At 39.0% G+C, this 144,179-nt stretch overlaps 2 long non-coding RNA genes across 3 annotated transcripts; one reads left to right on the forward strand and one right to left on the reverse strand.

Moving 5' to 3' along the window:
- Positions 1 to 304: 304 nt before the first annotated feature.
- On the reverse strand, positions 305 to 76,935 carry LOC134739753 (uncharacterized). 2 transcript variants are annotated; one of them, XR_010126771.1, is made up of 5 exons: positions 76,778 to 76,935; positions 40,273 to 40,401; positions 3,740 to 3,922; positions 2,869 to 3,036; positions 305 to 965 (listed from the first exon to the last, which is right to left on the reverse strand). It is a non-coding gene; the product is annotated as an uncharacterized LOC134739753 (long non-coding RNA). The 2 variants fall into 2 exon arrangements; XR_010126772.1 differs by lacking the exon at positions 40,273 to 40,401 and adding an exon at positions 69,837 to 69,973 and having other exon boundaries at positions 2,869 to 3,012.
- LOC129038902 (uncharacterized) lies at positions 53,451 to 85,420 on the forward strand. Its single transcript, XR_008503250.2, has 4 exons — positions 53,451 to 53,992; positions 54,323 to 54,429; positions 58,963 to 59,023; positions 84,511 to 85,420. It is a non-coding gene; the product is annotated as an uncharacterized LOC129038902 (long non-coding RNA).
- The last annotated feature ends 58,759 nt before the right edge of the window (positions 85,421 to 144,179 follow it).

Raw genomic sequence — 144,179 nt, forward strand, 5'->3', positions numbered from 1 at the left:
AAAAAAAATGTAAATAATATTCAAGAAGTTTTTCCAGTACCTAAGAGGACAGTCTTCTTGTAACTCCATACATTTCTATGAAAAGGAGGAAGAAGGCTGCTTTGTATGAAGCATAGGCATTTTCCTACTTTAAACCTACAAGGAAATTTGATGACCACAAACTATAAGTTTTTTAAATGGCTAGGATATAAAAGGAGAAAGTCCAAAGCAACTTGTGGGTGATGATTTTAATATCTAATACTTACCACATGTTAAGTTCATCTCTGCTCCAAAGAGTTTTAAAAATACTAATATATAGGAGTATCAAATAAAATTATTTTACTATTTGTGTTTTTATTTAAATAATATTTCTGTCAATATTGATATTTAAGCTATCAAATATTGACTTTTTGTATCATCAGAGAAATGTCACAGGACACTCAGAAAGTAGTTTTATAAAACTTTCTAGCACAAGAACTTTGTTGAACCATCAAGGGAAATAATGGTAAATTAAAAATTCTTTAGCCCCTGGCTTTCATTTGTGCCTAAAAACCCAGGCCGAAGTGTCAACTGATGCATTACCATCAGATTGTTTACTTCACAAATTAGTGACTAAGTTTATTGGAGCCTGATTTTCATGGAATAGCATGGATTTTTCGTTTTATTTTTAAATCTGATAAGTATAAGCTTACAGGTGTACTTGTTTCCTGCTGTTCTGAAAACGTGACCAGGCTCTCTCTGTGACAGGATCACACCACAGCTCGTAGCCACTCTGTGCAATAATCTGCAAATGATAATGCCTTTACAGAGCAGACCTGCACGTGTACTTGCAGAAAGGTCTCTGTCAGACACAGCGGGTGCCTGTGATATCTGAGAGTGGGTCAGCAGGACTGGCACGTTCAGCAGCTCAGGAAGCCAACTTCCAAAGGCAGGAGCAGGACCCTCTGTGTGTGACTCTCATGGGGCAGATGGTCCTTGGGGCTTCCCTAAAGCCAATGGTACCAAATAAAAGAGAACATCTTCTACCCTTGAAACTGCTAAGTGGCTTTAAGAGGAAGAAAAATGCCAAGCATGGACCTTAACCCCCAGATGACAGCAAAATGGGCAGAAAGCAAGCCATCTCAAAAATGTCAGTGGAAATAACTTTGAGACCACTGGGAAATGTTTCAACTTGGAATAAAACAAAAGAGTGTATTTGGCAAGTAAGCACGGGGTGTGGAGTGTTAACTTCTGTTCCTGAGCTAGGATTCTTAAAGCATCACACACACGATACCCTCACGGACACTGGATAAATGGGAAAGAATTTTCTTAGCTGGAATAAATAGCACTCATCTTTATAAAAGGAAGTTTCAAAGCCTGAGAGCTTATTTGGGCAAAAACATTAAATATGTTCTTACATAAACCTGGCCCTGGGCCATTTATTCAGATAAATAATATTTTCTCACTTTAAACTCTTGAATTCTAAAGTTTGATATAGAGAGGGCTAAAGGAGCAAACTTAAGAAAGATTAAATGGCATAATCAGGTAGCAGAACTTGAATGCAAGTGCTCTGATTCCCAGGAAACTTGGGACTTCATTGATTTATTGTCTTAATATCATTATATGAAAAAGTAAGGTAATTTATACAACATTTTATGTTTTATTAAAATAACATAAATATAATAAATACACCTTTGTCCTTACTGATATATGTATTAGACACTTTGAACCTGAGGAATTTTTTAAAAAAATAAAAAGTCTGAGCTACTCAATAAAGAAAAGACAAATATTTAAGGTGATGGGTATCCCGGTTACACTGATTTGATCTTTATAAATCACATGAACGTATTAAGTTAAAGCATGTGCTTCCAAAATATGTACATTTATTATCTATCAATAAAGAATTAAAAAACCCCACAAAATTGCTGTCTCAAAAAGAACAAAAAGAAAAGCATGAGCTGTTCAAGAAAACTAGCTCCATTAATTCACAGATTTGTTTTATGTTAATCAAGCACAAAACTATGGGCGTGTAATGGGGCTTGTTATTATTTTCTGTTGCAATTATTTGGTTATTTTATAATGCTTTTACCTAGATTAACTTCATTCTCTTATATGTTTTGTTTCTATATAACTTTGAGCCTATATAAAAATCACAATAATGTTTAAAATTTGATTTTCTGTCACCATTAAGGAAGTTTAAATAACACTCTTTAGGAAACGACAAGTGAGAAGGAAAAAAATCCCCATTTGCAACAATAGCATCAACATTGGTAGAACTTCAATGTAAGAATTACTCTATAGTTTAAACCTTGTGACTATTTCCGTAACCAGCTATGAATGGATACATATATGGCTGCAAATGAGCTTAGAATCAAGACAGATGAAATCAGTCTCCATTCTACATGTTTTACATCTCAATCTCCTTCTGCCCCTTGCCAGTGCTCCAGATTGCTTTCAGTCCAGTTAGACTCTACTTCAAAGACAAATCATTAATCAAGTTTAGGATAATAATAGTAACAATAGTTAATAGTAATGGGGCACTTATTGCACTCTGAGATGTGCTAACTCTTCACATTCATTCGATCATTTAATCCTCACAATTCTATGAGGTACGTATCTTTACTGCATTTTAGGGATTCTAATATGCACCCCCCACACATGCTGACATCTCTGAAATTAGGATGCATCCTCCAAAACAGACAAGTCATTGAATTCTGCTTTCTTAGTTAAATATAAATTAATAGTGCATTTACAATTAACGACATTTTAGAATTGAAGACACATAGCCCTTTCCTCATTTTATGAAGTTTTAAATTAAGCCTAGAGAGGTTGAAGAACTTATCCAGGGCCACGTGACTAGAGGGACTCAGGCAGTCTGGCTGCAAAGCACACACGGAAAGCCATTCTTACCTCCCAAACTCTTCTTCTCCATCAGTCTCCCCGGCCCCTTTCCTGGGGCATTTCTCACAAAATCATAAGTCTTCCCTCAGGAATGAAGAAGTTCATACACTCTGCATTTAAATCCATCTCTGGGTTATACAAAACTCAGCAACTCTAAAAGTCCAGGAATAGAAAAGACTATTTTGTTTTAAAAGACAAGAAAAGGAAGAAAGAATGAGATAGGGAAAAAGCCATAATCAAACAATCACCCATGACTTCATATATTTTTCTAATTCAAACTTTCAATTTAAAGAACTAAACTTTTAGACCAGCTAAATTAGGAAAGAGATATTTATTTAATCAAGCCCCAAATGCTAATTTGTGTTTGAGATTATACCCAATTACCAAAAACAGAAGAGTATAGATGGTTTTTAATATTTTCCTTTTTTAAACTATAAATTTAGTTGATCAGAAAAAAATCTTCTGTGGTTTTTGAGTACAATAAATGTACAATAAAAACATTGATAACACAGCCGCTAAACTGTAGAAAGAGTGTGACTACTAGCATTATCTCTGGTAGCTCTCTTTATCTTTCTATATTTGTTAAATCATTTTCATTAATTGTGTCAAATAAAGTGTAAAGTGACATCAGTTGACAAATAAATGGCAAAATGTTCATGTTCAATATTTCTGAAGTTTAATGCAAGGAACTCATCAAGCTTACATGTTTTTTATTTGCTTATGTTAAAAAAATTTACAGAGCAAATATTTACATTCTAAAATATACTTGCTACCAAGTGCATAAATAAATCATGCTATAGTTTTAGACATTTTTACTTCTTAGAAACATGTAGTTGCCTTAGTAAAAGGAATTTAGTGGAAAAATACTGTAAACACTTACTCTGGTATCTTCAAGTTAGAAAGCATTAAATCGTTTACTGATATTAAACTTGTAATATTGTTTTGGGGCTCAGTTTTTCAGGCAACAATCATTTATTAATTGACTGCCATGCATCAGAAGCTGAGATCAGCATTGATATCCACAAGAGACCAGAATGGTGATCTTGCCTTCCAGGGATTCACACTGCAGAAGAATGTGTAGATAGATAAAGATAGCACGGTGCTGCATGGCATCATGAACATATTAAAAAAGAACTACAAGAGAAGTTGATTCAATTTATACTCAGTTGCACATAGATGCAGATATGTGCCTTATTTTCAGACTGCCTAAGCTTCAACAGTTTTATATGATTACCTCTTATAAGAATTTTTAAACCACTAATTTGCTGTTTACTTCTCCGTAGTATTGTCACTTCTTCAGCTTATTAGTATCTTTTCTGATTGACTGCCTGTACTATTTACCACCCAAACAAAGGGAAGGACATTTGAAGCTGCTTCTTTAAACACATTTTCAAATGCCCATACCCCCCACTCCACCCGTTCTGCTGCACGACAAATGGCAGCATAAGCCAGTGTGATGACACATGCTGCTACTCCCAGTTACTGGGGATGCTGAGGGGAGAGAATTCAGCCTGAGCAATACAGTGAGACCTTGTCAAAAAAAAAAAAAAAAAAAAAAAAAAAAGACAGTCTAATTATCAAGATGAAAGAAAAATAGCCATTTTCATATTCATGCTTTATTCTGCATTAGACTGAACACCACAGCCCACTCCCAGATCCTTAACGGGAAACAGGGAAGTAGGGAAACTTTCTCACATTTATATTAAAACAAGTAATCTATTCACTTGGCTTAACATTGTTTTAAGGTACAAAACATTTCAAAATATTTAAAAGGTACAAAGTACATGACCCCAGCTGACAGCTGATATCCCAAGAGACAAGTCCTCCAGAGATATTTTCTGAATATTCAAGTAAATGTTATTCTTTTATCCCTTCATTTTCTCCCCCTTCCTTCCCTTCTTCCTTTTTCTCTCCATTCATTCCTTCCTCCTTCCTTTGATTGATTTCCTTTTTTCTTTCCCCTCCCTCCTTCTTTTCCTCTCTTTATTCCTTCCTTCCTCCCTTCCTGTCTCCCTTCCTTCCTTCCTCTCTTATTTTGAACATATTATACTATACTCACTGTTCTTTCCTTTGACATCTTTCATTTAGTGATATGAAATATTTTCAAAACCAATAAGTGATGCATTTTGCCATTTTTTGCAGCTGTATGCTATTTCCTTAAATAGATATATCAGAATATATTTTGTATTTTTTCACTTACGAGTAACCTTGAACATATGTTATTTCAATATTTTAAGTATACTTATACTTAGGGAAAATTCTCAAAGGTGAAAATACTATGCTGAAGGATATTTCCAATTGGAACTATAATAGGTATTACCAAACAACCAAAGATTTTTTACTGTCTTCAATTAAAGAGTGCCTCGAAACTCTAGTGAAAATATCAGGCAATGACAATAACAGAATTATTTCAACAGTAACAGGAATATCTGGTTCTTAGTTAATTTGCCATTTTTCAGGTTTCAGGTTTTGGTCTCTTTGGAGACATGATCAAAAGTTATCTGCTGAGTACAAAAGCAGAATGAAATCACAATAATGATTTAATCTTAAAGACACATAATATGTAGATAGAAATTTTGATTCTACTCCACCTCTGTCTTCTCTCATCTTCTCCATCATTTTGGCCACTGATGTTCAAAGCAAATCTGTCTTTAATATAGTTCCTTAATTCTAGGATTTGGATAATCTTTTTGCATGCTTTTTATGAGCTGGAATTACAGACAGCAAACACAATTCAGCCTATTGTTGTGGAAACCACAAACTTCTAAAGGGCATTTTGCCTGGACATCACTTCATAGAGAATAAGCTCTGTCCCTTGGGCAACTTGAAGACCGCCTGCATGACTTGTTGCATCATGTGACCTTTGGCAGTAAACTTAAATTTGAACCAGAGACAAAACAGGGTATTTCACCTCTGAACAATGGAAATGCCTCCAATTTCTGTGAAAGCTCTCTTCCTATTATACTTCCCACTCCAGTTTATCGTCTAAGCACTCCTGGTTTGAGATCTTGTGAAAAGGGTCAACTCATCTCAGAGAATCATTCAACATGGGCCAAGTGGCCCAGAGAGTAACAGTTCTCACTCTAAGAAAGAAGGTGGAGGGAAAGAATATTGGTTGGCTCCTTGTCTTAAAAATTCTACCTAATAGACAAGGGTCATAGGAACCTGCCTGTTTACTTTGTGGAACTCTTCATGATTCAAGAGAATACCCACGTTAAGATGGGTTTGTGGTGTTGGGTGGTGTGGTGGGATATTATATATTATGGGATGAAAATGTTGCCCAATATTTTCATGAGTTGTCTTGAAAGAGTGGGGGGAACAAATGAGTTTATTGACTAAACAGATCATTGTATCTTTGGTTACTTTGACACAAGAGAATTTCCTCAGCAAGAGAATCCGGTCTCTGAAGATCATTCAGCAACATCCTTATACCTCTAACATGGTGGTACACTCAATGAATCATTGAGGAGTGAAATTAGAATATGAGTTTTCACATTGCTTTTCCTAGAACACTGTTTTGTTTCTTTGGGGAAGTCAGGAAAGCTCTCTTTCAAAGAGACAGCTAATATGGAAGCAATAAAACAACAAAATGGCTAGAAAAGCCAAGTTGTGTACAATAAAAAGATGACACTGCGTGATAGCACATTGCTTAGCCAATGTTTTATTAGCAAGATCTTGCAGCAACTTTGACTTTGGGAAAATGAGATGAGGGTCAGTTTAGACCTCGAGTCCCATATGTAATTGAAGAGCCAAGGAACAAACGGTCAAAGGCTGGTGGAACCATAATAAGGGCTGAATACCACCATCATTGATTAGTGTTGAGCTATGCAGAGAAAAAGGGAAGGTAAGTAATTAATATGATCATAAAAACCACTGTAAATGATAAACTAAAAGGGAAAAAGTCACTCCTGGCAGGTTGTGGTGACTCGCCCCTGTAATGTCAGCACTTTAGGAGACTGAGGTGGGAGGACTGCTTGAGGCCAAGAGTTCGAGACCAGCCTGGGCAAAATAGCAACACCCTATCTCTATAAAAAATAAAGTCACTTTGAAAAACAGTAGAAATGAAAACAGTGGGAAAACACAAAGATGAAGGGGTGATGGCTTTGAAACATTCCATCAAGGAGAAAGAATAGAAGGAAGTGCCTATGATTTGACCAGGTGGTGAGACTAATGAGGGGCTAAAAGCACAAAAGAAACTGTGGAGATGTGAGAGACTGGTGTTTAAAAAAGTTTTCTTTTTTTTAAACCAAGCAGTGAGCTAGCTGCTTTGGTATGAACTTTCTAAAGAGTAAAGGAATAAATAGAAGAATATGGGGCTTTACTGTAAACCAGATCTCAGTATCTCACAGGCCAGTGTCTTCGCAGTACTGAAAATTCCACAGCCTCCCTGGAAGCTCTTGCCATCAGTAGAAGCTTGTAGCTGGCTATGTTAAACACAAACAACAGCAACAACAAAAAACGGAGGCTGCTGGCCCTGAGGAAGAGGATGCTCAATATTTACGCTGGAGGAGAAATATTTTGCCACCCCACAAGATGTGGCACAACTCGCCTCCCTTTCTTCTTGGGCAAAGCAGGGGAGTGACTGAGTTTTATCTCATGTTCCTTTTCTTATGAGGGATATGGGCCCCCATGCTGCTCAGGCTGACTTCTCATGTAAGAGGGGCTGAATCTGAGTCATTAGGAAACCACATATGGTTTCACTTCCAATGACATCTGGAAAGCAAGAGGTCAGATAGCATCACAGAGATGTCTTGGTGAAAACAGGGACTGAGCTAATGCTGTTCTCTTTGGGAGATTAGTAGGGAGCGAAATGTAGATGGAATTTTAGTGGAGAATTAGAATAATGTTTCTTTTCCTTTACTCACCTTCTCAAATTACCCTGAAGAGGAGAGGTAAGGACAGAGAAAAATAGGGAAGAACAGCAGAAGGAGCTACTTGAGGGATCACAGGAATTTAAATAAAATCATAACCCTCCAAAAAGAACTGAAAGTTTTTCAACCTCATTTAAGTACTCGCCTTGTGTCTCAGCCCTGAGTGGATTCTCATTAACATTTTATATTTAAAGAATTTAGAAATAACTTCTATACATTTTGCTAAAATTTGTTTCTCAAGGCATAATAATTTTCATTTAATTTAACATGATCAAATAACATAAACCTTGCCACATTTAAACAAATAAAAATAGTATTAGTACTAAAGAAAGCGTATTCTTGTTATAATAGAATCAATTATGACCAATTCATACCCTCCCCAGAATTGGCACCAAGAAACATGATGGCACAATAGAAAGATGAGGCAGAAAGCACTCCCTCTCCCTCCCTAAACACAGAACAAGTTCTCTCAAGTCTAATCCCCCCAGCAAGGGATCCCACAGTTTTTCATTAATACAGTACAAAAACATATGGTTAAGAAATAAAAAGAATATAAAGAAATGAGTAGAAGAGCTACAGAATTCAAAGAAAACACATTCCCTGGTTCATACCCACATCTAACTGCCTCAGAAATTTCAACGAACATCAGATGTGATTTTCAAGATGTTTTTTGCTTAAATAAATATGAGCGAAATGCAGGGACTTCCCTACAGGGTAGTAATAATATTTTCTTTCCTTGTATTGAGTTACAATTGTATAGGGTTATTGTGAGTATTAAAATGGGATATTTGTAAACTGTTGAAGAAATATATAAATTTGTATTTCCAAATTATGAAAACTAATTCTTACTGTTCAGGAAGTGTAGATATGGTTATAGAATAAAGGAAAGGATAGATTTTTGGCCTAAGTGTGTACCAATCTAAAGATAAAAATTGAAAGTTGTTTTTGGAGAAAAAAAATCCTGACATTATCCTTTTAACAAAAAAATCATTCTTTTTTTCTAGAAGTAAATTCCAGAGAAAAGTAATCCAGTACTGATTTCTATGTGTGTGTCTTACAGTGGAATATAACATATGGGAAGAAATGCCCTGCCCAAAAGGTTCCAATTTTCTTAGAAAGCCCTGAGATCAGGATGAAAGATTGAAAAGAGGGAGGAAAGAAGGGGGGATGAAAGAAAAGTAGGGGAGGAGAGGGAAGGAACAAAGGAGGAAAGAAAGCCACAATAAGACCCAACAAGCAAATGTCTTTTAGCTTCTTAAGAGTAACTTGCTGTTATCCTGCGTGCACAAACTGCAGCCCAGCGCCACTATTTGGGCGTTAGCTAGTTTTTTAATCTGAGGCTTTGACTTCCTTTCATCTTCCTGAATCTGATCTAGTTCATCTTTAGAAAGTGCTTAAGGGACTGAGAATCGCAAAGACTCACTCTAAAGAAGATTAAGGTAAATAACAGGTTGGGAAAGGATTTTTTTCTTCCTTCTGAGTTCACGCCTTTGAGAATATTTTCACATTTATTTCTGTTTAAAGCAAAATATAATTCTTTTACAGGAGTTGAAAGTCGGAATCATTATATCAGCAGGAAAGAGTATCTACTCCACATTCATCTACACGTGATGGCAGGATAGTGAGAGTAAAAGTGTTAGCAAAATCCCAACCCTGTTCTCCCAAAGTGGGCAGTCATCCCTTCAATTAACACATAATTTACTGAGCACCTACTATGTGCTGTGCATTCACTGTCCCAGGCCTTGGAGATATAGCAGTGAACAAAACAGATGAAAATTTCTTCTCTCAAGAACTTGACATTCTTGGAGTAAAAGGTAGTGAACTGGAGATGCTCTAAAACATCACTAATTTGTCACATATTATTTGCTTTAAATGCCCTCATATATATGCATATTGAGTAAGTCTAAGAGTAAGATAAGATTTTTTGAGATTCTAGAAGCAGGAAATAAATGTTTTAAAGATCCTTGACCATTTAAGAAAGTTGGAATATATACAAAATATAAGTTTTAGTAGTTTTAAAGCGAATCTAAAATGATTTTTTTTAGTCTGAAAAACAAAAGTAGGTTATATAAAATGTGATTTTTTTCCAGAAATTTTTAATTTTTGGTACTCAGAGATTGAAAGTTCGGGTGCCATATAAGCAAGGAAGAAAAATATTTTTCTAACCTATTTCACGGGAGAGATGGGAATTGGAGGGAAAGTTTTAAAAAATATTTCTCCCCAACTTTTCTAATTTCATTTTTGTTGTGCTCTCATAAAGCCCAGCCCAGTGTCCTGTCTTTTATAGCTTTTCAATGAATATATGTTGCACAATTATTTTGTCAGTGTGAGGCAAATTCTTGATGTAGAAAACACCTCAAATGTATTGTAGAGCAAAATGTATTAGATTATGAGACTGACGCACTGCCTACTGTGCTAAGAAGGCACCATTATTTTATTAGTTTAAAGCTAAAAAATAAGCATATGATTACATGGTTTACAATTAATTCAAACCTTTCATCCTCAAAAGCGCAAGCTTTCTTTTTGGAAATGGGTAGTGGTTGCCTTCTATTGTTCAAAATTTATTGGAAGTGATGGCATTGCTTTATTTTTTAACCTATTAAAAAGATAGTTTTTTATAAAATTGCTTCATTATTTTATAACTCTAGAAATTCTATATTATTAAATTACTTACAATATGACTTGCTCTTACTTAGCATAGTTGGAGAAATCAATGGTTTGTTTCATCCGTAGGTACAGGACAGAGGGATAATGCTATGGCAGGCATAATGAGAGTCTGGGCAGATCCCAAACCAAGGAGTAAACATAGTTGCAGAGGAGCTATGATCAGAGCATTGGGTTTATTTTGTGGTCCAGGAGGTGGAGAGTTAGAGGTCAGCCAAAGTTGATTACTAGGAGCCAAGCGGGGGAAGTGCCAGAGACATGACTGGGAGATGGAGTGGAAAATCTGCAACCTGTGACACTAACCCAGGAACTGAAGGCAGGAACGTGGGAAGCCCAGTAAGTCAGACAGATCTTCTTCAGTCTAGCAACACAATTTTAAAGAACTGGCCAAGTACTTCTACGCATCATTTTAAAGGCACTGCCAAACACCTAACTACTGGAATTAATGGATTTTAGTTTGGGGAGAAAGTAGACATTTTTTCAAAGAATTACCGGTGAGTTCAATGACATCAATGACAGTACTTGTATTAGTTATCCACTGTTGTATAACAAATTAACCCAAAACTTAGCAGCTTAAAACAGCAAATATTTATTATCTTATCATTTCTGTGGGCTAGTAACTCAGGCATAACTTAGCTGGGTGTCTCTGGCCCATGATATCTTAACAAGGCTGCAATCGAAGTGTTAGCTGGGGATGCAGTCATCTCAAGTAGGAGAGTAGGAGAAGATCCACTTCCAAGAACACTAGCCTGGCTGTTGGTAGGACTCTTTGCAGCCTGTTGGCCAATGATCTCAGATCCTTGCCACATAGGTCTTTCAGCAGGGCCACTCACAACATGGCATTCAGGCCTCCCTCAGAGTAAGCTAGAGAATGAAAGAGAGCGAGAGAGAATGGGCAAGATAGAAGTCATAGTCTTTCTGACCTCATCTCAGAAGTGACATCCCATCCCATCCCTCTTGCCCTCTTCCATGTGTCAGAAGCCAGTGGCCATGTGCAGCCCACACTCAAGCAGAGGGGATTACACAAGAGTGTAAATGTTAGGAAGTGAGAGCCATTGGGAGTCAACTTAGAGCCTGCCTTCTACAGCACTCCACAAAGAATTCTGTATCATTAGGTATTTTAGAACTGAATAGACAACAGATGATCATGTAAGAAACAGATATTCACCTGCCTGAAGGCAAGAACTACCATTATCTTAAAGTTTCTTTCATACCTATGACTATATTCTCTGAAATGAAATGGGTTCTTTCTACATTTTTCATCAATTTTGTCTAACACACAATGATAGTTCAACCGTCATCTCATCTATTGTCATATAAGGGCCAAAGTCTGGCTAAACTTTCCCTAAGTGGTGGAACAGTAGTTAAGAGAAAGACTGCCAGGATTTGATCCCTGTTTTTTACTTACTAGCTGCTTGATGTTGTTGCCTCAATTTTCTCTTCTGAAAAATGGAAGCAATAGTTTTACCTCACTCATAGTGTTGTAAGAATTAAATTAAATGTCTAGTACAGTCCCAGGTACATGTTATATGATCAATAAGAGTGAGCTAACTAAAGAAATTTGACCTGTCCTCTATTGACAACTTTTTTGGGGAAAGGAAGTTCATCTTTTTCATATGATTTCCCATATGTCAGCCATATAGATACTTTTTGCTTCCCTACTTCCTAAGATCTTCATCAAATTAGTCATGCCATTATTGGTATAAAACTCTCCAACAGCTAAGCACAGTGGCAAGACAATAAAATGTATGTGATTTTAGAGCCAGCCAAAGAGATTGGGACTTCAATTATCTATTTCATATTCTAAGGCTATATCAAGTCCTTCACTCTTTTATAATATATTCATATTTCAGACATTATTTACAGGTATTTGTCTTTTCACTCTCCATGAAACAGCTAGAATTCAAAATAGAAAAATTCCTTTGATGTCTTCTTAGTTCATTCTTTGTAGCCTTTGATTTTTTAAATTAAAAAAGTATGCTTATTCTAGAAAAATGAGAGAGTTCAGATAAGTAAAAAAGAGAGAGAAAAAGAAAAAGAAAGACATATATGGATTATCCCAATGTTAGTGATCTCTTAGTTGATTTTTAAAGCTTTGGATTTTTAATTTTTTAAAAAATTTATACTTATTTCAGAAAAATAGAGAACATAGATAAGTAAAAATACAGAAAGAAAAACAAAGGAATATTCGCTTATAACCCTAATATGCATAGGAAGCCATGACTAACTTAATTCTATCTTTGTAGGTATTTTTCTATGTATATATAAAAAATATAATAATAAGAAAAGGCCTGGTGGCTCACGGCTACAATCCCAGCACTTTGGGAGGCTGAGGCAGAAGGATTGTTTGAGCCCAGGAGTTTAAGACCAACCCTGGCAACACAGGGAGACCCTATCTCTACAAATAAAAATAAAATGTAATAATATGAACATAATATTTTAATCTGTCTTCTTTTTTTCCTTCCAAAGCATATTGTGGGTAAGATGGTTTACTCTAAACGGAAGTAAATCAACAGGGAAAAAAAGCTGTTTAGAATATGAAAGAGAAGAGAATGGATTGAGTCTGAGAGCAGGGAGATATGGAGATAATAAGACTGGAGAAGAGAAGAGGAGAGAAGCAAATGTAGGGAGTTCATTTTGTTACCAGGGAATGCTGGGCTTAACTCTTCTTTCCCTGAAATGTGCAGACACCTGCAACCGCTCACTTTTGACCCTGGATGGAAGAGATCCCTCCAGCACGGAGATAATGGCAGGTTTTCTTCATGTTCACATTTTATGAATTTGGTGACTACTCTTTGGATATAGAAGGTGGTTCTTGAGAAAATATTCTGTTGAACACCCAACACACATACTTGCAGAACTCCTTTTCGTAAAGACCCCATATATGCCTCTTTCGGGGACTGAATTGACAAAAACCAATGCCCACGAAAAAATACCTTTTCCTTCCAAAAATAGCACCCTCAAACTGAAATCCATATAATCATCTAATATGACATTTTGTCTAACCTGGATGAAAGTACCAGTCTGACCCACTTTTGAACTTGAACATAATAACAAACTTTCTAGTATTTTTTAAAAATAATCTAATACCCGTATTTGGCATTTAAAAAATGTATCTCAATAATTAGTTGCTTCTCTATTAAAGAAGGAAATTTAGTCTTAACTCTTGGAAAAATAATTTCTGTTTTCCTTTTATAAGGGAAAGTTCCTTTCCACTTTCCTGTAGGCCAGTGATGCTTGTTTAATTTATTGAGAAGTCTTTCAACTGAGACTCCTTAGTTAGTCCTGAGCTGTCAGTCTTTCTCTCCCTTTCACTTTCTGCTGGTCTAAAAGATATACGTGTCCTCCTCTTTTACACGTATTTTTCTACTTTTTAGAATTCATGCCCTTCAATTTGAATTTATTGGCATAGAATTGTTTATAATATTTCCTCATTATTGTTTTAATGTTGATAGAATATGTAATAAAGTCTCATTATTCTAGAATTTAGTAATTTCTGGGGATTTTTCCCGGTTTATCTTTAGCCAGTCTAATTGCTTTACCTATATATTATTAACCACTACAAAAAATTGGCTTTTGGTGTCTTTTGTTTTCTCTATTGTTTGTTTGCTATTTCATTGACATTTATTCTTGTCTTTACTATATCTTTCCTATGCTTATTTGAGTTTCATTTCATTCTTTTTATAACTTCTTAAGGTAAAAACAAATATTATTGATTTTAAACCTTTTTTTCCTAATACGAACATTTAGAGTTATAAATTTTTCTCTAAAGCACTGCTGTGTCTACAATTCCCACATTTTGAAATATTGTATTATCAGTCAGGTCTAAATACATATTTGTTAGTTTTCTTTGAGATTTCTTATTTGATCTATAGGTGATGTAGAAGTTTGTTGCTTAATTTCCAAATCTTTGAAGATTTCCAGATATATGTTTCTTATTCACTTCTAAAGTAGTATTGTTTTGTTCAAAGCATGTTTAGAACTGTTTCAATTATTTAATATTTATTGAGACATTTTATAGCGTAACAAGTGCTCTATCTCTGTGAATGTCTCATGTGCACTTAAAAATAATATTTATTCTACTGTTGCTGGATGTAGAATTCTACAAATGTCAATTTGATTGAGTTTGTTGACAGTAGTGTTCAAATCTTCAATATCTTTACTGATTTATGCCGTTTTTTAAAAATCATTTACTGAGACTGCAGTATGAAAACCTTTAATGACAATTGTGGAATTGTCTACTTCTCCCATCAGCTCTGCCATTCTTTGCTTCATATATTTTGAACCTCCGTTTTTAGGTGAATACCCATTTATGATTGCTGTCTCCTCTTGATGAATTGACCTGTTTAAAATTTTGAAATGTTTCCGTTGATCGATACTTTCATTCTGAAGTCTACTTTCATCTTAATATAGACACAACTACTTTTCCTATTCTTATCTTTTAATTTTTATTTCTATTAACTATTTCTTAATTGACAAGTAAAAATTGTATATATTTATGGTATGCAACATAATGTTTGGTATATGCATACATTGAGGAATAGTTGAATTAAGCTATTTAACATATACCATTTTTCTTGGTGTGAACACTTAAAATCTACTCTATTAAATAGGCAACTTTCAAATCGACAATATATTATTAACTGTAGTCATCATAATATGCAATAGATCTCTTGAACATGTTCCTCCTCTCTAACTGAAATTTTGTGTCTTTGACTGACATCTCCCCAGTGAACCATGCCTCAGCCTCTGGCAACCACCATTTAACTCTGTTTCTATGAGTTTGACACTTTTATACTACACATGTAAGTGAGATCATATGGTATTTGTCATTCTTTCTTTGCCTGTCTTGTTTCACCTAATATAATATACTCCAGGTTCATTCATGTTGTTGCAAATGGTTTCCTACTTTTTAAAAGATGAATAGTTATTCCATTGTGCATATATACCACATTTTCTTTATCTATTCATCCAATAATGGACACTTAGGTTGATTTTATATTTTGGCTATTGTGAATAATGCTTCAATGAACATGGAATAGGCACAACTTTCTTTTTAAATTCATGTTTGCATGACACATATTTTACCACCCTTTAATTTTAAACTATTCTTGTCTTTACATCTAATGTATGTCTCTTTTAAGCAACTTATAGTTGGGCCTTGGTTTTTAATCTAATCTGGTGAACTTTATCCTTGATTGGGAAGTTTATTTCATTTATATATAATGCAATAATTGATACATTATTTGTAAATATGCTACCTTGTAATTTGTTGTTTGTTTCAGATTCTCTATAGTCTCTTCCCCTTTTTTTCTTCCTTTTTGTGGATTAATTGAGTACATGTTAGTATTTTATTTCATCTCCTCTACTGGCTTCTGGTTTATCATCATACTTTTTTGTTTTCATTTTCTTTTGTTTGTTTGTTTTATTATTATACTTTAAGTTCTGGGGTACATGTGCAGAACGCGCAGTTTTGTTACATAGGTATACACGTGCCATGGTGGTTTGCTACCCATCAACCTACGTTAGGTATTTCTCCTAATGTTATCCTTCCCCTAGCTCCCCACCCCCTGACAGGCCCCAGTGTGTGATGTTCCCCTCACTATGTCCATGTGTTCTCATTGTTCAACTCCCACTTATGAGTGAGAACATGTGGTGTTTGGTTTTCTGTTCTTGTGATAGTTTGCAGAGAATGATGGTTTCCAGCTTCATCCATGTCCCTGCAAAGGACATGAACTCATCTTTTTTTATGGCTGCGTAGTACTCCATGGTGTATATGTGCCACATTTTCTTTATCCAATGTATTATTGATGGACATTTGGGATGGTTCCAAGTCTTTACTATTGTGAATAGTGCCGCAATAAACATACATGTGCATGTGTCTTTATAGTAGAATGATTTATAATCCTTAGGGTGTATATCCAGTAATAGGATTGCTGGGTCAAATGGTATTTCTAGTTCTAGATCCTTGGGGAACTGCCACACTGTCTTCCACAATAGTTGAACTAATTTACACTCTCATCAACAGTGTAAAAGTGTTCCTGTTTCTCCACATTCTCTCCAGCATCTGTTGTTTCCTGACTTTTTAATGATCGCCATGCTAACTGGCATGAGATGGTATCGCATTGTGGTTCTAATTTGCATTTCTCTAATGACCAGTGATGATGAGCATTTTTTCGTATGTCTGTTGGCTGCATAAATGTCTTATTTTGAGAAGTGTCTGTTCATATCCTTTGTTCACTTTTTGATGGAGTTGTTTGTTTTTTTCTTGCAAATTTGTTTAAGTTCCTTGTAGATTCTGGATATTAGCCCTTCATCAGATGGATAGATTGCAAAAATTTTTTCCCATTCTGTAGGTTGCCTGTTCACTCTGATGATAGTTTCCTTTGCTGTGCAGAAGCTCTGTAGTTTAATTAGATCCCATTTGTCAATTCTGGCTTTTGTTGCCATGCTTTTGGTGTTTTAGACATGAAGTCTTTGCCCATGCCTAAGTCCTGAATGGTATTGTCCAGGTTTTCTTCTAGGATTTTTATGGTCTATTTTGTTGATCTTTTCAAAAAACCAGCTCCTGGATTCATTGATTTTTGGATGGGTTTTTCATGTCTCTGTCTCCTTCAGTTCTGCTCTGATCTTAGTTATTTTTTGTCTTCTGCTAGATTTGTTTTCATTTTATTAACAGTTGCTTTAGGATTTACAACATGAATTTTTAATCTGTCAGAGTCTACCCCCAGTATTATACTAATTTATGTATATGATAAGAATCTTACAATAGTATACTTCCATTTTCTCCCTTCCCATTTTTGTATTATTGTTTGCCATGTATATTTTAAACCCCATGATATTTTGTTATTTCTGCTTTAAAGAATCAATTAATTTTTGAAGAAATTACAGTATGAAAAAGAATTTTAGATTTGCCTGTATACTAACCGTATCCGGCACTCTTTAGTCCTTTGTGTAAAATCAAGTTTCCATATATCATTATCCTTCACCTGAAGACCTTCTTTATACACTTCTTGTAGTTGAAGTCTCCTGGCAATGTATTCTCTCAGATCTGGTTAGTCTGATAATCTTTATTTCAACTTCATTTTTGGTGGATATTTTAACTGGTTACAGAATGTTAGGTTCACAGTCTTTTTTTTTTCATTTAAGAAAAAAATGGTAATTCATTATTCTATTTCCATTATTTCTGATGAGAAGGCATTAGTATTATTATTATTATGATCACTATTAGTCATTGTTATTATCATTCTCCTGTAGGTGATGTGTGTTTTTCTGTCTGCTTTTAAGATTATGTACCTTGGGACAATCATGGGCTCCCTTCATTTTTGCCTTCTCTGCCAAAGTTCACTGTGCTACGTGCTGTTAAAGATCTGAACTCGTGATTTCATATAATTTTATCCAGGTGAATAGTCATTTATGTCTTAGCACAAGTTTAGCTAGTACTAGTCCCAATATCTGACTGAGCAGAAACCTGATAGGATAGCTTTTAAACAGCAAACAAACCAATAAGGAGTTCTCTAGGAATAGAGAATTCCCAGCTTGGATTTTCTCTTTTTCCTTTTCCTTAAGCACTAAGTCGTTGATGATTTTAAAGCAAGGTTTTGACTTACTCGGTGATATTATTTAGAGTGTTTTGGCCAATAATTGTAGCAAGACTATATTGAGATGAGGGGAAAAAGGAGGCTTGCCGACCCAATAGTATGCTTTCAATTGTGCGGGTGAGAATTAGTAAAATACCTACACTAACATGAAGGTGCAGAGAAGGGAGAGGAGAAAGAATGAAAGAGATCCCACAGACATGGATGAGGCAAAAACAACCCAACCTGGAGAACGGCATGAATTCTGACCAAAAGTAGGTAAATGCATAGGAAGGAGTACATTTATTTTAGGCCAGAAGAAAGTGAAAAGGAGAAGACTGAAAGCTCAGGGTCAACTGAGGGATGTCATTTTGAGTCACTTAATAAATTAAACAATGAATCATTGGCCTAGAGAGAAGTAGGAAGGGCACTTGGGATAAAAGGAGAACAGGAATCATTTTTCTAATAGTAAAGATTACCTTTCTCTCTTTAATGGAGAAACAACTGATTATTGAGGTTAAAATATAAAAGCAAAAAAGGTACCTTTGTATAATCCTTATACCATCAAAGAGGCAGAAGATCTCATAATAATCGGATCAGGAAAACTTTACTTACAGTCAGATCTTCACCAGTGATATACAGCAAAACTCTCATGACATCAGGCATCTAGGCAACACTGCATCATGTCATTGCAGCTTGCTTATTTTTCTGCTGAAACATGTAGTTAAAAGTTTGATTTTATAATTCTATTCTGTTCCTGAAATGGTTTCTGAAGGATTTTTACAAACAAGGCAGTTTCTAAAAGAAGCCAGTGTCTACATGATAGAAGAAAGCTCAAAGGTGGCCTTTTCTGCAAATCTATCTGGCAGATACATTTCCATCACCTGGTCACTGTATTCCCAAATTCCTAGAGGAATTAATGAAATCTAAAGCTGGGGAGCATATCACACCTCTCATTCAAGCCCCTCAAATTACAGACAATGGATCAATTAAACCATGGGTCGCTGGCCTAGAGAGAAGTAGGAAGGATATTACTTTCTACTTCTCTCTAGGCCAATGATCCATGGTTTAATTGATGCATTATTTGTAGAGAGAAGAGGAAGACAGGGTCGTGGCTTCTCTCAGCTCACAGATGTTATGTGATTGGTACAAGGTCACACAGCTATTACTACTAGAGCCTTGATTAAAAACCACATCACAGGCTGGGCGCGGTGGCTCACGCCTATAATCCCAGCATTTTGGGAGGCCAAGGCGGGAGGATCAGGAGGTCAGGAGATCATGGAGACCATCCTGGCTGACACGGTGAAACCCTGTCTCTACTAAAAAACACAAAAAATTAGCCGGACGTGGTGGTGGGTGCCTGTGGTCCCAGCTACTTGGGAGGCTGAGGCAGGAGAATGATGTGAACCCGGGAGGTGGAGGTTGCAGTGAGCTGAGGTCATGCCACTGCACTCCAGCCTGGGGGACAGAGCAAGACTCCATCTCAAAAAAAAAAAAAAAAAAAAAATCACATCACATATCTACTGTTTATTAAGCATCCTGTGCCCAGTATTATGCTACATGCTTTGGTGTCACAATAAATTCCCCTGAAAAAACATATCAGAGAGGTTAAGTAAATTGGCAAGGTAACCAACTAGTAAATGGCAGAGATGAAATTTGCTTCAAAGCCTGTCTGACTCTACAGCCTATGCTCTTATCCAATACCCCACAGTGTTTTTCCCCATTCGTACCACACTTCTTGCCCAGTGTCCCACTGGTAACAGTGAAAGCCAGAACTGACAGTCTTATCAAAACTTGATGGATAGATTTGTAGAAAAACAAATGGGCAAGACTGTTGAAATAGCCCACACTATTGTACCTCAGATTCTGACACCAGGAAATCCAATGCTGGGGGAGAAAATGTAGGTTTTTCTCCTTGGTGGCCCCGCTGAAACCCTATACTTCCTCTTTCTCAGGCCACACTACCTTGAAGAATTACACATCTGGGCCACTCACAGCATCCAATCTAAATTTTTTCCATGGGCTCCCATAAGACTGGTGTTTTTTCCAACTGAGGATCATGACCCATTAGTGCAGCAAGAAATCAGTTCAGTGGGTCATGACTAATGAATTTTTTAATTAAATAAAATGGAGTACATTCTTTCCTTTATCATGGACCCCCAGTAGTAATATTTTAGGCTTGAAAGGGATTTTCTTTATCGTATTGGGTGGCCTTGGGTAGAGGTGGTTTCTTTTAATTTTGATTTCTCTTGAATTAACATTCATTCCATATTTAGTTTACTGGAATCAGCCTAAATCCAGACCAAAAAAACTCCCTTGCAGAGGCTCCTTAAAAGAGGAGACACTGTTTCCTTATGATCTGTTTATATGATAATTAAACCAGGGTGCTGTTGTAGTCTTTCCATCTTTCTCCTTGCCTAGGGCCTAGAATCTATAGACTTCTCAGGTTAATTGCACCCAATCTAATTCTGCCTCCTCTGTGCAAGTTAGAGCCTAAGTGTCTCCTCAGAGTCTGGAGGACTCTTTGAAGCTTCAGCTGCCTCCAGAGCACAGGGCTGAGAGGCTGAGAATCAGCTGGAATGCAAGTGTTAGTCCCACTCCCTTCCCAAATGAAAAACCACATTGAAATATTTGTCCTCTGTGCTTTGTTCCTAAAACAAACAATATTTAGCTAAGTATGGTATAAAGGGTGACCATTTGCCACAACTGATAAATAAACTGGTAACCACAATGATGAGGGAGAAGTGGGGTATTTTGTGGTTTTGGGGGGAATTGAAAGCTCTCTTTCAGCAGTGACAGGCCACAAAAGATGAACATCATCAAAACAAGGAAACACATCTTTTTCTTAGAACAGAAGCTTTCTTGGCTGCAGTGGGGAAGCATGTTTTTATTTTTAGGCGATTGCTCTTTAACAGGTAAAAGACATTGTGGAATCATTTTTCTGACATGGAGATTAAGGGTAGAGGTACAGCTCAAATTTAACTTTTCCAGTTTTTTTTTTTTTTAATTACAACCATTTTATTTAAAAATCACACTTGGGGTCCTAATAAAAACTGAAAACTTAATAAGATGGCTGGATTTTGCCTGTCAAAGCAAATTTAATGGGGCAAAATTTAAAAATAGGGTATTCTGTGATGCCACGTGTTCAGGTAAAGTTAAAATTTTAGCTGTGTATAATAGTTCAAGACAATTTTTTAAAACTCTGTCTTTTCTATAATTGTAATGCAAATCTTTTCTATTTATGTAATCTTTTGGTTTGAAGAAGATTTGATGAAATTTGCCCTATTTAGATTAGGGGCATATAAATTAATGCTAAAAAATATATCAAATAATTTCTTATAGCATCTACTAACCAGGAGCATATCTAAATTTACATTTATTTTTCTAAAAGATAAAAATATAATTTTGGCAATAGAATTGTATTCGTCCATTTTCATGCTGCTGATAAAGACATACCCAAGACTGGGAAATTTACAAAGGGAAGAGATTTCACTGGATTCACAGTTCCACGTGGCTGGGGAGGCCTCACAATCATGGCAGAAGACAAGGAGGAGAAGTCACATCTTGGATGGTGGCAGGCAAAGAGATAACTTGTGCGGTCAAACTCCCGCTTTTTTTTTTTTTTAAGCCATCAGATCTCATGAGACTTACTATCACGAGAACAGCACAGGAAAGACCCGCCCCCATAATTCAATCACTTCCCACCAGGTCCCTCCCAAGACATGTGGGAATTGTGGGAGTTACAATTCAAGGTGAAATTTGGGTGGGGACACAGCCAAACTATATTAAGAATCTATTTTTGTATCTTATTTGTAGATACCAGGTGTGTTTAAAGAGATAAAGGTAGTAGGGAGAAAATAACTTTTAAAGTTCCATTTACATTAAAAACTTTTTGAATCATCTGTACTTGAAATGTGGCTATGAACTATTTGTGACTGTGGTAATATATAGCAGTATAATTATCCAAAATGACTTTTCTCAAGGCTAGAATCCATCTCCAGTGACATCTACAATACCCATAACTTAAAGCAGCTCTGAATTTTTTTTCTAGATGTGCAATGTTCAAGATTCAAGGAGGACCTTCCTAATTCTAGGACTTAGTAGAAAAGTCAGTGTTCACTTTTCCATATATTCCCTTAATAATTTTATAAACTTATGTAATTCGTCCTTATAGTTATTTTTATTTAATAGACTTAAATATGTCATACTTTTTCCATTTATATAAATGTATTTATAAGATTTTTGTTTATATCTTTGCAGTCATTTTATACATATTATGTAGCTGATGTACATTTATGATCATATTGGATATATAGTATCTTGAAACTTTATAATAGCTATTTACTCATATCAATAAAATTGATAAAGATGTAATTTTAATTGCTGCATATTTCATAATATGGATCTTCTATAGTTTATTTAACCACTCTGCTTTGTTATAAAAGGGTTAGTTATTTCTGACCTTTTGTTATTTTAAATAGTGCTGTGATTAATTTATTTGTTCAGGAATTTTTTACTTTCTCTTTTGCTAATTTCTTAGAATGAATTTCAGACAGTGAAAATACTGGTTCAAAGATATTTTCCCCATTGGTTTAGGATGTTTCTTTCATCATATATTAGGTTCTTATATATTACAGTCAACACCAGGCCTATGTATTTTGTTACATCAATCTATCTACTGATTTTAGCACCATATTAAATTTTATTTAAAATTTTAATACCTTATAACATAAGTTCTTCCCTAGCTACTCTTTTTCAAACTTCTTAAAACATTTTGTCCTCTAATATTCTTGACTAAGTTTGTCTCTGTATTCTTCAAAATGAAGTTTACAAAATTTTTAACATCATAAATTTATACCTTGTGAAATTTTATTGGACTTGGATAAATGTATAAATAACCTTGGGAAGAATTAACATATTTCATGTTTCGGGTAGTTCCAACATGGCCGAATAGGAACAGCTCCAGTCTACAGCTCCCAGCGTGAGCAACGCAGAAGATGGGCGATTTCTGCATTTCCAACTGAGGTACTGGGTTCATCTCATTGGAGCTTGTTGGTCAATGGGTGCAGGACAGGGGGTGCAGGCCACCGAGCATGAGCCAAAGCAAGGTGGGGCATTGCCTCACCCAGGAAGCACAAGGGGTCAGGGGATTCCGTTTCCTAGCCAAGGGAAGCTGTGAAAGACGGTACCTGGAAAATTGGATCACTCCCACCCAATACTGCACTTTTCCAATGGTCTTAGCAAACGGCACACCAGGAGATTATATCCCACACCTGGCTTGGAGGGTCCCACACCCAAGGAGCCTCTCTCATTGCTAGCACAGCAGTCTGAGATCAAACTGCAAGGTGGCAGCGAGGCTGGGGTAGGGGCGCCTGCCATTGCTGAGGCTTGAGCAGGTAAACAAAGTGAGCCAGAAGCTCGAACTGGGTGGAGCCCACCGCAGCTCAAGGAGGCCTGCCTGCCCCTGTAGACTCCACCTCTGGGGGCAGGGCATAGCTGAACAAAAGGCAGCAAAAACCTCTGCAGATTTAAATGTCCCTGTCTGACAGCTTTGAAGAGAGTAGTGGTTCTCCCAGCATGGAGTTTGAGATCTGCGAACAGACAGACTGCCTCCTCAAGTGGGCCCCTGACCCCCGAGTAGCCTATCTGGGAGGCACCCCCCAGTAGGGGCAGACTGACACCTCACACGGCCGGGTACCCCTCTGAGATGAAGCTTCCAGAGGAACGATCAGGCAGCAACATTTGCTGTTCAGCAATATTCGCTGTCCTGCAGCCTCCGTTGCTGATACCCAGGCAAACAGCGTCTGGAGTGGACCTCCAGCAAACTCCAACAGACCTGCAGCTGAGGGTCCTGACTGTCAGAAGGAAAACTAACAAACAGAAAGGACATCCACAACAAAACCCCATCTGTACGTCACCATCATCAAAGACCAAAGGTAGATAAAACCACAAAGATGGGGAAAAAACAGAGCAGAAAAGCTGAAAATTCTAAAAATCAGAGCATCTTTCTCCCTCCAAAGGAACGCAGCTCCTAGCCAGCAACAGAACAAAGCTGGATGGAGAATGATTTTGTTGAGTTGAGAGAAGAAGGCTTCAGGCGATCAAACTTCTCCGAGCTAAAGGAAGTTCGAACCCATCGCAAAGAAGCTAAAAACCTTGAAAAAAGATTAGACCAATGGCTAACTAGAATAACCAGTGTAGTTAATTCCTTAAATGACCTGATGGAGTCGAAAACCATGGCGTGAGAACTACGTGACAAATGCACAAGCTTCAGTAGCCGATTTGATCAACTGGAAGAAAGAGTATCAGTGATTGAAGATCAAATGAATGAAATGAAGCGAGAAGAGAAGTTTAGAGAAAAAAGAGTAAAAAGAAATGAACAAATCCTCCAAGAAATATGGGACTATGTGAAAACACCAAATATACATCTGATTGGTGTACCTGAAAGTGATGGGGAGAATGGAACCAAGTTGGAAAACACTCTGCAGGATATTATCCAGGAGAACTTCCCCAACCTAGCAAGGCAGACCAACATTCAAATTCAGGAAATACAGAGACTCTCACGAAGATACTCCTCGAGAAGAGCAACTGCAAGACACATAATTGTCAGATTCACCAAAGTTGAAATGAAGGAAAAAATGTTAAGAGCAGCCAGAGAGAAAGGTCAGGTTACCCACAAAGGGAAGCCCATCAGACTAACAGCAGATGTCGCTGCAGAAACTCTACAAGCCAGAAGAGAGTGGGGGCCAATATTCAACATTCTTTTTTTAAAATTATTTATTTATTTTATTATTATTATACTTTAAGTTTTAGGGTACATATGCACAATCTGCAGGTTTGTTACATATGTATGCATGTGCCATGTTGGTGTGCTGCACCCATTAACTCGTCATTTAGCTTTAGGTATATCTCCTAATGCTATCCCTTCCCCCTCCCCCCACCCCACAACAGGCCCTGGTGTGTGATGTTCCCCTTCCTGTGTCCATGTGTTCTCATTGTTCAATTCCCACCTATGAGTGAGAACATGCGGTGTTTGGTTTTTTGTCCTTGTGATAGTTTGCTGAGAATGATGGTTTCCAGCTTCATCCATGTCCCTACAAAGGACATGAACCCATCATTTTTATGGCTGCATAGTATTCCATGGTGTATATGTGCCACATTTTCTTAATCCAGTCTATCATTGTTTGACATTTGGGTTGGTTCCAAGTCTTTGCTATTGTGAATAGTGCCGCAATAAACATACGTGTGCATGTGTCTTTATAGCAGCATGATTTATAATCCTTTGGGTATATACCCAGTAATGGGATGGCTGGGTCAAGTGGTATTTCTAGTTCTAGATCCCTGAGAAATTGCCACACTGTATTCCACAATGGTTGAACTAGTTTACAGTCCCACCAACAGTGTAAAAGTGTTCCTATTTCTCCACATCCTCTCCAGCACCTGTTTTTTCCTGACTTTTTAATGATCACCATTCTAACTGGTGTGAGATGGTATCTCATTGTGGTTTTGAGTTGCATTTCTCTGATGGCCAGTGATGATGAGCATTTTCCCATGTGTTTTTTGGCTGCGTAAATGTCTTCTTCTGAGAAGTGTCTGTTAATATCCTTCGCCCACTTGTTGATGGGGTTGTTTGTTTTTTTCTTGTAAATTTGTTTGAGTTCATTAGAGATTCTGGATATTAGCCCTTTGTCAGACGAGTAGATTGCAAAAATTTTCTCCCATTCTATAGGTTGCCTGTTCATGCTGATGGTAGTTTCTTTTGCTGTGCAGAAGCTCTTTAGTTTAGTTAGATCCCATTTGTTAATTTTGGCTTTTGTTGCCATTGCTTTTGGTGTTTTAGACATGAAGTCCTTGCCCATGCCTATGTCCTGAATGGTATTGCCTAGGTTGTCTTCTAGGATTTTTATGGTTTTAGGTATAACATTTAAGTCTTTAATCCATCTTGAATTAATTTTTGTATAAGGTGTAAGGAAGGGATCCAGTTTCAGCTTTCTACATATGGCTAGCCAGTTTTCCCAGCACCATTTATTAAATAGGGAATCCTTTCCCCATTTCTTGTTTTTGTCAGGTTTGTCAAAGATCAGTTGGTTGTAGATGTGTGGTATTATTTCTGAGGGCTCTGTTGTGTTGCATTGGTCCGTATCTCTGTTTTGGTACCAGTACCATGCTGTTTTGGTTACTGTAGCCTTGTAGTATAGTTTGAAGTCAGGTAGCGTGATGCCTCCAGCTTTGTTCTTTTGGCTTAGGATTGACTTGGCAATGCGGGCTCTTTTTTGGTTCCATATGAACTTTAAAGTAGTTTTTTCCAAATCTGTGAAGAATGTCATTGGTAGCTTAAGGGGGATGGCATTAAATCTATAAATTACCTTGGGTAGTATGGCCATTTTCACGATATTGATTCTTCCTACCCATGAGCATGGAATGGGAATGTTCTTCCATTTGTTTGTGTCCTCTTTTATTTCATTGAGCAGTGGTTTGTAGTTCTCCTTGAAGAGGTCCTTCACATCCCTTGTAAGTTGGATTCCTAGGTATTTTATTCTCTTTGAAGCAATTGTGAATGGGAGCTCACTCATGATTTGGCTCTCTGTTCTTCGTGTATAAGAATGCTTGTGATTTTTGCACATTGATTTTGTATCCTGAGACTTTGCTGAGGTTGCTTATCAGCTTAAGGAGATTTTGGGCTGAGACGACGGGGTTTTCTAAATATACAATCATGTCATCTGCAAACAGGGACAATTTGACTTCCTCTTTTCCTAATTGAATGCTCTTTATTTCCTTCTCCTGCCTGATTGCCCTGGCCAGAACTTCCAACAGTGTGTGGAATAGGAGTGGTGAGAGAGGGCATCCCTGTCTTGTGCCAGTTTTCAAAGGGAATGCTTCCAGTTTTTGCCCATTCAGTATGATATTGGCTGTGGGTTTGTCATAGATACCTCTTATTATTTGGAGATACGTCCCATCAATACCTGATTTATTGATAGTTCTTAGCACGAAACATTGTTGACTTTTGTCAAAGGCCTTTTCTGCATCTATTGAGATAATCATGTGGTTTTTGTCTTTGGTTCTGTTTATATGCTAGATTATGTTTATTGATTTTCGTATGTTGAACCAGCCTTGCATCCCAGGGATGAAGCCCACTTGATCATGGTGGATAAGCTTTTTGATGTGCTGCTGGATTCTGTTTGCCAGTATTTTATTGAGGATTTTTGCATCGATGCTCTTCAGGCATATGGGTCTAAAATTCTCTTCTTTTGTTGTGTCTCTGCCCGGCTTTGGTATCAGGATGATGCTGGCCTCATAAAATGAGTTAGGGAGGTTTCCCTCTTTTTCTATTGATTGGAATAGTTTCAGAAGGAATCGTACCAGCTCCTCCTTGTACCTCTGATAGAATTCGGCTATGAATCCATCTGGTCCTGGACTTTTTTTAGTTGGTAAGCTATTAATTATTGCCTCAATTTCAGAGCCTGTTATTGGTCTATTCAGGGATTCAAATTCTTCCTGATTTAGTCTTCGGAGGGTGTATGTGTTGAGGAATTTATCCATTTCTTCTAGATTTTCTAGTTGATGTGCATAGAGGTGTTTATAGTATTCTCTGATGGTAGTTTGTATTTCTGTGGGATTGGTGGTGATATCTGCTTTGTCATTTTTTATTGCGTCTATTTGATTCTTCTCTTTTACTTCTTTATTAGTCTTGCTAACGGTCTATCAATTTTGTTGATCTTTTCAAAAAAAACAGCTCCTGGATTCATTGATTTTTTGAAGGGTTTTTTGTTTCTCTATCTCCTTCAGTTCTGCTCTGATCTTGGTTATTTCTTGCCTTCTGCTAGCTTTTGAATGTGTTTGCTCTTGCTTCTCTAGTTCTTTCAATTGTGATGGTAGGGAGTCAATTTTAGATCTTTCCTGCTTTCTCTTGTGGGCATTTAGTGCTATAAATTTCCCTCTACACTCTGCTTTCAGTGTGTCCCAGAGATTCTGGTACTTTGTGTCTTTGTTCTCATTGGTTTCAAAGAACATCTTTATTTCTGCCTTCATTTCATTATGTATCCAGTAGTCATTCAGGAGCAGTTGTTCCGTTTCCATGTAGCTGAGCAGTTTTGAGTGAGTTTCTTAATCCTGAATTCTAGTTTGGTTGCTCTGTGGTCTGAGAGACAGTTTGTTATAATTTCTGTTCTTTTACATTTGCTGAGGAGTGCTTTACTTCCAACTACGTGGTCAATTTTGGAATAAGTGTGATGTGGTGCTGAGAAGAATGTATATTCTGTTGATTTGGGGTGGAGAGTTCTGTAGATGTCTATTAGGTCCGCTTGGTGCAGAGCTGAGTTCAAGTCCTGGATATCCTTGTTAACTTTCTGTCTTGTTGATCTGTCTAATGTTGACAGTGGGGTGTTAAAGTCTTCCATTATTATTGTGTGGGAGTCTAAGTCTCTTTGTAGGTCACTAAGGACTTGCTTTATGAATCTGGGTGCTCCTGTATTGGGTGCGTATATATTTAGGAGAGTTAGCTCTTCTTGTTGAATCGATCCCTTTACCATTATGTAATGGCCTTCTTTGTCTCTTTTGATCTTTGTTGGTTTAAAGTCTGTTTTATCAGAGACTAGGATTGCAACCCCTGCCTTTTTTTGTTTTCCATTTGCTTGGTAGATCTTCCTACATCCCTTTATTTTGAGCATATGTGTGTCTCTGCACATGAGATAGGTTTCCTGAATACAGAACACTGATGGGTCTTGACTCTTTATCCAATTTGCTAGTCTGTGTCTTTTAATTGGAGCATTTAGACCATTTACATTTAAGGTTAATATTGTTATGTGTGAATTTGATCCTATCATTATGATGTTAGCTGGTTATTTTGCTTGTTACTTGATGCAGTTTCTTCCTAGCCTGAATGGTCTTTACAATTGGGCATGTTTTTGCAGTGGCTGGTACCAGTTGTTCCTTTCCATGCTTAGTGCTTCCTTCGGGAGCTCTTTTAGGGGAGGCTTGTGGTGACAAAATCTCTCAGCATTTGCTTGTCTGTAAAGGATTTTATTTCTCCTTCACTTATGAAGCTTAGTTTGGCTGGATGTGAAATTCTGGGTTCAAAATTCTTTTTTTTAAGAATGTTGAATATTGGCCCCCACTCTCTTCTGGCTTGTAGAGTTTCTGCTGAGAGATCAGCTGTTAGTCTGATGGGCTTCCCTTTATGGGTAACCCGACCTTTCTCTCTGGCTTCCCTTAACATTTTTTCCTTCATTTCAGCTTTGGTGAATCTGACAGTTATGTGTCTTGCAGTTGCTCTTCTTGAGGAGTATCTTTGTGGCGTTCTCTGTATTTCCTGAATTTGAATGTTGGCCTGCCTTGCTAGATTGGGGAAGTTCTCCTGGATAATATCCTGCAGAGTGTTTTCCAACTTGGTTCCATTCTCCCTGTCACTAGCAATGAGCGAGGCTCCATGGGCATAGGACCCTGTGAGCCAGGTGCGGGATATAATCTCCTGCTGTGCCGTTTGTTAAGCTGGTTGGAAAAGCACAGTATTAGGGTGGGAGTGACCCAATTTTCCAGGTGCAGTCTGTCACCCTTTCTTTGAATTGGAAAGGGAATTCCCTGACCCCTTGTGCTTCCTGGGTGAGGCAAGGCCTTGCCCTGCTTCAGCTCATGCATGGTGCACTGCACCCACTGTCCTGCACCCACTGTCTGGCACTGCCCAGTGAGATGAACCTGGTACCTCAGTTGGTACCAGAAATCACCTATCTTCTGCATCACTCATGCTGGGAGCTGTAGACTGGAGCTGTTCCTATTCGGCCATCTTGGCTCCACCCTCAACATTCTTAAAGAAAAGAATTTTCAACCCAGAATTTCATATCCAGCCAAACTAAGCTTCATAAGTGAAGGAGAAATAAAATCCTTTACAGAGAAGCAAATGCTGAGAGATTTTGTCACCACCAGGCCTGCCCTAAAAGAGCTCCCAAAGCAATCACTAAACATGGAAAGGAACAACTGGTACCAGCCACTGCAAAAACATGCTCAATTGTAAAGACCATCGATGCTAGGAAGAAACTGCACCAACTAACGAGCAAAATAACCAGCTAACATCATAATGACAGGATCAAATTCACACATAACAATATTAACCTTAAATGTAAATGGTCTAAATGCTCCAATTAAAAGACACAGACTGGCAAATTGGATAAAGAGTCAAGATCCATCACTGTGCTGTATTCAGGAAATCCATCTCACGTGCAGAGACACACATATGCTCAAAATAAAGGGATGTAGGAAGATCTACCAAGCAAATGGAAAATAAAAGAAGGCAGGGGTTGCAATCCTAGTCTCTGATAAAACAGACTTTAAACCAACAAAGATCAAAAGAGACAAAGAAGGCCATTACATAATGGTAAAGGGATCGATTCAACAAGAAGAGCTAACTCTCCTAAATATATATGCACCCAATACAGGAGCACCCAGATTCATAAAGCAAGTCCTTAGTGACCTACAAAGAGACTTAGATTCCCACACAATAATAATGGAAGACTTTAACACCCCACTGTCAACATTAGACAGATCAACAAGACAGAAAGTTAACAAGGATATCCAGGACTTGAACTCAGCTCTGCACCAAGCGGACCTAATAGACATCTACAGAACTCTCCACCCCAAATCAACAGAATATACATTCTTCTCAGCACCACATCACACTTATTCCAAAATTGACCACGTAGTTGGAAGTAAAGCACTCCTCAGCAAATGTAAAAGAACAGAAATTATAACAAACTGTCTCTCAGACCACAGAGCAACCAAACTAGAATTCAGGATTAAGAAACTCACTCAAAACTGCTCAGCTACATGGAAACGGAACAACTGCTCCTGAACGACTACTGGGTACATAACGAAATGAAGGCAGAAATAAAGATGTTCTTTGAAACCAATGAGAACAAAGACACAAAGTACCAGAATCTCTGGGACACACTGAAAGCAGTGTGTAGAGGGAAATTTATAGCACTAAATGCCCACAAGAGAAAGCAGGAAAGATCTAAAATTGACTCCCTACCATCACAATTGAAAGAACTAGAGAAGCAAGAGCAAACACATTCAAAAGCTAGCAGAAGGCAAGAAATAACCAAGATCACAGCAGAACTGAAGGAGATAGAGAAACAAAAAACCCTTCAAAAAATCAATGAATCCAGGAGCTGTTTTTTTTGAAAAGATCAACAAAATTGATAGACCGTTAGCAAGACTAATAAAGAAGAAAAAGAGAAGAATCAAATAGACGCAATAAAAAATGACAAAGGGGCTATCACCACTGATCCCACAGAAATACAAACTACCATAAGAGAATACTATGAACCCCTCTACGCAAATAAACTAGAAAATCTAGAAGAAATAGATAAATTCCTGGACACATACACCTTCCTGAGACTAACCCAGGAAGAAGTTGAATCCCTGAATAGACCAATAACAGGCTCTGAAATTGAGGCAATAATTAATAGCTTACCAACTAAAAAAAGTCCAGGACCAGATGGATTCATAGCCGAATTCTATCAGAGGTACAAGGAGGAGCTGGTACGATTCCTTCTGAAACTATTCCAATCAGTAGAAAAAGAGGGAATCCTCCCTAACTCATTTTATGAGGCCAGCATCATCCTGATACCAAAGCCGGGCAGAGACACAACAAAAAAAGAGAATTTTAGACCCATATGCCTGAAGAGCATCGATGCAAAAATCCTCAATAAAATACTGGCAAACCGAATCCAGCAGCACATCAAAAAGCTTATCCACCATGATCAAGTGGGCTTCATCCCTGGGATGCAAGGCTGGTTCAACATACGAAAATCAATAAACATAATCCAGCATATAAACAGAACCAAAGGAAAAAACCACATGATTATCTCAATAGATGCAGAAAAGGCCTTTGACAAAAGTCAACAATGTTTCGTGCTAAGAACTATCAATAAATCAGGTATTGATGGGACGTATCTCCAAATAATAAGAGGTATCTATGACAAACCCACAGCCAATATCATACTGAATGGGCAAAAACTGGAAGCATTCCCTTTGAAAACTGGCACAAGACAGGGATGCCCTCTCTCACCACTCCTATTCCACACACTGTTGGAAGTTCTGGCCAGGGCAATCAGGCAGGAGAAAGAAATAAAGGGTAGTCAATTAGGAAAAGAGGAAGTCAAATTGTCCCTGTTTGCAGATGACATGATTGTTTATTTAGAAAACCCCGTCGTCTCAGCCCAAAATCTCCTTAAGCTGATAAGCAACCTCAGCAAAGTCTCAGGATACAAAATCAATGTGCAAAAATCACAAGCATTCTTATACACCAAGAACAGAGAGCCAAATCATGAGTGAACTCCCATTCACAATTGCTTCAAAGAGAATAAAATACCTAGGAATCCAACTTACAAGGGATGTGAAGGACCTCTTCAAGGAGAACTACAAACCACTGCTCAATGAAATAAAAGAGGACAAAACCAAATGGAAGAACATTCCATGCTCATGGGTAGGAAGAATCAATATCGTGAAAATGGCCATACTACCCAAGGTAATTTATAGATTTAATGCCATCCCCCTTAAGCTACCAATGACATTCTTCACAGATTTGGAAAAAACTACTTTAAAGTTCATATGGAACCAAAAAAGAGCCCGCATTGCCAAGTCAATCCTAAGCCAAAAGAACAAAGCTGGAGGCATCACGCTACCTGACTTCAAACTATACTACAAGGCTACAGTAACCAAAACAGCATGGTACTGGTACCAAAACAGAGATATGGACCAATGCAACACAACAGAGCCCTCAGAAATAATACCACACATCTACAACCATCTGATCTTTGACAAACCTGACAAAAACAAGAAATGGGGAAAGGATTCCCTATTTAATAAATGGTGCTGGGAAAACTGGCTAGCCATATGGAGAAAGCTGAAACTGTATCCCTTCCTTACACCTCACACAAAAATTAATTCAAGATGGATTAAAGACTTAAATGTTATACCTAAAACCATAAAAACCCTAGAAGATAATCTAGGCAATACCATTCAGGACATAGGCATGGGCAAAGACTTCATGTCTGAAACACCAAAAGCAATGACAACAAAAGCCAAAATTAAGAAACAGGATCTAATTAAACTAAAGAGCCTCTGCACAGCAAAAGAAACCACCATCAGCATGAACAGGCAACCTATAGAATGGGAGAAAATTTTTACAATCTACTTATCTGACAAAGGGCTAATATCTAGAATCTACAAAGAACAAACAAATTTACAAGAAAAAAACAACCCCATCAACAAGTGGGCGAAAGGTATAAACAGACACTTCTCAGAAGAAGACATTTATGCAGCTAACAGACACATGAAGAAATGCTCATCATCACTGGCCATCAGAGAAATGCAAATCAGAACCACAATGAGATACCATCTCACACCAGTTAGAATGGCAATCATTAAAAACTCAGGAAACAACAGGTGCTGGAGAGGATGTGGAGAAATAGGAACACTTTTACACTGCTGGTGGGAGTGTAAACTGCTTCAACCATTGTGGAATACAGTGTGGCGATTCCTCAGGGATCTAGAACTAGAAATACCATTTGACCTAGCCATCCCGTTACTGGGTATATACCCAAAGGATTATAAATCATGCTGCTATAAAGACACATGTACACCTATGTTTATTGCAGCACTATTCACAATAGCAAAGACTTGGAACCAATGCAAATGTCCATCATTGATAGACTGGATTAAGAAAATGTGGCACATATACACCATGGAATACTATGCAGCCATAAAAAATGATGAGTTCATGTCCTTTGTAGGGACATGGATGAAGCTGGAAACCATCATTCTCAGCAAAGTATTGCAGGGACAAAAAACCAAACACTGCATGTTCTCACTCATAGGTGGGAATCAAACAATGAGAACACATGGACACAGGAAGGAGAACATTACACACTGGGGCCTGTTGTAGGGTGGGAGGATGGGGGAGAGATATCATTAGGAGACATACCCAATGTAAATGACGAGTTAATGGGTACAGCACACCAACATGGCACATGTATACATATGTAACAAACCTGCAGATTGTGCACATGTACCCTAGAACTTAAAGTATAATAATAAAAAAAAGAAAAAATCATATTTCATGTTTCATTTTCCATGAAATATGGTATAGTTTTTCATATAGTAAAACCTTTTATAGCTCAGTAAATATTTGTTTTCTTAACATAGAACTCAGACATTGCTTGACAAAGTATTACTAGATCTATTAACAATTAGATTATTCGATTTTTATTAGACCTAATATTTTTAATATGCCTTATAACTGCTTCTTACAAGCATATTTGATTAATTATTAGCTTATCTTGAATTTTGTCAAAAGAAAATAATATTATATACAAATTACATTGTTCATTCAATGACAAATAAGTATCTACTATGTGTTAGCCAAACTTAATAAGCACTGAGAATACAGTACTGAAGCAATGAAAAAATGAAAAACAACAAAAAGACCCAAAACAGATTTTGGAGGTGATAGTTCCAGCAGGAGAGAAGAGCAATAAACCAAATTTTACAAAAATAATGTATAAATAGGATAAATGGCACTTAAAGCAAAGGAAGAACAATTGAGCAGAGAAGAGGCATATAAAATAACAAGAGTGGGTGTCGAAATTTTTGGAGTAGGGGGCCTCACTAAAAAAGTAACTTCTGCCTAAGGAACTCAGAGCAAATCTGAAACAAAACAGTCATAAATAAAATATTTTTAATGTAATGAAAGATCAGATTTTGGAGGTTCTTATGGATCGTATTTGGAATTTTTACTTGGAGTGATTTGGGGAGATGTTGGATGATTTTCAGCATAAGAGTGGCATGAGATGCCTTATATTCTGTGGTTCTAACTATGTTAAGACCAGATTTAAAAGGACAGAAGTAAGACCAGTTGGGAAGTAGAGTAGAAGTTGTAGTCACCCCTTCCTATAGCCTTGGTTCACCCTGAGACACCTGTATGTAGACAATCCCCACATATATTAACTGCTTCCTTTTTCTCTGCCTGAAAAGCAGTGAGCACGAAAGTGCCAGGGATGTATGCCTAGAATTGAACCTTACCAAATTGGGAAGAGAGTTGGTGCCTAAAGACTCCAATTTTCCTCAGTGAGACAATTCTGAGGTGTTTTCTATATAGTCTATTAGAGGGTACCCTGTAGAACCAGCCTTCAGTGTCAAAGAGCATTAACTCACTCATCCATGCATGCTTCATCGGCTTTTCCTATTACACTCTCCCACTACCCTACCATGCTTCCTGGGATTACCCTCTTAGAGTCAGGTTTTGGAGGAACCCAACTAATGCAGAGGCTGTTGTAATAATCTAGGCAAGACAGAATAAATAATACCTCGGACCAACGCATAGTCTTAAAATTGTGATAATTGATTTAATGCTGGATACACTATAAGGAAGACCTGAAAGAATTTGCCAGTGTATTCAGTGTGAAATAAGGGAGAGAAAGAGGAATTGAGATGACTCCAAGATTTTTGGTGTGAGCAATTGGAAGGACATAGTGTCCATTAGCTGAAATGGGAAAGAGTACAGTTCATCTGGAAGAGACTTAGAATATGGTGTGAGCTAGGAGTCATTTTTACAATATGAGCATATAGTTGATTCAATGCCATTTATGAAAAAGAACCTCCATTATACACTACAGTGATACTTTTGTCAAAAATCAAGTGAACATATATATGTGAATATTTGTCTGTATTTCATGTTCTGTTTCACTAACCTGTCTATTCTTACACAAATATCTGACCATCTCAATTTCTGTAAATTATAAGTCATAATATTTAGCAATGCAATTCTTGCAGCTCTGTTAATCTGGAAGATTACTTTTTGTTTCCTTTTTTTTTTTTTTTATTTTTGAGATGGAGTCTTGCCCTGTGGTCCATGCTGGAGCACAGTTGTGCAATCTCGGCTCACAGCAACCTCTGGCTCCCAGGTTCAAGTGATTCTCATGCCTCAGCCTCCCAAGTAGCTGGGATTACAGGTACATGCCACCACACCCGGCTAATCTTTGTATGGTTTATGGAGAGGAGTTTCGCCATGTTAGCCAGGCTGGTCTTGAACTCCTGACCTCAAGTGATCTGCCTGCCGTGGCCTCCTAGAGTGTTGGGACTACAGATGTGATCCACTGCACCTGGCTGAAAACTACTTTTTATAGCATTATTAGTCTTGCAACTTCATAATAAATCTTAACATCCATCATGTAATTCCTCCAACACTCTTCATCTTGAATAGATTTTTGTATTCAATAGTGCAATTCCTTGAACTCTGTTCTTCAAGTCCTATTCAATTTCATTAAACTTTAGAAACATCTTATCTCTTTACATACACACATAATGTTGATATTTTTAGAATGCTGACCAATTTGGGAGGAATGTAGATCAATTTAAATTAATAAATAGATAATTGATTTAAGTTGATAAATTTATATCAACTTGAGAAAGAATTAACATCTTTACTATATTGAGCTTCCTACTCCAGAGAATTTTTTAATATGAGAAAATAACAGCTTATTTCTATACTTACTACACTAGTAAACAGGGAAAAATAATGATACAAGAAAAGAATTCTTGGAACAATATTTTAGAGTGAGAAAGGGTAGATAAGATCTAATACCTAAGTGGCAGGATCCACCTTAGCTAGGTACATGGCCAGTTCATCAATAATAATAGAAAAGAAGAAAGAGTAAATAGTCACATATGGAAGTAGTTCGGTAAAGTGGTGGTGATGGGATCTCATGAGCATTCTCTTTTGACTGCTTCAGTTCAGTGAAATAGCCTGAAAATGACATGGAAAGGAGGTATTAAAAATTTTAGCAAGAGCAGAACATATAAATAATCATCTAGAAAAGCGGGAAAGTGAATGAAATTTGTAAATATACAAAAATTTTAGGGAAGCATTAAACTACCACTGGAGATTAGTGAGCAAAAATTTTAATTAAGAACAGTCATCATGGCTGTATGCTTTTCTCCAGCAGTTTTTAACTTCAGGACAGGAGATGGCAGAGAGTAAACCAACAAAGTTGTCTTCATTCCAAAATCATTACTTTTGTGATTATTTCCTCTCTTATTGCATAGGCTGCAAATCCAAGAACACACAAAAAAATGACAAGGGTTAGGCTAACTATCCTTAAGTTGTTCTAGTTTTTAATGAGAACACCCATAATAGGGCATCATTAAGTGCAAAGATGGCTGCTGGTTTAAGATAGCTAGTTTGTTACCTCTTAAAAGTGTTTTTTTCTAAAAGTTGCCAATGAAATGTGTCCTCTTTCCCTATGTCTTTTGAGATGAGTGTCCATTTATTTTAATTATTTTTGCTTTCTCTTGGTATTAAAATCTTCCATACATTGAATATTTTTTACTTGCCTTTGGTTCTTCTCTAGCTCTATCATGTCTCTTGTCAGGTGTATCAATCAAGACATCATAATCTGTATGAACTCACCAGGTTTTGTGTAAGGGAAGGGATAATATATATGTGGGTGGTGGCAGTGTGTTTCTGTATCTCATTCATACCTGATAATGCTGCTCAGCTTTTTTTGGTCATGGAAGGATGTTGAGAACAGTCTGCAATAATTATGCCAGTTGCTAGCATACAGTTTCTTTGGTAGCTTAGAGACAATAATCACAATTAACTTAAAAATTTTTTTTCTCTAAAATGTATTATCTTACAATGGCTCACACTGATTATTTTTTGCTGTATTTCTATAAATTGTGTACTTTTATTAAATATTTCTCATGATTTTTCTCCTCCAATGTGGGCTTTCATTTCCAAGAATAACTTAATTTACCAACTTGGTGCACTATTACAACTAATAAAGATCAGAGAAGGTCTGAATACTGATTCCTAATGAATATGCATTTTGCACATTTTGTCCAAAAATGAAACTGTTTATACTGATACCTTTCTTCTACCTTAAATCCAATTCCTAGTTCAAAACAAATAGTTTCTCCAATTCCTGTACAAGACATAAATAAATGTCAAAATTTGAATGATTACATCCAGGCTGTGACAGTTTCTATCAGTGACCACAGTGAATGATATTAATGGAGTGGTCAAAGCAAAGCACTGCTGGTGTGGGAGGCTCACCTGCACTCAGGAGGCAGGTGAATTATTGTGTCAGTCTTTAGAGGAAGATGCTATGACTGACGTGGGAACCACAGGTGTGAATGGGGATGGAGAGAGTAGGGGTGAAAGTTAATGCCATTAAAAACTGAGATTAGGAACAGGTAATCAATTTGAACTGAGAAACTAATGGGAAAAGAATGAGAAGATAAGATGGATCCAGGAATAAAAGAACAGATAAGGGAAAATAGTAATTAAATTTATTCATCAAATGAGAGTCACAGCCAGTTGATATGGGGCCCATGAAAAATATAGAAGTCAAATTTGTCAGAAGAAACAGAAAGATTCGGATCTTCCTCATGGATTGTCTCTAATGCGGGTTCAGAGGGCATCTTCTCATCTGTATCTTCCTTATATAGATAAGCCTTCATATATTTTGGGGACAATATGATATAAAACAAGAGGAATTTTGTATGATATCACCAATTATTGTATGGAATCAAATACAGTACAGGTTACCTCATGTTTCCAAAACAGATTATCTTTGTTCAGTCAAAGTTTGAAATAACACAATTTCCCTGGGAAGTGGCTGTATTTCTGCCCCCATGGGTTGTGCTAAAGATTTTCCACTAAAGCAGAACTGGCTATAACAGGGACTGAACAGATGGCAGTCCATGGAATTTGTCCCAATAGTCTCTTCAAAGTCCTACCTACTCTTAGTCACCTCTCTCTCATACTACCAGGCACTTGAATTCTCACTGTTAGAATACCATGTTTGCATGAAGGCATTATCTCCAGATTTTTTAAAATTACAGAATCATAGTATCAAAAAGTACTGCCAAGAACTAAAAAGGATCTCAAATTTTATCCTATTTGCAGGCTAACAAGTTAGCCAGTTGCAGTTTCTTGGATGCTGGCAGAAGACATAGACAAAGGAGAATTTGTTATTCACAGAAATAGCGGTAGTCAAAGTATCAGCATTTTAACTCTGGTTCCCTGAGCCCCAGTTCCCACAAAGCAATACAAAGAGGACCAAATGATACCTGCATGTGCCATGGATGCATAAGAGGAGAGGAATCATGAGCTTAGGGAACCCGAATATTTTATAATGGGCAGCAATCTGGCCTGCCCTTTACCAGGAAAAGAGAAGCTACCTTTATTACACTGAACAGTAAACAAATCCACACCTTGCTCTGGAAGGAGACACTATATCTAATTTCTAAGGCTGTTTTCTGTATAAACAAATTTGAAAATATAGTTCAGCACAGAGGCAATCTATATAAACCACGTTTTGTAGTTTCTGTAACTTGATGAATTAACATCTTCAAGATGGAATGTCAACCACTTTAAGTAAAAAATTAGGGACCTGAGATAACCACCTGACGTCCCCACACTCTTAGCCCAGCGTGAGTTTATGGGGTGACACTTTTAAATATAGCAAACCAGTCCCAGTGTATCCTTTCCTGCCTCACCTCCTTCTCCCTGCAGAAACCACTGTAAGGCACTTATCTACCCTCTTTCTACCTTATAATTGATCCTGATCTTCCCCTGTGTGGCCCCACATGGCATGCTGCATTTTCTCTTAGAGAACTGTGAGGATAATAAACTTCTGTGATTTCAAAGCAGCTCTCTTTGTGCCTCACCATACTTTAATCAAGATTATGTTTAAAACACAGTCAGTAACTCTGCTCATAAAATATGGAAAAACATAAGTGGTCCATGGAGAATTGTCTCCCAATAGATACTAGCCCAAAGGCCATTGGTTCAAATCTCTAAAGATGCCCAAATCCTCTCCAAAAAGAGAACTCCCTGTTCCCGCAAAACAACCTAGTCTGTCTTTCAAACATTTTTGTTCCGTAATTCTATGTCATCTGTTATTTTTATTTCCTGGGCTTTCTTTTATACTTTGTGTTCTGTGAAAGGCCCATATATGCAAAGTGGCCTCCAAGGGCCAAAGGAGTTGTGGAACCAAAGAAGGAGGCAGATAAATCCAGTTTGTTGAGATGGGATGATTTACTAGGGGGAAATTACAGTTGAAAGTGTGGTCTTGGGTGGTTGCAAAACAGGTAGTTCTCCATACCACAACACCCTAGACCCAGGGCTTATATTTTGGGGAAAGTACAGTATACATGCTCTAGAGAGAATGTGTAGGTAGCTATGCGTGTCACAGCCTATGATTTCTGCAACAGCATCAGGAGTTGTTTTGGAGGAAACTTACAGTGAATAGGTGTTTCCACATAAAGAGTAATACAGCAATGAGACATTTAGAGGCATTTCTGGACCTGGGATTAGTCAGAAGTTACATGGCAGATTAACATTTAAGATGAAGTCACTCTTTTCCCCACACCTGGAATCCAAAAAAACATACGTATTTGTAGGCAACCATAATGTGCATGTCTTTCTCCCACTATTCTAGTTCTTGGAAACTTTTTTTTTAAGTACAATTATCTGCAATTTTTTCAACCATGTAGATGACACTCTATTAAATGCAATCTTATTTGTCTACTATTAAAATATATTGCCCACAGAAAATATTTTAGGTGCAGTCTGAATAAACAACCCAGAGTAGAGTAGAATAGAACTGTTAACTCCTTGATTTACATGCTACATGGTAAATCACTTACTTATAAGCCATAGTGCACCTCTACTGATCAAAAGTCAATTATGAACTAAAGCCTCTAGGTCATTAACCTTGCCATGCCATAATTCACCCACCCTTTATTTTGTTTTTTCTCTAAAATACAGGACTTTATTGCTGTAAAATTGAATCTTAGATGCATTTCTTTTCTCAAGCATCTGAAAAGTCTCTTAGGTTCTGAAAATAAAATAAGTTATTCTTCTCAGCCTCAAAGGATCTGAAAATTTACTTTAATTTTATATAACCTAATCCTACTCCTTGGTTATAATGTAGAGCAGGATAGAGCTGAGGATAGGGCCCTATGTACTTGACTAGAATTTCCCATCAGTTTTGCTTAGATGAATGCTCATTGAGCACAGCTGTTCAACAAAAGAATTCATTTAACTGAACTTTCTTCCAGACATTACTGGTTAAAAATATTCTCTTTGGAGGCTTTTGACTACTGCATTTCTATATGCTGTCCTGTCAATTTGCTGACTAAAGAAAAGAAGTTGGTATGTGACATGGTTTGGCTCTGTGTCTCCACCTAAATCTAACCTTCAATTGTAAGAATTCCCATGTGCCAAGGGCAGGGTCAGGTGGTGATAATTGAATTACGGGCATGGTTTACCCCATACTGTTCTCATGATAGTGAATAAGTCTCAAGAGATTTGATGGTTTTATAAATGGAAGGTCCCCTGTACAGTGTCTCTTGCCTGCTGCCATGTAAGATATGACTTTGCTCCTCCTTTCCTTCCACCATGATTGTGAGGCCTCCCCAGCCATGTGGAACTGTGAGTCCATTACACCTCTTTGTCTCAGGTATGTGTTTAATAGCAGAGTGAGAACAAACTAATACGATATGCCATGACTTATTCTTACAGAATTCATGATGGCACCAGTGATCATTTTCTCTGTCATCTAGAAGCTCATTATTTTTTATATGTGCACGTGTCTCTTCTTAATAACAACTCAGAATAGGTTAACGTTTAGTAAATATATGCTTGCTGTATGTAGTTCTGTTGTATGATTTGTCATGAAAATATAATATAAAGAAAAAATTTAATTGGAAAAAAAAGATTCCAGGAAGCATTCAAAGAATGGAGAGGACTGGGCACATCATTAGAGACAGAAGGAAGGGGACTGGTGAGGGGAATATGGCAAAGTGGAGAAAAGAAATTAAGTGAGGAAGAAAACAGTGCATTTAACCTCTTTTAATTTAAATCTAACTTATTTTGGGGAGAATTACATTTTAAAAATTATTTTTCTGGCCACATAATCATTTGGGCTCTCAATTTGCATATTTATTTCATTATCTGGTGCATAATCCTGGAAGGCAGGGACCATATCTAATTTTTCAGTATTTTAACCCCCACAGTTTGAGAACATAGCTTCCTTATCCAATGTACTCAGTAATAATTTTGGAATTGAAATGTTTAATTTTGTGGGATTACATGCCAGAGTCTGTTAAAGCTCAGACAATGACCCCTAGAAAGATGGAATGATTTGGCCAGGCGCGGTGGCTCACACATGTAATCCTAGCACTTTGGGAGGCTGAGGTGGGCAGATCATGAGGTCAGGAGATCAAGACCATGGTGAAACCCCATCTCTACTAAAAATACAGAAAATTAGCTGGGTGTGGTGGTGGACGCCTGTAGTCCCAGCTACTTGGGAGGCTGAGGCAGGAGAATGGCGTGAACCCAGGAGGCGGAGCTTGCAGTGAGCCGAGATCGAGCCACTGCACTTCTGCCTGGGCGACAGAGTGAGACTCCGTCTCAAAAAAAAAGAAAGATGGAATGATTTGCTTAGAATCAAACACATCTCAATGTATTCTTCTGCAAAAGTGCTTCTTCTCCATTCTAGGACTGTCTTTCTTGGATATCCAAGACTGGTCTGGAATCTCTGTACAGGCTGCTTACAAGACAGTTAAGCCTATTGTGGTTATTTGGCTTGGTGGAACTAGTTCATATATTAAGAAATGTACACTTTGATCCCAGAGTCTGAATAGTTACTTCTAATACCATTTGTTGGCTATCACATAGACACAGACATAAAAACATTTATCCGAGAGGGCCAAAAGGAGTTTTTCTCAGATGCTGTTGTATATTTAGGAGCTAATGGAATATATTTAGAAGGGTCTCTTTCCCAGTTGTTTTTATTAGCAATTGGAATAGTGCCAAAAATCGTGAAATGAAAGTAAGCATTTCACTAAAATGACCCAAAATGCACACCAAATTTTTCTGTAGTCCGAGGAAGGGCTAGCTGTGGCATATTTATGGCAGCGTTAACCAGAAGGCATAGCTTCTTTGACAACTGCACTCGTCTAAGCACTCTTAATGTGACTCATGGAAACAACAAGCAGTTGTGACCATGGCTTCAACAGCTGGGCTTGGAAAACTCCAAGGATCTTATGTGTCAACCAACTCCCAGTCCTTCCTTGTCCTTCCACTTAAGGATCTTCCTGACCTGGGGCCTTCTACGTGCACATTTCTACCCAGCATATTTCCAAAATTATTCCTTTCATCCCTGAGAGATCTGATTTTTTTAAAAAAGTAATAAAAAAATTATTCTTCATAAATGACTGGATTGTTTTTATTAGCTGGTATATTTAAAAAATATTTTAGAAAAGGGGAACACCATAACATCCATCTTTGCCCACATCCCATTAGAAATTCTGAAAGTATAGTGCAATATCAAGGAGCCAGGAGTACATCCTTTCTTTATGTTTACTACCCCAGTTTTTAATTTGTAAAAGTATTCTGGCTGATTTGTACAGGAACAGAGAGACTACCATTGCAGAAATTTTGTAAATGGGATGTGATATAGGAAAGCATTCACACCTCTCAGTAAATAGCTCTGAAACTCTTCTCTTACAGAAAATCCCTGGATAGCCTTTTGCTGGAACTTTTCCTGTTTGAAAACTTAGTATTTGTCATCTATGTTTCCAAGAGCTATTTAAACAAGAAATTTCATAGAAATATGCTTTATATTCTTTGGAGAAAATGATGGATAAGTATGTCATTTTGAAATTGACTTTGTTTCCTCCCAGGAGGAAGGGAGGAGCCGGGCACTTCCCAGTACCAGAAAAACAAGGCGGGCAAAGGCAACAGCAGAGAAGAGGAAAGGAAAAGAGACTGTGCCCTCCTTTCATGAGAAGAAATCGCTCTTCCTGGGGCCACACAGACCGATAATACTAAAGCTTAAAGGAGGTTGAAAGTGGGAAAGTGCCTCTGCTGCTCAACACTCCTCATGGCTTTCTGCTGCCATGAAGGCCAGCATCTCATGCAGATGTCCAAAAGGCTGCTTTTGGCTGCCACAACTGCAAGCTCAGTTGCTGGACTGTCCAGATCATTGTCTAAGGCAGCCTAGATGGAAAGGGAAAAATTGAACCAAATTTTATTTTTATGACCATAGAATTTACATTTTCTCCTCAAGTTTGGAGGAGGAACTAACTAGATCTTACTTAAAATGCAAGAATACACCAGTACCATGAGATGAGCTTTTATATTCCAAGACAGAGCCTGGAGCCCATCTTTTTAACTATGTTAAAAGACCCAGAAACTCTTACTTCATAATGACAATAAGACTGTATTGGAGCTGGAGGATACCTCCAAAACATTAACACATCAAAGATGGTCATGTATTTGGTTTAACTGAATAAAATAGAAAACGTCATGAAAATCTTTAAGTCAGCTGAACCTGGTTAAATTTTTCAAAATCTTGGAAAATTCTCTTTCATCTACCCTGATGAGTTTTTTAAACTTTTATTTCGGCTTACTAATTTGCTCATCTTTGAAGTGTTGAATTGGAAGCAAACCATTTAGCTTTTGATGATTATTTCCGGAATTTGGAGTTTGATCTCTTGGTTAATTTGCCTCATGTTGACATGAAGTGTATTCTAGTGGCATATCATAAGTTAAAGTATAAATGTTCCTCTCTTCATCATCCTGAATCTAAGCAGACTCTATGTATGACATGCAGAGTCAATAGCAACAGGACCAGGGATAGGCATTCTCCACTAGTGAGTAATGTATTTCAAACTCCTACACTAGACCTGCCCTCGAACGTTAATATGTCCTTGGAAACTTTTAATCAAATTATTAAATTCAAGTATATTGTATTAGTCTGCTTAGGCTGCTATATCAAAGTCTGGGTAACTCAAACAACTGACATTTATTTCTCACAGTTCTGAAGACTGAAGCATAAGATCCGGGTCTAGCATGGTTGGGTTTTGGTGATGGCCTGCTTCTAATCTTGCAAATGGTTACCTTCTTACTGTATCCTAACATGGCACAGAGAGGAAGCTCCGGTGTTTCTTCCTCTTCTTAGAAGGGTATTAATCTCATCATGGAGGCTCTAGCCCTCATGACCTCATCTAAACCTTATTACCTCCCAAAGGCCCCCACTCTTAATACCATCATGCTGCGAGTTAGAAGTTCAGCTTGAGAATTTGAGGGAGACACATTCAGTACATAGCATAAACAATTACTGATTTCAATTATTAAGTATTGCTTATAGTTAGCTATTGTATGATTTTTTTGTTGATAAATTTCTTTTATTTGCAAATATAATTTAAACCCCATGAAGTCCTTTTGAAATGTTTATCTTGATCTACATTTTGTAGATAGGACAACAACTTGAAGACTAGAGCTTGATGAAACAGCAAAGTGTCAGAGCCAGTGCTTGCCTTCAAGTTTTGACCTCCTATTCCACGCTTTTGTTACACTTCACTTGCAGTGGTGAGAAATAATAATTTTATGTATGCATGTATGTAAAGAGGCACTAAAAATACAAAAGCACTAGATTTTTCAAAATCGTCATGAAATGGAGAAGGATTTCCTAAAGATGACATAAAACCAAGAATCCAAAATGAAAAAAAAGACAAATCTGACTGGATAATAATATTAAAGTTCTATAAGGTATAAAATAAATAAGAAATAAGAATTTGAAAATCACAGAACAGATAGGAAATATTTAAGATGCATATGACAGATGGGGGCTAATTTTCTTAATATACAAAGAGCTATTATAAATCAAGAGCAACAAAAATGATTTAAAAATGAGCAAAGAACACGAATAAGACATTAACAGAAAGAAATACAAGCATATGAAAGTAAGCTTGCTCTCTCTTATACAAGTTGAGCATTTCTGTTCCGAAAATCTGAATTCAAAATGCTCCAAAGTCCAAAAATTTTTGAGCACTGATGTGATGCCAAAAGTGAAAAATTATTTTACACCTGACCTTCTATAATGGCTCACAGTCAAAACACAGTCAAAATTTTGTTTCCTGCACAAAATTATTTAAAATATTGTATAAAATTACCTTCAGGTTGTGTGTATAAGGTGTATATGAAAAAGAAATCTCAGTTTTCTTTTCTGAATTTAACTAAGAGTAATACTCAGGTACTTGATATTTGTTTTAAAAACAAATGAATAAATGGGTTAAAAATTGGTAGCTTTGTCCTAAAAAAAAAAAAAAAAAAAAAAGACATCTCCTATACATAAATAAGACAGCACAGCCATGTTAGCCAGAGCTGTCCTTCACATCATGTTTGTAGTCACAGGTCCTCATAGAATTCTTACTCTTCTCATAAAGAATTTTCTGAGATTGCAAAATGTAAATAGCTTGGTCAGTGTATTAGTGCATTTTCATGCTGCTGATAAAGACATACCTGAGACTGAGCAATTTACAAAACAAAGAGGTTTAATTGGACTTACAGTTCCACATGGCTGTGGAAGCCTCACAATCATGGCAGAAGGCATAAAGGAGCAAGTCATGTCTTACATAGATGGCAGCAGGCAAAAAGAGCTTGCTCAGGGCAACTTTCCTTTTTAAAACCATCATATCTTGTGAGACTTATTTGTTACCACAAGAATAGCACAGGAAAAACCTGTTCCCATGATTCAATTACCTCCCACTGGCTTCCTACCGTAATACATGGGAATTTAAGATGAGATTTGGGTGGGGACACAGCCAAACCATATCAGTCAGTAACATTTATTCAAAACCACAAATCATAGAGTAATCCAGGGCAGAAGAAAAGAAAATAGATATAAGGGTTGACCTCAAGGTACTTAAGAGCCAACAGGATATCTAAACCTACTGTGAAACATGTATGTCAATAAATAGAGATATAAGAATATATGTGCTATGTATAACAAGGTCAAGGTTTATGGAGTGAAGGACATGAGTGTTTTAGAGGGATAGGGAAGTTGTCAATGCAATCGGATGACCACAGGACCATATCTTCTGACTAAAGTGTGGTTCCTATTGGACCTCATGGTGTGCCCACATTTTTTGGCATCTCTCCTAGCTGCCTACCTCTTTGCTCCCGTTGCAATCACATTCATCCACACTTTCTGAGTTGCACATGTCTAGATTGAAACAAGTGTTTCCATGTAGCAAACACACAGAATTCTCCCATAGGCAAAAATCTACTGAGGTGTAATTAATGTCTTTTCAGACTATTGTCTGTATTTCCTTGAGCCCTCAGACTGATTGTCCTGTTCTAGTTCTAAGCCAAGGAGATTAGACTTAGATTAGGTTGAGTTTGTGTTCTTGGCTGCCAAATACATCATTCTCCCTCATGTCTCGCTCTCTTTTTTTTTTTTTTTTAGACGGAGTCTCGCTTTGTCATCCAGGCTGGAGTGCAGTGGTGCGATCTCTGCTCACTGCAACCTCCACCCCCCTGGTTCAAGTGATTCTCTTGCCTTAGCCTCCCAAGTAGCTGGGACTACAGGCTCATGCCACCATGCCTGGCTAATTTTTTGTACTTTTAGTAGAGATGGGGTTTCGCCATGTTAGCTGGGATGGTCTTGATCTCCTGACCTCGTGATCTGCCGGCCTCGGCCTCCCAAAGTGCTGGGATTACAGGTGTGAGCCACTGCACCTGGCTCCTCATGTCCTTTCTATGAACCATCACATTTTTCTATGATGGGACATTCTGAGCAAATATGGCATTGTGGAGAAGAGACTATTTATTATAAGCACTGCATTTGGCTTTGTCCTACAGAAAAGAAATGACCAGAAGAATATAATAATTAGGTCAGAATGTCTTGTGATCAAAGTTGCATTATTGATACTTAGGACAACACCAAATCTTTGAACTAAGAAACTAGTTCATAGATTCAATGTCTATGACTAACTGTATTGCATCAACACCAATTAGTCACCTAACTTACTTTATTAAATGGGTCAGATATGAAATATAAACAAAAGCAAAATTTTTTCAACTGTAAAACACCATGAAAACCATAAGTCAGCCTGTGATTCTCTTGGTAAATAAGGCAAAGACATTTTTTCTTTTCTTTTTTAATATTTTGCCAGAGGGAATCCTAAGAGGTCATCTACTTCTTTCTTTTTCTTTCAAGCAAGACCCGTTCTAGCTATCTCTAAATAATAGAGAAGTCTTATCATATCTTATTCTTTTTTTTATTAATAACTTTATTTAGCTAAAAAGTTTTGGAGCATCTACTAAATGGCAGGCATGCTACTAGGATTGGAGCTAACAAGATAAAAAGAAAAGGAAAACATGATGTTTACCCATGAGGAAGTAGTTTAGTTAGGAAAGACTGGCTTGGGTACTTAAATTCCCTAAGCAAATGGGGAAAGCAAGAGGATGCATAAGTTTGAGGGAGAAGAAAACATGTGGGTTTAATGGTATTGAGCTTGAGGCGCCCATGGAGGGGCCAGTAGGCTATGTGGGCCTGGAGAAGTTCTGATCTAAAAATACAGATATAGGAGTCACTTTCAACAGGGTTCTTAAAGCTGTGAGGATAGGAAAACCACATAAGAGGCCCACCTAGAATGAAAACCAGGCTTAGCAAAGGTGCTCCTTAGAAACCCAATTCAACATTGTTATTATTCTGACAGTCCTGGTTACCTACCCATGTCTATCATCACTCTTTTAGTTTAAGAATCATCCTCTCAGCCAGGCGCAGTGGCTCACACCTGATTTCCTAGCACTTTGGGAGACCGAGGCAGGCAGATCACCTGAGGTTAGGAGTTTGAGACCAGCCTGGCCAAAATGGCAAAACCCTGTCTCTACTGAAAATACAAAAATTAGCTGGGCATGGTGGTGCGGGCCTGCAATACCAGCTACTCGGGAGGCTGAGGCAGGAGTATCGCTTGAACTCAGGAGGCAGAGGTTGCAGTGAGCCAAGATCACACCATTGCACTCCAGCCTGGGCAACAAAGTGAGACTCTGTCTCTAAAATGAAAAAGAAACAACAATAACAAAAGAACCACCCTCTCCCTCAGACTTGATGAAAATAAGAAAATATGAGCTTATAGATGCACAGCTTGAAATGCCCATGGTGGACGACCTTGAAGCTTGGCTGGATCGAAGTGCTAAAACACTGTAGTTAGGACTTGCTCTCTTTGCATCTTTCAGTTCTGCTGTCCTCCAAATTGGTTTTGTTTTGAAACATTTTCTCTCCACATGGATGTCTCCAGGAATTCCAGTCCTACATCCTACCAGTATCAAACCCCAAAAAAGGAAGTTTCTCAGCACCAAAAATTCCAGCTGAAATCTGGGGATCAACTCTCATTCCATCCACTTGAATGACACACTGTTTCTCAAACTCATCACTGTAGAAAGGTGGATGGAATACTCTGATTGTTCAGTCAAGTCCCTTGGTCCCTCTGCTTTGAGGTAAGCCCAGCCACTCAACAAGGAACAAGACTCCGGGAGCAGTGGCTCCCTAGAGAAGAATTGAAGAAGGTGAAAAAGATATTGGACAGGTAAAAACCAGAGTTACCCTTGATCCCTTGTAAGTGCAAGAAATACAAGAATTAAATACAAATACAATGAATAAAATACAGCCCCGTGAAGACAAAAGAGGAAGACAGGAAATAAGGCAAAGATAAAGTGATAAGTAGTCAGGGAAAAGTAGGTGTCAAGTATCAGAGTACCACCAAGGAAAGACACAGTTAAATGTCTGCCCACTTTATTATTATTATTATTATTATACTTTAAGTTCTGGGGTACTTGTGCAGAATGTGCAGGTTTGTTACATAGGTATACACGTGCCATGGTGGTTTGCTGCACCCATCAACCTGTCATCTACATTAGGTATTTCTGCTAATGCTATCCCTCCCCTAGTCCCCTCTCCCCCAACAGGCCCTGGTGTGTGATGTTCCCCTCCCTGTCTCCATGTGTTCTCATTGTTCACCTCCCACTTACGAGTGAGAATATGTGGTGTCTGGTTTTCTGTTCCTGTGTTAGTTTGCTGAGAATGGCGATCATTAAAAAGTCAGGAAACAACAGATGCTGGAGAGGATGTGGAGAAATAGGAATGCTTTTACAGTGTTGGTGAGAGTGTAAATAATAGTTCAACCACTGTGGAAGACAGTGTGGCAATTCCTCAAGGATCTAGAACCAGAAATACCATTTGACCCGGCAATGCCATTACTGAGTGTATACTCAAAGGATTATAAATCATTCTACTATAAAGACACATGCACATGTATGTTTATTGCGGCACTGTTCACAATAGCAAAGACTTGGAACCAACCCAAATGCCCATCAATGATAGACTGGATAAAGAAAATGTGGCACATATACACCATGGAGTACTATGCAGCCATAAAAAAGGATGAGTTCATGTCCTTTGTAGGGACATGGATGAAGCTGCCCACTTCTTTCGTGTTTTGCAATGGTTCTGAGGAAACAGAGAGCCCCTCTCATTTGTCTAATTTACTATTCTTGATATCCTTGGAGGCCATTGTTTGGTAAGAGTTGTGGAGTTTATTCTGTAAGGGAGAAAACTTATTTTCTTTCCCTTTTTAGGTTGTTAGTTGAAACATTGTCCTGAAAACAAAAGTCAGATTAACAAAAGAAAAACAAACAGAAGTTTGTTAATGTGTGCTGTACCCATCACACAGAAGAGGCCTCGGTTCAAAAAAGCACTTCTCCCTTAAGGCAGTGGCTTAGATGCCTTGCTTAAATAGTATTTTAACAAAGAGCCATAAATCTTGTATAGTGACAAAACAAAGAAGAGAGTATCTTCAGGTTTCCAAAAGGTGGGGAAATGTGGGAAGGTAAATTTATGGGAAGAGATAGATCCTAGATCTCTGATGCCACTGTCTCTGAGCTGATAAAGGCAGAGAGGAGAGGCAGAGTGTACCCCTGCGTTTAACCTTTTAACTAAAATCCTCAACATTTTAGAGAGGAATATTTTGTTTTCCTTCCATTCCAAAGGCCAAAAAATCCCAATTGCTTTAGTACAACTTCTAGGTTCATTTTTCATCATTTAAAACATTTCTGGATACCATTGATATTTGCCTGTAAATTCCTTAGGTCCTTAAATTTTATATTCTAAAGCTAGAATTATTGCTTTGGTAAAAGTCTGAATAATAATAACAATAAGAGCATTATTCTAATTCCACACTTAAGCCTTATAAATATGCTTTTAACAGTAACTACTGTGCTGGATGGTGTGCTACTTCCAATCTGTTCTCCTCTTAGGTTTTCTTCTAGCTTACCTTCACATCTCTGTTATGGAGGTTGCGGAAGAAAAATTAAAAGAGGTGGTAAGGCCTCATGGTATCTAATAGACTGACTTTGAACCGAATGTCCACTGTAATCAAATTGCTTCTAATTTGTCTATTTTGGTTTTTATGTTTTAGCCTAATAGCTACAAAAAAGTTTTAAAGTATCTAAATTACTCAGTACATAAAGACAAAGATTACTGTTGCTATGCAAAAAGTACATAGGCCTGAGTTCAAAGCTCTAGGGAAATTAAAAAAGAACCCATGCTGTGACTTACAATTTCAAATCAATTTGAAAATATAATTTGAAACTTTGGAACTTTGTCCTCCAGTCTATATTTGTTATTGTTTTAGATATTTGAGCTGAATTTTTCAGTGGGGACACAACAACAGATTTAATCATTACAGTGTGGAGGAAGGTATAATGATATTCAAAGAACTTGAACCAGAAGTCAGAAGAAGTGGCTTTGAGACCCAGTACTGCCGCCCCTGTGACTCTGGAGAACCTACTCAACCTCTCTGAAACTCAGTCTTTCCTTCTTTAAAATGGAGTCTATAACAATTATCCATGGGTAGCAGAAAATCAATAACATAACAGAAATGAAACCAACTGGTACACCGTATTTGCTCATTCAATGATACTCTTTACGCTTTATCACGACATCATGTGAAATATAGGAAGATACAAATTACCTCCCTCAATAATTTATAATCCAGTAGAAAAAAACTATATGTGCACTCTAAGTGATATCTTACAGGAGTTTAGACAGAAGATTATCAGAAACAAGAAAAGTTGAGGAACAGTGAATGTAGAATGTGGAAGGTGATGTAGGCCTTGAAGACGAAAGGGTTTGCATTGTTAGAGTAGAGGAGGGAGCATCCTAACCAAGTGAGTAAGTGTAGGGAAGGCAGAGGAGGTGCAGAGAGTTGAACAACATGTTTTTCCAGCACAAAAGCATGATTCTTCCTCAGAATCTTTAGCAAATAAATAAATAAGCAACAAAAATCATCTTTCCATTTACTTTGCATGTATCATGGCTCACCAAGTCATAATTCAGGGGGAACAAGCTAATTTTCTTAAAAGCTATCTTTTCCTTCCATCATTCAGAAGAAGTGGATTATCATAGAAAACACTCAGTATATTTCCTCTTTAAGTAAAGTGTCGGTGGGGAAATTTAGGTGGGCATCTTGTGCTATGGTTGCAGAGAAGTTTTATGAAGACTACTTGAAACATGAGCATCCGGGAATATTTGAAACATAGGTATTATTTGGTCCAAACTTGCTGGTTTACAGCTTGAGAAAAATGGTACCCAGACACACTGAGTGACTTTTCCAAGGCCACAAGTCAGATACTTAGAGAGGTGAGGTGAAAAGCCAGGTCCTCAGGAAGACAGAACTCTAATCCGGAAATGGATTAATGTGTAGTCATTTGTTTATTCATTTATTCATTCAGACAGTCTTTCCTAAGGGCTTGCTATATGCTAGACACTATCCTGATTACAAGAGATTACATGTTATGAAAATAAAGACAACCCAAATGAGAACAAACAGAGGCTATTTATTCCATTTGTTATAGCTAGGAAGTCAGCCACTATCACATCTGGGAGATACTCAAAGGCAGAAAGAGGACTGGCAAATCTTTCTAGTGAAGAAGAAGGAAGGCTTCAGGTATGCTCTGATTAGAGGCTGTTGGCATGGGGGAGCCTCATGCTAGCATGAGGTGGGCTTTCTGGGAGTGGTGCATATATGTGATTGGTTTGGGGAGCATACCATTCTGCTCTGCTGACCACTCTAGGCCAGAGGTTATAGTTTGGCTTAGAGAAGTGATTGCTGCAGAGGTGGAAGGTCAGAGTTCTATTCTCATATGTGATCTGGCCATTGTCCATTTACATATTCAGTCCCCTTGGTGGGGCACAAGAGATGCCGTGCCTCCAACTAATGGAACTTATAGTCTTATGGTTTAATCACATCTTGGAAAATGCTAGCAAGGAAAAGTTAGTGGTTGCAGAATGGAATCTGGAGTCTAGTCTGGAAGTTTCCTTGAACAACTGACTCCAAGCTGTGCCCTAAATATTAAGTTGAAGTTACTCGCAGCAAAGAGTAAAAATATCATTACTAGAAGTATTTGTGAGGTTTTACAAATAGACCTGTCAATAGATTTTTACAAAAGAGGTATTAATCCCTTTTTCCACCTCTGATCAGAATCAACCAATCAAATGTTTTATACTATTTTTTTGTCTCTCACACCATAGCAACAAAATCAGAACGGATCTCATTGTGAGGGCCTATTATGTCTTAAAACAAAACAAAAACGAACATAAAGGGCAGCATTTAACATGAAAATAGTATCCTGACCCTCCTTGGACTAAATATTGTTAATCAAGTTTAAATTTAGCTCCCACGAAGTCTCAAAAGAAAAGGAGACAGCCAGGTCCGGCGAGGAAAAACTTCCGAGTGCCTCTAAGGCAGGGAAAACAAGCCTCAAGTCAACAAAGGGCAGGCAGCCTGTAAAAACAAATGGTGCTGATGAGAAGGCTGGGGCCCCAGAAAGCTCATTAGCAATCAGATGCAGCCACGGAGCTGTCTCCTTCCAGTCTACCGGCCAATGACACCATAGAGCCTGTGACTCAGCGGCCCGACTGCCCGGCTGCACTCCTGAGACATCTCCGCCTGCTCAGGCGACTCCCAAGACCCTGGGAGACCTGGATACTGAAGGGGAGGAGGCAGGAAGCCAGGAAACACCACAGAAGAAGTGAAGAAAAGCAAAGCTATTGTCCTTATCTACCCACTGATAACCAATAGTGAGGGATGGGGAGAGGCAGCTGCTAGGTGGGATTCTGGAGACAACATGACTTCAACTGAGGGGCAGAGCGTGGCGGCTGCACTTTTGTTTCCAGCTTTATGAATCCCAGTGCTGTTCTCAGTCTTTGGAAATTGAAGGACCTCTTAATATCACTCGTTTTGTGGCCTTTTACATGAATGAAAACAAATCTTATGATATGTTGCTTTTCAAAAACGGCTATTTTGAATGTGGTTGACACTTTCAATGAATTTGCTTTTTCTTTTCATAACAGCAGCTGCATGCATGGGAAAACAGTAGGCATACGTAGTTGGAAAATAGTAGCACAACCCTTTCTCATCTCTCTCCCACCCCTGCAGGCTTCCAGGTGAGAAGTACCGGGCTTCACAATTGAGAATCAGAGTGAAAAGGAGGAACTGGCCTTTATTGAGTATCGACTATTATCAGTCATTCTTGGATAAGAAAGGTATTGTTTGTTTTCTCTCTTATAAAATACAAAACAATTAACTTGAGAAATTAAGATATCCGCCTTGGGTCATATTATTGGTAATTTTGAAACTTTCAAAAATCACAGCACTTTCCACCTTTCCAAATTCCTGCTTAAATCAATTCAACTTCATAGGGGGTGTATTAGGGACTGGCTGACTACCTCTCATGCATATTTGTGAGGGAGTCTTGTACTTTGCCCCTGGTGAGACTTTTAGTTCTTTATGTCCTAGATGCTATTGGTGGGATGCAGAAGTGATGACTGATTGAAAAGTGTTAAACAGACTAATCAAGTGATTCTTAGGCTGAGATGGCTCCAGGGCCTTAGATTCCTACATATGCAAAGTGAGACAACTCAATGTAAATAGCAAAATGAAACTTAAACTTTACCAGTCGGAAACTACCAACTAATTCTAACTAAAGATTTTCTACTTTAGCCAATCAAATATTTTCTTTGTCTTTCTTCTGAGGACATCTTACAACAGTTTTTACATTGCACCCTCTCAATGAAACCCACACCATTTGTGGTTTGATGCTGCCCAATTCATGAACTGCTGTCTGGTCAAGTCAACTCTTTAAAATTTTAATGTACCGAAGTTTATCTTTTAACAAAGGGGATAGGGCTTCTTGGAGATAAAAGATTCAGTTTATTTGAATGGTATAGATTATAGGGCCTTTGACTAAAAAGGCACATTAAGTGATAAAACCATAAAGGGTTTGACATATAACATATAACCTATAACATCAAAAATATCTTTTATAGAACAAAGAATGAAGGATCAACATTTGAGTCATTATCACAAACATTATCACAATCCATTTTCTATCAATATCTGAGGACTATTGAGTCTTTTCTCCCAGAACACTAGTTTTCAAATGTGTTCAAATTCCTTCAGACCCTTCAGGGATCCACCTGGAGAGCAATGGCCAATCCAAAAGCCCCAGTTGAGGACTGAGGCTCTACTTTCAACAAAGGTGCTTCATGTCATCTGTTTCACATGATGGACTATTTTGAAAGATTTAATTTGAAAGTCACTGTATGAAATAAATTTAGTGCTTGGCAGGTGATAGTTCCTTAATACATATTTATTGGCCAAGGGTAGATTACTTGAACCACAAATGCCTCTTCTGAACTAGTTATTTTTGATTCTTATTTAAAATAACAAATGAAATAGTATTAGAAACATTAATATGTTTTTATAAAAGATGAAACCATGACACTATTAAGTTGGTTCAGGCTAGAAGAATAAGGATACCAGACTACCATTACCTCACATACATCTGGGGTTAAGGTGATCTTTTGGGAGCCAGAAGAAGCATATGAGTTGTCATTCTATCCAAAATACTTAACTCACACTTTCAACTTTGGATTATTAGACCCTTGGATTGCTTTTTTCAATTTAAAACCAATGATCCTTGAAGTCCTTTCTACTTTGAGACGGAACAGGGGTATCGTAAGGCATCTGAAAAGCCATCTTTACTATGTATTCATTCTCCAGGGGCCTCAAATCCACATATGGCAGCAGAAGTAACTTGCTGAGTCTATTTAGTTGACCCTGAGATGATGAGATACAGGACAAGTAAGATGCCTTGGTGGGGGGAATACGGTGCTGATGAGCAAAGAATGCTGAGGTGGGCAGCATTTTCCTCATCCAGGAAAGGATAACAATAGCTGCCATCTATTGAACTCTTACTAAGAACCAAAAACTATGTGATGCATCCCTATAAAGTAGTTACATGTATTCCAACCATTGTACAAGAGACTGTGCTTGCTTAAAATGCTCCTATGGCCCTACATTCTAATTAGAACAGAATTGATGCACTTTATCAAGGTACCAAAGCTCTTGGTAATCTGGCTCATCCTCATCTCTGACCTGATCTTTCTCCTCCACTCTCCCATTTGCCAGTCCTGCTCCAGCTTTATTGGTCTTCTTCCTGTCCCTTGGCTCATAAAGCTTATTTTGGGCTTGCTGTCCTCTTGACCTTCCTTTAAATCTTTGCGTAGCTAGCTCCTTCACATTATTTGAGTCTCTGCTCATCTGACCTAAGAGAGTTTGACAGTCCATCCAAAAGAGTAGCTTGCCCCTCCCTGCCCCCTGAATTATTCTCAATCTCATTCTGTTTTATTTTTTAAATAAATAAATAATAATAAATAGGTAAATAAATAATAATAAAATAGGTAAAAAAAATTACCTATTTTTTTCTCTGTATATGTTTGCCTCCTTCATGTAAACTACATAAGGGTTTGTTCAAGATGTTAGGTCCAGGGCCTTCATACATATTTGTTGAATGAATAAATGAGTGATTGAATGGTAAGTAGTTTAAGTTAGATCACACAGTTACTGCACAGTTGAGCCAGGTCCTAAACCTAGGTTTGCCTGCCTCTATTCTTAGGAAAGTAAACTCATAGAAGGGGAGTGCTAAGCGTATCAGAATTCAAGATAGGATGATGCCAAGTAGTAGAGCTTTTCCTATTGCATAGTTTGGCTTGGGCTAGAGCAGTCCAGTCTAAGACTGTGTTTCTCAAAGGAAAAGACCCAGCTCACTTGTATCAGAATCACTGGGAAAGCTATTAAAAGGCTTATTGGGCTCTGTCCCACACCTACTGAATTAGACTCTGGAGGTGCTTCCAGAGGGGCTGATATTGTAAACAAGGTCTCCAGAGGTTTCTGATGGACTGTAATTTTGAGAACCACAGGCTTGAAAGAAATTTGCTCCTGACCACACAACATTTATTTAGATGTCTGAAGTTTCTTAAGCATACATCATTCTCACATATTCGTTAATTTCCCCAGGGTAGGCACATATTTCTCAGGTCAACTCACTCTTTTGGAGCAGAGAAGAGACAATGCTGCCCTGAGTTAGGTATCACAACCCTTCATCTGTGGCACAGCCTCCTCCTTTTAAACCCTCCACCCTTTAGAATTTACAATCAGAGATAAAAGTGTTTATCTCTTGTTCTGCAGATCTGCATGGAACTTGGTCCTTTTAGGACTATGAATCTGGTTAATGAAAAAGTAATTTCAATTCAGAAGCTTCAAAAGCCTAGATGAACTTCTGGAAAATTATTATTCAAGATTTCTTTATTACACTTGAAAGCATGTAGGATCCCAATAAGCCAAATAAGAGACCTAGGCCATTTTTATTCCTTGGTGTACCAAATAAGAAGTCTATACATGTTATGAATAATGACTGTGTTTAAAATACCTAAAATGATTACCCTGAAGGTTTGCTTTGATAAATTGATCTTCATATCCTTTGCCTTAAACTTTCTTAGCTTCAGATGAGTTGCCTGCTTTAATTGGTTACTTTGAAGTCTAGTTTACAAACAGAAACTAAGCAACACCCATTCAGAGAATCAGGGCTACCAAATGGAATGAACTGAATAATGGAGCTCTTTCTCTGACATTCGATGCTTAGACTGCAGGGTTGGAAAATCTTATATCTGAATTTCTGTCAGTTGACATCAATAACTTTCACTTTTAATGGACTTGAGACATTACATTTTGCCTGACTTGAAACCAGTGGGAAAAAAGAAGTTTCACCTGAAACTTGGCCCAGATTTCTCCTTTGTGGTTTATAAATGATGAACACATGCCCAGATTGGGTTCAGGTTTAGGACAAAATTCTGATGAGGAAATTTTTTGCTTATTTCAGGTTTCAAAAAAAAAGTTTACAGTTCTGAACAACACTCTATGTATTATAGATATGAGAATGCACTCCTGGTCATTTCAGTGAGTAGAAATATTTTAGACTAGAAAATCAGAGAGAAATCTGAGATATCTCATGTAAATATACTTAGGTTTGCTTTAGGGATTATGCTAGTGACATTTTAAAGGAGCTCTTAAAAATCCAGTGCTCTAAAGTGTGCTCTGCTATTAACTATATAGTTTTAATTTATTTCCTTGACTTATCAATTTTTGGAAGAGGTGACTTTATGTCTTTGTCATGTCCCAGCCCAGATACCTTTCCATGATTTTCTTCTAGTGATGTAGGACCAGCTCTTTATTCATTTATTTTACCTTTAAGCTCTGTGTGACTTGAAGGACCAGCTCTTTAAATGATGCATCATCTGGCTATTTTGGATTGTATGTACATAAAACACAACCTAAGTCAATTTAAAAAATAAAATAGCTTCATTTCTCTGACATCATCTCAGCTCTGCCCTGCTTCTTGTATCAGCTTAGTTCTCACACCAGCTTTCCTCACGATAACAAAATAAAGAGTCTCTTGGGCTATGTGCTCCCTCACTAAAGTCCAGAGACAATAAACTTGTTTTTTTATTTTTAAGACATTTCATTTGGGATTTCTATTACTCACCATTGCAAATATCCTAAATGATAAAAATGGGAAAAGCATGCAAGAGGGTGGCCAGATCTTTTTAGAAATAGAATTTTTATTTCTCTGCTATAGTGAATTGAAATAACTCTTAAGTATCCCTTTTACCTTTTCTTCTTCCACCTTCTCATTATTTTCATGCTTATTTCTCCATGCCTCCTTGCTTTAAAACTAGGGGAAGCTGATGGCAAAAGGATGAGGAGTGTCACCTAAGACTACTGTATACTGCAGACCAGGTATGCTGGTAATGATAGATGATTGATTTCCAGATTTTTCTGCATTAGGCCTTCTCTGTCAAGTCTTTGATTTTGTGCTAAAGAATGATGAATATCCTGTCATCATTGCAATATCTTGAAGACAAGACCAATAATGACTTTTATTACTGCTGTTGCTACTATTATTATGGTAGCAACTAAAATGTCAGTGATCCATCCCACGCTGTGTAGCTCTACATTGGAGAATTTAGGATTTAGGGTAATCACAGTAGACTTAGACTTTGAAATTGATAATGAATTTTTTAAGTTAACTATCATTATTTGATCTAAAAAGAGAAAGAGAGAGAGAAAAGAGAGATTGAGAAATTCCAACCATCTGGCATTTTTAGGTAAAAGATTAAATGGTTGGAAAACCTGGGTTCTAGGAGTTGAGCTGCCATGCACTGGATGTGGGTCGTGGTTAAATCACTTAACATCCTTGGATTTCACCTAAACTGAGAAAGTGAGATCATTAGACCATTGCTAAGAGCTCTTTGTTGGTTCTAGCATTAGTATTACCTCTTTCAGGCAAGGACAGGTAGATCCCAGGCACAAACTGGCCACTATTCACAAGTTAACCCAGTGAGGGGGATTCTTCAAGACCTAATTTCTCATTTCTAAATTCTTCACTCATTCTATAAACCTTAAAATATGAGAGCTGCCTGAGCTATAAAAATCACTGAGGCCAGTGGTTATTACCCGTTTTTATAGACTCCTTGACATTTTTATGAAAATTATTGGCATTCTTTTCTGAAAAATACACATGCAGAAAATTTTGCATATAAATTAAGGATTCACAGAGTTACTGAAGCACAGCCATGGGCCTATGTAGACATGAGTTAAATATTCCTGATGTTGCTTGACTCCATTGCTTCGTTACCAACAAAACTAATAGCTAGAAAAGTAAAATATCTCAACCAAAGTCACATAACAAATTAGTGACAAGACACCAATGGCTTGTGCAACAGCCATCCCATGCCTGATCATCTGTTCCTTGTGGGAAATGGCTCCTGCCATTCTCAGGAAATGTAGCTTCTTCCCTTCCCCAAGAAGAAATGTTGTTTAACTTAAATTCTCAATCATGAGAATTCATTCACTTGGAAAGCAAACCTAGTCAATGACACATAAGCAGATACCTTCTAGGGTCTTTTCTGGAAAAGGTTCCTTTCCCATATTTAAACAAAGAAGAGAAGCAACTCGCTCTTCTGCTTTCACACATAGTCTTGTGAGGGTGTGGTATTTGGAACTGTAACAGCTACCAAGAGGGTAGCTAAGACGTGCTCAGGATCACAGAGGGCAAAGATGGAAAGAGTGTGGACTTTTGGTGACATCATGGAAGGACTGAACCACCCCTGGACTGCTTGCTTTTTTCCATATTTCTTGTTGGGTAAAGTAATAAAGGTGTTAATTGTTTAAGGCACTACTTTTCAGTCTTTTTCACATTGTGATGTATGTAGAAGTGGTCATACTTGTATAGCACACTAGCATAATTGGAGGAGCCAGAGGACTCAGGAACTTCAAATTTCACTCCACTGTCCTGAGGGCTGAGAGGAATCAGCCCCTTATACAACAGTATCTTAGTATAGCCCCTGCCAGCACTCCAGTGTGCCAGGCACTATCGGCTATGGGGATTATCTGATTCTATAGGGGTGTGTCCCTTTGTCTGTCTTTGACTAGCCTTTTCAACTCTGTAGAGAGACAAGTTAACTTGTACAAAACTGCAAATGTTTCCTGCCCATAGCTATCCAAGTGATTCTTGATTAAGGCAATGCAAATGGATTTTCTGCATATTAATCAGCTTGAGTTTCCATAAAGACATATCATAAACTAGGTGGCTTTAACAACAGAAATTAATTTTCTCACAATTCTGGAACTAGAAGTCTGAGATTAGGGTGCCAGCACACTCAGGTTCTGGTGAGGACTCTCTTTCTGGCTTGTAGACAGCCACCTTCTCGGTGTGGTTTCACATGCTAGAGAGACAGAGAGAGACATCTCTAATGTCTCTTCCTTTCTATAAGGACACCGATTCTATCAAATCAGGGCTTTACCCTTATGACCTCATTTAATCTTAATTACCTCCTTAAATCACTGCCCTATCTCCATTACAATTTCATGGGGGTGGGGGTCGGGTAGTGCTTCAACAAATTAATTTGAGGGAAAGGAGAGGACACAGTTCAGTCCATAGCATTCAGATAGACAATGTAACATTTTATCTCTGTATACCATTTAAATTATTTGTAACATCTTACTCATTCCTTCATTAATGAATAAATAAAATTTTTGACATATGCTTGTCTTACATATATGTGTGTTATAATTTTATTTTTTGTAATTTATTTTTTAACGAAAAGATCAGACTCTATTCTTAGATGGCAGTTCCTACGATTACTGAAAAGAGAGGGACATTTTAAGATCCCATTATTTCCCAATTCATTTGAGTCACTTTCCTTGGTTGAGGAGACTGACCCTTGTTTTTTTCTATATCTTATGGATCAATTGTTAATTTAAAAGAAGCTGGATTGAAAATACTGAGTTGTAGAAATCCTTAGTCCTGGACCCAGGTGGATTTCTACAAGTTATAAAACTCAGTAAAGCCATGTAACCTCTTGGCCTCACAGTTCCTCCATCAATGTAATGAAGAGATTGTAATAAATGTTCTCTGATACCCTTTCAAATTTTAGAATGTGTTGATTCCATGATTTGTGCTTATAAAGGGTGGTAACTGTAGAGGTAAAACTTTCTCACTGTCTAGAAGAAAACTATTTAAAAATTTTTTAGAGATATGGTCTTGCTATGTTGCCCAAGCTGGAATGCAATCACTATTCACAGGTGCGATCATGGTGCACTATAGCCTCAAATTCATGGCCTCAAGTGATTCTCTCTCCTAAGCCTCCCAAGTAGCTGGGAATACAGGAGCATGCCAGCATGCCCAGATAGAAGAATATTTTAATAAAAATATCCACATATTTGTGATGTCTGCCTTCTTCATGCTTTGGTAGGTAAGACTGAGTTTTGGAAGATTTTTTTTCTCTTCTCTTCTCCCATTCCTTTACACACCTGCTTCCTGCCCTGCTGAAAAAGCCACTAACTCCCTTTGTGTTCAAGTTTCTCCATCTGCGAAATGTGAGGCTGAGTGCCCATCGGCCTCCCAAGGGTATTCTGTGTCTGACTCCATCACAGAGCATTCACTATGCTGAGCATTATCTACAGACCGAGGCTGGCATTTCCTTCCTTTCCTTTCTTGATCATAATTTGATCCTTGCTTCCTTGGGAGTCTCTTGCTTTTACAATTTGTCAGTAGTTCTAATCCTGTTTTAACATAATTTAAAGCTATGGTGATGCTAATGGTGTTATTGATAATGAGCTGGAAGTGGCAGAGAGCCTTTTAAAAAGCGTGTTCAAATAGTGAAAAAAATCCACCAAACCTCAAAAAAACAAGACAAAAACCACACAGTAGTAACATAGGAAAATGTTCCCATCTAAACAAAATAATTTACATAAGACAGCATTACCAGATAAAATACAAGACATTCAGTTAAATTTGACTGAAAATTGAGAATAAATTTTTAGTATAAGTGTATACCACACAAAGGACAGGCCCATCATGTCCATGTCCATACTAAATGTTTTGTTGTTTATCTCACATTCAAATTTTACTAGATGTCTCGCATTTATATTTATTAAATCTGGCAATCCTAACAAGACTTTTAAAAGCTGGGCTTTCTGTTCAGCAGCTTCTGCTTGAGATAAAATGAGGTTCTGGTATGTGGCTGGGCTTTTTTTGGTTGTTCAAATATTAAACAAAGAAATACTCCAAAATTGACAAAAGGGAAGAGGTTGAAACTTCCCCATAGTCTTATCATGAAAAATTATGTGGGAGAACAGTAGATCTTGTCATGCTGAACTTTTTGTATCCATAGATATTTGGTCTTAGAAAATTTGAAAAAAATAAAATAGTTGGCAATTCCATGAGAAGTTGCAGTTCCCATGTTTATTAGAAACAGTGCAAGCATTTTCTAAAGGTCATAAAAATTGTAATATTTGAAGGATTCTGGAGACAGTAGTGATAAGCTATGAAAGGATAAGAGTTTTTCAGGAAGTCCTTTGGTTTTAAAGCATTCAGTGCCAAGGATAAGGCCGCACAACAGTGGGCCCTGACTCTGTGGCAACTCTATCAGGACTACAATAGTCACATAGCACAAGCAGCCTGGCAGAGCCCCTGTGGCACACACACACTGATGTTCCCCACCATCTCAGAGCACCTGCTTGACATCTGTACCCTCCACTGCCACTTTAGGGTTTAACTATGTAGGAGATGAGAACAAGCCATCTCAAAATATGGCTTTTTGGCACGAGGATTATTTTGAGAAACTGCAGACATGAGAGACGCTCTGAAATCAGAGTACAGTTGTCCCACAGTATCTGTGGGAGATTGGTTCCAGGACCCCCATGGACACCAAAATCCATGGATACTCAAGTCCCTGATAAAAAAAAATGGCATAATATATGCATATAACCTATGCACATCCTCCCATATACTTTAAATCATCTCTAGATAGCTTATAATATCTAATATAATGTAAATGCTGTATAAACAACTACGTTGTTATACTGTATTGCATAGAGAATAATGAATAGAAAAAAGGCTGTACATGTCAGGTACAGATGCATGTTTTTTTCTCAAATATTTTCAAACCAGAGTTAGTTGAATCCACAGATGTGGAACCCAGGGGTAGGAAGGGCTGACTGGACAAGTTACTCTTTTATTCTTTTATAAGGGAAATTTATTTCTATAAAGGAAATCTCCATTTATAAAGATGCCTCCCTCTCTGTACCATGAAGCAGAGGATGACAAAAATTACTAGAGACTCATCAATGGAAAAGGCACTGACTTAAATCTACATAACACATCTTGCCCTTGCTTACTATGATCTGCTGGGCCTTCCCCCCACATCCTTCTTCCTTTGTTTCAGCAGGTGAGGCTATTAAAGCCTGATTTCAAAGCCACCTTTTAGTAATTTACTGATTTCTGAGGGTGTTTCCCATGTATATATGAGGCGTACATGCTAATAAACTTCTGGTTTTTTTCTCTCTTGTTACTCTGTCTTTTGTTACAGGGGTTCATCCTGATTAAGAACTATTCAGGGTAGAGAGAAAATTATTTTTCTTTCCTTACAATTATGAGAGGGAGTTATTCAGCAAATAAAATGACTAGGAAAAATGCAAAAAAGCTAAGAGGTGTGACTACCTCTGTTATTGAGTCCAGGGCTACTCGAAGTAGGATCTGCTGTCCAGTGCTGGTCTGTGAACTCTTTGTCACTGTTCAGCACCAAGAAAATTACAGAAATTGAGAGGGAACATTTAGAAACCTTTCATAATATCAAGTCTGTTGAATCTAGTAATGAAAAATATGGACATGCATTTTGTATGTCTTTTTTGTTATTGTTTGCTTCATTTTTCTAGTAATTTGTTTTTATTGTATTTGACAAAAGTATCAGTCATGAAAAGACTATGATACTGCAACAGATAAAACGCATGCTAATATTGATGCTCTTTAAAACAAAAGAGATAACTCTAATGATGGCTTAAATTGAATTGTTAAATTTATCAACCCAGGCTTTCAATCAGTAGTAATTACTGTGACAAGAAAAACTTTAGATAAATTAAATTTAAAAGAGGTTAACTGAGCAAAGAAGAATTCAAGAATCCAGCAGCTCCCCCCGCCCCCCACATCCCTGCCACCGACTCCTCGTGAACCAGAATAGATTCTGAGAAACTCTGCACTGCCACGGGTCAGAGAGGATTTATGGGCAGAAAAAGGAAAGTGATGTACAGAAAACAGAAGTGAAGTACAGAAACAGTTAGATTGTTGGATTGGTTACAGCTGAGCATTTGCCTTATTTGAATACAGTTTGAACAGTTGACTTCCTGTGATTGGCCAAAACTCAGTGATTGGTACAAGAGCAGGTTGCAGTCTGTTTACCAATCCAGTTAGGTTACAGTTCACTTTGTACGCAGAAACCATTAGCCTGAACTTAAAGCATGTAAGGAGGCAGCTAGCTGTAGGCTAAACTTAACATTACATACCAAGCACTTTACTGGATACTGCAGATACAGTGATGAATAAGACAGACATTGTCTGGGGTTCCTGCCTTCATAGAATATACTCCAGGGATGAATACAGATAATAAAGTCACAACAAAGTAGTAAAAAAAACAAGAATAGTGTGAAATACGAGGTGATTTGGGAGCACATTATAAGGGGTCCTAAGCTGGTCCAGGATTCTGAGAAACATTCCCAGAGGGAATTGCACAAGGGCTGTTGGATTTACTAGTCTGAAATTCCAAGAGGGAATCTGAACTGGAAATATAAATGTGAAAATGTTACAGGCAGCGAATCCGTATGGGTCTGGAGTAGCCTTAATTCTTGCCTCCTCAGAAGAAAGAATTTGACCGAGGGGCATAAGGCAGAGTGAGAGACTGAGGCAAGTTTTAAAGCAGGAATGAAAGTTTATTAAAAAGCTTTAGAACAGGAATGAAAGGAAGTAAAGTACATTTGGAAGAGGACCAAGCAGGTGACTTGAGAGATCAAGTGACCTGTGGCTTGGAGTTTTATTCACTGGTGCGCTTCTGGGGTCTTGCGTCTCTTCTCCCTGATTCTTCCCTTGGGGTGGGTTGTCTGCATGCACAGTGGCCTGCCAGCATTGGGAGGGGAGCATGGGCACGGTATGTTTACTAAAGTTGTACACGTGCTCACTTGAGGCATTTTCCCCTTACCCATCCAGTGCTCCTAGAGGAAGGTCATCATCCATTTTGCCCCTTAGTGCACATGCTTGAGCCCATTTGCCCAACTCCTGAGATCTCCTCAGGAAGCAGATCACCAGTTTCAGGTTTTCCACCTATTGGGAGAATGCCTTTTCCTGGCATCAGCTGCAACCAATTATTATTTTAGCGAGCCAGCTTAACAACCACCTGACCATCACCTGATGGTCTCCTGACATTCCTGGTCGAGGAAGGGCCCCTCCTGCCCTGCTCGTGCCTGACTTAAGCTGCCTACTTTAACAGAAATGTCATCTGGAGATGTTAACCTAGGGGTTACAAATGGATGAGATTGCCTAGGTAAAAAATATCAAGTGAAAGCAGGGAGACCTGGAACCTTAAATGTCTAATGGTGGAAGATGAACCTGAAAGGCAGATGAAGATAGAGAGCAAAAGTGGTGAGAGGAATTGGGGAGATTGTGCAATATCTAAAGTCAAACAAAGATGGTTTGGAAAAGCAGGCAGCGATAACAACATTAAAGATTGCCAAGAGGTCAAACAAGAACTGAAAGATGTGCATTGAGTTCACCAAAGTCAAAGTCATCGTTTTTGGTAAGAGAGGTTCTGGGATGTGGTGGTGGCAGCAGGGGAGTGTTTCAGAAGCCAAGTGTCAAGGAGAAGTACTATAAAGAATACAGTGATCATAAGCAACTCTTTCTAGCAACTCTTGCTGTGGAATGGAGGAAAATGTAGAACTGTATTTGAAGAAAAGTATGGGTAAAGGAATTGTTACATTTAAGATGAGACCCCAAATATAAATGTTCATTTGGGGGATGTTATAGAAAAGAGTTTAGAGATAATAAAGACAGCAGGAGATAATCATTAGCAGTTTCCAAGAAGACAGGAGGAGAGAGAATCCCTGCATGACGTAACACTCATCCTGTTTATAGTTACAAATGCCTGCTCTCCATCAGATCCTAATCTCTGTGAGGACAGGGGCTACATTTGTGTGATTCATCACTATCTGGTCAGCAACTAGGATAGTGCTGGAACATTGAGAAGCTCAGTGAATAACAGAAGAAAATCCAGGTGCCAGTAGATCCTGTCTTTGACACGTGGAGGGACACCTCCTCCTTGATGAGCCGACATGAAGGAGGACTCGGAAAAGAGAGAGAAATGTGAGGGGTTTTCCAGCTGATATCTTATTTTCTCTGTGAAATGAAAAAGGAAAAAATGATGAGGACTTGATAGAGCAAAAGGCTCGAAGAGAATGATGAAGTTTTGGCCCTGCTCTTACGAAACAAGATTTACAGATAGAGAACCACTGAGGAGGAATAAACGACCATCTGCGATGAAGTGCCAAGTTGTGTTAGGAGTTCATACACGGAGCACACTTCTTGGGGTCAGAACTGCAAGGAAGTCATGAAGACAAAAGTACTTCCAGTTTACCCTGAGGGATGAGTGTAGGCGCAAAAGCAGAAACAGGGTTATAGGATTTGGGGAGCAGCTCAGGCAGAGGTGCAAGGATAGAACTTGGCCTGTTGGAGTCTACAGAAAGAGCAGCCCAATGGAGCCCAAACTCCACTTAGTTATTGAAATCAGGGAATGGGGGAGGATGGGAGGGAAAAGCAAGAGTATTCTTGGCCATTTCAAAAAATGCCCATTGTACCATGTTGCCTTAATGAAAGTCTCCCAGCTTCTTGCTGAATTCTGTTTTAGGTTCATGTCATTTTTCTTTTCTCTTCTCTGTCATCCATCACTTTCCTAGAAACTCTCCCTCCTTTATTGAGGACTTTGGCTCAGGTTATCACCAGGAGGAATTTTCTCTGGTGACTTCTGGGCAAAAGATGTAAAGGTCTTTGGTGTCCTCATCTCCAGGGACTTTCACCCTCAGTTTATTTTCCCAGTCCATACCAATTGTTACACCTTAAGCCTTGCCAATTGCACTTTTAAATTTCAACATCCCACATGTTTAATGTCACCTTAATGCAACCAATTAACATAATTGAAATGAAAAAGAAAAATTTTCCCATACTACATAATCTAATTTAATGAATGCTTCAATTTGCCCTTGATATCATCTACTCCTTGTCCATATGCAACATCAATTTTTATATATTTGCAATATTAATAGAGTTCTGCAAGTTGTACCTTGTCATTAAGTATTGGGTAAGAGTTTTGTGTTTTTTTGTTTGTTTGTTTTTGTTTTTGAGACAGACTCTCTCTGTGTTACCCAGGCTGGAGTGCAGTGGTGTGATCTCGGCTCACTGCAACCTCTGCCTCTTGGGTTCAAACAATTGTCATGCCTCAGCCTCTCCAGCAGCTGGGATTACAGGCACATGCCACCATGCCCGGCTAATTTTTGCGTTTTAAACAAATATATATTTGAGATTTATTATTTTTATAAAATTATATACACCTCTCTGCAAATTAACAGCATATTAGGGGTATCTCTTCAGGTCAATAGATATAAACCTAAAGAATTTTTAAAAAGAGTTGCATACTATCTCATAGAGTAAATATATCACAATTGATTCACTATTCCCCTACTGACATGTATGTTATTTCTTTCTATTTTAGATTAGATAAAAATTACAATAAATACTCTTAATTATGTGTTTTTTCATATGGGTACTTTTATTTCCATAGATAAATTTCAGGAAGGAAGATTTTTACACTAAAATATTTATGTATTTTTAAGTTTAATAAATACCTCCAGATTACATATTTAAAAGATTATTATTCTCTCTGGCAACAAATTTTCTCCCACATCATTATCAGCCAATGGATACTCTAGTCCTTTGAATTATTTGCTTATTGGGTAGATAAAATTATATTTGTATCAATGAAATACACTCAGCTCCATGAAACAGATAATCCAACTAAAAGGAGATTAAGCATTGATGATCTATTATCTCACATAGTACAAGCCCAGAGGAAGTGTGGTTCCAGAGTGGGTCAGTAGCACAAAGAGGTTGTTAAGTAGGGCGGCAAAAACCATCTAAGTATGTACTCATCATCCTCAGGGTTTTGGCAATTCCTGTCCTCATGGCTACAATGGCTGGAGCTCTTCCAGGGACCTCATAAGTAAACATGTTCACTGAAGAAGAGGACTTCTTTCCTTTCATGTGTCTCCATATATTAGATGGAAAACATGTCTAGGAACCTCAACAGGAGACTTCCCCTAGGTTATCATTGGCTGGGGTTTAGTCACATGGCCATGACTAAACTAACGAGGGGGATTAGATCACCATGGTTGGCTTATACCAGTCATTCTTAAAGTGCCACTTCTAGACTAGCAGCGTTAGCATCACCTAGAAACTTGTTAAAACTGCAAATTCTCAAGCCTCACTCAAGACCAAGTGAGTGAGAAATGCCAGGAGGGAGCCCAGCAATTTGCGTCTCAAGAAACCCTCCAAGTGATTCCAATGTACACTAAAATTTGAGACCATTGGCTTAGCCAATCATGATTTGACCCCTAGGGCTGAGGAGGGAATCAACCTTGCTAATTACCTGAACAAAGAAAAGAGTACCTGAGAAAAATTGAATTTCTGCTAGAAAGGAAAAAAAAAAAAAGATTAGATGAGAAGTCTGACTGTTGAGTAAGCCCCACCAATGTCTTCCACATAACTCAGTGCTCTTTATCTTGGATTACTCTGACTAATCTCACGACATCCTTCATATCCACCTATTTCACTCTCATATGATTGGTACACAGCTACTCCCTATTTTATTGAAACTTCATTTCCCATGACCCTTCTTTTTCTCTATCAGTCCTCTCTTAATCAATTTGTTTTTAACTAGACTATACCCCATTGTACATCACTCAACTATTTTACTAGCACACCAAATCTCCAGATTATTCACTGTCTTCCATCAACATGCCTTAAATCTTACCTCAATCATGTAATTCACCTTTTCTGCAGCTACTGAGAACTGCCAAAGAGAACTGGTCAAATGTAAAGGATTAGAGGTATTATTATTATTTGTTTTAATATTCATCTGTTACGTCAAATACTTCTTAAAAATCTTCCTACCTTGGCTCTCTCTAATCTCCATTGATGAGTAATCCTTTTCCTCATTACTTCCATCTTAATTGCTGCCATACTACGCATCGTTTGAACCCGTGAGGCAGAGGTTGCAGTGAGCCGAGATCGCACCACTGCACTCCAGCCTGGGTGACAGAGAGAGAGTCTGTTTCAAAACAAACAAACAAACAAAAACAACAACAACAACGAAAAAAAAAACAAACCTTTTACCCAATACTTAATGACAAGGTATGACTTGCAGAACTCTATTTATATTGCAATTGCATACTGTTCTCTTACTTTCAGAATATAACCTTACTTACTATCTTATTGAGGAAATAGAGAAATCATTATTATGTGTCTCCAACATCCTTCAAGAAACTCATCTTTCCTGCCTCCAACCTTGCTCTGCTTTTTGTAGAACACACACCCATACACAAGTGCTACGTACATACAAAGACATCCTTATCCCATCCTATCCTTACTTTCTTTCTTCCTTTCTCTGTGAAGGATACTTTTTCTCCCACCTTCTTAGAGCTAATGCCTACATTTGTTTTTGATTCAGTGATTCCTGCCTATGTTAGTTTCTTATTGTTGCTATAACAAATTACCACAAATTGGGGGTCCTAAAACAATGCAAATTCATTCTCTAACCCTTCTGGAGGTAGAGGTCCAAAATCAGTTTGCCTTGGCTGAAGTCAAGGTGTTGGCAGGGCTAGCTCCTTCTGGGGGCTTCATTTTTAATTTTATTGTATAAGATTGTGATTACATTGGGCCAATCCAACTAATCCAGGAAAATCTCTTCATGGCAAAATCTTTAACTTAATCACACCTGCAAAGTCCCCTGTATCATGGAAGGTAGCATGTTCTCAGGTTCTGGGGACTAAGACATGGACATCTTCATACACTTCTGTCTACTACACTGTCTCTTCTAGATTTTTGCTCCATAGAGTCCCTTCTGTTCTGCATCCTCAATGTTCCCTTCTCTTCTGGATTCTTCTTTTTAGCCTGTAAACCTGCTTAAATTTCTCTCATCTTAAAAATTATTTTCTGGCTGGGCACGGTGGCTCATGCCTGTAATCCCAGCACTTTGGAAGGCCGAGGTGTGTGGATCGCCTGAGATTAGGAGTTCAGACCAGCCTGGCCAACATGGTGAAACCCTATCTCTACTAAAAATACAAAAATTAGCCGGGCTTGGCAGCATGCACCTGTAATCCCAGCTACTTGGGCAGCTGAGGCAGGAGAATCACTTGAGCCTAAGAGGTGGAGGTTGCAGTGAGCCGAGTTCACACCACTGTACTCCAGCTTGGGCAACAGAGCGAGACTTCATCTCAAAAAAAAAAAGAAAGAAAGAAAGAAAAAAAGAAAAGAAATTTCACTCCTCAGTTTTCTCATCTTTGGCCTTATTGCTCCCATGCCTTTCATAGCCAAACTCCTTAAATTTGGCTTCTTTAGCTCTTGTCTCCACTTCTTCATTGTCAAATTGCCCCACAATTCACTGAATGATTTCTCTACCTGCCATTCCACCAACAGTTATTTCTCAAATTGGTTACAAACATCTTTATTATTGTCATCTTCTAGTGACATTTTTCCAGTCCTTATGTGACATCTTTGCAGCATTTGACATTTTTCTGCCATTTTCTCATACCTTGGTGTCAGAATAGCAAATAGCATTTTCTTGATTTTTCCCCCATTACGTGATTCCAAAATATATACTGTGGACTGCTCCTTAACACTATGATCCAACGTTGGTGTTCTTTAGGTATCATCATCCACCCTCTTTCGTTTTACTATGATGATCTATTTGGATTATCTAGTTTATTTCCTAACTGTATCTATTGTCTAAGAAAAGATCTCCAAATTTTTGACTTCTGCTAAATGTCTATCCAACTGCCTGCTGGGAATCTCCACCAGTGTGACCTGCTGGCATCTTAAACCAAGCATATCTGAAACCAAAGCCAAAGCTGCCTTTCTCCTTCCTCTATTTCCTTGCTCAGTTATTGGTATCCCAGTCACCTAATTTGAGCTTAAATCATCCTGAAACCTTCACTCTTACCCCCTACATGTAACTGCCTCTATAGTGAATATAGTGAACTGCCTCTATAGTGGATATTTGCTTGCTCAATATCTATTCCAATCTCTTTCTACTGTGTCTTCTTGGACTCAAAAAAACCTGCAAACTAAACAATGACGTTTCCCAGATGCCTTTGAAGCTAGATCTGATTGTGATTTAGGTTCCACTAACCAGACATATTTATGTGAGGCTTGGTTCAGAACTGAGCTTACAAAGGAGAAAAGTAGGAAACAAGGCATCCACTTTGCTGGTGTACCTTACAATAGACAACTTGGTTGTTCCAGCAACTTCCCAATCGATCAATTGGTTTTTATGCTCACAACAAGAGAAGCTACTCCCTTGGCAGCCAAGTTCTGTTGTGTAACATTGGGAATTATTTCTAGAAATTCAGTCCAGGATCTGATTCTTTAGCCCTTCCAAACATTCTTTTAGCCATGTATACTTTTTAAAAAGAATTCTTTCTGCTTAATCAAGCCAGAATAGTAGATTTTGTTCTCTGCAACTGAACCTTAATATATTGAGCTGCAAAATTATATGGGTGTTTATTCCTAAAAATATGCTAAAATGGTTCATGTCTGTCCATTGCCTTAGTTCAGGCCCTTACTGTTTCTTGTCTGGGCAATTGCAATGACCTTCTAATTGCGAAAACTAATCACATCTCCTACGTGCATAAACCTTTTCAAATATACTTTATCCACAAGAGTTAAACCCCAGAGTCTTTATTATGGCAGGAAAATTCTTTATTTCCCATCTGTTTTACCTCACTTCCCACCAAGCTTCTATGCTCATCTCATGTTCCAACCATCAGGCTCCAAGCAGAGCTCTTCAGGTTGTGCCTGTGTGATTCCTCCTCTGTGTTCCACCTTGCAGTTACCTATGGTGCTTTCAAGGTCCAGCTTCAATATTTTCTTTTCTGCAAAACCTTCCTAACTCATCCTGACCAAGATGGACTTCCTCTATCTGTGCACTGCACTCTTGTTTATCTGCTTTTCTGTCTGTCTTCTTGAGCCTTCATTTAATCCAAAAACCATGCATAGTCATGCACTGTGTAATGTTTCAATCAATAACAGACTGCATATACTACAGTGGTGCCATAAGATTATAATATATTTTCACTGGACCTTTTCTATGTGTAGATACACAAATACTTACCGCTGTGTTTCAATTGCCTATAGTATTCGGTACACTCACATGAATCAATCTGTAGCCCAGGAGCAATAGGCTATTGCATACGGCCTAGGTGTGTAGTAGATCATACTGTCTAGGTTTGTGTAAACACATTCTATGGTGTTTGCACCATGACAAAATTGCCTAAGGATGTATTTCTCAGAATATATTCCTGTTGTTAAGTGGCACATGACTGTATGCACATCTCTGCATTCCTGTGCCCATTCAGGACATAATCCATATGGTACTTATGCCCTCAGTAAACATTTGAATGATATAAATATCACCCACAGAAAACAGAAGAAACAGGAGAGTGAAATTTAGTCTTCACTGTCAACAAATATTTAACAAATGTCTACTAAGTTAGATTTTAGGGATAGGGTGGTAAAAAAAAAAATCTTTCTTGGAACTTATAGTCTATGTGGGGAGAAAGTTAAAAACAAATAACAAAATATAAACAAAATAATGACAATTGGTAATAAGTGTCCTGGAAGAAACAAACAAGGGGCTAAAGAGCTGAAATCCTGAGATTTCTAAAGGAAATTTCAGCTCAGAAAAGACAAAATCAAGCCTGAATGCATCCAAAGGGAGAGCTCGGTAGGAATTAGATCCTTTACAAGATCCCTTGCTGAGTGAGTGCTCCCATCTTTGCTTTATTCTTCTACCCTTACGCTCACAGTTGTTGTAGAGTACATCCATTCTCCAGTACAACATCTCCTTTTTGTAAACCCCTATCCTCTCTTCAGAATCAAGTTCCCTCCCTGATTCCCCAAGCCTGAATTACCTAGTCTTACAATAATGCCTTTGGGGTTTCTGTAGGACACACCAGCATAGGAGCAAGCCACATGCCAACCCCTTTAGATCTCCATATCAGTGTGGGTCATACTAATGCTTCTTAACTTTCCAGAGGCTTAATGGATGTCTGTTGGATGGTTCTCTCACCTCCTCCCTCTCTCTTTCACACACATATATACACACACATGCACATTCACTTTCACATATACCAATGGTAAACATTAATTCCTAGATTTTAAACCCAAATAAAGGCACATCCTCCTCAAATGCCTATAATTTGCAAGTTTGTCTCACTCTCTCTCCATGGAGTTAATTCTTACCATTGCTACTGAGCCTCTTCTGTGTCCCCAGTGCTTCACGCTGGGGACACAGAAACAAAGACCAAAAGTCCCACTTTCACACACTGATTGCCCAGTGAGAATCTTATCCACCTCAAAAATATCTTTTGCATCTCTAGTCTTTTATCTCCATCTCCACTCCATTGAGTCTTCACTGCTTTTCTGGTACAGTTTTCTCTGGCTGCCTTGAGCTTGTGGCTGTCTCAGTTTTTCTAGCACTTGTTACAATAGACCTTATGTTATTATTAATGTCTGTTTCTCCACTAGAGTATAAGGTCTTTGAGGGGTGGGATCCAGGTTTGCTTCCCTGTACCGAATACAATGCTTCTCAAATCATAGATGCTCAATACATTTTTTTGAGTAAACATCTCTTAAGCCCAGAAAAGACTCTCCAAGTGACATTGAGTGATTTTCCAAACTCCCATTAAATATTAGAGGTAGGTATGAGCCATTTCTTTTGCTGTTGGGGAAACTGAAGTTCTAAGAAGAGAATTTGCATTTGTACAGTCTTTTTCCTTTCAAAGCTCTTTTGTGTGTAAAAGAAATTTTGTACAGTAAAGAATGATCTCTATATAAATGACTATCATTTATTACACTATCCCTGGGGAAGAGTCATGAAATAACTTGTATCGAATAACCCCACTTCACAGATGCAGACGCTGAGAGAAACAGAGCATTAGTGTTTGACCTAGGGCCAACCAACCACTCAAGGTTCAGCCACTCAGGACTCAGTTCTTTATATGCAAGCACTGTAAGAACTTGGTGAATTATCTTTACATTGATGATGGTTTTCTCTAGGCTTCCCACCTATGGCTAAAAGAGTACAAGGGGAGGAGTCAAAGTACCTGGGTTTGAAGCTTGACTCCACTACAACTAGGTCTGGGTTAGCTCCAAGTCCCAAAGTCATGATACTTGCTATGTCAGCTTCTTGGATCAAGTGAACTAATACATGCCTAAATCCTACAGTCTGTTTGAGCTGCGTGTGTGGTACCATTTCCACTTTTTTTTCTAGGCCTTATAGATCACTCATGGCAAATACTGTGTCTTCTCCTGGCTTTGCAACACCAAATTTGAATGGTTAATTTACTGCAAGACATTGTATGAGTTCTAAATCCATATTAAACTAATAAAGATATATAAATAAATACGCTAAAATAAATCCAAGACCAAAAAAAAACAAAAGAAAAAAAAAGAAAAACCAAAGAACAAAAGTGATTCATCTATTCCAAATCTCCTAATAGTAGAAAAAGAATCCCAGCATTTTGGTAGCCTCCTTTTTTAAAAAAATTACTCCAAATGTAAAATAAATATAGAGGTCTAAACACACAGCTAAAGAAATCCATTATAACAACTCAAATTCATTTGCACCAAAAATAACAAAAACTTTTGGCTTTCAGTTATATAGATCTATGTCTCGTTACTCATTCCTTAAAACAGGATCTGTAAATCAAGTTGCTGACATTTGAGTGGTAGCTGGAGTCCATTTTCAATTTCATTTCACTTCATGTAATTATGCTCAATTATGGTTTAATAAATTGATAATATCAAATTAATGCTTTCTTTGAGGTTTGAAAAATCCCAGACACCACAATGTTTAAGAAAGTCCCTTTAACCTACTGCATCATGTCTCACCCAGTCGCTGATACAGAGTCCTGCCCTAACTTGGAAACTCTGCTCCACAACTGTCTGCAGAGGAGACAGCACTGAGAGGAAGTGTTTAAGCTGAATACATCCAAGTAGATGTGGATAAAAACACAAGGAACTTTTCCTAAAAGTAAGGCACTCATCCGGCTTTCCTGTTTGCTAACATCATCATGCAAAATCCCGTGAGTTTTCAAAGGTTATGGACCAGCCACTGCTTCTTCGTGAGGCGGGGAGACCTGCACCAAGGCCACATCATCAAATTCAATGGCATGTCCCAAGGCAACGCCTGTCCTTTCAGGCTGAAAGCTTCATTTGTCTTCAGTTCTGCCGAGACCCCAGAGACAGAGCTGCTTTGACAGCCTCCCACTCTCTGAGGGGTCACCTGTCGCCTTGCCCAGGTCAAGGGAGGTCAGCTTCTCAACGGGAATTTTTTTAAAAAGGAGGCAGACACGGGTCTGTCCATAAAAGGACCTCTTTGAGGTTGGTGGTAAAAAAAAATGCAATGCATTTTGTGTTCCCAGTTAGACCCTCTGGAACGAGGCCGCCTGAGAACAGGCCTGTGAACAGTTCCTACTGGAGGACGGCCAACAGAGGCCACCCAGACGTTTTTCACAGGACCTCTAGCTGCCTCTGCTAACCCAGAGGCAGACGGAATTGGAGTCAGGGCGGCCACCTCCTGCCCCCGTCTCCCCACCCCCACCCCTGGGTGGCTGCTGAGCAGCACAGGAGTTTACTGAACCAGCTGCCTCCTGACAGGATAAAGCAATTTAGGGTCAAGGACAGGAAACCAGATTTGCACAGACAAGCACAATGAAAAGCTGCCATTCGCTGATGACCATATGGAGCCTTCACTCTTCTTTTCCTCCCTTCTCTTCCACTGAAAAGCAAGCCACACACGACCTCCCACACAACAACCCTCTCACTCAATATACCTGCTGGAAGAGAGTTCAGTCACATTTTGACACAAGTAGCAGGCCCATATGCAGTTCCTGTGAACATTTCTTCCGTCCCTTTTCCTCCTTTCCTTCCCTCTGGAGGCCTCGGGCACATCCAGTGGGTACCCTGTGCTGGGCTTGTGCAACGTGGAAAGGCAGGAACAAGGGCAGCTGTGGGCAGTGCTCAGCTGTGGGAAGGAGCCTTGTGAGGAGCCGCCTCCTCTTTTCTAGCAGAGAGAAAAGAGCTGCCTGTTCTCTAGCCTTCCTCCCCAGGAATCAAAGAGCCTCCCCGCACAGGGCACCCACCTCTGAACAGCCAGCCCACCTGACAGCTCACCTGAACTAAGTGTGCCTTCCCTCCCCTTCCTCCTGCCCCACTCCTCCGCCCACTGTGACAAACCTGAATGTGCTCTTGAATTTTATGCTTCGTTCTTTGGGCTTATGCTTTGCTTCAATCTCCACAAGACAAAAATGTTAATTTGCTTTTTTCCAAAGCCAGTTCAGATATCCCCTTCTGTGTGAAGCCTCTGGGTGCATTCAGATATTCTCTCCACTTACAATCTGTATGTAAAACTACTACTGATTTGTAATGAAGTCCTTTAGCTACCGCCGGGGAAGTGTGGATTTTAAGGCTCATCTCCAAGCACTGCAGCATGGATGCTTCATCACTGCTTCTAAACTGATGCCCCTTGTGAATAAACCCAGGCATTTTGGGGGATGGCTGGAGGACACTGAACCTAACAATCCCATGGGTTAGAGCTCATAATTTTGGCTTCATTTGAGCAGTACCCTAACAAGCCCTTTAGCTGACCAGCCCCAGCTCTTAGTTACCAACAGGCAGCACAGTCTAAGATGAACTGACTCATTATCATCTGGGAGTGCAGATTCCGGACCACGGCATCTAAAGACAAACCTATACAAAAAAACTCAGGAGGGAAACAAAAGAACTCCAGCATCATCCCCTTACATGGCTTTTTGTGGCACCAAGCTTTTATTAAATTCGGTGTGTGTTCTTGTGGAATCTGCACATGTCCTTATTGTCGCTTCTTTAAGCCTGAAGCAATCTTGCCTCTCTCAGCTGTCTTGTTCATCAGAGGCTGATGGCTGCTTGTTACTGTTTAGTTGCTGGTAGGATGCTATTTGAAGGAACCACATCTGAGGATGCTCATGCTGCTAAAGTATCTTCTTAGTTGAATAATGCAAGACAGCACATTTGGGGAGGTAGAAGGCACACAGTGGCAGTTCAGAAGGAAGACAAAGAGGAAACAGACCGCTGACTCTGGTGGGAACCCGGGTGGTATGTGGTGTCCCTCACATAGAGACACAGATCCTAGCAAATTACCACAATGCCAAACAGAGGGCCATGACAGACATAATGGAACCACGTCCCTCCTTTGTCCAACAATTAAGAGAAAAGTTACAGTATTTGCTTTTGCTGTTTTTAGCCAAGAGCATTAAAAGTATGTTTAGTTTCCCCCTTAAGATGCATTCTAAACATTTCTCAGGTGAAGAGTATGGAGGATATATGCTACCATGGAGCTGCAGCCACTGTCTCAAGCTGTTCATGTTTCCTTTTGGGACTTGTTTCCCATCATACTCCTACTTGCTAATTCCTCCAACTTGTCTTAGGCCACTGGGAAGTCTCTGAGTTGCTTACCTATTGTTTCTCCTTTTAAATTCCAATTCCTTCTCAGCACGCTCATCACCTGTACAGCAGGGCTCCATGAAGCTCTTCAGAGCTTGCTGATTCTGCTTCTGGGGGGTTGCTAAAGGAACGGATTATAGCTCTCCCACTTTGCTGTCCCTGGTCATTCATTTGGTCATATGCAGCTCCATGACATCACCAAGTGAGCGCATCACATGCCTGGTTTGTGCAAATTCCCTGACCAATTGCTTGTCATTGTTTTGATGGAAAAATAAGAAAAATTAAGGGTAAGGGCACACCTCAACTTTTCTGTACTGCAAAGGTCACAGATATTTTACAAAAACACACTGCAGACACCAAGTACTTCTTAGACTATTGAATAAGTTGTAAGAAACTCCTGAGCTTTTTTCCTAAGCCCCTCTCTGCTCTTCTCACTGAGATACCTCAGTTCTGAACTTGAGATCAGGCTGGATATTAGGAAGCTTCAAAGGCTATTTATACGAAACACATACAACTGCTTAGGTTCTGCTGTAGAAGACAATACTCTTTCAAACTTACAAGTAAAAATCCACAAAAAAAGCTTTTTATGAATGCAAGGATACTAATCTCTTATAATAATGAGAAATCATCTTTGGAAAACTTTAAGTTATGGCTTTGGCAAATAAAGCATATATATATACACACATACATATAGATGTATTAGACCTATAATATCCCCCGGCAATCCACAGGAAGTACAGTATGCATTAACAGATGAATGGATACAGAGATCCTCTCAAATGATTAAGATGGAAATGTATAATATATTTCTCAAAACAAAGCTTTGTGAAAAAAAAAAAAAAAACTCTGGGATGGCCTTCTCGATTCCCAAAAGGCTCAAGATGACTTTGGGATGTAGTAAAACCTAAAAGAAAGGAAACCAAATAAAATCTGCAGAATCATTACATGGTAGGAAGTCAATTTAAAACTGGGAATTTAAGAGCTGTGACCTCTGGCCATCCCAGATTCCATCCTTTGTCCTCAAGACCCCGAGTCTTGTCCCATGTAACAGTCTCTGAGGAGCCTTGGTGACACTAATTCATTTATGTATCCAATTTATTCAAGAAGTGTTTGCTTGGGCATTCATTATTTCAGTACATGGTGTTAAGTATTGTTGGACTTACAAAGAGTAATAATCACAGAGAAGATTCACTGAGTGACTACTAATCACTATAGTAAGTGTTTTAAATGCATTTCTCACTTTATTCCTCACAATCCCACACTATGAAGTAGGTATGATGGTTATTATTAGATTATTTCAACTTATAGGTGAGAAAACTGAGACTTAGATTGGCCAACTTACCAAAGACATAAATCTATTAAGGGGTTTTCCGGAATACAAGTCCAGATAATCTGAGTCCAGAGCTCATGTTTTAACCACTACTCAACACTAAACAAGGACATCACCAGCCCTGAGGTACTTATACTTTAGTGTAGGAGGGAAAGCACATCAACTTGTAGAGATACTACAAGGCAGTGTGCTGTAGAACAGGAGCTTAGGAGCTTGAATGTTTCCTGGAGCTGGGCTATATAAGGGTGAAATCACCCATGGCTGAGGTAACCATAGGTAGCTTGAGAGGGAGACAGAATTTGAGCTATACCTTGAAGGGTAGGTAGGATTTTATAATTGTATCATTATCTCAATTCAAACCTGAATAAAACAAAACAATTTGTAATTTTCCTACTCTTTCTCATGCCCTAGTCATGGAGTCATTTTTTAGTTCAATACTACCTTATATGAAGTCTTTTCCAAAGCATTTGAAAAGACTACTGAATTTATTTCCTCTTCTGTTCCTACAACTGCCAAATTGATTCAAAGCCTCGTGTCTTCATCCTTTCTGTGCTGCTATAACACAATACATAAAGAATACATAACAGAATTAATAAAGAAAATAAATTTTCTCACCGTTCTGGAGGCTGGGAAGTCCAAGACTGAGGGGCTGGCGTCTGGTGAGGGCCTTACTACAATGTTCTTAACAAATTAGAAACATTATAGTAAGGGATATAGGAATTCCCTGTCCCTGTCCACTTGAAGGAATTAAAGCATTTTATCAACAGAAAAGTGGAAACATCTTCATTTTAGATAGTTAATTTATGTTTTTCAACCACATTTTATTTGACTTTTGGACAACTGACATGCTGAAGCCAAGAATCATTTCAGCACTCTGGTCCCATGAGTTTGGAAGTGGAAGTTTGGGAATACATTTTTAAAGAATGTACTGTGTATAAATGCTGATCTAGCACATGATAATCATTTTCCATTATCAAGTAAATACCATCACTTTTTATTAATATTCTTTTGGTTGAATTAACACTAAACATTTCTACATTGAAATTAGTATTCTATTAAGTCAGGAGGGTGAAAAAATAATTGCAGAAGAAGTGAAAATAAAGCAACATGACATTTGCTGTGAAATTGTCACCAAGGAGTTTCCATAAAGAAATAATAGACAAAATGCAAATGTGGAAAAGGCAAATAAATGTTCTATAGCAGTGTTCTCCAACCTTTTTGGCACCCAGGACCAGTTTCACGGAAGAAATTTTTTTCCATGGATGGGGGAGGGGGGGATGGTTGGGGATTGATTCAAGTGCATTACATTTATCATTAGATTCTCAAAAGGCATGCACAACCTAGATCCCTCACATGCCCAGCTCACAATTATCATGTGCTAGATCAGCTCACAATAGGGTTCCCACTCCTATGAGAAACTAATGCTGCCACTGATCTGGCAGGAGGTGGAGCTCAGGCAATAATGCTTGCTCACCTCCTGCTGTGTGGCCCGGTTCCTAACAGTACTCTTCCGTGGCCCAGGGGTTGGGGACCCCTGTTTTATAGGGTTTTTTTCCCCTAAAAATGGCTTATGTAAGATTCTCCCGAAACTTAAAAAAGGCAGATAGAAATCATGATTATTGAAAAAGAAATTCTGAATTAGGAATTAGTAGTAGCATAACTCAACAAGGTCTAATCAACCATCTTTTTCATGAACACTAAGCACTGACTAGAGAGTTCAAGAATGAGAGATCCTCTGAGTCCTCGGGTCTTCCTGGCTCCTCCTATGCCCTGCTGACTCCTCCATAAGATGTCTATCTCTTTGCTTTCATCCTTTCTCTTGTTTCTCTCAGACCCTGGCCCTGCCCACCATCATACCGTCTCAACACACAATATGTTCACAAATGCCAAGTTCACCCAGTACCCCATTCCCAGGTAATTGGAATTTGGGTTTTCTAGCACTCCTCGTTCTTGTTGTTTCATACCCTTTTAGAGCTCCAGAAGTCACAGAATTCGGTCCAGACTCTGTTCCCCCCAAATGCCAATGACAGCAAAGGCTTCCAAGTTCCCAGGTCAGCTTCCCTGCCTCCCTAGGAAACCACCAAAGGCTCTGACTCCCCACCCTGGAGACTTATAGGGAGACACCCAATCCTTCACTCTCAATGCCTTGTTTTCATGAACTAGGAGCTCTCATTAGAAAGTGATGAAAAGTTCCAGGCTCCCTAGGGGATATGGTAATTTTGCTTCCCATCCTCACCTACTAGGGTTCTACCATCTCAATGTTCACTCTTTTTTGTTGTTGTTGCCCAGGCTGGAGTGCAGTGGTGCAATCTAGGCTCACTGCAGCCTCTGCCTGCCCAGTTCAAGTGATTCTCCTGCCTCAGCCTCCTGAGTAGCTGGGATTACAGGCACATGCCACCACGCCAGGCTAATTTTTGTATTTTTAGTAGAGATGGGGTTTCACTATGTTGGTAAGGCTGGTCTCAAACTCCTGGCCTTGTGACCCACTCACCTCGGCCTCCCAAAGGGTTGGGATTATGGGCATGAGCCACTGTGCCCAGCCTCAATGTTCACTCTTATACTGATAACTTTAGACCCCAGCCTGTATCCCAATACATGTGATATAGGCAACAGCTAGCTCAACTGAAGAAAAGATGAATTTACTGACAAAGAGTAGGCCATGACACCCAGTGGGGCCAAGAATGTGGAATTGGAACACAAAAAAGATGGTAAAAAATTAAGGGAATAAAGGCAAGAATACCTGACTTTGGCTTTAAACAACTCTAAGAATAGGCCAGTATAGAACAGTGCCCCTTTTGGGGTTAAGACAAAATAGTGAACGACTCAGTGAGAAGAGATTTGGGCTCCAGACAAGGGAAGTGTAGGAGACAGATAGGATATAATTATGATGTGATTTTAAAATTGTGGCAAATGCAAGGTCAACCTAGGATAATTTCCCAAAATGTCCCCAAACCACAGAAGACAATTCTGCAAGCAAGAGAGATACAATAATAAAATAACCACAATCAAGGGTGATGCTGCTTTGCTCTCAAAACCCAGAACACAGCAGAGTCTAAATAATAGAAGAGTGACTTAGAAGCTAGAGCTGTAGATCCCAGTATCGGGCTCTGGACAAGTGCTAGGCTGGCTGCATGGGCTCGCCTGGGCAACTTAAAAAAAAAATAGGGCTACCTGGGTTCAATCCCCAGAGATTCCCATTTAGGAGGTCTGGAGTGGTAATTAGGAATCTACATTTCTTAAAATGGCTCCTGACTGATTTAAATGTACAGCCAGAATTGTACTCTACTGGGCTAGAGGCCCACATACTGAGTTCAGTGACTAAAGTCCCCTGCTAGTTTGTTGACAGTCTCTTAAAATGTCCATAGGGTGAAACAAGGAGCAAAGGCTTGACAAGTAGGTGTATGAATGTAAGGATGCTTGTGGTTAGAGCAAGGACAGACTGTCTGAACAGGATTTCATTAAAGAAGAAATAAGCAGGCCTGGCATTAGCTGAAGAGTTGCAGGGAAAGTGTGAAACTTGCAAGAGAAAAGAAAAAAGACTCTCAGAAAAAACTGCTAAGAAAACTTTACACATTAGTGAAAGATAGAATGGCAACAAAGCTAGTGTCATTGAGCCAATGCCTTCCTCTCTTCATCACTGTTCTAGATCCTCAACCGAGTTGTCTGCAGTAATGTCTTCTCTACTTCCTCTGCTTTTAACCTCCTTTAATGACACTGCATTTCCTATTTTCAAAATGCACTCACCATTTTCAATCCTCATTCTCACTAGAAGGCAGAGTAATATTTTAAGAGTGCATTGTGGAGCCAGCCATCCCTGGGTTCAAATCCTGATGTAATTCCTTGCTAGTTGCCCTCATCTTGGGGAAACTACTTGAGCCTCAGTCTCGTCCTCTGTTGAGAGGTTTAAATTTACTGTGCTAGACATTTGATGAGTTGTCACTGCCATTCTTCTCCTTTACCCTTCTGCTGCATTAGTCACTGCACTTTTTTCTTGAAACAGTCTGTCTTTGTGGTCTCCTCAGCACTGCATTATCTACTCTTTTTATTTTTTTTATTATTATACTTTAAGTTCTAGGGTACATGTGCACAACGTGCAGGTTTGTTACATAGGTATAATGCCACGTTGGTTTGCTGCACCCATCAACTCATCATTTACATGAGGAATTTCTCTTAATGCTAGCCCTCCCTCAACCCCCAACCCCCAGACAGGCCCCAGTGTGTGATGTTCCCTGCCCTGTGTCCGTATGTTCTCATTGTTCAATTCCCAACTATAAGTGAGAACATGTGGTGTTTGTTGTTGTTGTTGTTGTTGTGTGTGTGTGCTTTTTTTTTTTTGAGATGGAGTCTCACTCTGTCACCCAGGCTGGAGTGCAGTGGTGCAATCTTGGCTCACTGCACCCTCTGCCTCCTGGGTTCAAGGAATTCTCTGCTTCAGGCTCCTGAGTAGCTGGGATTACAGGTGCCCCCCACCATGCCTGGCTAATTTTTTGTATTTTTAGTAGAGATGGGGTTTTACCATCTTGGCCAGGCTGGTCTTGAACTCCTTACCTCGTGATCCAGCCTCCCAAAGTGCTGAGGTTACAGGCGTGAGCCACCATGCCTGGCCTGCATTATCTACTATTAATCCTACTCCTATAGTGTTCTTTCTCAATATCTTCTCTTTTTATCTCCTTTCATCTAATTGTGTGTTTTCCCCAAGACAGCCAAAATATAACTTCTACTTGAAAGACTGTCCCATTTGCTCCTCTCTTCTAGGCAGAGTTAGGGACCCCTCCGTATTGATGGCAGTGGTGGCAATCTGGACCTATGAAGCCAGCAGGAACTGAGAACAAAAGGAAGCCCCACTCCCTTCCAAGTTGGAGTGGCAGGAGCCTCACCCTCCCAGACACAGCTGCAGCCACCCAGCCGAGGCTGCTGACCCAGGCACCTCTGCATTCTTGGGGGCCTGGGATGCCCCCTGCCCCGGCAGGCTCAAAAGTGCCTGCTCCCACTGCCTCATCGATCCCCACTCCTGGAGCCTGCTCTGATTTTGGAGCAAAGTTGTGGCTGAGCCTGGGCATTATCACAACCCAGTTGGGTGGGCACAAATTCAGGGCAATGCTGACATGCCATCCCCCGGCCACTTCAGCCCCTTCCAGACTTTGGGTGCTGATGAGCACTGGAAAGAGGCCAAGGGGGAGCTAAGGGTAGCTCAGCAACGGCCTGCAGGCACCCCTCACCATGAACAGCCTGAGCACCATGACACCATGGACATTATGGATGACAGGATAACAGAGCCAGGAGGCAGACAGGCTCCTGTGCAAAAAAGGGGTGGGTACCCAGTGGAACCCCACCTTCAGGCCAGGGATGGCCTGAGGCCCAGAGGCCAGGCTGCCAGTTCTGTGGAATGGAGTGAGAACTTGTGATATTTCCAGGCCTGCGCATGGCTGCCTATGGATCAGTCAGCACACACTTACTCCCCTCTGAAGCCTGTAAAAACCCTAGACTCAGCCAGACTCAGGCAGATGATGGGACAACCTCCCTGCAGAGAGAAGCTACCCACTGGGGATCTCCTCTCTGCTGAGAAATGGACACTTCATTGAGCCGACCTGCCTGCAGGGAGGAGCTACCCACTTTGTGTCTCTTCTGCGCTGTTTTGTCACTTAATAAAACACCTCTTCACCTTCCTCACCTTCCACTTGTCTGTGTACCTCATTCTTCCTGGACACAGGACAAGAACTCAGGACCTGCCAAATGGTGGGGTTGAAAGAGCTGTAACAAAAACAGGGCTGAAACATGCCCCTTGCTCGCCATGCTGCGGGTGATGAGAAGGATAGAAGAGAAAAATACAGCCCTTCGGGGAGGCCAGACTTAGGAGCTCCCCAGGCCAGGGAGGTTACACCCTCTTTGGGGCTTTGCAGTTCCTGCCATCTCCAACATTCTGGGTGCCACTGCATTCCATGGAGCCAATGTGGAAGCTGCTTTTTGTACACCTGGTGCAGCCACAGCCTCACAGGGAACTGGTGCCCAGGCTGGCACCTGGAGTTGCCTGTCCTGCCACATCTGGTGTGCCTGGCTGTGTGCAGTGGGCAGACTCCATGCTTACTCACTCACATACCCCTTGCCACTCCACATATGGCTCGCCCTTGACAGGCATGGGATCCAGGCCAGTAGCATGAGCCGAGCACAGCCTACCAGGCCGAGTGGGCAGAATGAGCCCAGTGGTCCCAAGCAAAACTCAGGCAAAGGCACCAGGGGCCACAGAGGTGTCTGGCAGAAAAAGCGACACCCTAAGGATCCTGTGACACTATGAGGTCCTCATTAGACCCTCCTCATCTGGACCCTGCACTGACTTTTGCATACTAATTATGGTGCAGTGTTATCTTCCTTTCCTGCCAGATGGTGAGTTTTCTGAGGTGGGTGGAGGGACAGACTTACTGTGCCTGGAGCACAGTTCTCTGTAAATATCCTTGGAAAGAGATGAAAGATGGAAAAATAATGAATGAAGTCCTCTGTTTCCAAAGTATGTATAGAGCATACTGGCTGACCAGTCTTGTTATCCCATCCCCTTGCCAGTGATTTGTTTGGGGATGGGAAAATATAAGTCAGTTTGAGCCAGTGAAACACCAGATGAGGTTTACTGAAACTTTATGGGAAATAGAACCAAGTTTCTCTTATTCCTGCTGAGTACAAATGGGAACATATTGGCCCCAGTTGCTACTGACTGGCAACTCATGACCTTAAGGAAAGCCAGCCTCATGATGTTGCCAATGCTGTGGATATCAGAGTGAAGATATGGGAAAACCCTTGGTCTCAGGTGATCTTGTTGAGTCACGTAAGGACTGGTATAGTTATAGCTGTTAAATATTTCCCCAAAACATCAACTGGCCCTGAAGCCCCATCGTCCTCTGGACTTTATGTTGCATGTGAGAATATGTGTAATAGAAATAGAGTGTTTTATGAAACACTAGTTTCCAAGATGCAAAAGCACTGCATACTATAATTCTTTTTTTTGCATACTATATTTCTTAATTCTGAAGAGAAGTAGATTCAACACAGCTTTACACAAATTCAGCAATTTGGGCAGCTCAGTTGTAGAGCTGCCATGTAAATCCACGAGGTGAAGATAAAATGTTTCTGTGAGATACTAAGTACTAAAATCAGGGTTACCATTTTCACACAAAAACAATTTCTGTAGAGAAATATCTGTGGATATAAAATGGATTTCATGACATTCAGCAACCCCCTTTTCCTCCACTCAGAGAGTCAACTTGTAGCCATCTCCCAAGTGGATGTTAGCAACCATGTTGCAATAGCAAGGAATGTTCAGCAGTGAACAATTACAGTAAATGTGTTGCTCAACCACATATTCAGTAACCTGAAAATAGGTACTTTAATTAAATGATTAAATTATGTAACTAACTGGTAGCTAGTATAATTGGTGGATGGTTCAATTACTATTGATTTGCTTACATTCCAAGCCTTAAAATATGAGATAAAATTGTTCTGTTTTAGGCCCCATGTGAAAAATACACCACAAGCAAAGAATATAACACAGCCACCATCAGGAATATAAGCACTAATATGGCAAACCTTCTTTGTTGAATCTTCTGTGCCAACAAGAAGATTCTTTCAATCTTTCGACTGAAAGAATTGGACTGCTGATGGCCGGGCGTGGTGGCTTACGCCTGTAATCCCAGCACTTTGGGAGGCCGAGGCAGGCAGATCATGAGGTCAGGAGATCAAGACCATCCTAGCTAACACAGAGAAACCCCGTCTCTCCTAAAAATACAAAACAATTAGCCGGGCGTGGTGGCAGGAGCCTGTAGTCCCAGCTACTCGGGAGGCTGAGGCAGGAGAATGGCATGAACCCAGGAGGTGCAGTTTGCGGTGAGCAGAGATTACACCACTGCACTCCAGCCTGGGCGACAGAGCGAGAGTCTGTCTCAAAAAAAAAAAAAAAAAAAGAACTGGACTGCTGATAATTAGCATTTTCTTCAATTCCTTAAAGAAGTTCTGTGGTGTTGGCACAGAATTATGCCCATTTGTTTTTAGAACTACAGTGAGTTGATGTTTTGGGGAAATATTTAATAGCTATGACTATACCAGTCCTTACGTGGTCATGGTGATTTTCCCTTTTTACGTAGTTCTCAAACTTTCTCATTTTCTTCTCATTATATTTCCATGAAATAAACACCACAGGTTCTACGCCTGTGACAGGATGCTCTCCCTTAGCATGTTGGTGATTGGAAGCAACCATAAGTGTTAGAAAAGAACTTCTTTAAAAAGAAGCTAAAATTTAGTTCTAATAGGTGACTAAAAACATTCTACATGTTTAGCATGAAAATGCTGAAGAAAAGACAGATAAGGCAGAACTCGTGTCCTCAAGTAGTTCACCAAATAGAAGTGCCAATTCTTACACAATGGTATGAGAAACACTAAAATAGTTATAAGGTTCTAGTTTTATGAGAAGACAATAAGATGTACTATGTATTCCATCTAGCAAAAGCAAGACTATTTGGATAAGTTTCACAAAGATGAGAACAGGTCCTAGAACCTCAGGATCGAAAGGAAGTTCATCTAGTCCATAGACCCTATTTCACTGACCCAAAAGGTAAAAAAATAAAATAAAAGTAAAGAACTTACATCAGATTGTGCATTTCTTATTTTGCCTCCCTCTTTTTTAGGAAATCATCTTTTTTACTTAGGTGAAATTTGCTTTTGTTTGGCTTTCATACATCATTCTTTGGGCCCAAGTGTAATCCTCTTTCACCTGGGAGGTCTTTCAGTCTTTGGGTACAGCTATCATCGTCTTCAAGTCAGCTTGTCCTTGAGTTAATCACTTCCTGTTTCTTCATCTGATCTTCAGAGCACACCATTCTAAGTTCCATAGGGAAGTGATAAGGGAGCAAGCCTTGAGGTCTGTCTGCCTGGATTTGAATCTTGGCTCCATCACTTAGTAGTTAGGTGGCTATTTGTAAGTTACTTAACTTTTCAGAGACCTGGTCTCTTCATGTGTAAACTAGAGGATAATTATAATGCCCACCTCATAAGTGACTATGAAGTTTAAGTGAGAGAATGTAGGTAAAATGCCTAGCATGATACTTGGCATGTTATCAAACATTCAAAAATTATTAAATATTATTTTTATACATAATACTCATTAGTTCGTCTATACCCCACACTTAAGATGTGGCATTTAAAACAGAATACCATATAGACCACATTTACATTATATATTATTTTGTACATATGAATTATCTAATAATGGATGCACAGTTTTCAGTACTTCCAATGTAATAATATTCCATTGCTTGGATGAACTACACTTGATTTATCCATTTGCCTACTGAAGGACATATTTGTTGCTTCCAAGTTTTGGCAATTATGAATAAAGGGGCCACAAGCATCCATGTGAGGGTTTTTGTGTGGGCATAAGTTTCAACTCCTTTGGATAAATACCAAGAAGCACAATGCTATATTATATGGTAAGAGCATGTTTAATTTTGTTAGAAACTACCATATTAGTATGTTTTCATGCTGCTGATAAAGACATACCCAACACTGGGAACAAAAAGAGGTTTAATTGGACTTATAGTTTCACATGGCTGGGGGGCCTCAGAATCATGGTAGGAGGTGAAAGGCACTTCTTAAATGGTGGTGGCAAGAGAATAATGAAGAAGAAAAAGCAGAAACCCGTGATAAACCCATTAGATCTCATGAGACTTATTCACTATCATGAGAATAACAAGGGAAAGACTGGCCCCCATGATTCAATTACCTCCCCCTGGGTCCCTCCCACAACACATGGGAATTCTGGGAGATAGAATTCAAGTTGAGATTTGGGTGGCGGCACAGCCAAATGATATCATTCCACCCCTGGCCCCTCCAAATCTTATGTCCTCACATGCCAAAGCCAATCATGCCTTCCTAACAGTCCTGCAAAGTCTTAACTCATTTCAGCATTAACCCAAAAGTCCACAGTCCAAAGTCTTATCTGAGACAAAGCTAGTCCCTTCCACCTATGAGCCTGTAAAATCAAAAGCAAGTTAGTTACTTCCTAGATACAGCAATGGTACAGGTATTGGATGAATACAGCCATTCCAAATGGGAGAAGTTGGCCAAAACAAAGGGGCTACAGGCTCCATGCAAGTCCAAAATCCAGCAGGGCAGTCAAATTTTAAAGCTCCAAAATGATCTCCTTTGACTTCAGGTCTCACATCCAGGTCATGCTGATGCAAGAGGTGGGTTCCCATGGTCTTGAGCAGCTCCACACCTGTGATTTGCAGGGTACAACCTCCCTCCTGGCTTCTTTCATGGGCTGGTGTTGAGTGTCTCCTGCTTTCCAGGCATATGGTGCAAGCTGTAGGTAGATCTACCATTTTGGGATCTGGAGGATGATGGCCCTCTTCTCACAGCTCCACTAGGCAGGGCCCCAGTAGGGACTCTGTGTAGGGGCTCCAATCCCACATTACCCTTCTGAACTACCCTAGCAGAGGTTCTCCACGAGGGCCCTGACCCAGCAAAAAACTTTTGCCTGCGCATCCAGACATTTCCATACATCTTCTGAAATCTAGGTGAAGGTTCCCAAACCTCCAAGCCCCAAGCCAAAGCTTGGGGCTTCCACCCTCTGAAGACACAGCCAAAACTCTATGTTGGCCCCTTTCAGCCATGGCTGGAGTGGCTGGGACACAGAGCACCAAATCCCTTGGCTGCACACAGCATGGGGACCCTGGGCCCAGCCCACAAAACCACTTTTTCCTCCTGGGCCTCCAGGCCTGTGATGGGAGAGGCTGCCATGAAGGTCTCTGACATGGCCTGGAGACATTTTCCCCATGGTCATGGGGATTGACATTAGGGTCCTTGTTACTTATGCAAATTTCTGCAGCCAGCTTGAATTTTTCCTCAAAAAAATGGGATTTTCTTTTCTATTGCATCATTAGGCTGCTCACTTTCTGAACTTTTATGCTCTGTTTCCCTTTTAAAATGGTATGCTTTTAACGGCACCCAAATCACCTTTTGAATGCTTTGCTGCTTAGAAGTTTCTTCTGCCAGGTACCCTAAATCATCTCTCTCAAGTTCAAAGTTCCACAAATCTCTAGGGCAGGGGCAAAATGCCGCCACTGTCTTTGCTGAAACATAACAAGGGCCCTCTTTGCTCCAGTTCCCAACGAGTTCCTCATCTCCACTTGAGACCACCTCAGCCTGGACCTTATTGTCCATATCACTATCAGCATTTTTATCAAAGCCATTTAACAAGTCTCTAGGGGTTCCAAACTTTCTCACATTTTCCTGTCTTCTGAGCCCTCCAAACTCTTCCAACCTGTTCCTGTTACCCAGTTCTAAAGTCGCTTCCACATTTTTGGTTATCTTTTCAGCAACTCCCCACTCTACTGGCATCAATTTACTCTATTAGTCTGTTTTCACGCTGCTATAAAGACATATCAAAACTAGGAAGAAAAAGAGTTTTAATTGGACTTACAGTTCAGTTCCACATGGCTGGGGAGGCCTCAGAATCATGGCAGGAGGCAAAAGGCACCTCTTATATGGTGGCAGCAAGAGAAAATGAGGAAGAAGAAAAGGTGGAAATCCCTGATAAACCCATCAGATCTCATGAGACTTATTCACTATCAGGAGAATAGCATGGGAAAGACCAGCCCCCATGATTCAATTACCTCCCCCTGTGTCCCTCCCACAACACATGAGAATTCTGGGAGATACAATTCAAGTTGAGATTTGGATGGGGACACAGCAAAACTATATCAACTATCAAACTATGTTGCAAAGTAGCTGTACTATTTTGCATTCCTAGTAGCAATGAATGAAATTCCTCTTTTTCCACATTCTTACCAGTATTTGGTATTGTCAGTTGTATTAGTCTGTTCCTGCACCACTCTAAAGAAATACTTGAGTCTAGGTAATTCAGAAAAAAAAAAGAAGTTTAATTGGCTCGGTTCTGCAGGCTGTATAGGAAGCATGATGCTGGCATCTGCTTGGCTTCTGGGGCAGCCTCAGGAAACTTAAAATCATGGCAGATGGCGAAGGGAAAGCAGGCTTATCTTACTTGGCCAGAGCAGGAGTGAGAGTGAGGTGGGGAGGTGCTACACACTTTTAAATAACCAGATCTCATGAGAACTTGCACACTATATGGCACCTAGGGGGAATGGTGTTAAACCATGAGAAACCACCCTCATGATCCAATTGCCTCCCACCAGGGCCCACCTCCAGCATTGGGATTGGGATTACAATTCAACAAGAGATTTGGGTGGGGACACAGATCCAAACCATATCATCAGTGTTCTGGATTTTGGCCATTCTAATGTCTCCTTGTCATTTTAAATTTCTCCTATAACATATTATGTGGAGCAATTTTCCATATGCTTATTTACCATTGTACACGTCCTTTGCTGAGTTGTCTGTTCAAACCCTTTCCTTTTTTTTTTTTTTTTTTTTGAGATGGAGTCTTGCTGGCACCCAGGCTGGAGTGCAGTGGCACAATCTCGGCTCACTGCAGGCTCCACCCCCCGGGGTTCACGCCATTCTCCTGCCTCAGCCTCCCGCATAGCTGGCACTACAAGTGCCCACCACCTCGCCTGGCTAATTTTTTGTATTTTTGGTAGAGACGGGGTTTCACCGTGTTAGCCAGGATGGTCTCGATCTCCTAACCTCGTGATCCGCCCACCTCGGCCTCCTAAAGTGCTGGGATTGCAGGCGTGAGCCACCACGCCCTACTGCTTTCCTATTTTTAAATCAGGTTTTTCATTTTTTAAATTGTAAATTTTAGATATTCTTTGTATATTTTGGAAAGTTCCTTATTCAAATATGTCTTCTGCAAATATTTTCTCCCAGTCTGTGGCCTATCTTTTTAGTCTCTTAACAGAGTCTTTAACAGAGCAGTTTTAAATTTCAATAAAGTTAAGCTTCTTGATTATTTCTTTAGTGGATTATGCCACTGGTGGTGTATCTAAAAGGTCATCACCATGCTCAAGGTCATCTAGATTTTCTCCTACACTATCTTCTAGGAGTTTTAGAGTTTTGCCTTTTACACTTAGGTTTATGATAAATTTTAAGCTAATTTTGTGAAAGATGTAAAATCTGTGTCTAGTCTTCATTTTATTGCATATAGATATCCAGTTGTTCCAGCATCATTTTGAAAAGACTATCTTGGCTCCATCATATTGACTTTGCTTCAAAGGCCAAACTGATCTTTGTCAAAGATTAGTTGACTATATTTATATGAGTTTATTTCTAAGGTCTCTCTTCTGTTCCTTTATCTATTCATTTATTCTTTTCCCAATACCACACTTTCTTGATTGCTGTAGCCTTATAATAATTCTTAAAGTCAGGTGGTGTCAGTCCTCTGACTTTGTTCTTCAATGTTGTGTTCAATTTGGGGGCGCTATTCTGGGTCTTTTGCCTTAATTGTAATTTTCTCTTTTTTTCCTGGTTTTAGTGGCTGCCCTAAAGTTTGCAGTCGACATTTACAATTAATTCAGATCCACTTTAAGTAACATGCCACTTCATGGGTGTTACAAGTACCTTATACTAACAAAATATTCCTAATTCTTCCTTCTAGTCATTTATATCATTGCTGTCATTTATTTCACTTATACATAAGCATACATAACTGAATGCATTGCTGCTATTATTTTGAACAAAATATTATCTATTAGATCAATTAAGAAAAATAAAAGTTTTTTCCCTTCACTTATTTCTTTTCTACTGTTTATAATTTTACTCCTTTCTTTATATTGTTGTGACTTTCTGATCTACATTAATTTATTTTTCTGTAAATAATTTTAAAAAATTTTTTTTCAAGACAGAACTACTGGCAACAAATTCCCTCAGTGTTTGTTTGTCTGAGAAGGTATTTATTTCTCTTTTACTTTTGAAAGATAATTTTACAAGATAGCAGAATTCTAGGTTGGCAGGTTTTTTCTGTCAACACTTTAAATATTTCACTCCATTATTTTCTTGTTTGCAAGATTTATTTCTTGCTTGTATAGGATGTAATTCTTATCTTTGCTCCTCAATAAGTAGGTATTTTTCCCCACCTCTGGCTTCTTTCAAGTTTTCTCTCTATCTTTGATTTTCTGCCATTTGTATATGGTATGCTTATGTGTAGGTCTTTTGGCATTTATCCTGCTTGTTGTTCTCTGAGCTTCCTGGATCTGTGGTTTAATGTCCATCTTAGTCTGTGATGCTGGAACAGCATACTACAGACTTGGCAATTTATAATAAACAGAAATTTATTGGTTCACAGTTGTGGAGGTGAGGAAGTCCACTATCAAAGTGCCAGCAGGTTTTACATCTGTTGAGGGCCTGGTCTCTACTCCTAAGATGGTACCTTAAACCCTGCATCTTCTGGAAGAAAGAAACACTGTTCCTCCCATAGCAGAAGGGCAGAAGAGCCAAGAGAGAAAACTCACTGGCAAAATTCCTTTTATTAAGATGTTTTATTAAGATGTTAAACCCTCCCATGAAGGTGGAGCCCTCATGGCCTAACACCAAATAAAGGTCCTACCTGTCAATACCATTATATTGGCAATTAAATTTCAAAATAACTTTTGGAGGGATCAGACATTCAAACCAAAGCAGTATCTGACAGCAATTTGGGGGAGATTCTGTCATTGCTTCAAATGTTGCTTCTGTTCTTTTATTTCTTTCTTCTCTTTCTGTTATTCACATTACACATATATTACAACTTTCGTAGTTGTCCCACAGTTCTTGAATATTCTGTTTCCTTTTTTTAGTCTTTTTTTTCTTTTTGCTTTTCAGTTTTGAAGTTCCTATTGACTTATCCTCAAGTTCAGAGATTCTTTTCTCAGCTATGTCTAATTTGTTAATAAACCTATCAAAGACATTCTTCATTTCTGTTACAGCATCTGTGCACATCTCTAGTGCTTGTTTTTGATTCTTTCTTAAATTTTCCATCCCTCTGCTTATATTATCTATCTGTTCTAGCACGTTATCTCCTTATTTGCATTAGAACCCTTTGCATATTATCCATCGTTGTTTTAAACTTGTAGTCTGATAATTCCAATGTGCCTGCCATATCTGAGTCTGGTTCTGATGCTTCAGTTTCTTCAAACTGTTTTTGCCTTTTGGTATGGCTTGTAATTGTTTTGTTGAAAGCCAGGTATGATGTATAATACTAGGTGAAAGGAAATGTTATACATAGGCCTTCAGTAATGTGGTGGTAAGATGTAGGAGGAGGGTAAGTCTTCTATAGTCCTATCATTAAATCTTAGCCTTTTTAGTGGGCCTCTGCCCCTTGGCTGTGAACTTAACAAGTACCTCTGTTTTTTTTTTTTTCTCTTCCGGCCTTAGGTGGAGCAGGGTGGCTGAAACGGGCTGGGCTTAGTTATTTTCCTTTCCCAGGTTGGTTAGTCGCTGGTAAAATCCCAGCAGTTTAGGGTCTGGTAAAATCATTTCTCTTGAGGATAGGAAAAACAGAGTGAACTGGCACATTTAACAATGGTTTCTTTCCCTCCCTCCCTGCCGTAAACACAAGGAGATTTTTTTTTTTTTTAAATCTTTACTGTAAGAACCTAGTAGAGCTCCAAAATGTAAAACTTACAAAAGTTTCTGGGATCTTGGAGTGTTTTAACTCACAGACTTATACACACTAAGCCTTCAACACTTTCTAAATCACAGTTCAGGTTTTCCTATCTTGGTACTGGTGCCCTCAGAAGTGGAATTCTGTTTTGGGGTTTCTGATCCAGTAAGTTGTAATTCTCTGTTTCTGCCTGTCTGTCTCTCCAATTTCAGGGACAGAAGTTTTCCCTGTGATCTCATACCTTTCAAGGATCTTAGAAGAGTTGTTGGTTTTTCAGTTTGTTCACTTTTTCACTTGTTGTTAGGAAAGAGAGGTGACTTCCAGACTCCTTAAATGCTGGATCAGAAACTGGAAATTCTAATTTATACATATGGTCGATATTATCTAATAAATTAGTGATAACATTTTGTCTTTTTTTTCCCCATCTCCTCCATTGGAATGGAAACTCCATGAGGGTAGGAGCATGTTTTATTTTATTTTTACCTTCTACAACAGTTATCTTATATATTTCATTTTATTCACTCTTATGTTCCCTGAACCCACATCAGTACCTTGGACTCTTCTCAGTTCTCAATAAACTCAATCCATCTTTTTGAGTGAATTAAACAATGTCAGCTTTGCTCAATCAATGCTTTTTGAGTAAATTAAACAATATCAGCTTTTGTGCTAATCCCAGTTCACCTGCTTTGTTTGCGAGCAACCTCATCCAGAAAATGAGAATAGAAATACCTTACTCACAGAGCTGCTATGGGGTTTAAATTTGATAATTAGTCAATGTAAGGATTAAAAATAATTATGACCTTGAGGAGATGTCTGTGTGGTGGGAGGCATGTTTCTGTGTCTGATTTGTGCTTGGTCTTCATCTCGCCTTGTTCATTTGAATCACAAGTGCTTAAGTAGAGAAAGAATGGCCCATGGGCTCTAGACAGAACTGAATTTACCCTGGGCTCCATGACTTTTTAACAGTTTCAAATGGGATAAGATGTGGCAAATGGGTGTGTGTTTGTTGTTTTGTTTTGCTGATTTTTTGAGTTTTTTTGGTTAAATTTTTTTTACAATTTTCAAAAACCATTTTATTTTAGAATAATTTAGATTTTACAAAAAAGTTTCAAAGATAGAGAATTTCTGTATACCCGACATCCAATTTCATCTATTATTAACATCTTATGTCATGGTTCATGATATGGTTTGGCTGTGTCCTCACCCAAATCTCATTTTGTATTCTTACATGTTGTAGGAAGGACCCCATAACAGGTAATTGAATCACGGGGGAAGGTCTTTCCTGTCCTGTTCTCAAGATAGTGAATAAGTCTCATGAGATCTGATGGTTTTAAAAAGGGGAATTTCCCTACACAAGCTCTCTTTTTTGTCTGCTGCCACGTGAGATGTGTGTTTCACCTTCTGCCATGATTGTGAGGTCTCCCCAGCCATGTGGAACTGTAAATCCAATAAACCTCCTTCTTTTTGTAAATTGCCCAGTCTTGGGTATGTCTTTATCAGCAGCATGAAAACGGACTAATACAGTAAATTGGTACAGGAGAGTGGGGCACTGCTGAAAAGATACCCAAAAATGTGGGAGCCATTTTGGAACTGGGTAGCAGGCAGAGTTTGGAACAGATTGGAGGGCTCAGAAGAAGATGGAAGTATGTGTGAAAGTGTGGAACTCCCTAGCGAATTGTTGAATGGCTTTGACCAAAATGCTGATAATGATACGGACAATGAAATCCAGGCTGAGGTGGTCTCAGATGGTGATGAGGAACTTGCTGGGAACTGGAGCAAAGGTGACCCTTTTTATGTTTTAGCAAAGAGACTGGTGGCATTTTGCCCCTGCCCTAGAGATTTGTGAGAACTTTGAACTTGAGAGAGATGATTTAGGGTATCTGGTGGAAAAAATTTCTAAACAGCAAAGTATTCAAGATGTGATTTGGGTGCTGATAAAGGCATTCAGTTTTAAAAGAGAAGCAGTGTACAAAAGTTCGGAAAATTTGCAGCCTGACAATGTGATAGAAAAGAAAATCCCATTTTCTGAGGAGACATTCAAGCCAGCTGCAGAAATTTGAATAAGTAATGAGTCAAATATTAATCCCCAAGACAATGGGGAAAATGTCTCCAGGGTATGTCAGAGGTCTTCACAGCAGCCTCTCCCATCACAGGCCTGGAGGCATAGGAGGAAAAAGTGGTTTTGTGGGCTGGACCCAGTGTCCCCATGCTGTGTGCAGCCGAAGGACTTGGTGCCCTGTGTTCCAGCTGTGCCAGATGTGGCTGAAAGGGACAAATGTATAGCTTGGGCTGTGTCTTCAGAGGGTGCAAGCCCCAAGCCTTGGCAGACTCCACGTGGTGTTGAGCCTGCAAGTGCACAGAAGTCAAGAACTAGGGTTTGGGAACCTCCACCTCGATTTCAGAAGATGTATGGAAATGCCTGGATGCCTAGGCTGAAGAATGCTGCAGGGATGGGGCTCTCAAGGAGAACCTCTGCTAGGGCAGTGTGGAAGGAAAATGTGGGATGGGAGCCCCCACATACAGTCCCTACTGGGGCATTGCCTAAGGGAGCTGTGAAAACAGGGACACCATCTTCCAGACCCCAGGATGGTAGATCAAACTACAGCTTGCACTGTGTGCCTGGAAAAGCCACAGACACTCAATGCCAGCCTGTGAAAGCAGCCAGGAGGGAGGTTGTACTTTGCAAAGCCACAGGTGTGGAGCTATCCAAGACCATGGGAACCCACCTCTCCTCTTGCATCAGCGTGACCTGGATGTGAGAAATGGAGTGAAAGGAGATCATTCTGCAGCTTTAAGATTTGACTGCCCTGCTGGATTTTGGACTTGCATGGGGCCTATAGCCCCTTTGTTTTGGCCAACTTCTCCCATTTGGAATGACTGTATCTACCCAATGCCTGTACTCCCATTGTATTTAGGAAGTAACTAACTTGCTTTTGATTTTACAGGCTCATAGGTGGATAGGACTTGCCTTGTCTTGGATGAGACGTTGAATGTGAACTTTTGAGTTAATCCTGAAATGAGTTAAGATTTTGGGGGATTGTTGGGAAGGTATGATTGGTTTTGAAATGTGAGGACATGAGATTTGGGAGGGGCCAGGGGCTGAATGATATGGTTTGGCTGTGTCCCCACCTGAATCGCATCTTGAATTCCCATGTATTGTGGGAGGGACCCAGTGACAGGTAATTGAATCACGGGGGCAGGATTTTTCCTGTGCTGTTCTCATTATAATGAATAAGTCACATGAGATCTGATGGTTTTAAAAATGAGAATTTCCCCACACAGGATCTCTTTTCTTGTCTGCTGCCATGTGAGATGTGCCTTTCACCTTCTACCATGATTGTGAGTTCTCCCCAGCCACGTGGAACTGTAAGTCCAATAAACCTCTTTCTTTTTGTAAATTGCCCAGTCTCAGGTATATCTTTATCAGTAGCATGAAAGCAGACTAATACAGTGTGTTTGTTACAACTAATGGACTGATACTGATACATTATTATTAACCAAACTCCATACTTTATTTAGATTTCATTAGTTTTTCCTTTTTCTCTCCTAGTATTCTGTATAGGATAACATATTACATTTAGTCATTACATCTCTTTAAGTTCCTCGTCAGGCTTTCCATGTATATGATGACCTTCACCATTTAGAGGAGTAATGATTATGTGTTATATAGAATGTCCCTATTTGGGATTTGACAGGTGTTTCTCTCATAATTAGATTGCGATTATAGGTTTTTGGGAGAAAGCACATAGATCAAGTGTCATCCTCAACATATCATACTAAAGATGCATGTTATCAACATGACTTATCACTGGTGATGTTAATGTTGATCACCTGGCTAAGGTAGGGTTTGCCAGCTTTCTCCAATGTATAATCACTATTTTTTTTATACTGTACTATTTAGAAGCAATTCACCAAGCATAGCCCATATCTAAAGAGTGCAGCGTTATGTTCCACCTCCTTGAGGGCAGAGTAGCTACACAAATCATTTGAAATTCTTCCATACAGATTTATCTTTTCTTTCCCATTTATTATTTATTCAATCATTTATTTAGACTCTAAAACTATAGGTACTTATTTTATATTTGGTGTTATAATTCCCATGCTACTTCATTTATTTTGTTCCATACAATGTTCCATCTTTGGCCTTTGAATGCTGTCAGTAAGCTGTTGTGTTCCTTTGACATACCTGCTGATATGGTTTGGCTGTGTCCCCACCCAAATCTCAACTCGAAGTATATCTCCCAGAATTCCCACATGTTGTGGGAGGGACCCAAGGGGAGGTAATTGAATCATGGGGGCAGGTCTTTCCCGTACTATTCTTGTGATAGTGAATAAGTCTCATGAGATCTGATGGGTTTATCAGGGGTTTCTGCTTTTTCTTCTTCCTCATTTTTCTCATGGTGCTGCCATTCACTGTCATGATTCTGAGGTTTCCCCAGCCATGTGGAACTGTAAGTCCAATTAAACCTCTTTTTGTTTCCAGTTTCGTGTATGTGTTTATCAGCAGCATGAAAACAAACTAATACGCCTGCCTTATTTTGTTTGAGCACTTCCTTATTTTCTGGCACTACAAGATGATTCAGGCCATCTTGTATATTTCCTCACCAAGTCTTAGGACCAGTTATTTCTCCAAAGATCCCAGATTCACTTTATTCAAGAATAGAGTATTAGAAAACCAAGGTATATAACTGCCTCTAGGTCCTCTCAGCAGACAGACCTGGGAAATACATGTATGTATACTAACTGTTTTTACATACATATATATATATATATAAAATTATTTCTATATTGATCTATCAGTATCTATATTAAGCTAAATATGAGTTTATAATCATGTCTCCAACTGCAATCCAGTACCACATGGCTCATTCTAGCCTTGAATAAAGTATTTTAAAAGCTTAAATGATTATAACTACATGAGACCGACAAGAGAAAAACTAGCAGCTAGCATGGGCCTCACTGGCCCAGGGGAGAGATTTTGTACGACTATTTTGAGCAATTCCTAGAAATGGAATGGAGGGAGCCAGTTCTGGAGCAAGGTGACTTATTGACTGCATCTAGCATGCTGTGGCAGACATTAAATAAATACCCACTCTAGGGCCTGGCATTAAACAAAGAACTAGGATAAATCTAAAATTATGGACCTTATCTTCTCTCCCACGTATTTATTGAACGAATATTTGTTGACAGCCTACTAGGCGCAAGATTATGCTCTGGATATGCAATAGTGAACAAAGCAAGCATTCCCTGCCCTTCAGGAGCTAGACTATAAATGAAGAGAGAGAGATAGTAAACAAATATATACACATATAAGTTTATGGTTACAACTGTGCTGTGGGATATGAAGGAAGAGAATATGAGCAAGACTAAAGGGGGTACTCAATTTGGACTTGCAGTCTGGTATCGTGTATTTTGCTTCCCCTGAGAATAGGGGAAAAGGCTTCAATTTTCACAGAAAGATTTAGATTTGGGCATTTCCTAGTATAAAGGATGCTAAATGTTAGAGTGCTTTACCAACAAGAAGTAGAGTACATTCTACTTTGCCTTTTTGAGGAGGGCTAACTGGCAGAGAAGCGTTATTTTATTAATGCTTTTACTACAAATTATTTTCAGTTCTGCATTTCCAGGATGGGGGAGGGACCCAGATGCCACACTGGTGCCTGGGTTCTTCATGTGGTTTGCCTCAAGAAAACTAAAAAGCAAGCTATTTATCCCCAGTGTTTACAGGAATCTCAACCGGGTTACATAAAAGAAGAAATGTATTTGCATGCAGCAACATAGAAATAGAAATGACATGCCTATCTGCTGACAGGGAAACTTTGCCTAATGTCACTTATTACACATACAATGTCTTTTGTAAACTCTCCTAACATGCTTATTAAACATATGTGTGTGTGTGTGTGTGTGTGTGTGTGTGTGTGTGTGTGTGTGTTTTAAGAAAACCTGGGAAGTGGTTTGATAATTATAGCCCCGAGTTAACATAGCCTACCCCCACATGCTTAGTTCCAGTTTTCAGATTCCCACTGCTGGTGATTAGTACCCCTGTGGACCATCCTGACCACATCTTTGCCTTCTTGATACTTATCTTTCAAAACTAGCAATTATCAGGCAAATCTTCGCTACCACCATAGTATTCAGAACCTCCTGACCTTACAGACTTGCCAGGACTCAGCACTAAGCAGCCTTGATTCTTCTTGCTGTGCTGCTGAGAGCTGTGTCTTCTATATTAAGATTGTGCAAATCACATTCCAAAGAATGCCCACTTCCAAGCTGTATGCAGCAAGTACTTGTTTATAATTTATGTGATATTATCTTGTCCTTCGTATTTCCCTCTTCTTTTCTTCCTTATCCTATATCACACTTGTAATTGTTTACCTACTCTGCCCCTCCAAATTACATTTCTCCCTGCTTCTAAGCATTGTATTTACTTTTTCAGGAGTCAGATTTGAGATGCCATTCACTCTCTCCCAAGTGTCATTGCCTTCTTGATTTTGCTAGGAGGCAGTTTGGTGTAGCTAAGGGCATGGGCTTTGGGGACAGGCTTCATTAGCTGGAATCCTGACTTGCACTTAGGAGCTGTAAAATCCTTAGGGAAAATTTACCTTCTTTGAGCCTCAAGTTCTCATCTGTTTAATGGCAATAACAGTATACATCTCTAGGTCATTAAGAGGATTCAATAAGGTAACATTAGAACAATGTCTGGTATACAGTAAGCCTATGTAGATGTTAGTGACCATTATCATCATAACCATGCACTTCCCAGGAGCAATGCGACTTAAGGCTATGAAAGTCCACTCTGAGTCAGACTTCCCAGATTTGAGTCCTAGTATCAACAACTCCTCGCTGTATACACTGGGCAATTTAATCTCTCTGAGTCTCTGCTTTCCTCCTCTGAAAATATAGATACTAATTGTACCTTTCTCATATGGTATTTGTAAGGATTCAAATGAGATAATGAATATAAAGCACATGAAATGAGCCCTGACACACGATTTTTTAAAAAAATATCCAAATGGAAATTCTGCAACAATGAAATTACTAAAACTGAGGCCGGGTGCAGTGGCTCATGCCTGTAATCTCAGCACTTTGGGAGGCTGAGGTGGGCAGATCACTTGAGGTCAGGAGTTCAAGACCAGCCTGGCCAACATGGTAAAACCCCATCTCTACTCCAAATACAAAAATTAGCTGAGTGTGATGGTGCATGCTTGTAATATCAGCTACTCAGGAGGCTGAGGTGGGAGGATCACTTGAACCCAGGAGGCAGAGGCTGCAGTGAGCCAAGATTACACCACTGCACAGCCTAGGTGACAGAATGAGACTCTGTCTCAAAAAATAAAAATAAATAAATAAATAAAACTGAGAACTCAATAGATGAGTTAGCAGAAGACTAGATTCAGAAGAAGAGATAATTCTTCAACTGCAACATAAGTCACTAGAATGTATTCAGATTAGAGCACAATGAAAAAGAAGTATAGAATATACAAAATGAAAAATTAGAGCACAATGAAAAAGATTAGAGCACAATGAAAAAGAAGTGTAGAATATACAAAAAAGTGTAGAATATACAAAAAAAAAGCATTAAAGGCATATGAGATTTAGAGAAAAAGTCTAATGCATCGGTATTTGGACTCCTCCAAATGAGAAGAAAGAAGATAAAGCCGATGTAATATTTGAATCTCTGTTAAATGTTGCAGAATTAAATATTTCTCAGTTTCCCAAAACTGATGAAAGGCATCAAATTCTCAAGAAGCTCCAGGAATTCCAAGAAAGAGAAATGCTACGAAATCCATACCTGGCCATCAGAGTAAAACTGCTGATGATGAAAGACAGAAACTTCAGGAAGTAGCCAGTGAAAAAGAGATATATTATCAATAAAAGAGCAACAAGAAAATTTCTATTTGACATTTGAACAGAAATTATAAAAGCCAAAAGAGAATGGAATTGTATTTTTAAAATGAAGGGCCAACCTGGAATTCTATATTTCAAAAAAAATCATAAAGTTGGAGAACGTATATTAATTGGGATATGAAGTTTATTTTAAAGTCAAGGTAATTCAGGTAGTGTAGGTATTACATAAAAACAGGTGAATAGGTCAATGGGGAAAAATAGAAAGCCCAGGAATAGAATAGAAAGTCCAAAAACAGGCCCACACATACACATTCACTTTATTTATGACAAAAAGGCTATTGTGGGTTGACCTGTGTCCCCCCAAAAGATATATACTGAAGTCTTGACTCCTGGTACCACAGCATGTGACCTGCTTTGGGTATGGGGTGGATGCAGATATAGTTAGTGAAGACAATAAGGTCTTAACCAAAGTAGGATGGGTCCTTAATCCAATATTACTGATGTCCTTATGAGAAGAATGACATTTGAGCACAGATACAGACACATGGGGAGAGAAAATTATATGATAATAGAGGCAATGATTGAAGTGATGCATGCAAGCTATGGAATGTCAAATATTGCCAGCAAACCACCAGAAGTTACAAAGAGGCATGGAAGGATTCTCCACTGCAGGTTTCTGAGGAAGCATGACAACTTGCTGACAACCTGATGTTGGACTAACCTCCAGAGTTAGTCCAAGACTAACTTGAGTTTGAACTAACTTCCAGAAGTTTGAGACAATACATTTCTGTTGTTTCCAACCACACGGTTTGTGGCGCTTTGTTACAGCAGCCCTAGAAAACTGATGCAATGCCATTGCAATAAAGTGAGAATAATGATCCTTGAATAAATAGTGACAGACAAATTGAGTATCCATTTTTTATGGGAATCATGATCCTTGAATAAATAGTGACAGGCAAATTGAGTATCCATTTTTTAATTATCTTAATATTACACTAAAGAGGATAAAAGTTTTACTACAAAAGATAACATTATATCTTAATATTTATGAGTGAAAATAATCAAATAGTCAATAAACACATGAGAAATACTTAATGTCATTAATTTTTAGAGAAACAAACTAAACCACAATGAGATTCTACAGCATACATCTCAGATTTTAATTTGGCTAAAATTAAAAATAAGCCTGACAATACCAAGTGTGGGGATGAGGGCAGTTGGAACGCTCATACACTGCTGATAGAATTGTAACTGGTACAGCCACCTTGGAAAATGATTAGGTAGTGTCTACTAAAGCAGGACATACACATGTTCCAGCGATCCAGAAACTCCACTCTTAGGTATATATGCAAAAGAAATGCAAAATATATATACCAAAAGACATGCATAAGAATGTTTATAGCAGCATTATTTCTAATAGTAAAAAAAAAAAGATAAAAATAAAAAAACCTAAAGCCTATTTTCCTACAGTAAAATGGATTTAAAAATTTTGTACAATGAAATTAATGTAAATGAAATATTGCTACCTGAAGCAACAGGGATGAATCTCAAAAACATAATGATTAGAGGCCGGGCACGGTGGCTCACGCCTGTAATCCCGGCACTTTGGGAGGCCGAGGCAGGTGGATCACCTGAGGTCAGGAGTTCAAGACCAGCCGGCCAACATGGTGAAATCCTGTCTCTACTAAAAATACAAAAATCAGCCAGGCGTGGTGATGTGCGCCTGTAATCCCAGCTACTTGGAAGGCTGAGGCAGGAGAATCAGTTGAACCCAGGAGGCGGAGGTTGCAGCGATCCAAGATCGTGCCACTGCAATCCAGCCTAGAGTGACAGGGCGAGACTCCATCTCAAAAAACAAAAAACTACAAATACATAAAGCTTAAAAGAGGCAAGTTAGCTTATCATGACAGAAATCAAAATGATGATTATCTTAGGAAGAAGGTTACTGAGTTAACGGACACAGGGGAGGCTTCCAGGATACTAGCAATGTTCTATCTCTTGATTCTGATGGTAATTCTGTGTGTGTTCTCTTTATAAAAATTCATTGAGCTGTGATCTTCTGATTTGCACACTACTTTTCTATATGTCTGTTATTCAAAGATAATGTTTATAAAAATAATACATGTGAATTAATTATCTTTTGCTCTGTAACAAATTATCTGAAAACTTAGCTTGAAACAGAACACATTTATTATCTGACAGTTTCTATGGGTCAAGAATCCAAGCATGACTTAACTTGCTCCTCAGGCTCTGGGTTTCTCACAAGCTATGGTAACCTCAAGGCTCAACCAGGAAGGATCTGCTTCCGAGCTCACTCATGTGGTTGTTGGCAGGATTCGGTTTTCTGCAAGTTGCCGAACCAAGGCCTCAGTTCCTCATGAGCTGTTTTTTCCCTCCACTCTTTGCCATACAGGTGTCTCCATATAGCAGGTCAAAACATAGCAACAGAATGTGCCTAAAAGAGAGGGTGCTAGCAAGATGGAGGTCATGGTCCTTTGTAACTTACTTGTAGAAATGACATCCCAATGCTTTTGCCATGTTTTATTCATTAGAAGCAAGTCATTAGGTCTAGCTCACACACAAGGGTGAGGATTACATAAAGGCATGGGTGCTAGGAGGCTGGGATCACTGGGAGTCATTTTAGAAGACTACCTACCACAGTATGTTACCACTTGGAGCAAAGAACAACAACAAAATATACACAAGTATTTATGAGTGGCTGCCCTTTCCTGTACATTTCCAAGTGCACAGGATAAAGTCAGTCAGACAGAACTCTGTGTGAAATAGAAAGGTCTCCATTCCTGTTTTACTTTGGTTGTGCAGATGGAGTGATTGTGACTTTTAACTGACCACTGTTCTTCTCCCAAAAGAAATTAAATTAAATTAAATTATAAAGAGAAAAAACTATCCCCACATAAAAAAGGGGCAGAACACTTTGTTTTAATGGGTTTTGAGGAGACTCTGCCCAGTAACAAATGTTCTTACTTATCCCACCACCCACTTGAAAAGCAACTGGCATTTGGGGAAAGAATGGTGTTGTCTGGCCTATTGCAGGAAGCCTCATTTTATAGGAATGTAAACATAACTGTGGAATAGGGAAGAAGAGAAAGAAAATGGGGAAATGGCCATCAACAACTGCTTTTAATGGAAATGGTATGAGAGCCCCTCACCCTCTTCTATATGGTTTTGAGTCAGTGATCCCCAGAGAGCAAATCTGAGGCTGCAATGAAAAGACTTCATTTGAGAAAGCCTGGTCTGCAAGTTCTGTCTTCTTTGATGCCTCTTTGAGGGGGAATGTTTCCATTGTGTGTGGGTTTTTGATATGTAGCTTTGAAAAGAATACTAAATCCTTCCATGAAAAGGTTGAATATTGTGCTTTTGCTGAGTAAAGAGAGTTGTTGTTTTTGAGTAAGACTGAAATCCCACTCAAAGTTCTCATTTATTCATGATCTGCCACTTCCTCAAGAGGCACATAAATGCACCCTTCCTTTTATTTATTTATTTCTTTCTTTCCCATGGAGGGCCTGGCCATTCTGTTGTTTAATAAGAACAGAAATATAAGACTAAAGAGACTAAAGCATGGAAATGCAGGTAAGTTTTTTTTTTTTTGAGAACGAGTCTCGCTCTGTCGCCCAGGCTGGAGTTCAGTAGCGCCGTCTCGGCTTACTGCAAGCTCTGCCTCCTGGGTTCACGCCATTCTCCTGCCTCAGCCTCCGGAGTGGCAGGGACTGCAGGCGCCTGCCACCACGCCTGGCTAATTTTTTGTGTTTTTAGTAGAGACGGGGTTTCACCGTGTTAGCCAGGATGGTCTTGATCTCCTGACTTCATGATCCACCCACCTCGGCCTCCCAAAGTGTTGGGATTACAGGCTGAGCTACCGCACCTGGTGCCGGTAAGATTTTTTGAAGAGTGAGGAAAAGATTGAGGCAGGGATGTCATCTCACTAGGCTAGAGGCATGATGTACTGAAGTTGGAGACAGTGGAGGCTGAAGTCTGCAAAGACCACGCTCCATGCTAAATTCTCTCACTCCCAGTGCAAGAAAATCCAGTGGAAATTACAGTACCATGTTAATGCACAGAAATGCAGCTAACCAGATCCTTCAAATAACTGGAATTGTCTGGTGCTCAGCACTATAGAAAAGTAGTAAGAAAGCAAGTAAGAGCTAGGGTTTGTTTACACAGCGTGCTGTATGGCATGGTCCAGCAAAAGGACACTATTGTTTTGTGTTTCCCAAACTTGGTTGAAAATAAAAATTACCTGGTGAGCTCTTTCCAACTTAGAGTTCTACAACCTTATCGAAATCTACTATATCAGAATCTCTAGGAACGAGGTGTGTGAGCATCAGTGTTTTGAGAAAAGACATTTAAGTGAAAAGTTTAAAAAGTGTTTTAGTAGGGAATACAAACACACTTTCTCAATGCAAAGCAAACAGAGACTTCCAGATTAGAGTGATAGTCTAAGATCACAGACTTCCACCTTAGAGTCCCAGTAATTGAGGTAATGTAGAAAATTTCAATTGTGCAGATAATTGCCTGAATCCTGTTCACTTTATGAACATGAGGTCCAAAGGAAATAGAGTGTCCCCTAATTACCAACCTTTTGCCGAGAATTTCACAATTATTTCTATGCCACTTAATGGCATTTTGTTATGTTCCTTAAAAGCTCCCTGTTTACTACATTTTATAAGATATATGTCAGTGCTTAAACTTTCCATTGAAGGGCACAATTAAACCCTCTCTAATTATACTTTCCATACAGTTGCCATCACTGACTGTCCCATTTTCCAAATGAAAGCAATCTGTCTCTCTCAGTCTTTCACATGTGCCAGGTAATAGGAAATGGGGCAATTTTTAACTTTCCTAGAAACATTTGCTTTTCAGCCTTTGGACTTCAATTTCCACTCCTCATAATGATAATAGTATAGGGTGGAAAGATTTCCTTTCCTCACACATCCCTAGGTACATGGCTGAGGCCCCATAACAAAGGGCAGATTCACAAGAGAAAACCATACGAATTTATTTAGTATAAGTTTCCTGTGACACAGGAGCCTTCATAAGGAAATGAACCCCCAAAGAAACAGGGAACCTCATAAGGAAATGAGCCCCCAAAGAAACAGGGAAACCTCTGTATTTTTTACGTTAAGTGTGATGAAGAAATGAATAGTCAGGGAGACGTGTAGTTGGAAAAAGATGGTATCATCTAATGGTAATAAACGAGGAAGAACGTAGGAAGGTCTGTTTTTCACATCTTCTCTGTGTCCTTGTGTCTTCAGAGATAAGGATGTTCCTTTCCTGTAGTATAGGGAGAACACCTCTCAAAGGAAATCTTATGAACTGCTTCAGGAGAGAAGGGCAAGGGGAAGGTGAGGGTGACCTTTCTGCTTCTACTGTCTTCTCAAATGCCAAGGTAATGTGTCCTAAACTCCATCATTGGTTTGCTACCTCCAGGCTTGTGTCTGCCAGGCTGGGCTGGAAGGAACTCTTCTTTCTTTTCTGTCTTTCAAGGGGGTGGTAAGCCACAAGCACTCTGGGAAGCCTGTTCAGGAAGTCCTCCTTAACACCCATCAGGAAGATCTTTCTGTCTAAACTAGATCAAAAATACATTAAGAAAAGCTCATCTCCTCTGGTTCCATCAAATAGCACTCATTCTCAAGAACTGCACTTGAATCATTTAAGCATGTGAAAACAGTATAGACAAAGAAACTTCCTTAAAGTCCTCATTCACATTCATTAACCACCAGATTTCTTCCAATCAGCAGGTTGTATTTTTCAATCAGTCTGAACAAAATTGTATTCGGCATCACTGTTGATTCAAACACGGAACGATTTCACACATCAAGCCTGACATGGCCACACTAAGCACACATTACCCACATCAGTTTCTCTTTAATTTAGCATCTGCACCAGCCTCGAAGTTATGGGCTACTTTCGTGCAGCTGCTCAACAAAAAGAAACAGCGGATATAGGTAACAGGCTTCATTCTTTGCAAAGCATTTTAATTAGGGTCCACATGCCTGATGTGATGGGTAAAGACCAGGAACTTGGGAGTAGATGTATTTGGAGTCCTCATTTGCCATCTTCTTGCCATGTAATCAAGGGAAGTAACTTGTTCTCTCTAAACCTTATTTTTATCATTTGTAAAACAGAAGCAATCCACCCACTGATTCTTAGTGTTGTTATGAGAATACAGTTAGAAGAATGTGACAGTGCCTTATACGCTGTCAAGGGTCATCAAAGTGTATGGAGTTGTAACTGGCCACTGTTTGGTTTTCCAGCTATGCTAGTCTATATTTAGTGCTTATGACCAAGTTGTTTCATTTTTCAAGATTTCCCTAGCAAATAGTTTATGCATGAATCATGGATCAAATGATAGGGTGGGGGACGGGAGATGTGGAAGTGAAAGTCATCTGCCACTTTACTGGATAATTCTTTATTTAACAATATGTCCTCATTGTGAATCTGTCCTCTATTAATTTCATCATTTATCAAATATATATGGAACACTTGCTGTATGCCAGGCACTGTCCTAATTCATGGGAAATGTCAATAATTAGAAACATATCCATAATATATTGTACTGCATACATATTATGTGGCACATGGTGAGAAATGCAGCTAAGGAAGATAGAGGGTATTCAGTGCTATTTCACACAGCGAATTGTGGAAGTCTTCTCTGATAATGTGGTATCAGAGCAGATTTCTAAATAAAAGTGAGAGTCACAGGGCTTTTAGGTAGAAGAGTATTTAAAGCAGAGGAAACAACAGTATGAATGTCTGAGTCAGGGATGTGTTTGCAGCGTTTGGAGAATAGCAAGGATGCCTGAGGCTGGAGCACAGTGAGGAAGAGGGTGACTTGTAGAGAGAAAGATCAGAGGAGTGGCTGGGGCCAAGTTGGATAGGGCCAAATAAATCTTTGTAAGGATGTTGGTTTTTAGTTTAATGAAATGAGAAGACACTAGGGGATTTTTAGCTGAAGAGTGGCGTGATCTGACTCGACTTGTTGAAAAAAACACTGGTTGCTGTGTGGGGAATGTTTGGAAGCTGGCAAGTTAGTTAGGAACCGCTGTGTAATCTAGGCAAGGGATGATAGTGGCTTAGAATGGGTGGTGTTGGAAGAGGTGATGAGATGGTGTCAGGCTCTGAATGTCTTTTGAAAGCTTGACAGGATTTGCTGATAGTCAATAGGCAGTGTAAGAGAGAGACAGAGTCAGGGATAACACTGCGATTTTTAGCCAGAGAACTGGAAGTTTGAATTTACAATTTGCTAAGATGAGAAGACAGTGGTGAGTAGGTCTATAAGGTAGAGGGAGAAACAAGAGCTCCATTTTGGACATGTTGAGTATGAAGTGCCTATCTACATCCATATCAGGGAAAGTGGGCATTTGGATAGATAAGCCCAGAGTTCAGCTCCAGAGTCTGAGTTGGATATGGGAACGTGGGGTCTTTAGCATCTGGACACTTTTAAAGCAATGGAAGCAGATGAAATCACCCAGAGAGTAAGGACAGACAGAGAAGAGGAGATGTCTGAGCATTTTTGTTTCTATTTCTAAAATTCCATTTAGTTTTTAAGAAAATAACCTTCAGGGAGCCATTACCATGTACTTAGAGACTCCTCCATCTGGTATAAGACTGCTACCACACTGGCGCAACCCAAGTCCCCAACCTTATGTCTCCTTCCTCCTTACTTGTTAAAGTATGCTCCAAACAGATATCATTGACCATTTCCTGAATCTTATCTTACACTTCCCTGCCTTTACGACATTATATATCTTATTTTATTCACCAGGACAGGTCACCCAAATTTTGGCCTATGAGATACCACCATTCTCCCGAGGCCCAGTTGAAATCCTATGTCCGTGATGGAGTGACTCCTCTTCTAGCATAACCAAATCTGACCTCCTGCTCTTTCTTAGTAGCCACTCTATTCGTTTGTACCCATGGCAGATGCAGTTTAGATTACTTGGCACTCACCCTAGCCCTCTTCTGAGCTACTTTTTTGTACTGAAGAAGCTGGAAGACTAAAAAACTCCTTCTCACCTATAGGGTTTCCACCTATGATCTAAGTTCCTTGAGTGAGCGCTGGGGCTCACATCAGACTTGGAAGGCAGAAGTGGCCACTGTAAAGTAACATCTACACTCAGGGAATTGGGATATTATGGCAGAGGAATTTTATTCTCTGGAGGCATTGGGTAGAGTCCCTAGGGTCTTACTTAGGTGTTGCATGGGGGTCAGTAGAGGCCACAGCAACGTGGTTTCACTAAATGGTTTTGCAGTCTTCTTGCGCATTTCTTCTGGCTGTGCAGCATCCAGCCTGGTTTCCCTGGCCTGTCTAGAAATTCTGTAAGTGACTTAATATTCTTTCATAACCCCTTTACTACTCAAAGTCGATAGATTAGATTCTGATTTTTGCAATTAAATCTCCTGACCGATAAAATACCTTTCTTAAATATAGTATAGCATCTTGCTTTGCTGTATAACATGTTTTACTGCATTTTTATTGTTTTCTCTACTAGACTGTAGAGTAACTCCTTTTAAGATAGGCAATAACTGTATCAAACTCTCCCCCTTGTGCACAGTACAGCACCTAACTGTGTGTGAGGAGTCCCAGCAAAGTCACAGAAATGCTGCAAAGTACTTTAACACAGTGACATCTGTTAACACTGAACAAACTACTACTATTGGCTTATTTGGACCTATCTACTTAATAAAGGGTATTGTTTACTCACATTGTAAAAAAATCACTGTGCCCTCAGTAATCAAGAAAATGTCATACAACACCTCTGTTCTAGATGCGTAATACAAATATACGCACGTCTCATCTGTACTTAGACAAGACTCGGGAAGTACAGTCCTTTGGAGTTCAGGAATAAAGGGAAACTTGGCCCATATGGATACCAGTTAAGGCAGAGAGGACTGAAAAATAGGACTTTATTTGGACTTAAACTAGGTAGCATCTCAAATGTGATTTTTAAATTTTGATTGAAAATTATGGGAAATGCCCCAATGCCCACAGTACACAGAGGATCTGTACATCACTCACTGTGCACCACTAACATTCTTATAGTAGCTCTTCTGAAGTTTCCTTGTCAGCTTCCTCTTTATTTCTTATGCCTTGACATTGCAGCATTCTATTGGCTAAAATGAAGCAAATGAACCCATGAGGAGGTCAAATATAGGCAGACAGCCTAGCTAAGGCTATGATGGAGATGAAAGGCTGTATTCTGATTGTTGGCATGCCAGCTTATATCTTCTGCCAAATTATATTTATACAGCTGAGAGGAGTATGTTAGTTTCGTGTTCCTTCCACCCAGGAGTCAGAGCCATTTTCTCAAGAGAAGGATCCTAAATGGAATGCATATGTTTTACAATACCCAAATGAGCTTCCCATCCTCAGATCCTTGAGCCCCTAAATACCACTGCTTCAGGTAACCTGGTAGGCTCCTTTCTGGCCAGAACTCTGATTAGAATCCAAATTTTACATGATTGTACTTCAGAATCAGATTTGAACCATTTTGGGGTTTTGTAGTGTGTGAATTCAATTCATCATGGTTACTGAGGTTTAGGATTCATCTGAAAGAGCTAGAGTTAGTGTGAGGAGACATTTTATCAGACAGTTTTCAACTCTGCCAAGTTTTCCCAAGAGCTCAGAAACTGTGGTCCAAACCTGGGACCTCTTCCACCAAAAGCAGCAATTAGGCAGCTGAAATGCAACCCACCAAGTCAACTTGGATTTGCCTCATGGAAATGTGAGTCAGCATTCTCTGGGGAGCAGTAGCCAGGCCTGTGGGCCACTGTATATAGACAGAGAATGTAAGGCATTGACAAGCAACTTCCATTTTACAGAAAGAAATCAACTTACAAGCAAGTTGCTTTACGAATCAGAGGTCCATAAAGAGAAGAATACGGCTGCCCTTAAAGCAATCGTTACAGAGCTCTCTCTGTATATTTTTAAACACTTAATCTAACTTCCATTTAAAACTGAGAATTGTACTTGGGGCCAGAGCTAAAGAGAAGAGACAGTGGTGAGAAACACTGGAAGCAGATTTTTTTAATTATAGTTGGAAAGAAATGAGTGCAATCTTATAGTTGCTCTGTCTTGTCTTCAACTTTTACAGAGCTGTGCAGAGCAGATGATGACTGAGAACACTGTAGAAGGTAAACCAAATGCTGTATTTTTTCCCTTGAGAACCAAAGCAGGGGTTGCTCTGTGAGAGAGAAAACATTCCACTTATAAGTATGCCTCCCTGTGGGAGAGGGAGAACATCAGTGACTCTTTATCAGCTAAGGATGTGGTGAGGACAGAATCCCAAAGAAAAGCAGAAACAAAACATGCAAATATTTGCTTCAGCAACCTTTTTTGCCAAAGCAGGTATAATATGTGTGTTGATGATGTTTGCTGCTTTACTAGGGAGGTAGCCTCTCCTTACTTTGAAACACTGAAAGCAGCCTGACCTAAAATCATAAATAAAATATTGGACATGCCCCCAAAGGCCCTGACAGGTGAGTGATGTCAATAACTCAAATGACCTGGCACTTATTTTAATTTGGGGTCATTCTGGCAGGCCCTCATTTTCTCTGCCAAAGAATTACTTATTTGTTAATAGCAGATTGTTTGAGGGTGGAGAGAATTCCAGATGAGCAATCATCAGATACAGGTGGCTCATCTGCACTGTCATTAAGGTAGGGTATAGGAAGTTCAGTTCAACTCTTGTCAGTAATGAGACAGGGCAGAATGAAAATGTTTTCTAAGATCATTTCCAATGTGAACAATTTCTGATGTTAAGACTTTATGAATTTACTCCCTTGGTTTTTATCCAACTGACCCAGCCTCTTTCCAACTATCCTCTCACTTCTCATCATTGTTCCTTCCTCCAGCACACACAGCCATGCACTATGCTCTGTATATTCTTGTTTAAAGGCCAAGTCAAACTGTGATATATGCCCATAAGTAATTCATCTCATTGCCAACTGAGCTGAAGAGGTTTTCCACAAGACCCCAAAACAACTGTCCAATATTGTAAACTAAATTAAAGATGTCAAGGGAATGAACAAATCACTTAAGTGATCGGAAGAACTAACTGATGGATTGATTTGATTAATCATTTAGCGGCAATGGTCCAACCAGCCTCCCTATGCAGGCATCTTGTCTAGAGTGGAAGGATTGTGAGAGGCAGCATGTAGCAGGGTGGGCCCAGCTGTGCATCTCGACTGCACTATTTAGAAGCTGCATGGCCTTGTGAAAGTTTTACAATATCACCTAGCTGCAGTTTTTTCACATGGAAAATGAAGATGATATTACATAACATACAGGATTGTTTAAACAAACTAATGTGTATTGGGTACCTGGCACAATGCTAACTCATCACCTTTTGTTCTCTTACCTTCCACCAGGCTGAGAATTCCCTCTGCAGCAACCCTGACAAATGAGCATGGAACTTTCGGGAAAATTTCGCCAGAGTAGCGAAGCTCATTACCAGAGACCCACCCAGACAGCAAGATGAAGCTTAACAAAGAATAAAGGAACGGCCTCCACTTGGATTCAAAATGACAACTGCAAAAATTTCAAGATAAAAAGACTTCCATAATGATAAAGACACAACCTACAGCAAAAACCTTCAGTTGAGCCCATCTTATTTCAGCCACGGAATTTTAGAATTGGGTGTATGTGCACCTCAGCAGTATTCTGAGCACCTGAGCAGTATTCTTCTCTTTGATATCTACAGAATTTTTGGCCAACATGATTCCAGAAACAGAGAACCACTCACGACTTTCCAATAAAGCTATTCCGCATTTAGACAAACATATTCAATGTTAGTACTAAAAGCTGCTCCCTATTCCAAATTCTCACATCATGCCTTAACTCTTGTCTTTGGGACAACTTAGACTGTTTATTCCTTAACCACAAACAGTCCACCACATACTTGAGGAAGATTCCCATAGCTACAGAACTCAACTCTTTCCCAAATAAAATTTACCTTCACTTTTCCCGGCAAGACATTGAAATCAATTACTCTTCCCTGGTAGAATGGAACTTCTATGAGTAAATATGAGGCATGCATGTCAAGGAAAAAGTGGATGTTAGCTTAAACAAAGAAGTGAGATCCTGGGAGAAGTTCAACATATTGCAGTATTTACCCTGAAAGACACTCAGTCTTAAATAAAAATAAATCAAATATTTTAATCTTTTAACTTATTCATCCCAATATGACAATGAATTTTCATATATCACTTTAAATTCATGACACACACAAGTCAAATATTGAACACTGATTTTGAGTCATTGCAGGGCACAAAAATTGTGAGCTCTTTCAGACCCAAAATAACACTACACAACCAAATGCCCCCGTAACAATTTTTCTCACAGTTAATTTTAAGTAGTACTCAAAGACCAGTTATAAAGCAGAGAAAACAGCATCTTTTGCTAAGCATTGTCAAATTAGAATACACAAGAATAGATGCAAAGAATTCCACCAACCTTTGAGGGCTGCAAGGTTGCTGAAAGCCTTTCAGAAAACCCATGGCCTAAATCTACAGCCCAAATGCATTGCCATAACATACAATAAGTGGCTGTGGCATGATCAGTGAGGAGAGAGAGGACTCTGATCAGTAATTTTGAAGACATCCCAGAGCAGGAAACATGGAGCGTGGGTGGGCACCCACAATCTCCCTGACATAGGAGTCAAGCTGGCTCTATGGATTGAGCCCTGCCTCCCTGCCTGACATCTCTGGAAGCAAAGCAGCAAACTTCCATAGGCTTCATGTTCTCCTCAAATACCCATGGTAGCCACCCCATGGTATGAAGAGTAGCAACACGTCTGGTCTAAGTTGGAAAACTGACACCCTCAGTGTCACCATCATTTCAACTCAAGGGGTCCATTCACCTCCTTCCCAGCATATTCTGATAGCCTCTGCAGAGATGGCACCCTCAGACTTTAATTCTTGATCCCTACCACTTTATAACTACAATTTCTTTTGCATTTGTAAAATGCACATTTAAAACTAGAGAATACATTTAATTTCAAGGAAACCTAGAAAAAACAAAAACAGAAACAAAACCAAAACCATTCTTATGTAATTTACATCTTGTAATACATGCTTCATGATGCGGACACTGTTGTGTTGGATTTTCCTCCTCCTTTCCTCTGCTGACTCACTCAGAAGATCTCACTACAGAGCTTTCTAGAAGAGCAAAAACAAGTATACACCACCTAAAATGACAAATTTTAATCAGGAAATATAATCTTTTCCCTCTCACTTTTTTCTCTACCTATAGACCATAGGAAGCTTCCCATGTCTCAGAGTGAACATAATGTTCAGAATCTCAGCCGAAAGAAAAATCAGACTTCTATTCCTGAAAATAATGCTTTAAAATATCCAACATTAGGTAACCAAATATCTATTGAGCATCTGTTATGTACCACGCATTGTTCCAACAGCTGGGGATACAGGGAACAGAACAAAGAAAAATGTGTATGTGGGATAATAATTACTAAGGAAGAGGGGGAGTGGGATGGGAAGTGCTGGGGAGAGTAAGATTGACCTGCATCAGTGAGGAAAGACCTGATGGAGGTGAGGGATTTGTCCAAGCAGGGAAGGACATTTGAAGCAGAGGGAACAGCAAGTGCAAAGGGTTTGAGGCCACAAGGTGCCTGGAGGCTCAAGGAACAAGGTGGAGGATGTGGCTGTAGCTGAGGGAACTGGGAAGATGGGGAAGAGAGGGAGCCAGATCCTGTGAGGCTTGTGGTTCAACAGGAGGAATTTTGGCTTCTACACTCTGTGAGATGCAAAGCCATGGCAGGGTTGTAAGCAGAAGAGCAGCATGAACAGACTTCTCTTTCAACAGGATCATGCTAACTACTTTGTTGAAAATATACTGCAGCTGGGAAATTATGGAAGCTCTGAGACACAAGGCAGCTGAAATGATCTAGAAGGGATGGTGGCTTGAGGCAAGGGAGATCAACTTTTGGGAGGTGTAAAGAAGTGGAATCCTGAATAGGTTTTTGGTTCGTTTCTTTGTTTTTTGTTTTTCTAAATAGGTTTTGAGGAGGAGTCAACAGATTTCCTGACAGATTAGATGTGGATTCTGAAGGAATGAGAAACTTTAAGGAGAACTCCAAGACTTTTTGCCCTGGGCAATCAGAAGAATGGAGTTGCCATTAACTAAGATAAGGAACATTGCAGGAATTTTGGAGTGGAAAGATATCAGGAGTTCAATTTTGTACATATTAAGGGTAAAAATCCATTAAATCTGTATTTTTCCTTGCTGTCTGACATACAAGTTAATCTCTCCTTCTTACACACACACGCGCGCGCACACACACACACACACAATTTTCTATAATTTTCTACCACCAGACTTAAGCTTTGAGAGCCCCTTGATTCCTGGAAAAAAAAAAAAAATCACTCCCCTGCTGAATGAATCAAGCTGTTCCAACCTCTGCCTGTTACCTAGTTCCAAAGTCACTTCCACATTTTTGGGTATCTTTTCAGCAGCACTCCATACCTAATACCAATTTATTGTATTAGTCCATTTTCATGCTGCTGATAGAGACATACCCAAGACTGGGAGGAAAAATAGGTTTAATTGGACTTACAGTTCCACATGGCTGGGGAGGCCTCAGCATCATGTGGGAGGCAAAAGGCACTTCTTACATGGCAGCAGCAAGAGAAATGAGGAAGATGCAAAAGCAGAGACCGCTGAGAAAACCATCAGATCTCGTGAGACTTATTCACTACCTTGAGAAGAGTAGAGGGGAAATGATTCAAATTATCTCCCACCAGGTCCCTCCCACAACATGTGGGAATTATGGGAGTGCAATTCAAGATGAGATTTGGGTTGGGACACAGAGCCAAACTATATCATGCTCACCCTCACTTCCTCTTCCCTGGGCCTGACTGCAGAACTTCCACTCTTCATCTACAATTCAGTCCAAGCAGCACTTCCTCTCTCAACCTAGGCAGAACTGTCCCTCTCACCCTGCTATTCCCATCATAACTTCACATCCTTTTCTGACCATGCATCATATTCTTAGGTTATGTCCTATCTCCTTTACTGTCCCGAGCTCCTTGAAAGGAAGATCTGGCTGAAACATTGGTTTTTGTATCCGAGTGCCAGCTATATAGTAAGTTCTCCTAAAGTGTGTGTTGAATGAATGATTGATTAGGTCTATAAAGAAAGAACTGGATTATAAACAATATTCTCCTATGATAATAGCTGATGATTCCCTGCCAATAAGTTTTATTAATATGCATTTCGTAGACTGTCTCCATCCCTTCCATTTGTGATGCTGCCGTAGGTTTCAGGGAATCACAAATAGTCCAGAGTTGATGGTCAGTAGTTTATCATTTTCCCTAAGAGGGCTCATCTGGCTTTCAGAGGTTTGACACCCAAATTGTTCATCCACTAGTAATAGAATAATAAGGAACTAGGAAATGTTCTGTTGAGTGTTAAATTTCAGCCTACTCTTCACCTGGCCTTGAGACTTAGAAATTGCTATGCCCGACAACAATGGAACCACTACAACTAGACCACATGGAACTGATTCATTCAGCAGGGGAGTGATTTTTTTTCCCAGGAATCAAGGGGCTCTTGGACATGAGATTTGGAGGGGCCAGGGGCAGAATGATATGGTTTGACTCTGTGTCCCCACCCAAATCTCATCTTGAATTGTACTCTCATAATTCCCACGTGTTGTAGGAGGAACCCAGTGGGAGATAATTTGAATCATGGGGATGGGTTCCCCCACACTGTTCTCATGGTAGTGAATAAGTCTCATGAGATCTGATGGGTTTATCAGGGGTTTCCACTTTTGCATCTTCCTCATTTTCTCTTGTCGCTGCCATGTAAGAAGTGCCTTTCACCTCCCGCCGTGATTCTGAGGCCTCCTTAGCCATGTAGAACTGTAAGTTCAATTAAACTTCTTTTTCTTTTCAGTCTTAGGTATGTCTTTATCAGCATCATGAAAATGGACTAATACAGAGCACATTTCTGTCAGAGGGAAGAGCTTGAACAGAGAACAAAGCCCTGGGCACTTTTCCAAGCCTGCAAACTAGTCCATAGGAAGCAATAGGCAAAGGGAAAATGGCAAGACATGAGGCTGATGAGGTGGCAGAGGCCAGCTCTCCAAGGCTCTGGTTTGTAACTGGTTTGGGTTTACCCCATAAGCAAAGAGGAACCATTGGAGGCTTTTAAATACAAAAATCGCATGATTAGATTTGCCTTTTAGAAAAAACACTCCGGTGGAGGGACACAGAAATGCACAGGATATAGGAACATGAGTAAGACCTTCAGGACCTTTGGAATGATGCCACAGATCTTAAAGTAAAAACAATGTCAAAAGGTTTTTTTTTTTTTTTCCTATCAAATATACTGTAGGTTAATTAAGATAGTTCTGGTGGGGCACAGTGGCTCACACCTGTAATCCCAGCACTTTGGGAGGACAAGGCAGGTGGATCACTTGAGCCCAGGAGTTCGAGACCAGCCTGGGCAACATGGCAAAACCCCATCTCTACAAAAAATACAAAAATTAGCCGGGCATCGAGCTGTGCACCTGTGGTCCCAGCTACTCAGGAGATGGGAGGATTGCTTGAGCCCAGAAATATAAGTCTGCAGTGAGCTATGATTGTGTCACTTCACTCCAGCCTGGGCAACATAGTGAGACTCTGTCTCAAAAGAAAAAAAAAAGATAATTCTTAGCAAATTGGTCTATGTGGACATTTACACTTGTAGAGTTGCATTTGTCTAATAGTACTTGACTGTTGTCTATTTTCACTGACACTGAGCCAAACTTGAATGAAAAACTTTTACATGTTTGTCTATACCCTAAGTAAAATGAATATGAAAGATGAAGAAATATTTTGGAAGTTTACTCTATCAGAATTTTTTTTATTCTAGAAGCTATTCAATGCAACTCATCTACTTCATTGCCTAAATTCATTTCAAGGAATTTGTATTTAGAAAAGATTTTATTATTAATAAATACAAAAGCCGGGGGCGCTGGCTCACGCCTGTAATCCCAGCACTTTGGGAGGCCGAGGTGGGCAGATCACGAGGTCAGGAGATCGAGACCATCCTGGCCAACATGGTGAAACCCCATCTCTACTAAAAATACAAAAAATTAGCCAGGCTTGGTGGCGGGCGCCTGTAGTCCCAGCTACTCGGGAGGCTGAGGCAGGAGAACGGCGTGAACCCGGGAGGCGGAGCTTGCAGTGAGCTGAGATCGCACCACTGTACTCCAGCCTGGGTGACAGAGTGAGACTCTCATCTCAAAAAAAAAAAAAATTAATAAAGACAAAAATAAAGGAAAATTTAAGTTCTCACTTAAAGCCACATGTATACTTGAGGGAGAGAAAGGACATTAAGAAGGCTTCATGTTAGAATAACTGGTTTGGCAAATACCAGGTGAATGTATAGTACAATATTTCAAAGAAATGAAAAAGAAAATGTTCACATATGCTAAAAATCATTGAAAAATTTTAAATATGTCAGAAACATTGTCAAAAATAGTAATACACTGGGCATGGTGGCCTTGTTTCTTCTTTGATAAAGTTCTCATTTGCATTTCTTCACTGCTTGTCTCTGCCTGAAAATGAATTCCAAGCCACATCTCTTACTTGTATCAAGGGAGGAGTCTCTACAGTGTCATCACTCTTGATTTTACAAGAATTCCAAGGCCAAGTTTGCGGATTAACTTGGAATGGGAGAGGAAAGAGGAATTCCAAGGCAGGATTACCTGGATTCTGCATGCTACTGAAGACCGCTACCCATTTCTGCCCTATACTCAGGCCATGCAAGGGAGAGGGTATAAAATCTACTACTACTTGCTGCCTCTACAATTCTCTGCTCATGTCAGAGAAAAGACTATAGGAGATATGTGACTGAGGAAGCAGCAGAGAAAAAGTGTTATTTTCCTTATTACACCTACCCAACATTAATTTAAGTCTCTTAAAGAGAATGTATGGATGATCCAGACACAAAAACTGTGAAAAAAGAGATGCTGAGTAAATTACAAATGTCATTACAATTATAAACAGAAATTAATTGCTTTTGAAGCATCTTTTCAAAAAGACAAGTTAAGATATTAATACTCAGTAAATTTTACTACTGCTTATTGTTATGGTTTGGCTCTGTGTCCCTATTCAAATCTCATGTTGAATTTTAATTCCTAATTTGGGGGAGGGACCTGCTGGGAGGTGATTGGATCACAGGGGGCAGGACTCCCCCTTGTTGTTCTCGTGATAGTGAGTTCTTATGACATCTGATGGTTTAAAAGTGTGTGGCATTTCCCCCTTCGCACTCTGTCTCTCCTGTCACCATGTGAGTATGTGCTTGCTTCTCCTTTGCCTTCCATCATGATTGTAAGTTTCCTGAGGCCTCCCAGCCATGCTTCCTGTTCAGCCTGCAGAACAGTGAGTCAGTTAAACCTGTTTTCTTCATAAATTACCCAGTCTCAGGTAGTTCTTTATAGCAGTGTGATAATGGGCTGATATACTTATCATCTGCTCAGTACATATAGGTTAAGTGCTTTGTTTACATTTCCTCACAGAATCCTCAGTACTGATTTGGAAGAAGACATGCACAGCCTGGGAGATGAAGGACTTGTCCAGGGCCATAAAGTTTTCACGTGGCAAAACTGGGATCCACATCAAGGTCTTTTTGTGCTCAATATAATATATGGCCTCCTGACTGTTATGTTAATATTGTAAGCCTCCTTGAAGAAATATTGTTAATACTTTGTAAATGAGTCATAGCACTATACATGCTTGAAAGTGATACAACTGTTTTCATTTAAAAATGAATGTAATCTAACATTTTCATCACTTCAGACTATTCTATTCAATTATTTAGAATTTGTATGACTCTACCATAAAAATCACACATACTAGCCAAAATACAGAAAGAAAAATAAATGAACTTCATAAAAGCAGTCCAAAAATTAATATTATCTTAGTTTTCCTTAAATTATGTTACATTGGTTCTAATAGCCAAAAGAGTCAATTGCCCAAATACACACAGTATAGCTAAAAACATTTTAACAGGAAGTCAAGTAGACAGAGCTCCTACTCCCTAGAAGTTGAAAATCAAAAATTCAATATGGGCACATAACAATGCAGAGATCATAACCACACACCTCACTGTACAAGAGGAAAGTGCACAGAATAATAAATATACCAGCAAGCACACAAATGACTGCTAAATTTAACATCTCCTCTGAGGTTTTCAGTGTCAGAGGCAATGTTAAAAAAGAAGAGCAGGCCGGGCACAGTGGCTCATGCCTGTAATCCTAGAAATTTGGGAGGCTGAAGCAGACGGATTGCCTGAGCTCAGGAGTTTGAGACCAGCCTGGGCAACATGGAGAAACCCCATCTCTACTAAAATACAAAAAATTAGCCATGCATGGCCATGTGGGACTGTAATCTCAGCTACTCGGGAGGCTGAGGCAGGAGAATTGCTAGAACCTGGGAAGTGGAGGTTGCAGTGAGCCGAGATTGTGCCACTGCACTCCAGCTTGGGCAACAGAGAGACTCCGTCTCAAAAAATAAAAAATTTAAAAAAGAGCAATTATTATGCAGAGCAGAGAGGTTCTAGGAAGAAGAGAAAATGAGGAAAGGACCTTTCCCAGTACAGAGACTGCTGGATGAAGCCTGGGAATGGCTTAGGTGAAATTGCACTGTCTGGTCAGGAGAACAAGATGAGGCAAATGCTGAGGAGAGAGGTGCAGGCAAAATGAAGGGAATGAGAACGAAGGCAAGAGATTCACTACGGACTCCAGGGATCAGATAAGGACCCCCTTATTAGGGCCCCAGCAGCCTGGCGGAGATAGAGGACACATGCAGAAAGCTGCAGTAGATTCCAAAGGGTGAGATTACCTCGTGCTGGTGGGAGGGTGCTGGCTTCCTCCATCACGTGGTCGCCAGAGTCTGAGTTGGAAGAACAGGGCCATTGAGAAGGAAGTGGCCATGGTCTAGTCTGGAAGCAAGTGACTCGGAAAATAAATCCCTTTATCCACAAAGTGCCATTCCTTTGAATGAAAAGGACAAAAATCAAATCCACACTAAGACCAGTTTACCATTTAGTTCAGATTTCCAGGCAGCAACTCTAAGCACAGAAAAGGGGCAAAAGCAGAGGGATGGAAGGACAGTGTGTTTATGGAGGACAAAGGACACTTTCTGAAGAGGGTGAGGTTCAGTGGTAGAAAGTGGCATAAATATATTCACTGCTATATATTAATCTTCTCACTATGTTCTTTGCAATATTTGATGTTCATTCTGATGAATGAAAAATATTCAAAATTCATTTTCCAAAACATCATTATTAGCAAACCCCATTTCTTTATTCTGTGTCTTTATGAAAGCTCGTGGATTCAGTCTTCCCCACATTTGCACTTGTTTCCATATTATTTGGTAGTGCTGGCAAACAGTAAATAAAGAATAGTAAAGGTTGTTTTTTAAATGTAGGCTTTCTCTCCAGATAAATTTCAAGCTTCTTAAAAGTAAGTTTCAAGTTTATGCTACATAAAAATACCCCAGCAAAATACTAAACCTTGTCTTCCACAAACAGGGTGGTTGGTTGAAAATTTGAAAAAGGAATATTGTGACTGTGACGATCTTTGTAAACTCCAACAATATTCAGGCAGAAAGTGAACCCGTTACATTTCTTGACTGAATGGATTATTGGTTTCTAAAAGAAGTTATTTTAAAACTCCTCTAGATATTTAAGCTCCCAGGGATTGGGTCTCTGGCGAAGCTTGTTGGGGTGTGGTGATGTTTGATATTATTCATCCCAATGATGATTTTCCTTTCCTCTCATACTTCATCATAACAGTAGTCTACTTGAGATAGTTTTTCATCTGACCACGTGACCTGCTAATAAACACAAGCATTTTTGCCTCAATAAACTCAATTTTTAACAACTGCATCCTATTTAGAATATACAGAATTTGACTTTCAGTCTTTGTCGCATGATGAATCCCTCTCTGTGACCTTCTGAGGACTCTATTAAATCTTTGTGAGCCTCACCACAATGGTTTGGTTCAGTATTCCTCTACCACCGAATACATTAAAAACAAAACAAAACACTGTCATACGTGGAGGAGTTCATAAAATCCAGCCTGAGAAATGTGGTCAGCAATCTGTCCAAGTCACGTCCTGGACTTTTTGTTTTACAGGCTTTCTCAGAATATTGGCTTACTGTTAATAGAGAAACTGTACATAAAATCCAAAAAGGAAGGGGTCAGTTAGTCTATGGGAGACCAGAATCTAGAATGCTGCCCACACCTCTGTGAAACACCAAGTTTGCTAAATCTGCTATTGTCAACTTGGATCATATGGCTGATAAAAATCATAGGGCTATAAAGTGCATACTCAGCCCTTTGGAGTGACTGCTAAATAGGCCTATAAATGCACTTTTTTGCTTTTTGCATGAACTTCAAATGCAAAGGCACCTAAAAGTGGTCATTAGTAAACATATTCTTTTGCCCTCCAGGCCATTCACAATTTTAATTTTTTTAACGATAATGAAAGAATTCGAAGTGTTGTGTAAGAATAGTTATCCTATGTGAGACTATAGAATAGAAAGCAAGCAATATTTTTCTTGCTTTTTGTTCAGAATTATCTCACTCAGCATTATTAACTATATTTTTCAAGCAAAATTATATAGTTCTAGGATTAGAACTAAAGAAAAGTTCTTAAAGGAAACTGATACTTAGAGAACTTAAAATGATCTGTCCAACGTCTCACAGCCAGTGAGAAATAGATCTGGAATCAGGATCCTGTTCTCTCACTTCTAAACCCAGCATTTATACCATGCCAAGCAGCCCAGCTTCAAATAGCAAAGGAATTATAGTGGTCCCACATAATCTGGACTTTCAAACACCCCAAACCTGTACACCACCCCCTGCCTCTCCACTTGTTCTTCTTTCAAACATCTCCTACCTTTTTCAAAACACCTCATGTTCTAAGGTAATTACATAGAACCCAAGCAGTTTCAGCACATTTCATCTGTCCAGCTAAAAACATGACATTTTATGCAACTGCAGTATAAAATCACAGATATCCCAAAGGCAAAAAATATTAAAGAAATGTTGTGAACCTCCTGATGTACATAAGTACCCCTCTCCAACACAGGCCCAGGGCAGAAGCAACAGGTGAAAAACATGTGCCAGATAAAAGCCAGCAGCGTGATGGATAGAGGGTGCTGTGGGAGAATGGAAGAGGGGTCCTAGAGTGGGGTCATGGAAAGCTTGAATAGATCCAACGGAAGAATAAGAGTCAGCCAGGCTGGGTTGCAGGAAGCACCTCTGTCACAACAACAAGGTTTGACTTTTGTGCCACTACTAACTAGCTAGTAAGAAGCCTTGGGCAACTTACACAATCCCTTGAACTTCAGTGTCCTTATCTAAAATGACCAAATCAATAATAACTACCCAAAAGGTTTTATGAAGTTTAAATGAACACATGATGTAATATTCTTAAGAAAACATCAGGCATATAGCAAATATTCCATAAATTTTAATTATGATGCAAATAATGATGGACTCATAAGTTCAAATAATCAAAGGTAAAAAGAGCATAGTACATTACTGAATGTTCTCAGAAAAGCAAAGAGTTTAGAATGGTGAAAGTAGAGAGGATGATTTTAATTAAACGGAACTGTATTCACTTCTCCAGCTGTAGTGTAGGCAAGAAATTGCACAGCACTCCAACTAAGAGAGCAGAATACCCATTATAGCTTGTTTCGCTTGTCTTCACCTTTAAGGCACTCAAGGCAGCTCTCCCTCAAATGCGTGGTGATGGATTGATGGTGGCCTCCATTAGAAGGCCTGTGTAGATATAGAGTATTCAGCCTTAGAAAGAGGAGGAAAGAATGTTAGGTGCTGAGAGTAAAGTGAAGCCCAGGAGTGTCTGTGGGTCTAGGGATGAGGAAAGGCTTCCGGATCTGGGTTTGATAACAGAGCAGTCCTCCTGCAGGTTTATGGCCTAGAAAGTTCCAGGGCCACTGGCCCAAAAGAACATCCTTGAGAGGCACTACTTAAGTGATCTGAAGTTGTAGGGCTCAGAAAACCAACCGCAGCATGTGGCCTGGGGATGACCCGCCTGAATGGACTGACCACAGGCAAGTGGAACTTCTAACCCTGCCTGTATCTCAGGCCTTGGGACCATCACATAAGTGGGATCTTGGGTCCACTGGGGCTTCGAGTCCCCAAATACCAATGAAAAGACTGTTCAATAAAACTGATAATAATTACCTGTGGCATGGGGGTGTCAATTTGTTTACGAGAGCTAGTTTTGCTTCTAACACAGATGAGTGAGCACTTTATAAACAAAGACGAAATCACTTTCTTCCATCTGTCACAGTAAACCTCAGGCAGAATTTTCCCTAGAAGGCAAACATTTTACCCTCAATGATCTCAGAGCCACGTGGATCGTCCTTTGGCAAGACAGAATAACTAGTCTGAATTGTTTAAATCAGCATCCTGTCTTTTGAAATCAACAAGAATCCTAAGTTCTGAAAAAGCTATCTGTGTGAGAAATACCAGAACAAAATGTGACTGGTGTGCTGTTTCACCCTTTCTCAATCTTGTGCAAGGAAGGTACCTGAAACCCTCTGGAATCCATGGGTGGCAGGTAGAGCACTTTTACTGAGAGCCCATCTCCACTCACGTTCCAGCTGATGGGGAATTTAGAAACATTCCTCCCTCCCATTCCTCCCTTCACTCCTCTACCTTCCATATCTCTTATAAGCTTGTCTGGATTTCCCAATCCTAATTTATCTGGAACTTAAGATAGACTCCCTACCTCCACTTGCCCCTATAGAATTTTGGTGCTTGCTGGCCTGCAGGTATTATATTGAACCATATTCATTTAATGAACAGGATGTATTCACGTTGCAAACCGGTGCATTATATAAAAGCCTTTATTAATCACTCTATGGTGCCATAAAATGACAGGCATTCGGTTTCCAAAAGCAAATAATGCAAACCAAGAACCTTAATATAATAGTGGATATAAAATTATAATAGCCAAGTGGCAAGTCCTTGGTGCATTTAGAGGATCACAAGAGGATAAAAAGAGCTTCTGGTGCCTCTCTAATTGTGTTTAAATTTTTATTTATGGTGATATTAAGCAGTTCTCTGAAAGCTCCAGCCATTTAAATTATGGTGATTCTTTCTGAAGGCTTTTAACTGTAAGGAAATTGGGAATTAGTCCCCTTTCAGAGGAGACACAGGTGACTGAGTAATTTCTAATAGATGGTATTCTTCCAAACTTGAGTGGATGATTCACCAGCGGTTTGCGAACTTTCACATGCTTCAGGATCTCCTAAAGGACTTATTAAAACTCAAGATTGCTGGGCCCCACTCTTCTTGGTAGTTCTAGGGTGTGACCTGAGAATTGGCATTTCTAGCAATCAGTATCAGGTGATACTGATGCTGCTGTTCTGGGAATATAATTTAAGCTAAATGCACCAGCCAATCTGCCATTGTTGAATAGAGTTTAAAGGATGTGGGTCCTCCAGGAAATTTCTCGGTCTCTCCATTGATTTTATTCCAGTGAGAAGGGAGCACTCCTATTCTCCTATTCTCCCACCTTCTCACACTGTCCTCTTCTAATTGCTCATAGAGTAGATGCTGTTTAATGTGAAATAAAATTGACAGGGCCTGATCTAATACAAACATAGGGCTGGGCCAAGTAATTGCATGATGATCTAAACCTAGCAAAAATATTCCCGGATTACTCAGGAAAATTAGAAAATAATTACATTTAATTTTCAAGCAAGTCTAGTGATGTTTTCTCCAATAATTCTGCATCTTGATATATTTCATTTTAGCATGATGAAAGAGTAATCATATATTATTTCAGCAGTGAAGTTGCCATAAAGGGGGTTATCTTTATGCCTGAACTCTGAAATCTCTTTATTTCATTTCAATCTACTGTTCTTTATCAATAAACTATGATTCTTTCTGAAAGAATTTTTATTATATATGAATATTTCCAATATGTTACACTTATTTTATTGTCTCGGGATAATGTCTTCTACATTTGTTAACTGCTGGTCTTGGGTAATTGATTTAAGTTACTTTCCTAAATTGTTTATACTAAATTTTATTAACTTTTAGAACTTTTATTTTGAAATAACTTCAAACTTACAAAAAAGTTTCAAGACTAGTGCATTGGCCAATTGTTCACAGTGTACCACATCCTCTCCCTCCCTCTACTTATATCTTTTTAATGCCATACTATTTACTCTACACAAAGTAAATATTTTTTCTGAATTATTCAAGAATAAGTCTCAGACACAGTGTCTCATTATTCCTTAAAACATTAGTGTTATTTTCTGAAAATAAAGGCACTCTCCTACATAGGCACAAAATAACTATCAGCAACAGAAAATCAACATTCCTAGTCACTAAATTCACACTCTATTCCAATTCTACTGACTGTTCCAGTGATGTCCTTTATAAACTAAGGGTGCAATCCAGGATTAGCTGTTGTGTTTAGTTGTCATGTCACTTTAGTTTCCTTCAACTTGGAACGGTTCTTCAGTTCTTCCTTGTTTTTTTATGACCTTGAAATTTTTTAAGAGTCCGGGACTCTGATTTGTGGAATGCTTTTCAACCTGGATTTGTTTGAGTTTTCCTCGTGATTGGATTCTGTTTATGCTTCATGGCAGGAATACCACAGCAGTGATGTTGTGAGGAAGTCCATGATGCCAATATGTCCCACTATGGGTGATATGAACTTTAACTACTTTGTTAAGATGATGTCTGCCAGGGGGTTTGTTGTACTATGTTTTAATGTGTTATTAACAAGTGTTCTGATGGGATATACTTTGACATTATAACTATCTTAATCCTCATCAAACTATTAACAACTAGTTTTAGTATCCACCAATGATTTTTACCTGAACTCATTATTATAGTCATGCTTGCTAAATGGTAATTTCTTAATTCTATCGTTCTACTATTAGGTGGAACTTTCCCTTCTGCCCCTTTTATCTGTCTATCTATCTATCTATCATCTATCTATCTATCTATCTATCTATAATCTATCAATAGAAATATTAGTAATTAGAGATGATTTTCTATGTTATTCAATGAGTTATAATCCATTACTTTCACTATTTGTTGCTCAAATTGCCTCAAATTTGGCAAGTGGGAGCTCATTCAAGCTGGTTTCTGTGTCATTATTTTTAAGCACTTTCTTACTGCAATGAACTGAATGTTGATGTCCCTCTCCTTACTCCAAATTTATATGTTGAAACCTCATCATCAAAGTGATGATATTAGGAGGTGAAGCCTTTGGGAGTGGTTAGACCAGGAAGTCTGAGCCCTCATAAATAGGATTGGTGCCTGTATAAAAGAGGCCCAAGAGAGCTGCCTTGTACTTTCTGCCACGTGGGGACACAGCTGGAAGGGGTTACAGATGAACCAGAGAACAGGCCCTCACCAGACACTGAATCTGCTGGCACCTCCATTTTGGACTTCCTAGCCTCCAGAACTGTGAGAAATAAATTTATGTTGTTTAGGCCACCCAGCCTGCGTTATTTTGTTATGGCAGCCCAAGCAGACAAATATAATGGGCATTTTAACTATATCTGTATCTACATTTAACTATATCAAAGAAAACAACTCATGAGTCTGTACTGATACCAAAAATTCCAATCCAGGATTAATTCTTGCCCTCTCCCTTTCCATATTTGTAACTTCTTCTCCCACAGTGAGGAGCCTGGGTCCCACTATCCTCCATATATTTAATTATTCGCTCAATACTCTGTGTGTAACCAATCCTCCAATCACATGGGCTGAATCTTCAATGCTCTATCATCTCCCCACAACTTGGTGGATTACCGCTTTGTCTCTAATCTAGTCAACCACATCAATTAAATCCTCAGCCTCAGAATAAGACTTCATCTTTAAATTTGACTAGTTTTACACTTAAAGTTTATTTTACATTTTGTTTTAATACTCCATACTTAGCATAATACACAATTTCAGCAGTCATTCCTCTTATCCAATTATGGTATAATTCCTTACTATGTATTACACTGGGGGAAATTATGCTAATAAGATCAGTTTTAATACATGTTGGTAATGATGGAAAATAAATTGGAAATATTTTACTTTCTTATAAAATATCCACATTTAATAAGTTTATTCTTACATTAGGCATCAACTTTTAAAAAATCCAAGTGAAAATTAAAAATGAGAAATTAAAATATACTCATACCTCAGAAATATTGTGGGTACAGTTCCAGACCACTGCAATGAAGCATATATTATAGTAAAGAGAGTCACATGAATTTTTTTGTTTCCTGGTGTATATAAAAGTTATATTTATACTATACTGTAGTCTATTACATGTAAAATAACATTGTGTCTAAGAAATAAATGTACACACCTTAAATAAAAAATATTTACTGGGCATGGTGGCTCACGCCTGAAATCCCAGCACTTTGGGAGGCCAAGACGGGCAGATTATATGAGTTCAGGAGTTTGAGACAAGCCTGGGCAACACAGTGAAACCCCGTCTCTACTAAAATACAAAAATTAGCCAGACATGGTGGTGGGTGCCTGTAATCCCAGCTACTTGGGAGGCTGAGGCAGGAGAATCTCTTGAACCTGGGAGGCAGGGGTTGCAGTGAGCCGAGATCATGCCACTGCACTCCAGCCTGGGTGACAGAGTAAGATCTTGCCAAAAAACAAAACAAAACAAAACAAAAAACTTTGTTACTAAAAAATGCTAAGGATTATCTGAGCCTTCGGTGAGTCATAATCTTTTTGCTGTTGGAGGATCTTGCCTCGATGTTGATGGTTATTGACTGATCAGGGTTGTGGTTGATGAAGAATGGGATGGTTGTGGCAATTTCTTAAAATAAGACAAGGAAGTTTGCCTCATCAGTTGATTCTTTCTTTGGTGAAGGATTTATCTGTAGCATGTGATGCTGTTGAATAGCATTTTACCCACAGTAGAACTTCTTTCAAAATTGGAGCCAATCCTCTCAAACCTGCTGCTGCTCTATCCAAGAAGTTTATGAAATATTCTAAATTCTTTTTTGTCATTTGGACAGGGTTCACAGCATCTTCACCAGGAGTAGATCTAATCTCAAGAAATCACTCATACACAAGAAGCAACTCCTCATCCATTCAAGTTTTACCATGAGATTGCAGTCATCAGTCACTTCTTCAGGTTTCACTTCTAATTCTAATTCTCTTGCTATTTCCACCATATCTGCAGTTACTTCCTCTACTGAAGTCTTGAACCCCTCAAAGTCATCCAGGAAGGTTCTAATCAACTTTTTTTCAAACTCCTGTTAATGTTGATATTTTGGCCTCCTTCCATGAATCATAAATGCTCATAATGATAACTAGAACGGTGAATGCTTTCTGGAAGGTTTTCCATTTACTTTGCTGAGATTCATCAGAGGAATCATTATCTATGTCAGCTACAACCTCATTAAATGTGTTTCTTAACTAGTAAGACTGGAAAGTAAAAATTACTTCTGGATCCATGGGCTGTGTTAGAAGCCATGATGAAAATGACATTCATCTCCTTGTACATCTCCATCACAGTTCTTGAGGGACTAGATGCCTTGTCAATGAGCAGTAATATTTTGAGAGAAATCTTTTTTTCTGTATTCAGTAAACCATGCTGTAAACAGATGTGCTCTCATCCTGGCTTTGTCATTCCACTTAAGAGCACAGGCAGAGTAGATTTAACATAATTCTTAAGAGCCCTTGGAATTTTGGAATAGTGAATGAGCACTGGCTTCCACTTAAAGTCACCAGCTGCATTAGCTCCCAGCAAAAGAGTCAGCCTGTTCTTTGAAGCTTCAAAACCAAGCATTGACTGGTCCTCTCTAGCTATGAAAATCCCAGATGGCATCTTCTTCCAATATTGGACTGTTTCATCTACATTGAAAATCTGCTGCTTGGTGTAGCCACCTTCATCAATCTTAGCTAGATCTTCTGGATAAAAGTGCTGCTTCACCTTGCACTTTTATGTTATGGAGACAGCTTCTTTCCTTAAACCTCATGAACCAACCACTACTAACTTGCAACTTTTCTTCTACAGCTTCCTCACCTCCCTCAGCCTTCACAAATTGAAGAGCGTTAGGGCCTTCTCCGGATTAGGCTTTGGTTTAAGAGATTGTTTTGGTTGGTTTGATCTATCAAGACCACGCAAACATTTTCCATATAAACAATAAGGCTGTTTCACTTCCTTATTGTTTGTGTTTTCATTGGAGTAACACTTTTAATTTCCTTCAAGAACGTTTCCTTTGCATTTACAATTTGGCTGTTTGGTATAAGAGGCCTAGCTTTCTGCCTATCTTGGCTTTCAACATACCTTCTTCACTAAGCTTAATTATTTCTAGCTTTTGATTTAAAGTGAGAGACGTGAGCCTTCCTTTCACTTGAACACTTAGAGGCCATTGTAGGGTTATAATTGACCTAATTTTAAAGTCTCAGGTAATAGGGAGGCCGGGGAGAGAGAGCGATAGATGGAGCAATGGCTGGTTGGTGGAGCTATTGGAACACACACATTTATTGACTAAGTTTACCATCTTGTATGGGCATGGTTCATGACACCCCAAAACAATTACAATAGGAATGTCAAAGATCACTGATCAGAGATCACCATAACAGATACAATAATAGTGAAAAATCTGAAATACTGCGAGAATTACCAAAATGTGACAGAGACATGAAGTGAGCACATGCTATTGGAAAACTGGCACCAATAGACTTGCTTTTGATGTAGAGTTGCCATAAACCTTCCATTTGTTAAAAAAAATGCAATGTCTGTGAAGTGCAATAATGCAAATCACACAATAAAACAAGGTGTGCCTGTGTATAAAAATAGAACGTCCATGGTCAGGATAAACAGCAAAAAATCCCTAATCATTAAATGGTGAAAGAAATAGTGGATCAAATGATAAAAAATAATAATGCCTTCTTTCAAGGCAGTTACCAAAACTCTCTTACCATGCACAAAAAAAATGCCTTCTTAGCAACTGTAGACCAATTGTGAAAACTGATAAAATCTCACACTGAACAAGTGGCATAATGGGTCAACCGGGCTGTGGAAAACACAATGATATATTTAATCTATTCTATGTACTTGAGAATATATAGTAATAAAATAGTACAAATATAAATCCTGTGTGCTTGGACAAATAAGGATTTGTCCCAATTGTCATTTTGTTCATCTCCAAGACTTCCTATGCTCTCTCTCTCTCGCTCTCTCTCTCTCTATATATATAATCCATATTCATATATATATATATCCATATCCATATATATCTCTCTCTCAAATTGAATATGTAAGTGCCATCATAACAGATTGCAGTATTTAGGCTTAATCCCAATACTTAAAGTCCATAATGTAAATATACATTTTACAATTCAGCTTGGCATTTTAACCTAACTTCATTTTCTTTTTTAAATATTTGCTCCCTTATGGATCAAGTCACTTAAACAACTTCTGCAAATATATTTTTAAAAACTCGTCATCTTAATGAACCACAATTTTCTCCAAGTACGTAATTTGAAGAAGGAAGGTGTGTGTATGTATGTGTGTGGTTGATAGCTTGACATATTTAATTAAAATTAGTGGGGTTTTACACAAAATAAAGGCTAGGATAGGAATCTGAAACAATGATCCACCTTCAAAGAGTTTATAGTCTATTTGGGAAAGTAAGAAATGGATACAAAGTAGAAAATGACCTATAGGGTGAAGAATCAAGCTATAGGATAAAGAACTGAAGTGCTGTAGCTGTTGAGAGCAGTGTGTTGGGACAGGAGCTCAGAACAGGAGCTTGGGTTTCAAGCTGTCTGATGTGAGGGGCACTTATGCTTAGGAGAAGATGGGGGGTGCAGAGGGAAAAGCAAAGAGTCACTCTGACGGGGATGTTGATAATGAGGGCGGCTATGCTTAGGCGGGTCTGGAGACATATATGAAATATCTGTATCTTCTGCTTAATTTTCTGTGAACCTTAAACTGGCCTAAAAATAAAGTCTATTTTTATAAGTTATCAGAAATATAAAAACCAAAAAAAAGGCAAAGGTTTAGACGTGGAAATATGATCACCATCAGAGCAGAGGTTTTGGTTAGGTGATATGGGGAAAATGAGAATAAAAAATGCATGAAACTGCAAACCTATTTCACTGATTTTCAGGAACAGTGAAATGTGTATTTTGACATATGATAAAATTCATGAAATAATCAAATAGCAAAGAGTATTGGAAGATATTAAGTCCTACAGTAGTATTCAACTTTTCAATAGCCAAAAAAGCATTTACTCTTTTGAATAATAATAAGAGCAACTATGTATGAATTGCCCTCAGCCAACAGACTCAGTAATAAAAGCTTTGCAGACATATCTCATTTAATCTTAACAACCCTATGAAACAAGTATTATGGGTCTCACTTTACAGATGGGGAATCTGAGCCTTACGAAGTTTAAGTAATTTTTCTAAAATCACACACCTAGTAAGGAGCAGAACATAGATTCAACCTTGGCCTTCTCCTAAGCCCTTGTTCTATTCACCCAGCTTGGTGGTCTCTGAGGGCAGTCACTAAATGATTTCTGCATTCCATGACCTAGCCAGAGGGCTGAATCAGATGACTTTTGCAGTCCTTACAGTGCTGAACTTTTAGAAAAATGTGCTAAGCTGGAAAAAGCATGGCATTTGTTTTCTGAAATCAATAAGGTACTGCAAAATAATATGCTAACTTTATCAAAGGGAAGCTATGGAAGTGTCCTCTTTATTTTTACAACAGTGGCAAATATATCAAATCAGAGTATTTTCACGTTTTGCTGAAAATTTTCACATTTTACTGAAGGTTTATTCAGCATTCATTTTGCTTTTCATTTCTTTTTATCAATCTTGTCCTTCAGAGGCAGTTTTTCCAGCAGCAATAACCTCCCTGCTCACTAGGAATGCTTCTGTTCATCTGCAAAACCTTAAGGATAATATTGAGAATCTTGAAGGACCAAGTCACTTCTCTTGAAATTCTGAAGAGTAACCAGTCAAGAGCAAGGGAGGAGGGCTGGAGTCAGGGAGACCACACCAAGGATAGAAAACCTTGCAGAGACATCTGCCCCTTACTATTAGGCAGCTTTGTAACTTTAGGTGTCACTGAAATGTTAGCTTACGTGGGGCTGGAGGAAAGAGACAACACCAAAGCTGTGTAAAAGGGAGTGGAAGCCCTTTGCAAACGTAGGAAACTTTGGCCTGAGGAGTGCGGGTTGAGAAATAAATGGTGCCCTCATGTATTTAATTGAATGCAAGAAATTTAATCCTGCAGCATCTTGAGTTGGAGCTCACTCTCCTGTTTCCTGTGGGATTTGGCAGTCCCCTCTTCTATTATTGAGATGTGCCCCGGAAAGGAATGTGATTTGGGGGAGAAGGGGCACCTTTGCCTTCACTTTCAGGAGTTGCTATTAGCACAAGAAAGGCCAGACCCACAGTTTCAAAAGCTTTTCTCACAGTTATTAATGCATGCTCAGAGGTAGGCTTTTTCTTTTCTTTGCTTTCTTGTCTGTTTTTTTTTTATCCTTCTGTTTTGTTTTTAACATTTACTTTAGATATACCACACTGTGTCATGGTTTTAACCCTAGCTACACATTAAAATAATTCCGGAGTCCAAAAAATTTAATTTAGTTGGTCTGGATTGAGGCCTGGGTACCAATATTTTTAAGCTTCCCAGTTGATCAGAGAGTGCAGCCTAACGTGATTTTCAATCTTGCCCCCACCCTCCCTGCCACGAGTCCCCAGTAACTACATTCAATATTTCAAAGACCCTAATTTCAGTCATATATGTTAGCCATGACAAACTTTCAAAAGATGAATGCTAAGTTTCTTTCCCCTAGCTGGAACTATATCAACATCTTGTCATAACAGCTTATCACTTTCTGATTAGAAACTCTGACAAGCAGGGTTTCTAAAATAAAAATAGAAAATTAATTATTAGTTTATAAATACAGTTTTTAAGCAGACAATATCTTTCCAAACCAGGTAGATCATGGGAGAAAATAAATAGAAGGATATTTTCAGGTGAGAAAGTTGGGAAGCAATCTGATAAAATTTTCTTTTAAGCTGGTATTAAAATGAGCTTTTGGCCTTTGAACACACAATAACAGAAAAATGAAAGGCATACCAGAAAGTCACTGGGTGGCAGGGAGGAAGCCAGTTAGGGGATTTTGTATTTGTGCTAGATAATGTGCACTCAGATAAGCAAAGGATGAAGTTGGTGATCTTTGTCTCTGAATTCACTTGCATTCTCTAGCTGTAGGCAGTAGCACAGCATCTTCCCATCTCCCCATCTTGCTTCTATCCATCCTATTCAGACTAGGCCCTTCAAGATCTGTCTGAGAAAAATCACAGAGGGAAGTACTAGAGATTATTTCCATTGTCTGCCAAGTTGGTCTCTTGCTATCATCCGGAAATGTTTAACATAAGTGAATCTTTAATTAACTTCAAAAAGTGCCTGTGCTTGGTCTCAGGTATGTAAACATGGCAGGACAAAAGTCACTAATGTTTGGCAAGGAGATTTTTCAAAACATCAATTAGAAAGAGTTGGTATGCCCGATGAACACCCACCTTGACAGTAGGAAAGAAATTAGTGCTGATTATGAGTATCATTCTTACTTCGCCAAACATTTGTTCATGATTGTGTACCAGAGAGGTAAAATCAAGAGTACATTTCTTCTTATATTTTATTGATTCCCACATTCAATAATAGAATATACCATGCACCAGGCACTGCTCTGGCACTAGAACTAGAGAAATGAGCAAATAAAATGCCCTATCCCCATGAAGCTTAGGTCCTTACTCGGGAATATAGAGTGTGGAAGTCAGCTGCAGTCAAGAAGAGTGTATGGCAAAGCAACTGTTACTTAAAACTGTATTGAAACATTTGTGATTCAGATTTTCTTTTAAAAATAGCATATCCTTCCTTTGAATATAGAAAACTAAGGTATTCTCAACCCTTCACAAGAATATTTTTAATCCACAGTTTCCATTTTCTCAATTGGTGAAATCAGAACCTAACTAAAATGAAAAAAAAGAACCATAATTTTAGGTTCTTATGTTCTCCATCCCTAAGAGTTTACAATTCAGCATTAACTAGCCAAGAGCTTGGGTCATTCAAGTAGAGCTTACTTCTTTACAGATGATAAGAGAGACAAAGCCCTGTGTGTTTATGGACTTAGAGGTGAGAGGAGAAGGAAACACAATCTTAGGAAATCTGAAAAGAAGTTTGGAGACCAGTAAAGTAATTTAGAGAACATTGACATTTCAATCAGATACTTCCATGTAATAAATATTTGCTGAATATTTCATGGGGTAGCTAGATTCCATAGATAGAGTGACATTGTTTCTTTTAAGATGTTAGTACTTTGTATGTACAATTGTAGGGTATACGATACATTTCAGCTCTCATTTCCATTTGGTAATCCCTTGAAAAAAATAGTATAATGTGTCTATGGCTGAGTGTAAAATTATCTTGGGGAGAGCTTCTGTAGAGTATTGAGGCAAATGCTAATTGTGCCACCTTCTTGGCCTGAGTGTTTTTCAAGGAACAGTTACAAAACCTTTGAGGCACAGAAAGCGATTGAGAATCACAAAGTATTCTAGCAGCTGAAACCCAATGCTCGAGATAAGAGCTACCTTACCTAAAATACATCGAAACGCAGCCCTGGGACAAAGAATTAATGTGAAGAGGTGCAACCAACATGTCTTCTGAAAGCCCTATGCTATGCCACATTGTTCTGAATATTTATAAAGAGCAGGTTGCCAGGTGCACCAAATTTTCAAGGAAAGTTGAACTTTCAGACTTTATAATAAGAGTTCTGTAAAGAATTATTAAGAGGTTGAGAATGCTTTAAAAATGATAAAAAGTGATTAAAAATTTTAATTTACTATAATGTGAAGAAAAGTAAATATATTTTGATGCTTTAAGAACTAATATAGGGTAGATAAACATTTTGTAAATCTGATAACAGAAGCTTACAAATTTGACAAAGAGCAGAGAAATAATTTTTCTTGTAAGTATCTACCTACAGAAATGTTAGACAAATGCAGCAATAAATTTTACCTAGATACTTTTGAAATACTGTTACTGTCCACATACTGAGTCAACAAATATCTATACTAGGTATCCCACTAATAACATACATACGGGATATGACCCATTCCTTACATAGGTGAAACCTAGTACCAACAAAGTTAAAGCATAAAAGGAAGGATTGCTAGAAAAAATAAAGGACACCAAATATTGCAGGGGACATACTTATACTAAAAAGTTTTTTGCTGTCTTTCTGAAATTCAAATTTGCCTGGACATTCTTTATTTTTATTGCTAAATTGGACAATCCTAAAATAGTGTATTCAAATTTTACAAAGAAAATTACTAAGCCCTAAATTTATTAAACACGGGATAAAAATACTCAGCTATATTATCCCTCTCCTTAAATGCTCCCAAGATTCTATGAATTGAATTGCATTCTCCAAAATTCATATTGAAGTTCTAACTCCCAGTGTGGCTGTATTTGGAGACAGGGCCTACAAGGAATTAATTAAGATTAAAAGTAGTCATAAGTGTTGTGCCTTGATCTAATAGGATTAATGCCTCATAAGAAGACACATCAGAGAGCTTGTTCCCTCTCTCTCCACATGCATGTACCAAGGAAAGCCTATGTGAGCAAACAGTGAGAAGACAGCAGTCTACAAGCCAGGAAAAAAGCCCTCACTGAAACTCCACTGTGCTGGCACCCTGATCTCAGATTTTTTATTCTCCAGAAAAATGAGAAAATAAATTCATATAGTTTAATCTGCTAGTCTACCATATTTTGTTTCGGCAGCCTGAGCAGACTAAGACAGATTTTGATACCAAGAACTGAGTGTTGCCATAACAATTACCTAAAAATGTGAAAGCAGCTTTGGAACTGTATGATGGGTAGAGATTGGAACAGTTTTGAGGTACCTGCTAGAAATATGAGCATTAAGGGTGATTCTGGTAAGGTTTCAGACAGAAAGGAAAAAGATGTCATTAGAAACTGGAGGAAAGGCGATCCTTATAAAGTGGCAAAGATCTTGGATAAACTGTGTTCTAGTGTTGTGTGGAAGGTAGAAGTTGCAAGTAATGAAACTGGGTATTTAGCTGAGGAGATTTCTAAGCAAAGTGTTGAAGGAGTGACTTGGTTTCTTTTTAACCACTTATAGTAAAATGTGAAAGGAAAGAAATGAGTTGAAAAAGAAATTGTTAAGCAAAAAGGAACTAGAACTTGAAGATTTCAAAAATTCTTACCCTATCCAATGTTGTAGAAATTGATGTGTGGATTCAGAGATCACTGGAGCTGCTACCTCAGTTTCAACAGATTAAAAGGCCTTAGCCAGAAGTCTTGGAGGTAGAACTGCATGGTAAAGCCTTGCAGGCAGGATCCTTCCCTCACAGAGCCACGGGGTTGGGAATCCTACCTAGCCCTGTGGAGGCGATACTGCTTTCCCAATGGGCCCAGAGCAGAGAGTACTCACTCAAAGAAGATTATTATTGAGCCTTAAGATCTAATGGAATTTGCTTTGCTAGGTTTTAGACTTGCTTGGAAGCTTTCACCCCATCTTACTTCTCATTTTTCCATTTTTGGAATGGGAATGTATATCTTATGCCTATCCCACCATTGTTTTTTAGAACCTATATCTTGTCTGATTTTATAGGTTAACAGCTGGACAGGAATTTTGCTCAGTATGAATCATATGTTGAGTCTCACCCATATCTGATTTAGATAAAATGTAGATGAGACTTAGGACTTTAAACTTTAGAGTTGATGCTGAATTGAATTAAGACTTTGGGGGCTTTTGGGATGGAATGGATGTATTTTGCATATAAGAAGGAGTGTTGGAACAGAATACTATGAATCCAATTGTGTCCCCTCATAATTCATATGTTGAAGCCTAATTCCCAATGTGACTATATTTGAAGATAAGACCTTTAGGAGGTAATTAAGGTTAAATGATGTCATAAGGGTGGAGTCTTAATCTAATAGGATTTGTAGCTTTATAAGAAGAGGAACACATATAGACTGAGGCCATTTGAACACACAGAGAAAAGACGACCATTTGCAAGACAGGAACAGAGCTCTTGCTGAAACCCAACCATCTGGACCTCAACCATGCTGGCACCCTGATCTTGAACTTCCAGCCTTCTTAACTGTGAGAAAATAAATTTCTGTTGTTTAAGCTATCCAGTCTGTGGTATTTTGTTATAGCAATTGGAGCAGATTAAGACACAAGCCTCCCTGTACTTCTTTATAATAGTCATCACACTCATGATTATAATAATTTCAAATTTTCCTCTTTTGCAGATTATAATCTCTATGATGACAGGGAGGACAGAGGGTGACTCAGTTGGTCTTTTGCTGTATGCTTAACCATTGGCACAGTGACCCTGGCTTATAATAGGGGCTAAGTAAATATCCGGTGACTAAACAAATAGTGAATTAAGGGACTAGAAAGGTAGACAAAAATTGGGTTCACTACAATGTTATTTTTAACAAGAGAACATTAAGAAAAATGTAAATGCTCAAAACCCAGGGAATAGTTAAATAATTTAGTTAAATTGATTATATTATAATTGCATGGCAACATATCATTTAGTTGTCTTAAAAGGTCTTAACAAATACTATTTTTATTGGCATGATAAAATTCACATAAATCAATGTTAAATGAAAAAGAAGACATTTATGTATATGTATACATGTACACACAAAAGAAAAAATTGAGGAGTAAGTCCAATTAAGTGTTAACAGTGGATTTTTTTTCCTGATTGCAAAATTATTTTTTCTTTATGTCTTTCCCTATTTTTCAAATTTGCTACAAGAATTGTAAATGCTTTTTAATAAAAAAAATTAGCTGTCAGTTGCCATGAACTGAATTGAAAAGATGACCCATGTAAGTTGAAAAGATGACCTCAGCAAAATTGTTATAACAAGGAAACAGCAAAATTTTTATAACAAGGAAAACAAAACTAAGTTAGTCAAAGTCATTATCAGTGCAGGGCTCAGAACGAACACATGGACTCCACTGGTAAAACACCTCAGTACTGACATTACTCTAAGTAACACCATAAATAAAGCCTTGAGTGTCTACAATAATTTTCTTTTCTGCAGTCTCCCAAAGTCCTTTTGCTGGCATCACACATACATATTAGGGTCTACATTGTTTTTGAGTACATCTGGATGGCTTGACCCACTCTTTCACCTTTCCACCAAGCAATTCTCTCCTATTTCATCTGCCTTTCAAAGGAGTGATTTAAAGATTCTATGGTATAAAGGGGATATGCCCAAAGATTAAATCCTAAGGAGATCCCAGAACTTAGGGAACTTTACTTTCAGAATGTTAAGAACTTTTAGAGATTTGAGGAGAATCAATATATGAGTGTTTCCTATAGATTGAATATGTCCTTCCAAAATTCATATGTTAAAATCCTAATCCCTAAGGTGAGTAGTATTAGGAGGATGGGCATTTAGAGGGTAATAAGGTCATAAGAGTGGAGCCCTCATTAATGGATCAGTGCCCTTCATAAGCAGCCCAAGGAAGCTTCCCCCTGCCCCTTCCACCAGGTGAGCACACAGCTATTAATAAAAGCTGCCATGTATGAATCAGAAAATGTGTCCTCACCAGATACCACATCTGCTGGCAACTTGATCTTGGACTTCTCGCTTTCCAGACTGTGAGAAATAGATCTTTGTTGTTTATAAGCTACCCAGTTGATGATATTTTGTTATAGCACCCCAAATGGCCTAAGAGCTATTGGTGAACTTCTATCATATCATAAATATTATTTGGAGGACATTGTTTGACAAGAGTCCTAGAATTACATTTGTATCTATTGGAGTATAAGAATTTATACAACTGGAAAAATACATTCTGCTGTAGAAATAACTTGCACCTTAGTTTTGTGTGTAGTTTGTTTTATTTTTTGAGAGTTGTTGTGTTGTAGGTACTTTCTTTCAGCCCCAAAAAGATGAAGTGGTATATACATATATTATATTCTTACCTCATTATTTTATTTCTTTGTTAGTATTGAGAGTTCAAATCAACACGTATTGATTGAGTATGCACTACCTGAAAGGCACTGTCTTAGGTTTTGGGGATACAAAGGCAACTGGAAATGAACCTCTAGTTTCTCAGGAAAGACATGTGCTCTAGGGAGATGCACACGGTCATATAAACAGACAATGTCACTGCATGTAAGAACTGAGAGAAAGCCATGTAGGGAGCGTTGGTGCAGAAAGGACCCTGAAGTGAAGGCCATTACTGCCCTATCAAGATTTCTTCTTCAGCCTGGTGCTATGAATGTTGGTTGCTAAAGGCTCATGGCTGCCCCTTTCCCTAGAGAATTTCCTTTAACAAAATGACAACTTCTTCTTCTAGGTGAGGGGGACACCAACTTTATTAAGAAGCTCAGTGGTGTCTGTCCTTTGTAGATCAGTATTGATGATCATTATTGATTGTGTTATAGATCTGTGCTCCCTGACAGTAATGTAAATAGTAAGATCTCAAAATAGCAGAGGACAGATGGCAGCACCTCACCATCAGAAGCAAGGTGGGCATGATTATCAAAATGCACAGCATGTAGCAGGCTCTGATCAGTAGGGATTTATGGACATGGCTAGTAGAATATGGTGATTGTAGGGCGAGATCAATGGGCAAGCAATAAGCGTTTTGCTTAATATATTTAATCAATCCAAATATATTTAAAAAAAGATGATCAGAATACTAAGGTCAGCCACCTCAATGGAAAGTCAGGATTCCTTGCCCAGTTTACAGGCTTAGCTTGTCCTCAGTTCCATAACCTATTGCTTGAAGTAGTGGTCAAGTTCCTATGAGAAAGTTTCTTAAAACACCATGGATAGTTTATACAACAGTGATTCTTCCAGCCTTTCTCCAAAGGGATAAATAGCCATTTACCTGGGTAAACGAAAACTGGGAAAAGTGAGATGTTTAATCAGGAATCTGAGTTGACTGCAATAGCTAGGGACCTCAAGTACCATCATGGATCCTCTCATTAGAGTAAGGCTATATATGGGTCAGAAGTTCTAGCACATGTCCGTCTCAAAGTGGGTCCACAGGGTCCATGAACCCGCCCTGTAGTTATTTCCTGGCTAGAAAAATTTATAATCAGAATACACAAACTTAACATTTGGAAGAACCCTCACATTGAGTAGTAGAGAAAACATATGTTATAGTAGGTGACATGGTTTGGCTCGGTGCCCCCACCCAAATCTCATCTCGAATTGTAACTCCCAAGTGTCAAGGGAGGGACATGTAATCCCCATGTGTGGAGGGAGGGTTGCCCCCATGCTGTTTACGTGATAGTGAGTTCTTATGAGATCTGATGGTTTTATAAGTGGCAGTATCCCCCTCTCTTTTCTCTTCTCCTCTCTTCTCTCTCCTGCAGCCTCGTGAGCAAGGTGCCTGCTTCCCCTTCTGCCATGATTTTAAGTTTCCTGAGGCCTCCCCAGCCCTGCAGAACTGTGAATCAATTAATCCTCTTTCCTTTATAAATTACCCAGTCTCAGGGCAGGCAGTTCTTTACAGTAGTGTGAAAACAAACAAAAACAGTAGGAAAATCCAAATGAATATCTCTGAAACTTCCAAGACAATACATCAAAAGCAATATCACATCCTAGGTAAAAAGGCAGAAATAGATACACCCCCAGAAAACTTAAGGGATGAATGGATCACACAGTGCCCATAAGTCCTATTTAATTCACTCATCATGAAATGTCCGTAGACAGAATGACTCAGCCAGTTGATGTCAGCCTCTAAACTCCACCTTCCTGGCTAACCAGATGCTGGAAAACCTTTTTCTGGATAGAGTAGATTTCATGTGAGAAACAACTGGGTACAAGAGGTACAAGGGATAAACTCTCATAAATCTGTTGGTGCCCTGCCAAACCCTCCTGTTTTCCAGGCCAGTGCTCTCATCCTGCAGCTACTGTAAGTTTATCTGCTAATGGATTACAGCTGCTCCCA

The sequence above is a fragment of the Pongo pygmaeus genome, chromosome 5 (assembly GCF_028885625.2).
Source record: "Pongo pygmaeus isolate AG05252 chromosome 5, NHGRI_mPonPyg2-v2.0_pri, whole genome shotgun sequence".
Classification (NCBI taxonomy): domain Eukaryota; kingdom Metazoa; phylum Chordata; class Mammalia; order Primates; family Hominidae; genus Pongo; species Pongo pygmaeus.